General features: G+C 42.5%; 9 protein-coding genes and 2 long non-coding RNA genes across 18 annotated transcripts in view; 2 read left to right on the top strand and 9 right to left on the bottom strand.

Annotated features, from left to right (window-relative positions):
- Positions 1-3,099, bottom strand: part of LOC139566789 (uncharacterized) — a 9,892-nt gene extending 6,793 nt beyond the window's left edge. For 3 of the 4 annotated variants that reach the window (XR_011673143.1, XR_011673144.1, XM_071388105.1), the window contains exons 1-3: positions 2,582-3,093; positions 1,794-1,924; positions 1,421-1,588 (exon numbers count right to left, since the gene is read on the bottom strand). Coding sequence is in view for 2 of the 4 variants with exons in the window: in XM_071388105.1 (XP_071244206.1) it covers positions 1,421-1,588; positions 1,794-1,924; positions 2,582-2,849 (567 nt within the window). In the remaining 2 variants the exon portion in view is untranslated. Of the gene's footprint in view, positions 1-33; positions 1,589-1,793; positions 1,925-2,581 lie in introns of those variants that run through there. The other variant, XM_071388104.1, reaches the window with a different exon arrangement.
- LOC139566744 (uncharacterized) overlaps positions 1-23,236 on the bottom strand; it is a 324,355-nt gene extending 301,119 nt beyond the window's left edge. Inside the window, exon 1 of the mRNA XM_071388030.1 lies at positions 22,679-23,236. Within this exon, the coding sequence (XP_071244131.1) occupies positions 22,679-22,937 (259 nt within the window). The 5' untranslated portion in view covers positions 22,938-23,236. The remainder of the gene's footprint in view (positions 1-22,678) is intronic.
- Positions 7,135-8,010, bottom strand: LOC139566819 (uncharacterized). The gene is made up of 2 exons (XR_011673161.1): positions 7,830-8,010; positions 7,135-7,744 (listed from the first exon to the last, which is right to left on the bottom strand). It is a non-coding gene; the product is annotated as an uncharacterized lncRNA (long non-coding RNA).
- A 7,678-nt stretch (positions 23,237-30,914) lies between the features above and the next one.
- Positions 30,915-45,462, bottom strand: LOC139566771 (uncharacterized). Its single transcript, XM_071388069.1, has 6 exons — positions 44,967-45,462; positions 44,481-44,611; positions 44,140-44,301; positions 41,009-41,161; positions 36,266-36,377; positions 30,915-35,896 (listed from the first exon to the last, which is right to left on the bottom strand). The coding sequence occupies exons 1-6, from the start codon at positions 45,241-45,243 to the stop codon at positions 34,968-34,970; spliced, it is 1,764 nt and encodes a 587-aa protein (XP_071244170.1). The 5' UTR covers positions 45,244-45,462; the 3' UTR covers positions 30,915-34,967.
- A 7,984-nt stretch (positions 45,463-53,446) lies between these two features.
- Positions 53,447-54,950, bottom strand: LOC139566807 (gastrula zinc finger protein XlCGF8.2DB-like). Its single transcript, XM_071388135.1, has one exon. The coding sequence runs from the start codon at positions 54,948-54,950 to the stop codon at positions 54,276-54,278; it is 675 nt and encodes a 224-aa protein (XP_071244236.1). The 3' UTR covers positions 53,447-54,275.
- A 174-nt stretch (positions 54,951-55,124) lies between these two features.
- On the bottom strand, positions 55,125-66,795 carry LOC139566801 (uncharacterized). Of its 2 annotated transcripts, XM_071388128.1 has the most exons (6): positions 66,317-66,774; positions 65,830-65,960; positions 64,005-64,169; positions 56,334-56,453; positions 55,437-55,579; positions 55,125-55,246 (listed from the first exon to the last, which is right to left on the bottom strand). In XM_071388128.1, exons 1-6 carry the CDS (start codon positions 66,597-66,599, stop codon positions 55,228-55,230), a joined length of 861 nt encoding a protein of 286 aa, XP_071244229.1. In that variant the 5' UTR covers positions 66,600-66,774; the 3' UTR covers positions 55,125-55,227. The 2 variants fall into 2 exon arrangements, with proteins under 2 accessions (XP_071244229.1, XP_071244228.1); XM_071388127.1 differs by lacking the exons at positions 55,125-55,246; positions 55,437-55,579; positions 56,334-56,453 and having other exon boundaries at positions 58,549-64,169; positions 66,317-66,795.
- Positions 66,796-80,886: 14,091 nt separating this feature from the next.
- On the bottom strand, positions 80,887-91,514 carry LOC139566759 (uncharacterized). 2 transcript variants are annotated; one of them, XM_071388051.1, is made up of 7 exons: positions 91,425-91,514; positions 90,969-91,214; positions 89,910-90,040; positions 89,551-89,718; positions 84,517-84,678; positions 82,285-82,396; positions 80,887-82,077 (listed from the first exon to the last, which is right to left on the bottom strand). In XM_071388051.1, exons 2-7 carry the CDS (start codon positions 91,204-91,206, stop codon positions 81,098-81,100), a joined length of 1,791 nt encoding a protein of 596 aa, XP_071244152.1. In that variant the 5' UTR covers positions 91,207-91,214; positions 91,425-91,514; the 3' UTR covers positions 80,887-81,097. The 2 variants fall into 2 exon arrangements, with proteins under 2 accessions (XP_071244152.1, XP_071244151.1); XM_071388050.1 differs by having other exon boundaries at positions 90,969-91,492.
- LOC139566804 (zinc finger protein 528-like) lies at positions 85,058-89,544 on the bottom strand. Its single transcript, XM_071388132.1, has one exon. The coding sequence runs from the start codon at positions 89,338-89,340 to the stop codon at positions 88,477-88,479; it is 864 nt and encodes a 287-aa protein (XP_071244233.1). The 5' UTR covers positions 89,341-89,544; the 3' UTR covers positions 85,058-88,476.
- Positions 91,515-101,989: 10,475 nt separating the features above from the next.
- Positions 101,990-106,530, top strand: LOC139566797 (uncharacterized). Of its 2 annotated transcripts, XM_071388120.1 has the most exons (5): positions 101,990-102,471; positions 102,904-103,034; positions 103,232-103,396; positions 105,899-105,971; positions 106,477-106,530. In XM_071388120.1, exons 1-4 carry the CDS (start codon positions 102,213-102,215, stop codon positions 105,947-105,949), a joined length of 606 nt encoding a protein of 201 aa, XP_071244221.1. In that variant the 5' UTR covers positions 101,990-102,212; the 3' UTR covers positions 105,950-105,971; positions 106,477-106,530. The 2 variants fall into 2 exon arrangements, with proteins under 2 accessions (XP_071244221.1, XP_071244220.1); XM_071388119.1 differs by lacking the exons at positions 105,899-105,971; positions 106,477-106,530 and having other exon boundaries at positions 101,992-102,471; positions 103,232-104,933.
- LOC139566808 (uncharacterized) lies at positions 105,560-108,989 on the bottom strand. Of its 2 annotated transcripts, XR_011673148.1 has the most exons (5): positions 108,886-108,989; positions 108,192-108,267; positions 107,954-108,031; positions 105,860-105,974; positions 105,560-105,724 (listed from the first exon to the last, which is right to left on the bottom strand). It is a non-coding gene; the product is annotated as an uncharacterized lncRNA (long non-coding RNA). The 2 variants fall into 2 exon arrangements; XR_011673147.1 differs by lacking the exons at positions 105,560-105,724; positions 105,860-105,974 and having other exon boundaries at positions 106,547-108,031; positions 108,886-108,988.
- Positions 108,990-110,407: 1,418 nt separating this feature from the next.
- Positions 110,408-143,867, top strand: LOC139566697 (zinc finger protein 721-like). The gene is given in 12 exon segments (XM_071387947.1): positions 110,408-110,881; positions 111,053-111,183; positions 111,387-111,578; positions 131,575-131,739; positions 132,122-132,233; positions 132,464-133,409; positions 133,411-133,503; positions 136,432-136,561; positions 138,191-138,268; positions 140,779-141,052; positions 141,469-141,599; positions 141,820-143,867. Coding segments are annotated over 12 exon segments (3,783 nt in total). The 5' UTR covers positions 110,408-110,613; the 3' UTR covers positions 143,083-143,867.
- The last annotated feature ends 312 nt before the right edge of the window (positions 143,868-144,179 follow it).

The following is a 144,179-nucleotide window of genomic DNA, read 5'->3' as shown; positions in this document are numbered from 1 at the left end:
GCATGCTTACTAAAGAAAGTCTCAATGAAAGTCTTAGAATGAAAAGTCACATTTTGTGTTTATTAAACATAAACAAGTGTTAAATATATAATATGAAAACCACACATACACATCAACAAAAACATCTGCATTCATTCAAGTGTCTTGGGGGGAAAAAATTAAGTTGTTGAAAGGAAGCAATAAAAAGGCATTTGTGAAATTCATATAGCCTACACAGTACAAACACAATATGTAACAGACTTTTTAGGCGTATATATCACACAATGTCTGGATGCAATATTCTACCCAGTAATATTGAACACTGAAATCTGTTACTCTCATTATTCCAAATTCATCTGTGGATCTTTTCTTCAGACAACAATGACAATAAATCTTTGTCTTTAATGCAGGGTTTGATCTAAAAGTCAGAAGCTGTCGGGTGGAATTTTTACTTTCTATGTTATACAGTGGAATGGTTTTTCTGCTGGTGTGTCCTGAGGCAACCCCTCTCTGAGAACCTCCTCCTGCAGTGCATACAGGCGAAGGGCCTCTCTCCCGTGTGGACCCTCTGGTGCCTCTTCAGGTCACCAGCCTGGGCGAAGCGCATGCGACACTGGGTACAGCTGAAGGGTTTCTCTCCTGTGTGGACCCTATGATGCCTCTTCAGGGTGCCAGCTTGGGTGAAGCACATGTGACACTGGGTACAGCTGAAGGGTTTCACCCCTGTGTGGATCCTCTGGTGGACCTCCACCTTCTGGAGGCAGCTGAAGCCTTTGTTACAGAACATGCAGAGGAACCGTTTATCTTTACTATTGCCTGATGTGGCTCCCCCACCCTGAGTCTGGGCTCTAGCCCTGTCGTTTGAGTTTAATACCTGATCGAAAAGGATGCGTCCGTGTGAATCGGAAGGTGCCATCGACTTAGACACTGGGTCGCGATCCCTGAACGCATGTAAAGGGGAGTTGGTTGCGACATTTAGATTAGTCTCTAAGCTTTCCCTATAGTCTACGAAGTCACTGGTGTTGCCCTGCGAGTGTCCTTCTAACCGAGTCTCGTCTGCATTCCATGTCAGAGGAATGTCGCCCTCCACTTTTACCTCATCTACGACCAGACCCTCCCCTTTCTTATCTAGTAACCCTTCAGAGTATACACTACTACTGTACCGGTTCCAGTCCCCTCTAGACAGATCAATGTGTAACCCTAAGCCCACAGGCATGTCACCAGGTATAATCTCTGTCCCTATAGAGTATGAACAGGATGGATCATTGCCAGTCTGTAACGTGTCACTTGGGTCTTGATGAGACAAAACTGTCCTCGGACTCGTGTTACCATAAAGTAAATGCTCTGAGTGGGGAGCAGGAGAACAACTCAGTCGACCCAGCCCCGTTAAAGTCTCGATATCGGTTTCTGACTTGAGGAAGACGTTCTGCGTTCCACTGACCTCCGTGATGCTGCGTTGGGTCCTGGGTTGTGCTGGGGTGGTGGTGGGGTCCTCTGTGGCTACAGGGGGCACTCCAGCTGCTCCAGTCTGGATGTCTCTGCTGTGCCGTGGGTCTTCTTCTCCTTCAGACCTCTCCAGCTTGACCCCAGGACCTGCTGCCTCTGCAGACTGACAAGAAGAAAGAAAGTTATTACCGGTACATGAGTTGAATTGGATAACAACGTCATAGGGAAGTCTAACAAACTCCCCTACGGCAGTTAAATTAGGATGTAAATGGAAGCAAGTGAATAGCTGAGGGGAGCCTTTCTGAAATAAACAGACCACATTTTATTTACAAAGTAACTAATTTTTAATGTGACACTATTACACTAACCTCTATCATGATAACATGCTGGGTTGAGGTTCCACTCCCCTCATCAACAGTGATTGGTTGGTCATCGCTCCATGTACTGTGTCCTGCTGGCATCACAAAGTTCCTGTGGCCTCCAGTGAGATGTCCTTCACCTGAGAGAGTGATTGGGGGTTATAAACTGGGTGGTTCGAGCTCTGAATGCTGATTGGCTGACAGCCATGGCATGTCAGACTGTATACCACAGGTATGGCAAAACATTTATTTTTACTTCTCTAATTACATTGGTAACCAGTTTATAATAGCAATAAGGCACCTCTGGGGTTTGTGGTATATGGCCAATATACCACGGCTAAGGGCTGTATCCAGACACTCCGTGTTGCATTGTCCATAAGAACAGCCCTTAGCACCATGGTATATTGGCCATATACCACATCCCCTCGGGCTTATTGCTTAATTAAAGAAGTGGTTAGGTTAGCTACTGTCAATGCTAAACGGTATATTATACACTATTGACACTGTCTAGAATTGGCAAGGATGTAAGGTAACACCTCGCATAACTTCTTGATATACTATTTATAGATCAATTGATGATGTTCTAGGCATCCTATTGTTTTCAATGTATAAATAATAGGAAATGCAGTAAATCAAGAACCTGGTTAGAATGTGATATGGTGTGTTTGTGCAAGATAGCTAAGTAATCAGGGGAATTATTTCATACTATCCAAGACCCAATTCTGGTTAACACATCTAAAGTTACACAAGTGCAGTCGGGAGACAGGCCGCGCAGCTCGGCCTTCTGCTAATTGTACCTCTTGCCATTCCTCTGTATCGGTCAATGATCTTGACACTAGGACGACTGGCGAGGACGCGCTCTCGCGTTGTCCTCTCTGCGCGCTCCCGTGATACCTTCAGTTCTATTAGCTGTAGTTTCCTCCGCAATGTCCTGTTTTCTTTCTGGCTTTGGGAAATTTCCAAACGAAACACTGCATAGTCGTCGTCTACGATTTTACAGATCTCTGCCACGGCTGCATTCGCTAGCACCTCCATGATGGAGGCTATTTGAGTGTGAAAAACCATACCGTTATCCTTGTTAACAGCTAACGTTACTAGCTAGCTAGCGTTACCTAACATCTATCAACCAAGTCTTGTCTCCAACGCAAATTAAAGACTATCTGGGGCAAGTATGTGATGGTATCCAGTTAAATTAGTCATAGTTTGAGTTTCATTGTGTTAATGAATCTAACAAAAACGCTAACGTGGAAATTGTTCTTGGTCAACGCTTACTTCCGTTTACTTCTTCTTCTTTGAGGTTTTATGGCGAACTACACGCAAATGGTTTACTGCCGCCACCAACTGGACAGGGGTGGGGGGGAAATCATAAAATCAATGTGAATTCCATTATGGGGATGGGAAAATAACATTATACAATACATTTACAAAACTACATTGCCATTTTGACCAATAAAAAACGAGTAGACATTCGAGTACAGCCTATGGCGGCTCAGTTTTGCTCCTCTCTCAATGACTTGCATTGAAAAAAATAATTTAATCCTAGAAAGTGTTCCGTTGCAGAAGTGAAGTCGATCTTTCTTGACTTCTTTTCAACTTGTGCAGTGCCATTTACTCCCATCGCTATAAAATCCACAAAATCCACTTTCTCCACATGAATCATTTCTGGGTCCTGCTGCTGGTATTAGGGCCTACTCAGGCTGCAGTGTAGGCCTAACGGTATTCACCACCATCGGACCTTCACAGATACTCAATCGTTCTCCTCTTCTGACAGCCTCTGCATAGGAGACTCTTAACTGCCCTGGTTTTGGCAACCTCTAACTCTAATTGGGCATTAAGGATGTTGCCTCATGTTCTACCACCACAGACACAACACTTTGCTCCTTGTCCATTCTCTTCTACTTTGCATGTGAAATGTCCTTTGGCTTCTCACCTCTGCAGACACTTCTTACATGTCCAAATATTTTACAGCAAGGACATTGTAAAGGACAATTTACAAAAACAGGCACAACTTTGAAGCAGGCTAGAATAACTAAGTACTTCTGGGCACAGAATTTTGGAATTCTTCAGAATAAGAGTCCTGTCTTGTACATTGTATAAATGAATAATTAAGGGTGAAAATGACCGAAAATGTGCACAATTGTCAGTATGTTTTATACTTATCATACAAAGAATCATTAAAAGTCTTTCTATAAGATGTGTGATTTATTTGTTTATTTTCTTCAAGCATAAATGGTTAACCAAAATGTTTTGTATGTATACTCCTATAATTTATTGCAGAATTGTCTTTACGTTGTGTCGCAGTAAAAGCGGGGTCCATTCTACTCAGGAGAACTTTTAGTTTCGATATCCACAGTTTACACCCAGAGGTGTATCGCTGCTTATTTTGCTGCCCTTAAAAAGTGGCCAATCAGCTTAAATCCAATAGTTTTTTATATTGGATATACTAATTGCACCATACACAATTTTCTGTATGTTGTGTTGCGGTAAATGCGGCGTCCATTCTACTCAGGAGCACTTTTAGTTTCTAAATCCACAGAGTTTACACCCAGAGGAGCGTGGCTGTTCATTTTGCGGCACTTAACGTAGCAACGCGCATGCCCAGCCCACCTGAGGATCTGTCTTTTTCAGCAATCTATTTCCAGTGTTTGAGGGGTGCAAAATCCACTTGTCACTTAAATATCGCTGGATTGATTGCTTTTACTCCTGTGACTCTTTCATACTCTTGCTTGTGCCTGTCGTTTTTTCCCGTTAACGTTACGACTGCTGAATATTTTTTAATTACTTGTCAAACACCCCGGTAATGGCTGAAATGGGCTCAATAGGATACATTGGCTCTCCATTGAATAAATAAGTACGCTAAAGCTTCGTTTCGACAGTTACAGTGCCTTCAAAAAGTATTCATATCCCTTGATTTATTCCACATTTTGTTGTGTTACAGCCTGAATTCAAAATGGATTAAATCGGGGGTTTTTTACTCTCACCCATCTACACACAATACCCCATAATGACAAAGTGAAAACATGTTTTTTCAATTTTTTGCAAATGTATTGAAAATGAAATACAGAATTATGACATTTACATAAGTATTCACACCCCTGAGTCAATACATGTTAGAATCACCTTTGGTAGCGATTTCAACTGTGAGTATTTCTGGGTAAGTCTCTAAGCTTTGTACACCTGGATTGTACAATATTTGCATATCATTCTTTTAAAAATTCTTCAAGTCCTGTCAAGTTGGTTGTTGATCATTGCTAGACAGTCATTTTCAAGTCTTGCCATAGATATTCAATCAGATTTAAGTCAAACTCTAACTAGGCCACTCAGGAACATTCAATGTCGTCTTGGTAAGCAACTCCAGTCTATATGTGACATTGTGTTTTAGGTTATTATCCTGCTGAAAGGTGATTTGGTCTCCTCCCAATGTCTGTTGGAAAGCAGACTGAACCAGGTTTTCCTCTAGGATTTTGCTTGTGCTTTATCCCCCCCAAAAAAACTCCCTAGTCCTTGCCAATGACAAGCATACCCATAACATGATGCAGCCACCACCATGCTTGACAATATGAAGAGTGGTACTCAGTGATGTGTGCATACTGTGTGTATTGATACACCATCCAAAGTGTAACAACACCATGCTCAAAGGGATGCTCAATGTCTGTTTTTTAATCTTCTCATCTACCAATAGGTGCCCTTCTTTGTGAGGCATTGGAAAACCTCCCTGGTCTTTGTGGTTGAATTTGTGTTTGAAATTCACTGCTCGACTGAGGGACCTTACCGATAATTGTATGTGTGGGGTACAGAAATGAGGTAGTCATTCAAAAATCATGTTCAACACTATTATTGCACACAGAGAGTCCATGCAACTTATTATTTGTTTAGCAAATTTTTACTTTACTCCTGAACCTATTTAGGCTTTCTATAACAAAGGGGTTGAATAATTAATGACTCATGACATTATAGCTTTTCATTTTGAATTAATTTGTCAAACTTTCAAAAAACATGATTACACTTTGATAATATGAGGTATTGTGTGTAGGCCAGTGACCCAAAAATTGCAATTTAATCCATTTTAAATTCAGGCTGTAACACAACAAAATGCTGAAAGAGTAAAGGGGTGTGAATACATTCTGAAGGCACTGTAAGAGGAGAAATAGAAAACTTTATTTTGATGGCTGTTCATTTTTTTTTTTTTTTAAGAAACTAATTATTTAATACAGTTGACATTTTTACAAATGAGATGCGCTGAAATGAAAGCAACTTCTAAAAATGAACACTCGGGTTATAGTGATATTACGTCTGATCTCGCAATGTATGTTTAGATAGGTGTAATCTAGAGCCAAGCATGTTGATTTTTAACTCGCTTGTTGTATTATGCAAGAGAACATGACCTAGGAAACCTGTAAGGGAGAGGGAAATGGAGAGACAGGAGAGGTTCATCTTAGGGACAGTTCCAAGAGGCAAGAATGGAAATGAACACCATGCAAGAGGCTACATAGAATTGGTGTGTGTCCTTTCCTCATTGAGTTGGTTCTGTCTTCCAGCAGTCAGGTTGGAGTCTCTTCTGCTCCTCTTCTGTTCGTTGGCTTCAATGGTGTACATCCTCCTCTCATCTTCTTCCCCAAGATCACAAGGAAGCAATGGTGTGTCCTGTTAATCACTCTATTATTGATCTACTGGTGTCATGTGACAAAATGTTTAAATTGTGTTGAAATTGAATTAATTAAGCTATAAGGCACGAGGGGGTGTGGTATATGGCCAATATACCACGGCTAAGGGCTGTTCTTGTGTACGACGCAACATGGAGTGCCTAGATACAGCCCTTAGCCTTGGTATATTGGCCATATACCACAAACCCCCGAGGTGCCTTCTTACTATTGTAAACTGGTTACCATCGTAATTAGAGCAGTAAAAATAAATGTTTTGTCATACCTGTGCAGCCCAGCCTCACATTCAATTCGCGCATATATGTACAAAATGTATTTCAGCAGATTTCGTGCGTTTTTGTGCATTTTTGGGGTGGTTCAATTCGTTTGAAAATACACGAATTTCTGTGCTACTTAATTCGTGCGAAAATACACGAATTTCTGTGCTACTTAATTCGTGCGAAAAGACACGAATTTAACCAGTAGGCGATACACAAGCCGTTGCAACAACCATAGACGCGATCGCCTGTATTTATTTATTTTACGTTATGAATATATAGATATTGTCTTTTTTTAACCATTTAACCATAAGAGGTTATATATATATTGTCTTTATTTAATCCCTATTAAAACATTGTAGTTTTATGCCTATATGTACTGTTTTCGATTTTTCTGAACAGACTTTCAGGATAGAATGAATGTAAGCAATGCATGATGGTTAATGGTGTTTTATTTGGTTGTAGTTCCATGTATTTCTTAAAAAATAAACGTGTAAACCATTTTTATTGAACAGAATGTAACTGAAAATACAATGGCAGCCTTGCCATTGTCCATCAATAACAAAACATTTTTTTTTTCGTATAACATTTGGGGAAACGTATGCAGTCATTGTAGTCTTACATTTTGTTGGCCAACCAAAATTACCAAAACGTTAACCCGTAATAAGGCTAGGGTGGCTGAGTGTAAATACATGGCTCTGAGTGTAAGCACCTTTTCACTAGAAACGTTCTTGTGTTCAAATTACCGTCAGTGCGAAATAGCTAGAAAGCTTTCGTATTTCCACTTGGCTGCACCTACGGTTACGATAACGATAAATCAAGTGCAATACCTGCGTCGACCTGTGTCGAGCAGCAAAACACCGGAAAGCTTCTAGCCTACCGGAAAGTTACAAGAAGAACAAGAATAGTTACCTCATCCGGTCATGTGACACTCTGGATGCCCCCTAAAAGCAATTTCAACCGTTTTGAAAAATGACGCCTGGTAACCCCAAAAAAATACCAGGTGCATGAAAAGTTTGGACTTAGAATATTTTTTGAAAACCTCCATAAATCACTCAGGCCATTGACTCGAGAAGAAAAAACATAAAATATTTTCCAGAAGAAAAAACAGAATATTTTTTGAAAACCTCCATAAATCACTCAGGCCAGCACCCATTGATTTGGGGCGGTAGTATAGCGCTCCCAGAGCGGGTATGGAAGTCTGGATCCCCCCTAAAAGCATTTAAGGCTCTGTGTGTCTTTAAGCACCATACTTTTTCACTCCATCCTTGCTGTGTGTGTGTGTGTGTGTGTGTGTGTGTGTGTGTGTGTGTGTGTGTGTGTGTGTGTGTGTGTGTGTGTGTGTGTGTGTGTGTGTGTGTGTGTGTGTGTGTGTGTGTGTGTGTGTGTGTGTGTGTGTGTGTGTGTGTGTGTGTGTGTGTGTGTGTGTGTGTGTGAGAGAGCTTTTCTTTGACATCTGTTTAGCGAAATTACTGATTTACAGTTCATGAGGGTTGACCGATTCACACATTTATCTGACTTTTTTAAACCTTCGAAACAGCACCTATGACCCCATTTTAAGGCACTTCCGGTTGGCACAGGAAGCTATAAGTAAATACATATCCTGATCGGGGTATGCTTTTACAGAATCCTGAGTTTTAAGTCTATACGTTAAGAACTGACTGATTTACACAGGGTTGAATGCACTATGTATCACAAACTGCTGGTTGGGTATGGCAAAACACTTTTAGGGTGATTTTATCACTTCCGGTTGTTCCAGGAAGCTTAGAATCAACACAGGTAGACCTCATAGTGGCTTGATGGATTGTCATTGAAGACAGGTTCATAAGACATTCATAACCCACATAGGCTTCAGGTTGAATTTAGGGGTGCAGGCAATGTGTTCCTATGGGGTGAGATGTCATTGTAAACTGTTTGATGTAAACACCTTCTTTTAACTGTTAAGGGTTAATGCCACACGGTCAATGTTAGGCTTGCACAGAGACCTTAGGAACGTTCCTGAGGTCAAATTGTGCTTCTAAACCTTAACAGTTCTCTCTCTGTCTCCCAAAAGCAAAAGACTTGAAATGTAGGTCAAGGGTCATCTTCTTGTCACTGTCGCTGCGCTCAGACCGAGCAAGCTACGGTCAAGCGGGGCATCTCGTTGAACTCGGCACGGCTATGGTGATGTCATTTTTAGTGGTGATTTCAGAATGCTATTTTGGTGGTTTTTCACTGTTGAAACATATTGCAAATGCACAAAAGTCAACTAGCAAGTCAGTGTCCATCAGCCAATTAGATATTTTCAGACACCAAACTGATACCATCTGACTCCAAACTCACTTTTTCCAACTCGTTTAGAAGCCAACTATCACATATTTCAGAGCAGGCCCAAAATTCACAGCGCCTTCCATTTAAACCATAATAAAACAAATAATACGTAGGTATGTTCTAGCTGCGGGTCCAGTTTTCACATTATGTTTAGCCCTATGTGAGGTGACCTCGAATCCCAAGTTTCGGGTCGATAGGTCATTCGGTGCCCGAGCAAAACCTTAATTGGTGCTGAAATTCCACTTTTTTCCATGCCTTGCTACGGGGTCCTTGAATGAGCTATCGGACAGAAATGTCGGGGTCCGTCTCTATGGGCCGAGCCGGTTTCAATGCACCTAGTCTTGCAACTCTGGGACTTTTCTAAATGTCACCATTTTGTAATGCTCAAAATGAATTGAAGTCAATGCAAATGCACCGAGGCTTTTTATCAGTCCGAGAACCTTCTAGAGCCACATAACTCACCGTGCTTAATCGACCTGAGCTCTAGAACAGGTTTGTAAAGTTTCAGAACTCTAGGTCTGACGGTTCTTTAAAAGTTCAAACAAAAGTAACTATTGCAGGCACTGTCTGCCTCTAAGCCCCTCAGTGTGTCACTCCATCCTTTCTGTGTGGGTGTGTAAATTTTTCAGTGAAATCTGATGGGATGAATGACTGATTTACAGTTCATGAGGGTTGCCTATTCACATATATTAAGTTTTGGAAAGATTTGACTTTTTTAACCCTTCGAAACAGCCCTTTTGACACCAATTATGGCACTTCCGGTTGGCACAGGAAGCTGAAAGTAAACACATATCCTCATTGGAGTGGGCTTTTACAGAATCCTGAGTTTTAAGTCTATACGTTAAGAACTCACTGATTTACATAGGGTTGAATGCACTATTTCTCTCAAACTGCAGGTTGGGTATGGCAAACACTTTTAGGGTGATTTAAAATCGAATCTTTAGAATCGACACAGGTAGACCTCATAGTGGCCTGGTGGATTGTCATCGAAGACAGGTTCATAAGGCATTATTAACCCACATAGGCTTCAGGTTGAATTTAGGGGAGCAGGAAATGTATTCCTATGGGGAGACATGTCATTGTAAACTGTTTGATGTAAACACCTTCTTTTAACTATTAAGGGTTAATGCCACACGGTCAATGTTAGGCTTGCACAGATCGGGAGGACCTTAGGAACGTTCCTGAGGTCAAATTGTGCTTCTAACCTTAACGGTTCTCTCTCTGTCTCCCAAAAGCAAAAAAATATGAAATTGAGGTCAAAGGGTCATTTGGGTCCTTCTTCTTGTCCCTGTCGCTGCACTCAGACCGAGCTAGCTACGGTCAAGCGGGGCATCTCGTTGAACTCGGCACGGCCTGGAGATAATGGCAATGCCATTTCAGGCTTTGTGTGTCTTTAAGCACCGTACTTTTTCACTCCATCCTTTTATCCCCTTTTCTTCGTGGTATCCAATCGCTAGTAATTACTATCTTGTCTCATCGCTACAACTCCCGTATGGGCTCAGGAGAGACGAAGGTCGAAAGCCACGCGTCCTCCGAAGCACAACCCAACCAAGCCGCACTGCTTCTTAACACAGCGCGCCTCCAACCCGGAAGCCAGCCGCACCAATGTGTCGGAGGAAACACCGTGCACATGGCCCCCTTGGCTAGCGCGCACTGCCCCCGGCCCGCCACAGGAGTCGCTGGAGCGCGATGAGACAAGGATATCCCTACCGGCCAAACCCTCCCTAACCCGGACGACGCTAGGCCAACGGACCTCCCGGTCGCGGCCGGCTGCGGCAGAGCCTGGGCGCGAACCCAGAGACTCTAGTGGCGCAGCTAGCACTGCGATGCAGTGGCAGAGCTTCGAGACCCACTTAAAAAATGTTCGTCTGAACACACTGCAACTGGATCTGTAACTTTTTTTTTTAACTCCTTTTTGTGAACATGACCAATTTGTCAATGTACAATTTCTCTTAAATTACGATAGATAAATGGCTGGTTCTTTTTTTCCTGACACCGTATGCTTATGTACTTTGACGTGAAGCGGTCAAATTAGCACCCTACTTTACGTTTTTGACCTTTAATCCCAGAAAAATGGCCATAACTCAAAAAGCGTTGAGGCCTCGACGCCATCTTGTTCGGGGCCAACTGTCCATTACGTCTTCGAAATATTTTCCGTTTAGGAGAAAAGGCCACATGCATTTGCAATGTGCTTGTGCATTTGCAATATTATTTATTTTCCCTCTGGTGGGAATTTCCTAGACTGCGGAAAAATGACCAAAATGTGTTATTTTTATAAAACGGAAACCGAACGTCCGAGAGATTTATTTTGATGACTTCCTGAAAGATCTCTCCCCCGCGCACGGCCCGACGCCGTCCACGAATTTTAGAAACGTTGCAGGACGTCTAGTAAGGGACCTTACATTTGCAATGTGGCGTTTCTCACTAACCATATGGCGAGTGCTAAAATGTTCCCTTAAGGTATGGAAAGGCCTTGGAAAGGCCATAAGTGTAAGCCAACATAATTCATTCTTTTACATTAACATGTAGTACATGCATTATGAAGAAAATGGTGTAATTTAGGCTCCACGAAATATGAAATGGGTTATGAAGAAAATCGTGTATGGTTGCCTACATGACAAAAAGGCGTTCTGATTACAAGTGCAACAGTATCCAAAGTATTAAGCGAAATCAAGCACAGAAAACAGCATTGGCATTAATAAAACAATATTTCCCACGAATTAAGTCGCAGGTAAATGTGCGTCTTTTCTCAAAAATTCTGTTCAGCAAGTCTAAAACAGTACATATAGGCATATAACGACACATTTTAAAACATGGTTAAACAAAGACAACATTTCTGTATATTCATGACGTTGAATTAGCCATTAAGAAGAACAAAAATGAAATATAAATTATCGCGTCTATATGGTTGTTGCAAAGGCTTGTGGCGCCAACTGGTTAAATTCGTGTCTTTTCGCACGAATTAAGTAGCACAGAAATTCGTGTATTTTCAAACGAATTTAACCAGCCCAAACCAGCCCAAAAATGCACAAAAACGCACGAAATCTGCTGAAATACATTTTGTACATATATGCGCGAATTGAATGTGAGACTGTGTTGGCTCGGCCCTCCGCTTCCTGTTGTCCACGATCAGCTGTTGTCTTGCTCACATTGAGGGAATCGCTGTCATAATATGGATGCCAAGAGTGTGCAAAGCTGTCATCAAAGCAAAGGGTGACTACTTTGAAGAATCTCAAATATGAAATAACACTTTTTTAGTTACTACATTATTCCATATGTGTTATTTCATAGTTCTGACGTCTTCACTATTAATCTACAATGTAGAAAATAGTAAAAATAAAGAAAAACCCTGGAATGATTATGTGTTTCCAAACTTTTGACTGAAGCACCTTTTACCAGAGAGGGTAGAGTTGAGATTGTATAGGATTTTCCTTTCTATTTTGTATATGGACTTGAAGTTTATGTCAATCAATGCCAGGGTGATACGAAACCTGTTGAAGATGAAAGCTTTTTGTTTTGTTCTGCAACGCAGATCTTTTATTCGTTCAAGAAAGACATTCATGCAAAGAGGACTATAATTTGGGGAAAAATCAGTGGGGCAGTGACATTTTCTTGGCCCACGGGACAAATCATTCAGCTGGGGTTGCAATTTTAGCACATAATTTCAAAGGGATTTAAAAAAATAAAATAAAATGGACACCAATGGACATTGGCTAGTTGCGGTCATCACCCACATGGACAGATTATTTGTGTTGTGTAATGTAGATGGATACTGTTCTAGTCCTCCAAATGATTTACTTCTAGAAAGAATTGAGGAAATTCTTAAAAGTCTCCTGAGGAAATATCCATCCATTCAGATTATAGTTGGTGGGGACTGTAATGTGGTTTATTATAATGAGACTGATCAATTAGCCCATAGGTCTGACATTGCTGTGAACAAATTTGTGAATTTCTGCCAAAGCCTGGACTTAATTGACATATGGAGAGTTAAAAACCCTGGAGAGAACCAGTACACATGGAGTAATAGAGATCGTTCACTACAATCAAAAATGGACTTGCGAGTGATAACCTCTAGTCTTGAGCCCATCACTGTAGAGGTAAAAAAAATACTGCCTGCTGTCCTGGTGGATCATACAGTCATATGACTGACTAAGAATGTGCAGTAATGATGATAAGAAATACTCTGGTGGTTATTGGAAATTGAATAACTCATTGTTATTGCATGATTAAGAATCACATTTCTGTTTACTGGAATTTAGCTACCTCTAATGCAGAATATGGGAAATATTGGGAGCTGCTGAAATGTAAAATCCGCTCAGCCTGTATTACTTATGTGAAACGGCTTGCTTTAGGACACTCAATGCTCAGTCTTTTACAGATCAGTTCATCAAAATATTGCCATTTCATGGAATTATTTAAAATACACTATTCAGTATGACGGATGCATATTTTGCATATATTTACACATAAAATGACACTTCAAATCAGAACGACACAAGATATATATAAAAAAGGCTCTGTAAAAGTCTGACTATAAGACCTAAGAACTTGTGTGTGGAATAATGGAAATTAATGTACGTCCTTTGAAGACTGAGAAAAATGATTTGGCGCACCGGGAATATGTCATTTTGAGAAAATCGCCGATAAAGAGGCTAATGCAATTAAAATGTACTTTCCATAAATATGACCATTTATGTCACATTAATGAAACTCTTATTCATATATCACTTCTAAACTGAAAAGTAAACATCAAATATACATTTTACAAATACATTAGCACGTTTAATACATTTGTTTCAAGCAATAGAGCATTTGCATTGAATATTGGTCTGTTGGGCAAATATGCAGTTTTGGGCAAATTCTCATATCGCTTTGCTAAATTTGTCACATACAAGGATTCTGTATGGCTGTTGAAATGTGAAGAACATTAATCAGCTATGCCTGCCCCATATGTAAGGCCCTCTTTGAGTTATTGCTGGTGACGCTTTACTTTTTTGACTGTGTCATGGGACCTGCGCCTACGCTTGGCACACTCCATTGAAGCAGCATCAGCTCTCACAACTCCTCTCTGATTGCTCCAGTGTCACCAAAGTGCTGTCAAGCCACAATTTGTTCATCACATTTGTTATAGCAGTGGCTCCCCCATTGAACGTGGGTACTGCCATTCTGGCTGTTCCGTCAATGCGGCTTTTGCCCACGAAGACAGTTTTGGGGCATCGCGACCATATTACAGAGTTCAGACATTCATTTGCATTCTGGGTTCCTTCGTGCTACATTCTTTTGAGGACGTTATCATTTGACATCCTATGATATAGGAGGTAGCAACCTCTCTATTCAAAAATGTATGGCCTCCAAGTTTTTTTTTGACAGGGTCGATCTTCACCATTTTCTATGGCTCGCTGGTACCAGCACCAATGCACACACCTATCCCGTAGTTGGAAGTGAATCATCTCTTGTGCCAAGTGCCATCGAAGGATACATTAATGTCTATGATGGCATCCTCCTTCAGAAACTATGCTATGTCTGGGTCTATATCTGCGTATGCTCTTCTAATTATCTTTGCAGCACTCTCCATTGACTAGTAGCCTTCTGTGAACCTCTGCAACTAAAGTAGGGGGGGGGGAAGTACTTATTATATCTGTCGACATTACAGACATAACTGCAGGACTAAATATCAGCATGTTACCCTATGTAAATATTAGCATTTCAGCATGTATTTACTTTATGTTAAGCTAATTTCTCACTAATCACATTAGGCTACAGCCCTATGACACTGTAGGTCTATGTGACAGTCTCATTGGATAGTTATGTTTTCCTATCACTCTGTTTTCTTAACTTTGAATACATTTGCTGGAGCAAGGAAATAAATATGATGTATACACAACAAGTCACCTGACAATAATGGCCTACTCTCCCTTTTTATTTACCTGTCATGTCTCTGATATGAGCTGAGAAGCAAGGAAGGAATCCCTAGGACTTTGCTTATTTTCTTTAGAGCTGCATAACCAAGTCCACGTTCGTGGGCTAGAAGAACCATCCTCACATGTATATCAAATGCCACATCTCCCGTGGAGCACTCCTGCAGCCTGAAGGAAGTGTAAACACTCCTCCTAAATGCATCACGAGCACCTTCACCGTCTGCACATTCCATCATAACAGAATTACTGGTTGGTGAAGTCTATGGTGATTTTCAGTCCAGTGTTTAGACACTTAAGGATACAAAATAAACGGAATAAAAACCACTGTTGCCTGGCTGCTGTCTGGTTGATCGCTGCTAGTTGTCATCATCTCAACTAATTTGCGTTTCAACGCGCTGCTGCGGGCTACCTCCTTTTCCTCCTCTACCTGTACTGCCACAGCCTCGATCGGCGGATCAAGCACAGTTTTTCTTTCATTCACTGCTTTTCTCGCATTGGCTAACTGAGATCGAATATTTTTATTTACATACTGTACATATATTCTTCGAGATTTTCTAATTTTGTCTCTCTTTACATTGATTCTTCGCGGGAGATATTTTCAAAAAAAGGAAGCACTGCGCCGCACGTGGGCCTTTAAATGCCAGTAACCAATCGGATGTCAGGAAATGACTAATCTTTGTGTTAGTAAGAATACAGTAGAAAATAATACAATATAATTACTTTATTCCGTCTACGTCACCTCAGTACGGTAAATATTCAACTGTCCATGTTCTAGCCTAGGTTTAGGCTATTGTCTCTCTAAAAACAGGCATTTACACAGTTAACAAAGGGTTAAGGAGGGGTATGTGATTAATTAACCTCTTGCCCCAAGACACTTCACATGATAATTATATTAGCTAAAAAAATGGTTCTCAGATATCCCCTTTTGTACATCTCAAGCCACATTGCTACAATTTCTTCACATTGTGGACACTCTTATGTCTGATAAGGTTACTCAAGAAGGCAAAGCTCTTGTAACACAATTTACACTTGAAGGGCCTCTCCTTGGTGTGAACAGTCTGGTGCCTCTTCACATAGTTCGCCTCAGTGAAACGCTTCCCATATGTGGGACATGCATGCGGCTTGTCTGCGTCCGACCTAACGCTTGGCCTCCCACGTTGTGAGCCAATGACACCAGAGGTAGAAGCAGGAGCCACCACCCTCAGGTGGTTAGTCTTTGAGCTCCTTCCTTGACCTCTAGCCATTGTATGGGTGTTGTTGGGATTGTGTTCTGTGTTATGGGCTAGGTACCTCTTGTGGTGAACACCCATCCTGACCATGTCTGTATTGGTGTGGTAAACCTGAGGTAACTGAGGAAGGCTAGACCCAGGTCTTCTATGAACCCAGTCACTAGGCATTAGACGAGATCCTGAAGGAGAAGACAGACTTGCTGATAGACTACCACCAGAGGGGTCTCCCACCACTCTCTCTGAAGGCTGAAGCCCAGGATGACCTGCTCTGTTCATCATGGATACTGTGATGTTTGTATCATAGGAACAGGAGGGTCTATCTCTATCAGCCCCAGGCCCTGCTTCATCCCTGTACTGAGACTGTGGAGAGAAGGATCTGGACTGCAGACTGGATACCTGACTGGACGCTCCATCTCGCTGATGACCACCAGGACTGAGGTTGTTCAGTCCACCTGTCCACTGGTTGTGTTCTGTGTGGTGGTGGTGGAGTCTCTGTCCCTCATGGTTCGGTCCTAGTTCCAAATCGGGAAGGAAGCGCGATGGTTCCTGATCCAGGGTTCTGATCCAGGGCCAGGGTTTGTGACCAGCCGCCTCAGAGGTCCACTCTCTCCCGCCAGCAACACCTGATATCAGCAGGTCCTCATGGACTGCAGACTATAAACACAAATTGCACAGAAGAGCATATAAAAGTGTATATAAGACACTCTGCTGTACACACAGAAACATGACATTATAAAATGTTAACCAGTCAAGCCCATCTCTAACAGTGTGATTCATGAACCTAACAATATGGAGCCATTGGAGTTTATTATAAAAAAATGTCCATTTGTGTTGATTCAAGAATTAAGTATAATGTTTTGGTTCGACTGAGATAAGGGAAACTCAGTCCCTGCAATGATACAAAAATAACCAAGTCAGTCAGCACAGAGTTGAATATGTATTTAATTTCAACAAAATGGTCCTACATTCAACTTTGAAGTACAGTACTTTTATTGCACAAAACAAACCAAACAGATTTTCCCCCATGTACATCCTCTGGTGGAGCTCCACCTGTTTGGGGAAACTAAAGGATTTCCCACACAACGAACACAGGAAGTGCTTATCTTTGCCACCGGATCTACTGATAGCGTTACTACTACTGTCATTTGTCAATGGTCTTGTGTAGCCATTTGGTGTTGAGGCACTGGCATTGTCTGAGGTCTGGTTTAACATTAGGAGAGTGTGAGGAGGATGAAGGCCAGGGAGTGTCTGTGTTGTCGCAGGGTCCATGTTCCAGTTGATAGATCCTATAGAAGGCAGGCTGAAGGCAGCACCTGTTAGGGCAGTGGTCACCAACTGGTCGATCGCCAAACATTTCTGTAAAAAACCCAATGATAAAGCCTTGCGTTCCTATTTATTTGTATTTGTCTCGCTCTGTTGCTGGTAGGTGCAACTGATTCAGCTGTGTTCCCACTGTACCTTCAGACAGTTGAAATGGGTCAACTCTGCCTTCCCGGCAGGCCCGGAGAGCAAATCAAGAGCACTATAGGCCTACCTCCGGCCAATCGGACGGCTCAGATTACTGTGTCTGCAGTAACGTAGCAAGCTTAAAAGAAAGCTACAGCCAAGTTGATACTGTGAGATTTCAAAACGTTTAAAACCATGACTAGAGAGAGACTGTCAACGAATACAGCAAAGAGCTGCTGTTTTTATGAGTGAGTTCATGTTTAAGTTCTTACTCAGCACTGTCAACACTTTGTATTCAACACGTCTATAAGCCATAAAATGCACTTTCTTCCTACTTCCACTACAACCAGCGCTGTAGTTGTAATGAATGAGTAGGAAAGTGTATTGATAAGCTTGCGTTGTTTTTGTTTTTATATCGAAGAATATTTCACTTTCTCTGTTCATAGGAGTAACAACATGTGGATGAGGCAGCCATAATGGGGTGCGACTCCAGACCTTTTTGGTCAGTGACAGCAGCGGAAAGAGAGAGTGGCGGGACACTGGGAGGCAGAGCCCATCTGTTGCTCTCTCCCTCAGCTGAGACTGACCATCAGATGCAGGCACCATCAGCCCAGTAAAAGAAAAATAAACTATTTAAATGTATGCTCACTCAGCTGTGCCTCACAAGTCAGACAACAACTGATCTATTACCGGTGTGATCATATAGCCTACCTCAAATGTTGAAATATAATTTTTACAAATTGTCCAAACAATGTATTGGCAGGGAAAGTCAAACAAAGCCAATATGTGGTGATAATGTATTGGGCCTATAGCCTACTGCACAAATCTCATTGCTACAGTACCGTTTTTAATAGGTTCATGTTGTATCAGCTTGCATTTTGACTCAAAGTGATCTTTATTCAGAAAAGGTTAGTGACCACTGTGTTAGGGGGTTAACCTGAGGCGCCATCAGTCTCTCTGAATCACAACTATAGGGGCAGCGCCTGTTCTCTCCCGCCGCATACGGACACCTCCCTGTCCTGGATCGAATCTACGCCTTGTCCTGGTCTCAGTCAGTCTGTTGTCACGGAGACTAAGTTCGGTTGTTTTTTTGTGATCAACTGTCTCTTTCTGGTTAACAGTGTTGTTCCCCAGCAGCCCAGAGTTGAGGACGCTGTTCCATCCACTGACCTCCACTATATCACCTCTGGTCCTGGCCTCCTCAGTGATGTTGTCCCCTGCGTCCTTGGCTGCACCGGTCTGGGAATCCAAGATGGCTGCCCAATCTCTGTTAGCCTCCAGCCAACCACCTACAAGAAGAGTTTAGAAAATAGACTAAAAACATGGCAGAGAAAACTCTACAAATTGAGTTTTTTTTGTCATTTACCTGGTCAAGTTCATACATTATGTGTATGTAAACATAAGTTGTATTGATTTCACTTAATGAATGAAGAAAATTCAGACAAAAACATTGTCAGGCGCAGCAGTTTTCCCATTGAAGATCTCAAATCAAATCAAAGTTTATTTGTCACGTGCGCCGAATACAACAGGTGTAGACCTTACAGTGAAATGCTTACTTACAGGCTCTAACCAATAGTGCGAAAAACAGGTGTGTGTGTGTGTGTGTTACTGTATGTAGGCTATATGTATTTCTCTCTTATCTTGCTCCCCCATCTTTAGTCCACTCAGCAGATCAATGCTCTCTGGTTCGTCTTCTATTGTCTCCTCTTTGACTAGCAGCAGATCAGGCTTCCCATCCTCCATGTCTACTGACTGTAAGAGATACAGAGTGAGAGGATGTTGGATCAAGAAATCTGATATGAGCACCCTGCTATGGAGCATCTTCTGATTGGGCAATGAGGGATTGCTATGAGTACTATGCAACATGTAAGTTAATTTGCTACTGGTTAGATAACTCAAAGACATTGTCCCACACTTTTGACAAAATATATCAAGACCTGGGCCCGTATCCACAAAGCCTAAGGATCAGGTCCCCACCTGTCTACATATTCTTATTAATTATGATTTAAAAGGCAAAACCAATCCTAGATCAGCACTCCTACTCTGAGACACTGTGGATACGGGCCCTGACCTAATACCATTCAGACAGTAGTTCAGTGGGCTCACCTCAGTGAGACTGTGTGTGTTCCTGTGTTGCGCAGCTGGTTCCTCTGTGGGTTCTGGAGGAGGTGTAGTCTGGTTGTCCTCCATGACCATGGTCCCCTCAGGGTTCCCCAGACCCTCCTCCTGGAAGAGACAGGTGATACAGATTACACAGACACTCCCTCAGATACGTACACACACACTCAAACGGATAATTTACATTTAAGTCATTTAGCAGACGCTCTTATCCAGAGCGACTTACAAATTGGATAACACACTTGGAATGTTTACCCATCCCCACTACGTTTGAGTCCTATACTGTAGTCACAGAATGACTTCATTGTTATTAAACCCATCATGGTGGACATAAATATGATGATGTGGGTAAATATAAGTCAGCTATGTCATCATCAAACAAACCTGACTAAACTATTTTGACGTGTACAGTAGGTGTTTGTTAGTGTGTGGATATGTGTACGATATGTGTACGTATATTTATTATATTTAAGTCTATATTGATTATAAAGCGCTTCCTTAATGAAAGTCTAAGAATGAAAAGTCCAATTTTGTGTTTATTAAACATAAACAAGTGTCAAATACACCACACGTAAAAATCTGCATGAACTTCATTTTTTTATTAAAAGTGTCTTGGGAAAAAATGTATTGAGGATGGAAGTAATGAAACATGCATTTGCGGACGTCATATAGCCTACACAGTACAAAAACAATATGTAACAGACTTTTTAGGCTTATATATCACACAATGTATGGATGCAATATTCTATTCAGGAATATTCAACACTGAAATTGGTTACTTTCTTTATTCCAAATGCATCTGGGGATCTTTTCTGTTAACAACAATCAAAATTAATCTTTGCCTTTAATGCAGGGTTTGATCTAAACGTCAGAAGATATGGAGTGGAGTGTTTTTTCTGCTGGTGTATCCTGAGGTATCTCCTTTCCGAGAACCTCTTCCTGCAGTGCGTACAGGCAAATGGTCTTCTCACATATGGACCTTCAGGTGCCTTTTCAGGTCACCTGCCTGGGCGAAGCGCATGGGACATTGGGTACAGCTGTAGGGTTTCTCCCCTGTGTGCACCCTCTGGTGCCGCTTCAGGTCACCAGCCTGGGCGAAGCACATGTGACACTGGGTACAGCTGAAGGGTTTCACCCCTGTGTGGACCCTCTGGTGCCTCTTCAGGTTGCCCGCATGGGCAAAGCGCATGTGACACTGGGTACAGGTGAAGGGTTTCACCCCTGTGTGGACCCTCTGATGGATTTCCACCTTCTGGGAACAGCTGAAGCCTTTGTTACAGAACATGCAGAGGAACCGCTTCTCTTTACCACCCGTTGTTGCTGCCCCTTCCCGCTCCTTAGCCTTTTGATCATTTGAGTTCGATACCTGATCGAAAAGGATGCTGCCTTGTGAATTGGAAGGTGCCATCAACATGGTCACTCGGTGTAAAGGGGAGTTGGTTGCAACATTTAGATTTGTCTCTAAGCTTTCCCTGTAGTCTAAGAAGTCACTTGTGTTGCCCTGCGAGTGTCCTTTTCCTAAGTGAGTCTCGTCTGCATTCCATGTCAGAGGAGCATCGCTCTCCACTTTCACAGTCACCTCATCTACGACCAGACCTTCCCCTTTCTTATCTAGGAACCCTTCAGAGTATACACTACTGCTGTACTGGTTCCAGTCCCCTCTCATTGGATTAGTCTGTGTATCTAAGCCCACAGGCAAGTCACCAGATATCATCTGTGTCTCTGTAGCATATGAACAGGACGGATCATTGTGAGTCTGTAACGCGTCACCTGAGTCCTGATGGGACAGAACCGTCCTCGAGCTACCGTAAAGTAAATACTCTGTGCAGGGAGCAGGGGGACAGCCCAGTCGCCCCAGGCCCGTTAAAGTCTTCGTGTCTGACTTGAGGACGGCGTTCGGCGTTCCACTGACCTCCGTGCTGATTCGTTGGGTCCTGGGCTGCGCTGAGGCGGTGGTACGGTCCTCCGTGGCCACAGGGGCCTCTCTAGCCACACCAGTCTGGATGTCTCTGCTATGCTGTGGGTCCTCCTCTCCTTCAGACCTCTCCTGCTTGACCCCAGGACCTGCAGCCTCTGCATCTGCAGACTGACATAAGAAGAGAGGAGGTTATTACCGATACATGAGTTGAGTTGGATAACAATGTCGTCGGGAAGATAACAACGCCTCTACGGCAGATTAATTAGGATGTACATGTAAGCAATGAATAGCTGAGGGGAGCCTTTCTGAAATAAACAGGCCAATTTTGATTTACAAATAACAACATTTTTATTCAACACTATTACACTAACCTCTATCACGATAATGTGCTGGGTTGAGGTTCCACTCCCCCCATCAACAGTGATTGGTTGGTCATCTCTCCATGTATTGTGTCCCGCTGGCTTCACAAAGCTCCTGTGGCCTCCAGTGAGATGTCCTTCACCTAAGAACGATTGGGGGAAAAGAGGTGGTTAGGTTAGCTACTGTGAATGTTCAACGGTATATTGTACATTATTGACACTGTCTAGAAATGGCAAGGACGTAAGGTAATTTATCTTGATATACAGGGTGGTAGGTAGCCTAGCGGTTAGAGCGTTGGGCCAGTAACCAGATGGTTGCTGGTTCGAATACCCAAGCCAACAGGGTTTTAAAAAAATCAGTTGATATGCCCTTGAGCAAGGCACTACTATGGCTGACCCTGTAAAACAACGCATTTCACTGCACCTATCTGGTGTATGTGACAATAAAACATCAGGTGTTTTAATACATAGATAGTATGTTCCATGTATTACATTGTTTTCATTGATTACATCATAGGAAATGCTGTAAATGAATAATCAGGGTAGAATATATTGTTTCTTTGCTAAATAATCAGGGGAATTATTGCATACTATCCAAAAACGGACCAAGACCCAATTCTGGGTAACACATGTGCAGCTGGGAACGGGGCGACAACCCATGCCTTCTACAAAATGTACCTCTTGACATTCCTCTGTATTTGTCGAGGATCTTGACACTACTGGGTCGAATGGCGAGGACGCGCTCCCGTGCCACCTTCAGTTCTAGTAGCTGTAGTCTCCTCCGCAATGACCTGTTTTCTTTCTGGCTTTGAGTTATTTCCAAACGAAACACTGCATAGTCGTCGTCTACGAGTTTACAGATCTCTGCCACGGCTGCATTCGCTAGCACCTCAATGATGGAGGCTATTTGAGTTTGAAAAACCATACAGTTAGCCATTGTAGCTAACGTTAGCAGCTAGCTAGCTAGCGGTACCTAGATAACACCTATCAACCAAGTCCTGTCTCCAAAGCGAATTAAAGACTACATGTCGTAAGTATGTGATGCTATGCAGTTAAATGATTCATATTTTGTATTCCAGGGTGTTAATAAACATCTAAATAACAACAAAAACGCTAACGTGGAAAATGTTCTTGGTGTTCACTTCCGTTTACACTCTTCTTCGTGTGGTTTTCCGGCAGACTAGACGCTTAGTTGCGTATTGCTGTCTTTCACAGGTCGTAGTGTGAATTTCACATTTTGTTCACAGAAAATGGAAAAGTAGATTGGGGGGAATTTAATTGCACCACCATCTTACCCTACATACACGCCACCTTCTCCAACAAACCCATCACTTTGGCCCTAACAGGTCCTACACCAGGCTGTAAAAGTGATCTACTACTACTACCACCAAATAAATCTTCTGGAAATTATGTTCCCTCTGTGCAGTGCAATTAATGACCAGAGCAATGAATGCCAAGTAGCCAACCTTACTAAAGCACAAACTGTTTGGTTCACTCTGTACTGGCCTACTACTCACATGGATCCTTTCAGACTCCCTCACCCTTTGCCCATCATCATCTACTTTCCTCACTGCCTCAGCATGACACTTTCTGCACTGCTAGAACCCTGGCAACCTCAAACTGTCTCTCTCGCACCAGACACTTCTGATCCCCAGCAATTGACACAGCTTTTTCCACTGAAACACACTTATTTGTCCCATGCCCTCCTGCACACTTCTTCTCACATCTCAGAATATTCTTCCTACACACTGCTGCAACATGACCAAAAGTCTGACAACTAAAACACTGTAGGTGGTTCGGAAAACAAAATCTCTCAACTGATAACTTATATATTCTAACATGACTTTATCGTCTAAACACTGAAAAAAAGTACAGACGGGGTCACTTCAGTCTCGCGCTTTCTACCGGTTCTGCATCACAGCAAACTGCGGGCCCCGTTTACACTGAAGAGAAAGGATGTTATCGGTTGGCATCATAGCTCAAAGGGTGTGGTTAAATTAAAAAGATATGCACACTGGTCTTTGAAATATGGTACTGCCAGTGGAGGGGAAAGTACCCAATTGTCATACTTGAGTAAAAGTAAAGATAACTGAATAGAAAATGACTCAAGTAAAAGTCACTTAAAATAATTTCACATTCCAGACGGCACAATTTTCTTGTTTTAAAATGTATGGGACACACTCCAACACTCAGACGTAATTTACAATCAAAGCATTCGTGAGTCCGCCAGATCAGAGGTGGTAGGGATGACCAGGGGTTGGAACTGGTTCAGCTAACAGAACCATAAACATTTGTTTTTAGAGGAACAGAACTGGAACAGAGAAAGTAAGTGATATATACTGTTCCAAGCAGAACCATTATTTTAAACGCATGGGAACCTGTTCCGGTCATTTTTTTCCAATCCCACAAAAAACGCAGCAAAGCACTCACTGTCACTCAGAAATGTATTCCAGTGTCTGCCTGCCTGCAGACAAATATGGGACAAATAAACTCTAGGTGGCATTATGCATAATCACAGAGTTTCTAAACCCAGAGGCGCAACATCGCAAGACTTCCAGGAATGCTTGCGAAGAAGACCAAGTCAGACCAGGCCGGGGTTTGGGGTTAAAGAAGTCAATGAAAGAAGTGAAACCTTCTTCCTTAGTTGTTAATTTTCTCGAAATTTAAAGGCACAACCTAGATTCGAGCCAATGTCTTAAGTACAGTGCCTTCGGAAAGTATTCAGACCCCTTGACTTTTTCCACATTTTATTATGTTACAGCCTTATTCGAAAATGGATTAAATAAAACAATTTCCTCATTCTGACTCTGTCTGTATTGGTGGGGTAACCATGATGTACGTAACTGAGGAAGGCTAGACCGAGGACCAGGCCCAGGCTTTCTATGAACGCAGTCATGGGGCATTGGAAAATACCATGAAGGATAAGACAGACTTCCAGAAAGACTACCACCGGTGGTGTCTTCCACCACTCTCTGTTAAGGCTGAAACCCAGGGTGACCTGCTCTGTTCATCATGGATACTGTGGTGTTTGTATCATAGGAACAGGAGGATATATCTCTATCAGCCACAGGCCCTGCTCTGCACTGAGACTGTGAAGAGAAGAGTCTGGGCCGCAGACTGGATCCCTGACTGGAGCCTCTGTCTCCTTGATGACCACCAGGACTGAGGTGGTTCAGTCCTCCTGTCCATTGGTTGTGTTCTATGTGGTGGTGGAGTCTCCTTCCGCCCATGGTTCAGTCCTGGTTCCCACTCGTGAAGGAAGAGCGACGAATCCTGATCCAGGGTTCCTGTCCAGGGCCAGGATTTGTGATCAGCCACTTCAGAGGTCCAGTCTCTCCCGCCAGCAACACCTGATATCAGCAGGTCCTCATGGACTGCAGACACTAAACACAAATTATACAGAAGAGCATATAAATGTTTATACAGTTGAAGTCGGAAGTATACATACACTTAGGTTGGAGTCATTGAAACTCGGTTTTCAACCACTCCACAAATTTCTTGTTAACAAACTATAGTTTTGGCAAGTCGGTTAGGACATCTCCTTTGTGCATTAAACAAGTAATTTTTCCAACAATTGTTTACAGACAGATTATTTCACTTATAATTCACTGTATCACAATTCCAGTGGGTCAGAAGTTAACATACACTAAGTTGACTGCGCCTTTAAACAGCTTGGAAAATTCCAGAAAATTATGTCATGGCTTTAGAAGCTTCTGATAGGCTAATTGACATCATTTGAGTCAATTTAAGGTGTACCTGTGGATGTATTTCAAGGCCTACCTTCAAACTCAGTGCCTCTTTGCTTGACATCATGGAAAAATACAAAAGAAATTGATACAAACAATAGTACGCAAGTATAAACACCATGGGACCACGCAGCAGTCATACCGCTCAGGAAGGAGACGCGTTCTGTCTCCTAGAGATGAAAAAAAAATGCAAATCAATCCCAGAACAACAGCAAAGGACCTTGTGAAGATGCTGGAGGAAACAGGTACAAAAGTATCTATATCCACATCCTATATCGACATAATGAGAAAGGCCGCTCAGCAAGGAAGAAGCCACTGCTCCAAAACCGCCATAAAAAAGCCCGACTACGGTTTGCAACTGCACATGGGGACAAAGATCGTACTTTTTGGAGAAATGTCCTCTGGTCTGATTAAACAAAAATAGAACTGTTTGGCCATAATGACCATCAGTATGTTTGGAGGAAAAAGGGGGAGGCTTGCAAGCTGGAGAACACCATCCCAACCATGAAGCACGGGGGTGGCAGCATCATGAGAGTTTTACTAAGATCAGCAATCTTATCAATTATTGCAGTCATATTCTCAGAGGAGTCAGGGAGGAGCATAACACAATTGTCAGGATCAATAATACCTAGTACGTTACAGTGTCCTCCTTCCTTCGCCAAAAGATAATCTAAAGCCAACTCATGGCGGCTGACGACTGCTTTCAGATTTTGGACATCTAATGAGAGTTGGCTAAATCCTCGGCTCGTTAAATTCATATGGGCCTGTAAAGAGTAGGTTAAATTGTTTACCCACTTTCCCAGGACAGCCACACCCCAGGAGGGTATGACTGACATACCACAAATCTCACCCAGGTGTAAGACATGACCATAGGCTTCCTGAATGTCTAGGATGAGTCGTTTGGCACGCTTCACTTCCCCAGAGTTGGTTTTATCTGTCCCATTGAAAAGATTGTTGACCGGAATTCTTAACATGTACATTTCTGTTCTCCCCAAATAACAACACCCCCCCCCCCCCATCCAGGAGGTAAAGTGAGGTACCCCTTGTCACTGCATACCCACATCCATCCAAAAGGTGCTCCCATGCCTTCCTCTATCCTGGAAAGGTTTACACCTGTCACCTGTCGCTGTAAGTCTAACACACTAAAATCTTCTTTAGCATAATTTCTCCTATCACTATACTCTTCTCTCAGTTGACCCATATATACACGACAAGCTCTAGTATCTCCCATATCTTCCTTCCCATCATTACAAAGACACAGGGCAGGGGTTGACTTCGGGCTTTGGGAGGTCAGTTTGGGAATGATGCTCAAGCTTCCATTTCCTAACAATTCTATCCACGGGTGCCTGCTGGGATAATTACACCGTATAGAGTGGGTAGTTCTTACCGTGAAGACTGACTCACCTCTCCTGAGGTGAGTTCTAGGCCATAGAGGGATCTGCCTGCTTCCTTCTACCACATTAAGTAAGTTTGCTCCCTTCTTGTGACCACCCCAACATACATGTGTCCCATGATCCCCGGCTAACCTCTCAGTTCTACTCCCAAAGAACCATCCTGTGCTCTCCCTTCGCCTAGTAGGTTTTTTCTCATTATCTCTCTGCATAAAGTATAAAAACCCACATTCAAACTCCGTCAGTCTCATAGGCTCAACCTGACTCCCGAGCAGCTCAGTGGTTGATGTAGGCTTTCTAAATACTAAAATCTGGGTTCCTGGTCTCTTAGTCTGATTTCCAATTTTTCTCACCATTTGTTGTTTTCCTCAGATCCCCCAGGGGGTCCTGTGGCTGCACCAACAAGGAGACCCATGGAAAGGATGATGGGGAAAACAAACCACCAGACCCGGTGTAGTCTCTGTTTCCTAGTTATAGAACCTGAGTGTGAGTGTGAAATGATGTCTCCTTCTTCTGCTTGTTGGCTAGAGCCTTCATCTTTCTTTCCGGCCATTTGGTCTGGGCCCTCTGCTTCTGTCCTTTGGCTCGGACCTTCTTCCTTCTTCAGATGTTCTCGGGGCCCTGCTCTCCCTCCCTCTAGTCGCTCATCCATGGCTTCCACTCTGGGAGATGCTTGCAGTGGGAGAGATGCCAGCCAGACCTCTCTGCTACCCGGATTGCAGTTGGTGTTGCCATGGTCACCTGGAAGGGTCCCATCCATCTTGGCTGGTTCCATTTTCTTTTATGAACTCATAGTTTCACCCAGTCTCCTACGCAGATGGTCAGAGAATCTGGATCCTCACCTGGGATTGGTTCTGCTGCTTTCCTAGTGTGAGAGTGGAGAAAACTGACAATAGAAGTTAGTTCTTTCATGTATTCAACGTGATCACACTGTGCCTCAGTTATGTCTGTCGGTCAGTCATAGGTCTCGAACACCTGGTGTGTTCATGGGTCATCTTGTTAACATCTGGTAAGGTGTACACCCAATACCTTTGTTAAGGCTGCTGCGCATTTTCATGAGGACATGGTGCAATCCCTCTACACATGTCATTCCTGTGGAATTGCATAGTTTGGCAAGGGAGCCTTTCAGGGTCTGATTAGTCCTCTCAGTAACTCCCATTACTCCGCAGGTGATAGATGGACACAAACTTCTGGTCAACACCCATCATTTTGGCCACTTGGGCAACGACATCTCCTATGAGATGGGTCCCATTGTCTGCAGACAAAACCTCAGGCACTCCGAACCTGAGTATAATTTCCCTGACTAGCAATTTTGCAACTGTTCGCGCATCGCAGTTGGTGGTGGGAAATGCTTCCACCCACCTGATGAACCTGTCAATTATCACCAGGCACTATCTCTTTATTTTCGCTCTACCATGTCTATGAAATCCATAGCAAGGTGGACAAATGGTCCTTTTGGAGTGGGGAACTTCCCTGGAGTTCCCTTGTCTATGTTATATAACAAACATGTAGCGCAACGATAAATTGACAGTTTTTTTTAACGTGCGGATTCAAATTTTGACAAAATCATTGGGCAGAAATCTTCTCCTCCATATCCGAAATCATCTCCTCCTCAATCTTCTCCTCCTCCATATCTCCCCTTGACGAATGGCTCACTCCATGAGCAAATAGTAGAGATTAGAGGTCGACCGATTAATTGGAATGGACAATTAATTAGGGCTGATTTCAAGTTTTCATAACAATCGGTAATCGTCATTTTTGGACACCGATCATGGCCGATTACATTGCACTCGTTGCACACGAGGAGACTGCGTGGCAGGCTGACTACCTGTTATGCGAGTGCAGCAAGGAGCCAAGGTAAGGTGCTAGCTAGCATTAAATGTATCTTATAAAAAACAATCAATCTTAGCATAATCACTAGTTAACTACACATGGTTGATGATATTACTAGTTTATCTAGCTTGTCCTGCGTTGCATATAATCGATGAGGTGCCTGTTAATTTATCATTGAATCACAGCCTACTTCGCCAAACGGGTGATTTAACAAGCGCATTCGCGAAAAATGCACTGTCGTTGCACCCATGTGTACCCAACCATAAACATCAATGCCTTTCTTAAAATCAATACACAAGTATATATTTTTAAACCTGCATATTTAGTTCATATTGCCTGCTAACATTAATTTATTTTAACTAGGGAAATTGTGTCACTTCTCTTGCGTTCTGTGCAACAGAGCCAGGGTATATGCAGCAGTCTGGGCCGCCTGGCTCGTTGCGAACTGTGTGAAGACTATTTCTTCCTAACAAAGACAGCCAACTTCGCCAAACGGGATGATTTAACAAAAGCGCATTTGCGAAATAAGCACAATCATTGCACGAATGTACCTAACCATAAACATAAATGCCTTTCTTAAAATCAATACACAGAAGTATATATTTTTTTAAACCTGCATATTTAGTTAAAAGAAATCCAGGTTAGCAGGCAATATTAAACTAGGGAAATTGTGTCACTCCTCGTGCGTTCATTGCACGCATAGTCAGTGTATATGTGTATATGTCAGTGTATATGCAACAGTTTGGGCCACCTGGCTCGTTGCGAACTAATTTGCCAGATTTTTACGTAGTTATGACATAACATTGAAGGTTGTGCAACGTAACAGGAATATTTAGACTTATGGATGCCACCCGTTAGATAAAATACGGAACGGTTCCGTATTTCACTGAAAGAATAAACGTTTTGTTTTCTAAATTATAGTTTCCGGATTTGACCATATTAATGACCTAAGGCTCGTATTTCTGTGTGTTATTATATTATAATTAAGTCTATGATTTGATAGAGCAGTCTGACTGAGCGGTGGTAGGCAGCAGCAGGCTCATAAGCATTCATTCAAACAGCACTTTACTGAGTTTGCCAGCAGCTCTTCGCAATGCTTCAAGCATTGCGCTGTTTATGACTTCAAGCCTATCAACTCCCGAGATTAGGCTGGCAATACTAAAGTACCTATTAGAACATCCAATAGTCAAAGGTATATGAAATACAAATGGTATAGAGAGAAATAGTCCTATAACTACACCCTAAAACTTCTTACCTGGGAATATTGAAGACTCATGTTAAAAGGAACCATCAGCTTTAATTTGTTCTCATGTTCTGAGCAAGGAACTTAAACGTTAGCTTTCTTACATGGCACATATTGCACTTTTACTTTCTTCTCCGACACTTTGTTTTTGCATTATTTAAACCAAATTGAACATGTTTCATTATTTATTTGAGACTAAATTGATTTTGATGTATTATATTAAGTTAAAATGAAAGTGTTCATTGTTCATTCAGTATTGTTCTAATTGTCATTATTATATATAAATATAAATAAATCGGCCGATTAATCGGTATCGGCTTTTTTTGGTCCTCCAATAATCAGTATCGGCGTTGAAAAATCATAATCGGTCGACCTCTAGTAGAGATCATGGTTGATGGTAAACAGGGCATGCGAGACAAAAGATGTAGGCATAAGCCAGACCTAGGACAGAGAGCTCACCCTCTCTCTCTCCTCACATGGTGATTGAGAATATCAGCCTGCTGCTGTTTCTCAAGATCAGTAGTTTCAGATGACACAAACGACTAAAAATAGAATGCATGTGTGTGACAACGGGAAGAAGCCAATTTGGCCGCCTCATTAGCTATGCTGTTACCAATACTAGCATAATCACTCCTACCTGTGTGTGCCTCAACCTTAACAATAGCCAATTTGTTAGGTTTTCACATAGTTTCAATCAACTGTTCAACATAAGGTCTGTTTTTAATCGATGTGCCTGTGGTATAAGTAAACCCTCCTGCTCTCCAAACCCCACACCAGGACAAACAAACCCCAATAGCATATGCTGAGTAGACAGTAAGGGCCTTCCCTTCCCCTAATTCACAAGCTGTGGTCAGAGCTAATAAATCTGCCTGCTGCACTGATAAATGTTCTGGTATAACCTCAATATCACCCATCACATCTACTACAGCAAATCCTACATGTTTCATCCCTGTGCTTTGATCTATATAAGCAGAACCATCAACGAACAGCACCATGTCAGAGTCAAGCAGAGGTTCATCAAATAAGTCTTTGTCCAGTACACATTCCTGGGCTGTCCCGATGTCCCTGTTATTGTTACTGATGATTTGCTCAGGGAAGCCCCAACAACTTGTCCAGGTTTGCCTAAACAGGAACAGTGAGCTCTAGTGTCTATTAGAAATGGTAGGTCATATCCATTAACATTAAGAGTAACCATTGGCTCTTCCATCATTGAATTCATACTGGAGACACTGGAGCAGGGGAGTCGGGCGCCTTCATTGTTGATTCTGCCCCCGTTGTAACCTCTTCCTCTTTCATTTCCCCCACACTGCGAACTCACATGCCCCAACTGCCCACAGGTCCAGCCTTGAGTGTTGTTCCAGTCACGAGGGGCTCTGGCGGGCCCACCTCCTCTTTTAGCTTTTTACTTTCGTCCACATCATCTGTGTCCATTGTCTCTTTAATCTTATCAGCAATTAGCACCTACAGATCTTCTTTCAACTTTCTCTTCTCTTTTCGTAATGTATATAACTTATTATTTTCCAGTCTTCCTTCTCTCTTTCTTCCCTTTCTCTCTGGTCTCTGAATAGGTCACCCATGGATGGTAACACTTTGTACTTTTCTTTTACTTCTTTAGTAGTTTGTTTGTTTTCTACAGGTGGCCATATGTCTAGGGTCTTCCAGTCTGTTCCTTTTTGTGGAGTGAGTTGGGGTGTCGAGGGAATCTCCCTCCAGGAACTTTTGTTCTCATGACGCTTGTTGCTGCTGTTGTGTCATCCACCTCCTTCATCAGAGTCCCCTAGCGGATAATTGTGGTTGCTTCTCCATTTTCTTCTGTCAGTGGTATGAGAGGGTAGATCTGTGTATAGTCACCCGGGGGTCCTTTGGGTTGATTTTCATATGGCGCGGGCGGTGGGGAGTACTCCTGTTCTGCCTCATTTCTTTCCTCCCTCACTCTATTGTTCTCTCCAGCTTTAGTTTGGTAACGGTAGCCTTGTTCATGAAGATCTGTCCTTCCAGCATCATCATTCCTATCACAGTTTCTGATACAAGAGTACTTTTCTTCTTCTTGATCATTTTTCTTGTCTAAATTATCTCCTTGACTAAATCCAACCTAGTCTTGTTGAATGAACCATCCATTGGATATCTGTTTTCTCCTGCCATCTCTGTACAGACATGCCATTTCTTAAAAGTGAATGTAAATTCCACAGCGGGAAACTTATTTTGCATATATTCAACAGGTGTGACAGGCTTCATTGCTCCCATCTCCTCATTCTGGTTTGACTGTGCCATGGTTCTCCGGCTTTTTATTTAGATAGTCTGCGTGTAATGTGTTTCCCCAATTTCTATAGGGTTATCCTAAAGTGGGTGTAATATATAGACATATGCCTATATAAATTATTCTCTACCTCCTTTCAGTATGTGTTAAACAACAGTAATCCTAATTCTACTTTCACTTAATCCCGGCTATAGTAAATGGTTCAACTCAAATATATTTCACACACGGGCCTCACAGAGACAACCGCATGATAGACTTCAATTCCTAATATTATATCTTAAGGGTGTAGCGTAACAGTAATATGTTATACACCAATGCCCCCTGGTGATAGCATCACAAAGTAATTTTCTATGAAAATCTCTACAGAACTTCCTTGTAATAATTTTACTGGTATACTAAGTGTTGTACATTTTCTATGGTAAGAAAGTGTCACTAACAAATATGTTCAACCTTTAATTCAAATGACTTTTTATTTTATTTATTATAGAACAGGAGGGCTTCTTAAAGAAAAACGAACAGGTCTGTGAGAGCTGGAATTCTTACTGGTTGGTAGGTGATCAAATACTTATGTCATGCAATAAAATGCAAATTAATTACTTAAAAATCATACAATGTGATTTTCTGGATTTTTGTTGAAGTGTACCTATTATAAAGACAGTTGAAGACAGTTGAAGTGTACCTATGATAAAAATTACAGACCTCTACATGCTTTGTAAGTAGGAAAACCTGCAAAATCGGCAGTGTATCAAATACTTCTTCTCCCCAATATATATATATATATATATATATATATATATATATATATATAGCTAATCTGTAGTCCAGGACCCTAATAATGTAGTGGGGGAGGGGTCTTATAGCCCTCCCCTTCTATTAATACAACATAAGCATAATCAATTATTATAATACATCAATCATTTGGTTCAGGTCTGGAGACTGGCTAGGCCACTCCAGGACCTTGAGATGCTTCTTACGGAGCCACTCCATGACCCCAAACATAACACTTTGTATTCAGCGGTAGCGTAAAGCATTTCGCTACACTCACATTAACATCTGCTAACCATGTGTATGTGACAAATAAAATTTGATTTGAAGTACTTAAGTAGAAATAGTTTGAAGTACTACTTAAGTAGTTTTGGGGGGTATTTGTACTTTACTATTTATATTTTTGACAACTTTTACTTTACAACATTCGTAAAGAAAATAATGTACTTTTTACTCCCTACATTTTCCTTGACACCCAAAAGTACTCGTTACATTTTAAATGCTGAGCAGGTCATGAAGATGGTCCAATTCACGCACTTATCAAGATAATACATGGTCATCCCTACTGCCTCTGATCTAGCAGACTCACTGAACACAAATGCATCGTTTGTAAATTATGTCTGAGTGTTGGAGTATGCCCCTGGCTATTCGTAAAATGGTGCCGCCTGCTTTGCTTAATATAAGGATTTTAAATAATTTACACTTTTACTTTTGATAGTTAAGTATATTTAGAACCAAATACTTTTACTCAAGTAGTATTTTACTTGAGTAACTTTCCATTAAGGTATCTATAGCTTATTCAAGTATGACAATTGGGTACTTTTTCCACCACTGGTATTCAGGACAAAAAGTGAATTGCTTTGCCACATTTCTTGCAGTATTACTTAAGTGCATGTTTATTCTGTACAGGCTTCCTTCTTTTCACTCTGTCAATTAGGTTAGTATTGTGAACTACAATGTTGTTGTGTCAGTGTTCTATCACAGCCATTGAACTCTGTAAACATTTTAAAGTCACCATTGGCCTCATGGTGAAATCCCTGAGTGGTTTCCTTCCTCTCCAGCAACTGAGTTAGGAAGGTCGCCTGTATCTTTGTAGTGACTGGATGTATTGGCACACCATCCAAAGTGTAATGAAAGGGATATTCAAATTCTGCTTTTTATTTTTACCCATCTACCAATAGGGGCACTTCTTTGTGAGTCATTGAAAAACCTCCCTTGTCTTTGTGGTTTAATCTGTGTCTGAAATTCACTGCTTGACTAAGGGACCTTACAGATAATTGTATGTGTGGGGTACAGCGATGAGGCAGTCATTCACAAATCAAGTTAAACACTATTATTGCACACAGTGCCCATGCAACTTATTATGTGGCTTGTTAAGCACATTTGTACTTCTGAATTTATTTAGGCTTGCCATAACAAAGGGGTTGAATACTTATTGACTCAAGACATTTCAGCTTTTCATTTGTAAAACCTTTGAAAAACATAATTCCACTTTGACATTACGGGGTATTGTGTAGGCGAGTGACAAAAAATATATATGAAATACATTTTAAATTCAGGCTGTAACACAATATTGTACTACATGCCTTATATATCACACAATGTATGGGCCTTGCACTTCAACGATTGACCCACAACTGCTGTTTACTGGATGTATCTATGCCATCTTGCTGCATCTACCTTTAATGCAGGGTTTGATCTAAACGTCAGAATCGAGTGGAATGGTTACTTTCTATGTAATAGTGGAATGTTTTTTCTGCTGGTGCATCTTGAGGTATCTCCTCTCCGAGAACCTCTTCCCGCAGTGAGTACAGGCGAATGGCCTTTCTCCCGTGTGGACCTTGAGGTGCATCTTCAGCTGGTGCTGGCGGGAGAACTTCTTCTCACACTGGGGGCAGCTGTAGGATTTCTCCCCCGTGTGGACTCTCTGGTGCCTGTTCAGGCTGGACGATTGTGAAAAACTGGCCTGGCACAGGTGGCAGCCGAATGGTTTCTCCCCCGTGTGCACCCTCTGGTGGATCACCTGTTTGCAGAAACTGAAGGCTTTCCCACAGAATGAACACGGAAAGCGCTTCTCTTTGCCACCGGATCTACTGATAGCATCACTACTACTGTCATTTGGCAATGGGCTTGTGTAGCCATTTAGTGTTGAAGCACTGGCTTTGTCTGAGGTCTGGTTTAACATTAGGAGAGTGTGAGGAGGGCCAGGAAGTGTCTGTGTTGTCGCAGGGTCCATATTCCAGTTGATAGATCCTATCGAAGGCAGGCTGAAGGCAGCACCTGTTAGGGGGTTAACCTGAGGCGCCATCAGTCTCTCTGAATCACAACTATAGGAGCAGGACGGAGCATCGTTAGCAGAGTTTGTTTCTGTTCTCTCCTGCCGCATATGGATACCTCCCAGTCCCCGTGGACCAAATCTACACCTCGCCCTGTTGTCATGGAGACTAAGTTCGGTTGTTGTTCTGTGTTCGACTGTCAGTTTCTGGTTAACAGTGTTGTTCCCCAGCCCAGAGTTGAGGATGCTGTCCCATCCACTGACCTCCACTATGTCGCTTCTGGTCCTGCCCTGCTCAGTGATATTGTCCCCTGGGCTCTTGGCTTCACCGGTCTGGGTATCCAAAATTGTTGTCCAGTCTCCTCTGTTAGCCTCCAGCCAACCACCTGCAGGAAGAGATTAGAAAATAGACTTTAAAAACATGGCAGAGAACTCTACATATGTTTTTTTTGTCAATTACCTGGTCAAGTTCATAGATTATGTCTGTTTTTACTTGTAAACATAAGTTCTATTGATTTAATGAATGAAGAAAATATAGAAGATAAGAAAATAGCCAGGCGCATCACTATTCCCAATGAAGATCTATTACTGTATGTAGGCAGGTAGCCTAGCGGTTAAGAGCATTGGGCCAGTAACAGAAAGGTTGCTGGTTCGAATCCTGAGCCGTCTAGATGAAAAATCTGTACTTAACCCTAATTGCTCTGGATAAGAGTGTCTGCTAAATGACTAAATGTAAATATGCATGTCTCCCTTACCTTGCTCCCCAATCTTTAGTGCACTCAGCAGGTCAATGCTCTCTGGTCTGTCCTCTATTGTCTCCTCTTTGATCAGCAGCAGATCAGGCTTCCCATCCTCCATGTCTACTGACTGTAAGAGATACAGAGTGAGAGGATGTTGGATCAAGAAATCTGATATGAGCACCCTGCTATGGAACATCTTCTGTTTTGGCAATGAGGGATTACCATGAGTACTATGCAAACATATTGGTTGATTTGATTACTTGACACTCTCTAATGGTTTGATATTTCAAAGGCATGGTCTCACACTTAAAGGGCAACTCCACCACTTTTCAACCTCACTTTCATTATCTCCAATACAATACCAGTGTCAACATACACTAAAAGTATTAAGACACCTGCTCGTAGAACATCTCTTTCCAAAATCATGGGTATTAATATGGAGTTAGTCCCCCCCTTTGCTGCTATAACAGCCTCCATTCTTATGGGAAGGCTTTCCACTAGCTGTGGGGACTTGCTTCCATTCAGCCACAAGAGCATTAGTGAGGTTGGGCACTGATGTTGGGTGATTAGGCCTGGCTCGCAGTCGGCGTTCCAATTCCTCCCAAAGGTGTTAGATGAGGTTGAGGTCAGGGCTCTGTGCAGGCCTGTCAAGGTCTTCCACGTCGATCTCGACAAACCACTTCTGTCTGGACCTCACTTTGTGCATGGGGGCATTGTCATGCTGAAACAGGAAAAGGCCTTCCCCAAACTGTTTTCACAAAGGTGGAAGCACAGAATCTTCTAGAATGTCATTGTCAAATCAAAATAAAATTGTATTTGTCACATGCGCCAAATACAACAGGTGTACACCTTACAGTGAAATGCTTACGTACAAGCACAACCAACAATGCAGTTTTAACAAAATACCTACAAAAAAGTAAGAGATTAGAACAACAAATAATTAGAGCAGCAGTAAATAACAATAGCGGGGCTATATACACGAGGGTACCGGTACAGAGTCAATGTGCGGGGGCAACGGTGTCGAGGTAATGTAGATGTACATGTAGATAGTTATTAAAGTGACTATGCATAGATAATTACAGAGAGTTACAGCAGCGTAGAAAATCCAATTTTTAGAGCCTTCCTCTGACACCGCCTGGTATACAGGTCCTGGATGGCAAGAAGCTTGGCCCCGGTGATGTACTGGGCCGTACGCACTACCCTCTGTAGTGCCTTGCGGTCGGAGGCCGAGCAGTTGCCATACCAGGCAGTGATGCAACCCGTCAGGATGCTCTCAATGGTGCAGCTGTAAAACCTTTTGAGGATCTGAGGACCCATGCAAAAGGGGGAATAGGTTTTGTCGTACCCTCTTCACGACTGTCTTGTGTGCTTGGACCATGTTAGTTTGTTGGTGATGTGGATGCCAAGGAACTTGAAGCTCTCAACCTGCTCCACTACAGCCCTGTCAATGAGAATGGGGGCGTGCTCCGTCCTCCTTTTCCTGTAGTCCACAATCATCTCCTTTGTCTTGATCACGTTGGGGAGAGGTTGTTGTCCTTGCACCACATTGTCAGGTCTCTGACCTCCCTATAGGCTGTCTCATCGTTGTTGGTGATCAGGCCTACCACTGTTGTGTCATCAGCAAACTTAATGATGGTGCTGGAGTCGTGCTTGGCCGTGCAGTCATGAGTGAACAGGGAGTACAGGAGGGGACAGAGCACGCCCCTCTGAGGGGCCCCCGTGTTGAGGATCAGCGTGGCGGATGTGTTGTTACCTACCCTTACCATCTGGGGGCGGCCCGCCAGGAAGTCCAGGATCCAGTTGCAGAGGGAGGTGTTTAGTCCCAGGGTCTTTAGCTTAGTGATGAGTTTTGAGGGCACTATGGTGTTGAACGCTGAGCTGTAGTCAATAAATAGCATTCTCACATAGGTGTTCCTTTTGTCCAGGTGTGGAGTATGTGGACCTGTTGGTGTAGTATGCAAATTGGAGTGGGTCTAGTGTTTCTGGGATAATGGTGTTGATGTGAGCCATGACCAGCCTTTCAAAGCACTTCATGGCTACAGACGTGAGTGCTACGGGTCGGTAGTCATTTATGCAGGTTACCTTAGTGTTCTTGGGCACAGGGACTATGGTGGTCTGCTTAAAACATGTTGGTATTACAGACTCAGACAGGGAGAGGTTGAAAATGTCAGTGAAGACACTTGCCAGTTGGTCAGCGCATGCTCGGAGTACACGTTCTGGTAATCCGTCTGGCCCTGCGACCTTGTGAATGTTGACCTGTTTAAAAGGTCTTACTCACATTGGCTGCGGAGAGCGTGATCACACAGTCGTCCGGAACAGCTGATGCTCTCATGCATATTTCAGTGTTACTTGCCTCGAAGCGAGCATATTTAGCTTGTCTGGTAGGCTCGTGTCACTGGGAAGCTCTCGGCTGTGCTTCCCTTTGTAGTCTGTAATAGTTTGCAAGCCCTGCCACATCCGACGAGCATCGGAGCCGGTGTAGTACGATTCGATCTTAGTCCTGTATTGAAGCTTTTCCTTTTTGATGGTTCGTCTGAAGGCATAGCGGGATTTCTTATAAGCCTCCGGGTTAGAGTCCCGCTCCTTGAAAGCGGCAGCTCTACCCTTTAGCTCAGTGAAACTGTTGCCTGTAATCCATGGCTTCTGGTTGGGGTATGTACGTACAGTCACTGTGGGGACAACATCCTCAATGCACTTATTGATAAAGCCAGTGACTTTTGTAGTGTACTACTCAATGCCATCGGAAGAATCCCGGAACATATTCCAGTCTGTGCTAGAAAAACAGTCCTGTAGTTTAGCATCTGCTTCATCTGACCACTTTTTTATAGACAGAGTCACTGGTGCTTCCTGCTTGAATTTTTGCCTGTAAGCAGGAATCAGTAGGATAGAATTATGGTATATTTGCCAAATGGAGGGCGAGGGAGAGCTTTGTACGCGTGTGGAGTAAAGGTAGTCAAAAATGTTTCCCTTTGGTTGCACATTTGACATGCTGATAGAAATTAGGTAAAACTGATTTAAGTTTCCCTGCATTAAAATCCTCGCCACTAGGAGCGCCGCCTCTGGATGAGTGTTTTCCTGTTTGCTTATGGTGGTATACAGCTCATTGAGTGCTGTTTTAGTGCCAGCATCGGTCTGTGGTGGTATGTAGACAGCTACAAAAAATACAGATAAACTCTCTAGGTAGATAGTGTGGTCTACAGCTTATCATGAGATACTCTACCTCTTGAGAGCAAAACCTCGAGACTTCCTTAGATATCGTGCAACAGCTGTTGTTTACATATTTGCATAGGCCCCCGCGCCTTGTCTTACCAGAGGCTGCTGTTCTATCCTGCCGATGAGTGTATAGCCAGCTTTATGTTCTTAATGTCGTCGTTCAGCCACGACTCGGTGAAACATCAGATATTACAGTTTTTCCCGTTGGTAGGATATATGTGCTTTCAGTTCGTCCCATTTATTTTCCAGCGATTGAACGTTAGCTAGCAGGACGGAAGGCAAAGGCAGATTAGCCACTCGTCGCCTGATCCTCACAAGGCAACCTGATCTTTTTCCGCTAAATCTCAGTTTTCTTCTCCAGTGAATGACGGGGATCTGGGACTGGCCGGGTGTCTGTTTCGCTGTAGCGTTAAGATTTCCCTTCACTGGAACTAAGGGGCCTAGCCCGAACAATGAAAAACAGCCCCAGACCATTATTCCTCCTCCACCAAACTTAACAGTTGGCATTATGCATTGGGACGGGTAGAGTTCTCCTGGCATCCGCCAAACCTAGATTCGTCCGTCGGACTGCCAGATGGTGAAGCGTGATTCATCACTCCAGAGAACGCGTTTCCACTGCTCCAGAGTCTAATGGCGGCGAGTTTTACACCACTCCAGCCGATGCTCGGCATTGCGCATGGGGATCTTAGGCTTGTGTGCAGCTGCTTGACCATGGAAACGGCACATTTCTAAAGTTTAGTAGAAAAAAATATAACATAACATTCTACCCAATGACATAAAAAAAAAGTGATTTTCAAACACTAAGATTCGAAGTGATGTGGGGAGCAAGAAAATACCCTCCCTTGGGCTAGAAACTCGGTGCAGGTTTTGAAAATGAATGTTTTTTTACTTTCAATCCTACCCAGAGATGTCACAGAGAAGCGTTTTTTTAGGACCTTATCTTTATAACCACAGATCATAGAAACGGTCTTGTTTTCACATATGTAGACACTGATTTGGTGCTAGAAATTCTGATTATGAGATTGAAAAGTGGCAGAACAGACCTTTAAGATGACATGAACCAAGACCGGGGCCGTATCCACAAAAAGTCTCAGAGTAGGAGTACTGATCTAGGATCTTTCCAATAACAATACATCCGGAAAGTATTCAAACCCCTTTACTTTTTCCACATTTTGCTACGTTACAGCCTTATTTTAAAATCCTTTTTATTTTTTTATTCCCTCATCAATCTACACACAATACCACAACCTTTCAGAAGGACAACCATCTCTGCAGCACTCCACCAATCAGGCCTTTATTGTAGAGTGGCCACTCCTCAGTAAAAGGCACATGGCAGCCTGCTTGGAGTTTGCCAAAAGTCATGCTTCCTCGAACCCCATGCTGTAGTGACGCCTCAACACTGCGATGTAATGCCTTAGACAGCTGTGCCACTCTGGAGGGCCCATAACAGGCTTTTAAAATGTAATATTGATGGACAATTTCAACTTAAAATATTTTTTTAAAGACACTCATTTAGTGGAACAACCCAGTTCACAGTGGGCTCACCTCCGTGAGACTGTGTGTGGTCCTGTACAGCTCAGCTGGTTCCTCTTTGGGTTCAGGAGGAGGTGTAGTCTGGTTGTCCTCCATGACCATGGTCCCCTCAGGGTTCCCCAGACCCTCCTCCTTCACCAGCAGCACATCTGGACCCTCCTCCTCCTGGAAGAGAGAGGTGATACAGATTACACAGACATACACTCCCTCAGGTACGTACACACACAGATAATAAACACACTTTCAGCATGGAGTTATCCATCCCCACTACGTTTGAGTCCTATACTGTAGTTACAGAATGACTTTATTGTTTTTAAACCCATCATGGTGGACATAAATATGATGTTGTGGGTAAATAGAAGTCAGATAAACCTGACTAAACTATTTTGACGTGTACAGTAGGTGTTTGTTAGTGTGTGGGTATGTGTAGGTATTAGGTATTAGGGCTGTCAAACGATAACAATAATCAATAAGTTAATGGCATTAGTAAATCGTATTAGTCAACATTTTTAAATGTGCTAAAATTTGTCCCCCAAAGAAAGACTTTTCCATTTAAAAAGTAGTGCATTGATGTACAGGCATACGATGCTTTGATCGTAAGGGACGGAAACACAAAATGATCTACATCAGAATCTTTTAATAGCATTTTCACCATAAACAACACAAAAGTCCCTAACATAGCTACAGCTATTAGTGCTCCCAATGTTTGTGTAGACCTACTCCCTCTTATCAATGTTCTTGAAGTGTAACACTTGTACACAGTACAGACACACACACACACACTCTCTCTTTCTCTTACACACACCATTTTAAGTACTGTTAAAGCATTCTAGGTAAAAAGAACTGTCTCTTTGGATACAAAGAACAAAGAGCTTTTAAACTGATGAAAGCATTGTAACCATCTGTACTGTTCAGATACCTTTACACTCATAGTCCTACGCAGTCTCCCTCCCACTTACTCCCACACTATTGACTATGATATTGATGACTGCTTGGGAAAGAGAAAGAATGGCATTTCACTGGACTAGTGCACATGACAATAAAAACGTGAAACTTGAAACGCACATCCTCGCTCTCACACATTCATACACACCCCACTCTTGCATATGCAGCCTAACTTTGAAGCATATTTTTGAGGAGCCTATTCCTTTTCAGTTCTTCCTGTGCCATCCAAATGTGCATAGCCTAGTCAGTGGTCAAGTTATCAGGTTGCTAGGTAACATGACCAGTTAGCTAACCAATGGTGTTTGTTATCAAATCAAAAAACAGCAGCTTGCGAGTAGTTTAAAACCAATCCGCGTCTGAAAGAAAAACAATAGCTCCAGTACTATTGGGTATAACTTTCACATAATTTTGGCTAGAGGCACACAGTCTTCAGCTATGCAAAGGTGTAAGCATTGACTGTAGCTGTGTTCCCTGTTGTGTTCTGCATTTAAAAGCGCCGGTGCGGAAACACACGCTTAAAAAGGTTCCATGTGGTGAAGATATGGAAACGCAATTAACGGCATCCAAAAACTGTACAGCGATAAACATGTCACACGTTAAACGATGGCCCTAGTAGAAATATTTAGTAAGTGTATATTGGTTATAAAGCACTGTTGTGTGTATGCAGAATAGGTTGAGATCATATGTGATGAATATTAAAGAGAATCTCAATAAAAGTCCCATTTTGTGTTTATTAAACATAAACACGTTTTAAATACACCATATGAAAACCACATATACACATGCCCCAACTAAATATCAGCATTAACTTGTTGAACTGCATTTATTTTATCATTAAAAGTGTCTTGGGAAAAAATTCAGTAGGTGAATGGAAGTAATCCAGGCATTTGTAAACATATATCCTACACAGTACAAACATAATATGTAACAGACTTTAGGCTTATATAACACACAATGCCTGGATGCAAAATTCTACCCAGGAATATTCAACACTGAAATCTGTTACTCGTTCTTCCAAATGCACCTGTGGATCTTTTCTGCTGATAACAATGACAATGTATCAATTTGCCTTTAATGCAGGGCTTGATCTAAATGTCAGAAGCTATCGCATTAAATGGTTTCTTTCGATGTTATAGATTGGAATGATTTTTCTGCTGGTGTATTCTGAGGTAGCTCCTCTCTGAGAACCTCTTCCCGCAGTGCATACAGGCAAACAGCGTTTCTCCCGTGTGGACCTTCAGGTGCATCTTCAGCTGGTGCTGGCGAGAGAACCTCTTCTCACACTGGGGGCAGCTGTAGGGTTTCTCCCCTGTGTGGACGCTCTGATGCCTCTTCAGGTCACCAGCCTCGGCGAAGCGCATGTGACACTGTGTACAGCTGAAGGGTTTCACCCCTGTGTGGACCCTCTGGTGCCTCTTCAGGTTGCCAGCCTGGGCGAAGCGCATGTGACACTGCGTACAGCTGTAGGGTTTCACTCCGGTGTGGACCCTCTGGTGGATCTCCACATTATGGGGGCAGCTGAAGCCTTTGTTACAGAACATGCAGAGGAACCGTTTCTCTTTACTATTGCACGATGTAGAGTCCCCTCTCTGAGCCTGGGCTCTAGTCCTGTCCTTTGAGTTCAATACCTGATCAAAAAGGACGCGGCCATGTGAATCAGAAGGCTCCATCGACGTGGACACTGGATCGCAATCTCTGAACGCATGTAAAGGGGAGTGGGTCGCAACATTTCGATTTGTCTCCAAGCTTTCCCTGAAATCTAAGAAGTCACTGGTGTTGTCCAGCGAGTGTCCTTCTCTTGAGTGAGTCTCGTCTGCATTCCATGTCTGAGGAGAGTTGCGCTCAACTTTCACAATAACCTCATCTACGACAAGACCTTCCCCTTTCTTATCTAGGTGCCTTTCAGAGTTTACACTACTACTGTAACGGTTCCAGTCCCCTCTCATTGGATTAATCTGTGGATCTAAGCCCACAGGCATGTCACCAGATATCATCAGTGTCTCTGTAGCGTATGAACAGGACGGATCATTGTGAGTCTGTAATGCATCACCTGAGTCCCGATTGGATAAAACTGTCCTCGGGTTAGCGTAAAGTAAATACTCTGAGTGGGGTGCAGGAGGACAGCCCAGTCGCCCCAGCCCCGTTAAAGTCTCGGTGACTGTCTCTGACTTGAGTGCGGCGTTTGGCGTTCCACTGACCTCCGTGATGCTGCGTTGGGTCCTGGGCTGCACTGGGGCGGTGGTGGGGTCCTCCGTGGTTACAGCCACTCCAGTCTGGATGTCTGTGCTGTGCCGTGGGTCCTCCTCTCCTTCAGACCGCTCCAGCTTGACCACAGGACCTGCAGCCTCTGCATCTGCAGACTGACAAAGAAGAGAGGAGGTTATTGGATAACAATGTCATAGGGAAGTCTCACAATCTTCCCTATGGCAGATAAATGAGGATGTACATGTAAGCAAATGAATAGCTGAGGGAAGCCTTTCTGAAATAAATTGGCAACATTGGATGTATTGTAATTTTGATGTAATACTATTACACTAACCTCTATCATGATAATGTGCTGGGTTGAGGTTCCACTCCCATCATCATCAGTGATTGGTTGGTCATCTCTCCATGTATTGTGTCCCACTGGCTTAACAAAGCTTCTGTAGCCTCCAGTGCGATGTCCTTCACCTGAGAGAGTGATTGGGCGAAAAGAGGTGGATAGGTTAGGTACTGTCAATGCTCAACTGTATATTGTACACTAAGGTAACATTTCTCATAACTTCTTGAAATACTGTTTATTGATAGATGTATTATGTTCCATGTGTTACATTGTTTTCATTGAGTAAATAATAGGAAATTCAGTAAATTAATAATCTGGTTAGAATATGAGTGTTTTTGCGCCAATATAGCTAAGTAATCAGGGGAATTATTGCATACTATTCAATAACTGACCAAGACCAAATTCTGGGTAACACATCTGAACAGATGTCCAGAGGGGAACGGTGCGACAGGCCGCGCATCCTCGGCCTTCTGCAAAATGTACCTCTTGCCATTCCTCTGTATCGGTCGAGGATCTTAACACTACTGGGTCGAATGGTGAGGACGCGTTCTGGCATTGTCCTCTCAGCGCGCTCCCGTGCCATCTTCAGTTCCAGTAGTTTTCTCCGCAATGTCCTGTTTTCTTTCTGGCTTTGAGTTATTTCCAAACGAAACACTGCATAGTCGTCATCAACGAGTTTACAGATCTCTGCAACGGCTGCATTCGCTAGCACCTCCATGATGGAGGCTATTTGAGTGTGAAACACCATACAGTTAGCCATTGTTAGCGAACGTTAGTAGCTAGCGTTACCTAGATACCTTCTATCGACTAAGTCGTCTCCAACACGAATTATACTCTATATGGGGTGAGAATGTGATGCTGTGCAGTTATGACTACTCATATTTTGAAATCCAGGGTGTTAATAAACGTCTAAGAAATGGTTCATGGTCACTGTGGTTCACTTCCGTTTACTTCTTCTTCTTAGGTGGGGTTTAACGGCGGTTGGCATCCAATATTGATGGTGTATTACCGCCACCAACTGTACAGGGGTGAAAAAAGGAAACTGCACACGGTGAGAGATACTTTTTGATATTATCTCTCTCTCCTTCAGTTCTTCAAACGTCAAACCACTCTGCCGCATCCACAATAATGCCCATCTTCCTTGACTTTCTCTCCACATTAGCTGTGCCATTGATCACCATTGCTATAAAAACAACAATGTCCACCTTCTTTACATACAGCATACCTGGATCCTGCTGGTGGGAGGCCAACTCTGCAGCCTGCAGAGGCCTACCTGATAACATCGGACATTCTACTTTTTCTACCCTTTCTACCGCCTCCGCATAGGAGACAGACTGAATTCCCTGATTTTGGCCACCTCCATCTCTTTCACCCTATATGGGCATTCCAAGGATATCGCCTCATGTTCTCCACCACAGTTACAATACTTTATTCCTCTGTAATTTTCTTCTGCTATACAGTCTCCATCAAAGTGGTTTCCCCCACACGTCCCACATCTCGGCTCCTTCCGCCTGCAGACACTTTCTGCATGTCCAAACATTTTACATCTGTTACACTGCAAAGGCCTGGATATAAAGGCTCTGACAGGATAATATACATATCCCAGCTGCACTCGGGTCGGGAGGGACTCCACATAAAAACAAAACACAAGGAGAGACGAACTCTTCTCCTTCTTGCCATTAACCACACTATTCATCCAGCGTACATCAACCACTCCAGAAATGTACTTTAGCATATCAATATCAACTTATTATGCAACTCCAGAAATGACTCCTTTAAAAAGTGCCCTGCTCTGATTTAACTTAACCACTTTGGATATCTTCAATGGGTTTACCGAGTTGGGTGTACATAGTTCCAGAAAACAGACTCCTACCAAGATACAATGGGGAATTATCAACCCTAGCCTTTTCCTTTCCCACATCAATTTAGCTTATTTTTCCATTTGTTTGGACAAATGTCCATTCTTAATTTCCACTGCAAATTGATTCAAGCACCATCATAGCAATAAACGCAAGACACCCTACCTTATTAAACTCATCCTCTCTGGATCTCTCTTCAGGCCTACTCACTGAGGGGCTCCCAGTCGAATCCCTCACCCTTGGGCTAACCGCTACTCTCGTCACTGCCTCAGCACAGGACACTTTCTTCCCCACTCAAACTCTGGCAATCTCAACCTGTCTCTCTCTCACAGGGCACTTCGGATACCCAGCTGCATGGGCACCCCCACACACAGTGCTTTCTCTATCCCAACTTTACACTCCCTCTGACTATCCAAGTGAGAGAAAAAGTATATTTTATATATTACAAGTATACTGAAGTATACTTAAATATGCTACAAATTCAGATAATATACTACAAATACGAGATGTACTTTTCTCGTATATCTAGTACTATCTTTACTATCATTACACTTAACACACATTTTAAATGCATTGTTTTTCTGTCTAAGTATACTACCGTAGTGGAGCAGGTTGAGAGCTTCAAGTTCCTTGGCCTCCACATCACCAACAAACTAACATGGTCCAAGCACACCAAGATAGTCGTGAAGAGGGCACAACAAAACCTATTCCCCCTCAGGAGACTGAAAAGATTTGGCATAGGTCCTCAGATCCTCAAAAGGTTTTACAGCTGCACCATCGAGAGCATTCTGACAGGTTGCATCACTGCCTGGTATGGTAACTGCTCGGCCTCCGACCGCAAGGCAGAGGGTAGTGCGTACGGCCCAGTACATCACTGGGGCCAAGCTTCCTGACATCCAGGACCTCTATACCAGGTGGTGTCAGAGGAGTTTAATAACTCTATCTACATGTACATATTACCTCATTTACCTCGACACCGGTGCCCCGCACATTGACTCTGTTCCGGTACCCCCTGTATATAGCCCTGCTATTGTTTTTTACTACTAATTATTTGTTATTCTTATCTCTTACTTTTTGGGGGGTATTTTCTTAAAACTGAATTGTTGGTTAAGGGCCTGTAAGTAAGCATTTCACTGTAAGAATACCTGTTGTATTCGGAGCATGTGACAAATAACATTTGATTTGATAGAGCAGGTGTTCCTAATGTTTTGTACACTCACTGTATATGGATCTTTCCTAAAACTAGGGTACCAAGTCATTAATAAACATTTGCATTTTTTTTTATGTGGATACATTAAGATATAAAGGGGGAATATAGATACATTCAATTGAATTCATGAGTTGAATCAAAACTTACGTTTAAACCTTTTTTCATGCTTGGAGTCTTCACAGTTTCGGCAAAAATTGTGTGATATAAAACACCACCTTTCTTTCCTTACATTTATGATACAGTTGTTTGTTATTATATCATATACTAAGCATTTATCAATTGAATTACACATTGACATTGATTCGGTGAAATTCCTGGATATTGTTGTCAGACATCTTTTTTTAAGGAGATCTTGGATTGTGTACGGTAACCTCATAACATTTTGTATCTCTCTCTGTTATGGTGTGGAAACAGTTTTCATGTGATTGCAAAATCCAATGCATTAAACAGAAAGAGTAACTTTAATATGATTACTAAAACTACAATTGATACTGAAATTAATGGGGTTCTTTAATATAATTACGCATAATAGTTGTTTGAGGCGCGTTTGGTGTCTAGCTGTATTCAAAATATATTTGTTTTGCTATTTCTCTAATATACTAAGAATATACTTAAGTACAAAAAATACATCTGATTTAGATATGTTATATATTTTAAATATGTGAAAGTATATTTATCACAGACATACTTCTATATACTTAAATATATTGATATATTCAACAAGAAAAAAATCCTGCTTGGGTATGCCCTCCTGCACATTTCAGGATCTCCCTCCTACACACTGCACCAAATCCTTGGCAACTGAAGCACAGTAGGGTTTCAGAACATAGGTTATATTTGCTATTCTGTGAGAGCCTAACCTGACCTTATCAGGTAGAAACTCTGTGCCAAAGCTCAACAAGACAGACAGGGTATTCGGTCTCACCATTGGCAACAGGTCCACGACTCACCAAACGGCACACATCAGAAACACCAGGAAATATTACACTCAATGCTACCCCATTGATCACTCCTTTGAGTGGCGTCCTGCACGACACAGGTCAATCCCTGAGGCGCGTGACGAGGAGAGCCCACTGCGTTCGGGCCAAGGATGCAACCGTTATCAGTTTGTCATTCACCCAGCTTGAAACAACATATGGACATTTCCATCTAAAAGGATCCATGAGCAACAACATGTGAAGTTCATAGGAGCATGTCAAATTGGGTGTCGAATGAAAGATAAGAGTCTATATATATTTATTTTTTTATCAAGGCATATACATTTTTAAACCATTTTCCATCCTAAAAATGTGAAATAAGTGAAGCCTTTAATTTCTGGTCAATCAAATGGAAAAGGGGTCTGAGACAACAGCTTCCGGAAACCGTCTTAAAAGGTATTAGAAATACATCCAAACACAATAATGTTGAAGTAGAGACCCCTGCCAACTAATATCAACACTTATATTTACACTGAACAAAAATATAAATGCAATATGCAACAATTTCAAAGATTTTACTGAGTTACAGTTCATATAAGGAAATCAGTCAATTTAAATAAATGCATTAGGCCCTAATCTATGGATTTCACATGAATGGGAATACTGTTGGTCACAGACACCTTTAAAAAAGGTAGGGGCATGGACCAGAAAACCAGTCAGTATCTGGTGTAACCATGATTTGCCCCATGCAGTGCAACACATCTCCTTCACATAGAGTTCATCAGGCTGTTGTGGCCTGTGGAATGTTGTCCCACTCCTCTTCAATGGCTGTGGGAAGTTGCTGGATATCGCCGGGAACTGGAACACGCTGTCGTACACGTCGATCCAGAGCATACCAAACATGATCAATGGATGACATGTCTGGTGAGTATACAGGTCATGGAAGAACTGGGACATTTTCAGCTTCAAGAAATTGTGTACAGATCCTTGCAACATGGGGCTGTGCATTATCATGCATGAAACATGAGGTGATGGAGGCGGATGAATAGCACGACAATGGGCCTCAGAATCTCGTCACGGCATCTCTGTGAATTTAAATTCCATCCACAACCCCACCGCCACCATGGGGCACTCTGTTCACAACGTTGACATCAACAACCTGCTCGCCCACACGATGCCATATCTGTCATCTGCCCGGTACAGTTGAAAGCGGGATTCATCCGTAAAGAGCTCAATTCTCCAGCGTGCCAGTGACCATCGAAGGTGAGCACGACGCCGAACTGCAGTCTGGTCAAGACTGACGTTGGAGGCGGCTTATGTTAGAGAAATGAACATTCAATTATCTGGCAACAGCTTTGGTGGACATTCCTGCAGTCTGTATGCCAATTGCATGCTCATTCAAAACTTAAGACATCTGTGGCGTTGTGTTGTTGTCATGTGTGCTCCCTCTCCGGCCTCTAGGTCACCAGGCTGCTCGTTATGGCGCACACCTTTCACCATCATTAGGCGCACTTGCGCGTCGTCAGATTCACCTGGACTCCATCACTTCCCTGATTACCTTCCCAATATATGTCACTCCCTTTCATTCCTTCCCCAGGCGTCATTGTTTCTGTTCCAGTGTCATGTCTGTGCGTTGTTTGTGTCTCTTTTGTTCATTTGTTTATTAAATTATGCTCTCCCTGAACTTGCTTCCCGACTCCCAGTGCACACATTACAGTTGTGTGAAAAAAAATCACATTTTAGAGTGGCCTTTTATTGTCCCCAGCACAGGGTGCACCTGTGTAATGATCATGGTGTTTAATCAGCCACACCTGTCAAGTGGGTTGATTATCTTGACAAAGGATAAATGCTTTGATTTAAACAAATGTGTGCAGCATTTTTAAGAGAAATAAGCTTTTTGTGCACATGGAACATTTCTGGGATCTTTTATTTCAGCTCATGAAATGAACTCAGTATCATAGATTATTGTGAAATAGACACATTGCTTATGCAACATTAACCAATTAAAAACAGTACTGTAGCAATGAGGTTTGTGCTGTAAGCTATAAGCCCAATACATTATCACTGCATATTGACTTTGCTTGAATTGCCCTGCCAATGCATTGTTGTTCGTGCCATTTAAAAAAATTATATTTCAAAATTTGAGGTGGGCTATATGATCACACCGGTAATAGATCCGTTGTTGTATTACTTGTGAAGCATACATTTAAATAATTAGATTTTTATTTTACTGGGCTGACATCCCTCCGCTCTCCCCTTCCTCCACTGACCAAAAAAAGCTGATGGCAAAATTCGAGTCGCACTGCATTATTTGTGCCTCATGCACAAATTCATGTTGTCACTCCGATGAACAGAAAAAGTTAAATATTTCTCAATTAAAAAAGACCCAAGCCACTAATAATAACAACAACGCAGGCCCATTGAAGCACTTCATACTTTCATTACTGCTGCAGTGCTTGATGAGTGTCTTTAATTCCTTCGACCTCTTGAGAACCAAACCACCGATCAAAAAGACATGCTTGTTCCCAGCCTTTCTAGGGAGTTTTTCCTAGCCACCATGCTTCTACATCTGCATTGCTTGCTGTTTGGGGTTTTAGGCTGGGTTTCTGTACAGCACTTTGTGACATCGCTGATGTAAAAAGGGCTTTATAAATACATTTGATTGACTGATTGATTGCGAATTCAACATGGCTTTGTGATTCTGTATTTTGTCATTTACGGAACTGTTGTCGTGCCTCAGAGATCAACTCATAAGCCTGAAGGATAGCATTTTTAACAGTGTCCTAATCTGAGCTCTGGTCAAGAGATAAAGCGGCGGCACTTTCTAAAATTTTCCCACAAGAACACTTAGGAGGAGCAGTGACCAAATACACTGCATTACCAAAAGTATGTGGACACCTGCTCATCAAACATCTCATTCCAAAATCATGGGCATTGCTTTGTGCACGGGAGCATTGTCATGCTGAAACAGGAAAGGGCCTTCCCCAAACTGTTGCCACAAAGTTGGAAGCACAGAATCGTCTAGAATGTCATTGTATGCTGTAGCGTTAAGATTTCCCTTCACTGGAACAAAGGGGCCTAGCACGAACCATGAAAAACAACCCCAGAACATTATTCCTCCTCCGCCAAACTTTACAGTTGGCATTATGCATTGGGGCAGGTAGCCTTCTCCTGGCATCCATCAAACCCAGATTCGTTCATCGGACTGCCAGATGGTGAAGCGTGCAATATCACTCCAGAGAATACGTTTCCACTGCTCCAGAGTCCAATGGCGGCGAGCATTACAAAACTCCAGCCAGTGCTTGGCATTGAGCATGATGATCTTAGGGTTATGTGCGGTTGCTCGGCCTTGGAATCCAATTTCATGAAGCTTCCAATGGAAGTTTGGAACTCGGTAGTAAGTGTTGCAACCGAGGACAGGCGATCTTTACACACTATAAGCTTCAGCACTCTGCAGTCCCATTCTGTGAGCTTGTGTGCCCTACCTCTTCACGGCTGAGCCATTGTTGGTCCTAGACTAGACAATAATAGCACTTACAGTTGACCGGGGCAGCTCTAGCAGGGCAGAAAGTCACTGAGCTCTTCAGTAAGGCCATTCTACTGTCAATATTTGTCTATGGAGATTGCATGGCCGTGTGCTCGATTTTATACACCCTTCAGCAAGGGGTGTGGCTATAATAGCCGGATACACTAATTTGAATGGGTGTCCACAGACTTTCGTATATATAGTGTATTTCAGGTCCATTTTCAGGTCCAGTTTTTTACTCGCCTTTTCGTTGAAAGGCGGTACAAGTCGACTGTTCCGACCAAGATCAAACTCTGTTGAGGGTGCAGGATGGCCTGACTGGATTCGGAGTGCTTCCAGATCCATCTCTCTTAATCGAATGGCATGCACACGTTCCTGTTCTTGTTGTCCGGCTGCACGTTCTCTTTCCTTGTGCTTTAGCTCTAGTTTCAGTTTCCTTTTTGCCTTTAGTTCTACCTCTCGCAGTCGCACATCTATTGGGTGTACTCTACCACCCGTAAGACACTTTTCTTCCTCCTCCACCAAAGCAGTATCGACTCTTTGAATACTGTTTTTGAATCGTCATGTGCAACTTTGATGTCATAATGCTTTGCAATGACGAGCAGGTTCTTCTTCGTTCCACGTAGGTTTTTCCATAAATGCTTCCAACTTAAAGTCGATGGCTTTTTTTATTACCTGTGTTTATGCAACTTTTCAAAATCATTCCACCAATCTTCGAAGCCCTCAGGGTGGATTTCAGTGATAGAAACTATACCACAAAAGTGTATTTTGAACACCCTAATATCTGGGCAAAGCAGAGCTTCAGAGTAGAAAATTAGAGCGACTACCATTCTTCTGGGCATCTTGGACGAGCCCCCATTTTGTTACGTTCCCCAGTAAGAAACCAAAAATTGTTGCTCAAACAGGAGGGGGTTACGAACAAAAACCAAAGAGAAACAGGTGAAGTTCTAGGAGGGGTTCTGAAAGACACTCATGGGGGTGTCCACTGAAAGTTGACTAGCAACAACAACTGGGACCTAAAAGACACCCACGATGAGCGACCATTAAAATTGCACCAGAAAAGGCAAACTAAATTAAAGCCTACACCAAACTTAACAACAACCAATTCCACACACTGCTGCCATCTTGTGGAAAACATCTAAATTACACCTAGAATCCTATCTCAATGTATGACCTTTCTCTTGCATTTCAAAGATGACGCATGTTTTTTAGTATTATCTTTTACCAGATATAATGTGTTATATTCTCCTACATTAATTTCGCATTTCCACAAACTTCAAAGTGTTTCCTTTCAAATGGTATCTAGAATATGCATATCCTTGCTTCAGGTCCTGAGCTACAGGTGGTTAGATCTGGGTCATTTTAGGTGAAAATTGGAAGGAAAAAAAGGGATAGATCCTTAAGAGGTTTTTAAAGACAGGAAGCAAAAAAGTGGAGCAAAACAAAAACAGTGAAGATCAGATAAAGGATTGTTTATAAATCAAATAGGGGGAGCCAACTAAAGGTGTTAACCCTCCACATCTCTCAAGACATCTGGAGCACTGTGCCAGCACAGGTGAAACACCTTACTAATGAGATGACAGACCAGCACAGGTTGAACACATACTGACCAATGAGGTAACGTCCAACCTCAAAATATAACTGGAAAAACCTAAGCCTGTAACAACAGTAAAGTACAGAACAGTAAAGTAGAGTACAGTAGAGTGGAGTTCAGCACAGTAGAGCACAGTAGAGAACAGTACAGTATAAACTATGATGGTTTCAGATTTTGTCTGGTCATAGCCATCCAAATGTGATCTTGTTTGAGGACGGACAATAATAACCAGTGTATAGAATAATACCCAAATATGCAATATACGGATATGACATATTTCTCTACCTTTGTGTACCTATTCAGGATACATCACCATGAAGCAAATTATATTCATAGCCATAATTATGCATTTCTGTATAGTATAGATCAGGGACCCATGATGTAATTCGTTACCGGATGTAAATCCACTATACCTGCTGTAGTTCAATAACTAAAATAAATGTGTTCAATACAGAGTCAGATAAACATGAATTAAGGCACTATAATTTCTTCATTATAAAACACCAGCATCAAACAACATGACAGGTTGTCACTTTTCATCAGAGAAGCATTTCTACAGACACCATCACACCATCACTATATCATCTACTCTGTCTCATCATACTCATTCTTTCCTCAGTTCGCCTCATCCAGTTCCCTATACATCCAAAACCAACAGAATTAACTACAAACTAACTAGTACTACATTACACTATACACTCTTCATGGTCTGTGTGCATTTTCTGCTGGTGTATCCTGAGGTATCTCCTCTCTGAGAACCTCTTCCCGCAGTGCGTACAGGCGAATGGCCTCTCTCCTGTGTGGACCTTCAGGTGCCTCTTCAGCTGGTGCTGGTGGGAGAACCTCTTCTCACAATGGGGGCAGCTGTAGAGTTTCTCACCTGTGTGGACCTTCTGGTGCCTCTTCAGGCAGGATGAGTGGGAGGAACTGGCCCGGCACAGGTGGCAGCCGAACGGTTTCTCCCCCGTGTGCATCCTCTGGTGGATCTCCACCTGTTTGGGGAAACTGAAGGCTTTCCCACAGAACGAACTAGGGAAGAGCTTCTCTTTGCCACCGGATCTGCTGATAGTGTCTCTACTACTGTCATTTGTCAATGAGCTTGTGAAGCCATTTAGTGTTGAGGCACTGGCATTGTCTGAGGTCTGGTTTAACATAAGGAGAGTGTGAGGAGGACGAAGGTCAGGGAGCGTCTGTGTTGTCTCAGGGTCCATGTTCCAGTTGATAGATCCTATAGAAGGCAGGCTGAAGGCAGCACCTGTTAGGGGGTTAACCTGAGGCGCCATCAGTCTCTCTGAATCACAACTATAGGAGCAGGATGGAGCATCGCTAGCCGAGTCTGTGTCTGTTCTCTCCCGCCTCATACGGACATCTCCCTGTCCCCGCAGACCAATTCTACTCCTCACCCTGGTCTCAGCCAGTCTGTTGTCATGGAGACTATGATCGGTTGTTGTTTTGTGTTCGACTGTCTGTTTCTGGTTGTGGTTAACAGTGTTGTTCCCCAGCCCAGAGTTGAAGATGCTGTCCCATCCACTGACCTCCACTATGTCGCCTCTGGTCCTGGCCAGCTCAGTGATGTCATCCCCCGGGCCCTTGGCTGCACCAGTCTGGGAATCCAAGATGGCCGCCCAGTCTCCACTGTTAGCCTCCAGCCAACCACCTGCAGGAAGAGGTTACAAAATAGACTTGATAAACATGGCAGAGAACTCTACATATGGAGATTCTTTGGTCAATTACCTGGTCAAGTTCATACATTGTGTGTTTTTGTATGTAAACATAAGTTTAATTTTCTGAATGAAGAAAAATAAAAAAGCCAGTTGCATCACTATTCCTATTTGAATATATATTACTGTATGTAGGCTATATGTATTTCTCCGTTATCTTGCTCCCCCATCTTTAGTCCACTCAGCAGGTCAATGCTCTCTGGTCCGTCTTCTACTGTCTCCTCTTTGACCAGCTGCAGATCAGGCTTCCGATCCTCCATGTCTACTGACTGTAAGAGATACAGAGTGAGAGGATGTTGGATCAAGACATCTAATATGGGGCCTCCCGGGTGGCGCAGTGGTCTAGGGCACTGCATCGCAGTGCTAGCTGCGCCACCAGAGTCTCTGGGTTCGCGCCCAGGCTCTGTCGCAGCCGGCCGCGACCGGGAGGTCCGTGGGGCGACGCACAATTGGCCTAGCGTCGTCCGGGTTAGGGAGGGTTTGGCCGGTAGGGATATCCTTGTCTCATCGCGCTCCAGCGACTCCTGTGGCGGGCCGGGCGCAGTGCGTGCTAACCAAGGGGGCCAGGTGCACGGTGTTTCCTCCGACACATTGGTGCGGCTGGCTTCCGGGTTGGAGGCGCGCTGTGTTAAGAAGCAGTGCGGCTTGGTTGGGTTGTGCTTCGGAGGACGCGTGGCTTTCGACCTTCGTCTCTCCCGAGCCCGTACGGGAGTTGTAGCGATGAGACAAGATAGTAATTACTAGCGATTGGATACCACGAAAATTGGGGAGAAAAGGGGATAACATTTTTTTTAAATATATTTAAAAATATATTTAAAAAAAAGACATCTAATATGAGCACCCTGCTATGGAACATCTTCTGATTGGGCAATGATGGACTGCTATGAGTACAATACAAACATGTTAGTTGATTTGATACTATACTAATGGTCAGAAAATTCAATGGCATGGTCCCACACTTAAGACAAAATTATTTAAGACCTGACCTAATACCAGTCAGACAGTAGTTCACAGTGGGCTCACCTCAGTGAGACTGTGTGTGGTCCTGTGCTGCTCAGCTTGTTCCTCTGTTGGTTCAGGAGAAGGTGTAGTCTGGTTGTCCTCCATGACCATGGTCCCCTCAGGGTTCCCCAGACACTCCTCCTGGAAGAGACAGGTGATACAGATTACACAGACATACACTCCCTCAGGTACGTACGTACACACACACACAGACGTTTGAGTCCTATGCCGTAGTTAAATAATTACTTCATTGTTGTTAAACACATCATGGTGGACATAAATATGACGTTGTGGGTAGAAATAAGTCAGCTAAGATAAGTCAAAAGTCATCAGACAAACCTGACAAAACTATTTTGACGTGTACAGTAGGTGTTTGTTAGTGTGTGGGTATGTGTAGGTACAGTAAGCTCCAAAAGTATTGGGACAGTGACACATTTTTGTGGGGGTATGATATTTGTGCTTCTGTAACTTTTTCACTTTTATTGTCACATTACTTTTGGTCCCCTAAAATGGGGGGAATATGTACAAAAAGTGCTGTCATTTCTAAACGGTTCACCCGATATGGATTAAAATACCCTCCGTTTAAAGCTGACATTCTGTACTTTAACCTCAAAGTCATTGTATAATTTACAATCGAAAGTGCTAAAACAGTGGTTCCCAAACTTTTAATAGTCCCGTACCCCTTCAAACATTCAACCTCCAGCTGCGTACCCCCTCTGGCACCAGGGTCAGATCACTCAAATGTTTTTGCCATCATTGCAAGCCTGCCACACACACACACTATACGATACATTTATTAAACATAAGAATGAGTGTGAGTTTTTGTCACAACCCGGCTCGTGGGAAGTGAAAAAGAGCTCTTATAGGACCAGGACACAAATAATAATAATAATAAATAATTTTGCTCTTTATTTAACCATCTTACATATAAAACCTTATTTGTTAATCGGAAATTGTGAATAACTCACCACAGGTTAATGAGAAGGGTATGCTTGAAAGGATGTACATAACTCTGCAATGTTGGGTTGTATTGGAGAGTCTCAGTCTTAAATCATTTTCCACACACAGTCTGTGCCTGTATTTAGTTTTCATGCTAGTGATGGCCGAGAATCCACTCTCACATAGGTACGTGGTTGCAAAGGGAATCCGTGTTTTAACAGCATGATTTGCCAAGGCAGGCTACTCTAAATGCAGCCCAATCCAGAAATCTGTCAAAACTTCAGATTAAATTCAATTTTCACAGAACCGCTTGTTGCAATTTCGATGAGGCTCTCTTGTTCAGATATCGGTAAGTGGAAAGGGATAACGAATCCAGTTGTTTGTGTCATCCGTTTCAGGAAAGTACCTGCGTAATTGCGCACCCAACTCCCTCAGTCAGGTGCTTCGCTATATCACATGACATTGTCCGTGAGCTTGAGTTCATTTGCACACACAAAATCATACAATGATGGGAAGACCTGTGTGTTGTCCTTGTTAATGCAGACAGAAGAGCTCCAACTTCTTAATCATAGCCTCAATCGTCATCATGCAAGAGGTCAGACAATTGAAAATGATGGTCAGTAAAGAAAACTTTAAGCTCATCTCTCAATTTAAATTTTTTTATCAATACTTCGGCCCTTGATAACCAGCACACTTCTGTATGTTGTAAAAGTGTTACATGGTCGCTGCCCATATCGTTGCATAATGCAGAAAATACACAAGAGTTCAGGGGCCTTGCTTTAACGAAGTTAACCATTTTCACTGCAGTGTCCAAAACGTTTTTCAAGCGGTCATGCACGTGCGTTACCACTCCACTATGTCTCCCTGTCATGGCTTTTGCGCTATCAGTAGATACCAACATGAGCAGCAGCTACGTTTGGCTACATACTGACCGTTAGTGGAATTCCCGCGAGAGAGTAACATTTTATGTGATTGGATGTTAATTATTTGACTAGGCTACCTATATTTGACATTGTGTTGTTATTTCGCTTAACACTAGATGGTTTAATTTCATTTTTGGCAGTGAAACGAGGCTACTCAGTCAAGAAAAAAAAAAACTCACCCCAATGTTAATTATAAAATGGACCGAAAATGTCCCAAAAATGTGTAAAAAAAAAAGTGAATCACATTTTTATTTGTCGTACCCCAGACGGCATTGCGCGTACCCGTCCCAATACTTTGAGCTCATTGTATATTTAGTTATAAAGCGCTGTCAGGTGTACTGTATGCTAAATATGTATACAAAAGAGAGTCTCAATGAAAGTCTTAGAATGAAAAGTCCCATTTTGTGTTTATTAAAACATAGATAAGTTTAAAATACACCATATGAAAACCACACATACACGTCTAAACTACAAATCTGCATGATAAACTACATTCATTTTCTTATTAAGTGTCTTGGGAAAGAAATTATGTAGTTGAATGGAAGTTATAAAATAAGCATTTGGGAACATCATATACAGTGCCTTCATAACATTTTCACACCCCTTGACTTTTTCCACATTTAGTTATTTTACCATGTAGAATAAAAATTGATTCAATTGAAAAAAAAAAAAAATTCAACGTTCTACACAAAATAGTTCTACACAAAGTGGAAGAAAAATTCTAACATTTTTATTTAAAAAAATTGAAAAATAAAACACTAATATATCATAATTAGATAAGTATTTAACCCCCTGAGTCAATACATGTTAGAATCACCTTTGGCAGCTTTGAGCCTTTTCGGGTAAGTCTAAGAGCTTTCCACACCTGGATTAACCAACAATTGCCTATTATTCTCTTCAAAATTCTTCAAGTTCTTGAAGCTGTGCGCCAGAAGAGAAAATAACTTGTCCCAGCCATGAAAGCTGCCAAAGCGTGTGGGTACATTGCTTACATCCACTATGACAGGCTTATTGTCCACCCGCAGAAAACACACACACACCAACTGATTAATGGACTGCTGAATGTTTTTTTTCTCTCTTTCTTTGTTTGTTCTTTTCCATATATGTATGTCTCTGAGAAGCTACCCAAGAAAGGGCAAAAACATTTGCTCATATTAATATATGTAGCCTTAGAAATAAGGATAATGAAATCAATAACTTGCTAACATCAGATAGCATTCATATATTAGCCATTTGAGATAATATGTCATAATTCCTTTGATGATACAGCAGTAGTAATACAAGTATAACATCTATAGAAGAGACAGGAATGCTTATGGGGGAGGTGTTGCTATATACAGTGCCTTCGGAAAACTATTCAGACCCATTGACTTTTTCCAAATTTTGTTACGTTACAGATTTACTCTAAAATGTCATTTTAAATTTTAAAAAAAATCTCAGCAATCTACACACAATACCCCATAATGACAAACCGAAAACAGGTTTAGGCATTTTTGCAAATTTAAAAACAAAAATACATTATTTTCATAAGTATTCAGACCCTTTGCTATGAGACTCAAAATTGAGCTCAAATGCATCCTGTTTCCATTGATCATCCTTGAGATGTTTCTACAAAAATTGATTGGGGTCCACCTGTGGTAAATTCAATTGATTGGACATGATTTGGAAAGGCACACACCCGTCTATATAAAGGTCCCACAGTTGACAGTGCGTGTCAAAGCAAAAACCAATCCATAAGGTCGAAGGAAAAACCTGGGGAAGGGTACCAAAACATTTCTGCAGCATTGAAGGTCCCCAAGAACACAGTGTGCTCCATCATTCTTAAATGGAAGAAGTTTGGAACCACCAAGACTTCCTAGAGCTGGCCGCCTGGCCAAACTGAGCAATCGGGGGAGAAGGGCCTTCGTCAGGGAGATGAACCTGATGGTTAGTCTGACAGAGCTCTGAGTTCCTCTGTGGAGATGGGAGAACCTTCCAGAAGGACAACCATCTCTGCAGCACTCCACCAAATCAGGCCTTTATGGGGTGAAGGTTCACCTTCCAACAGAACAACGACCTTAAGTACCACTTTTCTCTGTATACATCAATGATGTCGTTCTTGCTGCTGGTGATTCTCTGATCCACCTCTACACAGACAACACCATTCTGTATACTTCTGGCCCTTCTTTGGATACTGTGTTAACTAACCTCCAGACGAGCTTCAATGCCATACAACTCTCCTTCCGTGGCCTCCAACTGCTCTTAAATGCAAGTAAAACTAAATGCATGCTCTTCAAACGATCGCTGCCCGCACCTGCCCGCCCATCCAGCATCACTACTCTGGACGGTCCTGACTTAGAATATGTGGACAACTACAAATACCTAGGTGTCTGGTTAGACTGTAAACTCTCCTTCCAGACTCACATTAAGCATCTCCAATCCAAAATTAAATCTAGAATCGGCTTCCTATTTTGCAACAAAGCATCCTTCACTCATGCTGCCAAACATACCCTCGTAAAACTGACTATCCTGCCGATCCTCGACTTCGGCGATGTCATTTACAAAATAGCCTCCAACACTCTACAGCAAACTGGATGTAGTCTATCACAGTGCCATCTGTTTTGTCACCAAAGCCCCATATACTACCCACCACTGCGACCTGTATGCTCTCGTTGGCTGGCCCTCGCTTCATATTCGTCGCCAAACCCACTGGCTCCAGGTCATCTAGAAGTCTTTGCTAGGTAAGGCCCCGCCTAATCTCAGCTCACTGGTCACCATAGCAGCACCCACCCGTAGCACGCGCTCCAGCAGGTATATTTCACTGGTCACCCCCAAAGCCAATTCCTCCTTTGGCCGCCTTTCCTTCCAGTTCTCTGCTGCCAATGACTAGAACGAATTGCAAAAATCACTGAAGCTGGAGACTTATCTCCCTCACTAACTTTAAGCACCAGCTGTCAGAGCAGCTCACAGATCACTGCACCTGTACATAGCCCATCCGTAAATAGCCCATCCAATTACCTCATCCCCATGCTGTTATTTATTTATTTTTGCTCCTTTGCACCCCAGCATCTCTACTTGTACATTCATCTTCTGCACATCCGTCACTCATGTTTAATTGCTAAATTGTAATTATTTTGCCACCATGGCCTATTTATTGCCTTACCTCCCTTATTTTACCTCATTTGCACACACTGTATATAGACTTTTTCTATTGTGTTATTGACTGTATGTTTGTTCATTCCATGTGTAACTGTGTTGTTGTTTGTCGCACTGCTTTGCTTTATCTTGGCCAGGTCGAAGTTGTAAACGAGAACTTGTTCTCAACTAGCCTACCTGGTTAAATAAAGGTTAAATAAATTGTAATTTAAAAAGTACACAGCCAAGACAATGCAGGAGTGGCTTCGGGACAAGTCTCTGAATGTCCTTGAGTGGCCCAGCCAGAGCCCGGACTTGAACCCAATCGAACATCTCTGGAGAGACCTGAAAATAGCTGTGCAGCGACGCTCCCCATCCAACCTGACAGAGCTTGAGAGGATCTGCAGAGAAGAATGGGAGAAACTCCTCAAATACAGGTGTTCCAAGCTTGTAGCGTCATAACCAAGACGACACAAGGATGTAATCGCTGCCAAAGGTGCTTCAACAAAGTACTGAGTAAAGGGTCTGAAAACGTATGTAAATGTGATATGTGATATTTCAGAGTGTGCAAAACTGTCATCAAGGCAAAGGGTGGCTACTTCGAAGAATCTAAAATATATTGTTTTGTTTGGTTACTACATGATTCCATACGTGTTATTTCATAGTTTTGATGTCTTCACTATTATTCTCCAATGTAGAAAATAGTCAAAAGAAAAGAAAAACCCTTGAATGTGTAGGTGTGTCCAAACTTTTGACTGGTACTTTTTCTTGATGTGAAGTCATATTACGTCTGCTGTTTTTGATCGACAAGACAGTTCAATGGAAACGCACCGCAATAGGCAACTGTCACATCTATTTTCTACGCAAACTTTCTAAATGTCAATGAAAAATCTCTGGGCAAACTAATGGAAACATAGTTAATGAGTTGAATCAGCAGTTTATTTTGTCTGGGGCTACAACAACAAATGTGTGCTGTTGGGAGTACTCGAGGACTGGAGTTGGGAACCACTGGCCCACACAGTACTAACACATTTTTTTAGGCTTATATATGCCTTATACACTGAGTACGCAAAACAATAGGATCACCTTCCTAATATGGAGTTACACCCCTTTTTGCCATCAGAACATCCTTAATTGGTCGGGGCATGGACTCAAAAGGTCTCCAGTGCTTCCAGAGTTGTGTCAAGTTGGCTGGATGTTCTTCGGGTGGTGGATCATTCTTGATACACACGGGAAACAGCAGCGTTGCAGTTCTTGACACACTCAAACAGGTGCGCCCGGCACTTACTAACATACCCCGCACTTAAATCTTTTGGACTTGCCCATTCACCCTCTGAACGGCACACATACATAATCCATGTTTCAATTGTCTCAAGGCGTAAAAAAATATTCTTTAACCTGTCTCCTGCCCTTCATCGACACTGATTGAAGTGAATTTAACAAGTGACATGAATAAGGGGTCATACTGTAGGTTTCACCTGGATTCATGGAAAGAGCAGTTGTTCCTAATGTTTTGTACACTCAGAGTATATCACACGTCTGGAAGCAACATTCCTCCCGAATATTCAACACTAAAATATGTTACTCGTAATTCCAAATGCAACTGGGGATCTTTTGACAATTCATCTTTGTCTTTAATGCAGGGTTTGATCTAAACGTCAGAAGCTATCGAGTGGAATGGTTTTCTGCTGGTGTATCCTGAGGTAACTCCCCTCTGAGAACCTCGTCCTGCAGTGCGAACCACCTCCCTCCCGTGTGGACCTTCAGGTGCATCTTCAGCTGGTGCTGGCGGTAGAATCTCTTCTCAGCTGTATTATTTCTCCCCTGTGTGGACCCTCTGGTGTCTCTTCAGGTTGCCAGCATGGGCAAAGCGCATGTTACACTGGGTACAGCTGAAGGGTTTCTCCCCTGTGTGGACCCTCTGGTGCCTCTTCAGGTCACCAGCCTGGGCGAAGCGAATATGACACTGGGTACAGCTGTAGGGTTTCTCCCCTGTGTGGACCCTCTGGTGGATCTCCACCTTCTGGGGGCAGCTGAAGCCTTTGTTACAGAACGCGCAGAGGAACCGTTTCTCTTTACTTTTTCCTGATGTTGCTCCCCCACCCAGAGCCTGGGCTCTAACCCTGTCGTTTGAATTCAATACCTGATCGAAAAGGACATGGCTGTGTGAATCGGAAGGCCCCATTGACGTGGACACTGGGTTGTGATCCCTGAACGCGTGTAAAGGGGAGTGGGTCCCAACATTTAGATTTGTCTCCAAGCTTTCCCTGTAGTCTAAGAAGTCACTGCTGTTGCCCTGCGAGTGTCCTTCTCCTAAATGAGTCTCGTCTTCATTCCATTTAAGAGCGTCATCCTCCACTTTCACAGTCACATCATCTAAGGCCAGACCATCCCTTTTCTCATCCAGGCACTTTTCAGAATATACACTACTACTGTACTGGTTCCAGTTCCCTCTCATTGAATTAGTCTGTGTATCTAAGCCCACAGGCATGTCACCAGGTATCATCTGTGTCTCTGTAGCGTATGAACAGGACGGATCATTGACAGTCTGTAATGAGTCACTTGGGTCCTGACGGGACAGAACTGTCGTCGGGCTATGGTTACCATAAAGTAAATACTCTGAGTGGGGTGCAGGAGGACAGCCCAGTCGCCCCAGCCCCGTTGAAGTCTTGGGGTATGTCTCTGTCTTGAAGATGGTGTCCGGCGTTCCACTGACCTCTGTGATGCTGCTGGGCTGCGCTGGGGCGGTGGTGGGGTCCTCTGTGGCTACAGGGGGCGCTCCAGCCACTGCAGTCTGGATGTCTCTGCTGTGCTGTGGGTCCTCTTCTCCTTCAGCCATCTCCTGCTTAACCCCAGGACCTGCAGCCTCTGCATCTGCAGACTGACACAAGAAGAGAGGAGGTTATTACCGGTACATGAGTTGAATAACAATGTCATAGGGAAGTCTCACAAAATAAATGAGGATGTAGATGTACAGTGCATTCGAAAAGTATTCAGACCCCTTCACTTTTTCCAATTTTTTTTATGTTACAGCCTTATTCAAAATGTCCTCAATCAACTCACAACACCCCATAATGCCCAAGCGAAAACAGGTTTATAGACATTTTTGCAATTGTATTAAAAGTAAAAAACATAAAAACCTTATTTTGCTATAAAGCAATTGAGCTCAGGTGCATCCTGGTTCCATTGATCATCCTTGAGATGTTTCTACAACTTAATTTGAGTGCACCTGTGGTAAATTCAATTGACTGGACATGATTTGGAAAGGCACACACCTGTCTATATAAGGTTTCACAGTTGACAGTGCATGTCAGAGCAAAAACCAAGCAATGAGGTTGAAGGAATTGTTCGTAGAGCTTCGAGACAGGATTGTGTCGAGGCACAGATCTGGGGAAGGGTACCAAAAAAATTCTGCAGCATTGAAGGTCCCCAAGAACACATTGGACTTTATCATTCTTAAATGGAAGAAGTTTGTAACCACCAAGACCAAACTGTGCAATCGGGGGACAAGGGCCTTGGTCAGGGAGGTGACCAAGAACCCAATGATCACTGTGACAGAGCTCCAGAGTTCCTCTGTGGAGATGGGAGAACCTTCCAGAAAGACAACCATCTCTGCAGCACTCCACCAATCAGGTCTTTATAGTAGAGTGGCCAGACGGAAGCAACTCAGTAAAAGGCACATGACAGCCCACTTGGAGTTTGCTAAAAGGCACCCAAAGGACTCTCAGACCATGAGAAACAAGATTCTCTGGTCTGATGAAATCAAGACTGAATGCCAAGCGTCACGTCTGGAGGAAACAAGGCACCGATCATCACCTGGCCAATACCATCCCTACGGTGAAGCATGGTGGTGGCAGATTCATGCTGTGGGGATGTTTTTCAGAGATAGGGACTGGGAGACTAGTCAGGATCGAGGGAAAGATGAACGGAACAAAGTAAGAGAGATAGATCCTTGTTAGAAACCTGCTCAGGACCTAAGACTGGGGTGAAGTTTCATCTTCCAACAGGACAACGACACTAAGCACACAGCCAAGACCACGCAGGAGTGGCTTTGGGACAAGTCTATGAATATCCTTGAGTGGCCCAGCCAGAGCCCGGAATTTAACCCGATCGAACATCTCTGGAGTGACCTTAAAATAGCTGTGCAGCGACTCTCCCTATCCAACCTGATAGAGCTTGAGAGGATCTGCAGAGAAGAATGGGAGTAACTCCTCAAATACAGGTGTTCTAAGCTTGTAGCGTCATACCCAAGAAGACTCAAGGCTGTAATCGCTGACAGAGGCTTCAACCAAGTACTGAGAAAAGGGTCTGAATACTTATGTAAATTAAATATATATAATTGTTTTGCCATTATGGGGAATTGTGTGTAGATTGATGTAGGAAAAACACAATGTAATCAATTTCAGAATAAGGCTGTAATGTAACAAAATGTAGAAAATGCACTGTAAGGAAGTGAATAGCTGAGGGGAGCCTTTCGGAAATAAACAGGCCACATTTGATTTACAAAGTAACACTTTTTTATGCAACACTATTACACTAACCTCTATTATGATAACATGCTGGGTTGAGGTTCCACTCCCCTCATCAACAGTGATTGGTTGGTCATCTCTCCATGTAGTGTGTTCCACTGGCTTCACAAAGCTCCTGTGGCCTCCAGTGAGATGTCCTTCACCTGACAGTGATTGGGGGAAAAGAGATGGTTAGGTACACTATTGACAGTTTTGACACTAAGGTAACACTTCTCATAACTTCTTGATATACTATTTATAGATCGATTTATGTTCCATGCATCATATTGTTTTCAATTAGTAAATAATAGGAAATGTTGTAAATCAAGAATCTGGTTAAAATATGATAGTGTCTTTGTTCAAGATAACTATGGAATCAGTGGAATTATTCCTTGCAATCCAAAAACTGACCAACACCCAATTTTGGTCAACCATATGTGCTTAACACATGTAAAGCCACACGTGCGCTGAGGGGAACAGGGCGCTATGGCCGGCAGTCTTGGCCTTCTGCTAAATGTACCTCTTGCCATTCCTCTGTATCGATCGAGGATCTTGACACTACTGGTACGACTGGCGAGGACGCGCTCTCGCATTGTCCTCTCTGCGCGCTCCCGTGCCACCTTCAGTTCCAGTAGCTGTAGTTTCCTCCGCAATGTCCTGTTTTCTTTCTGGCTTTGAGTTATTTCCAAACGAAACACTGCATAGTCGTCGTCTACGAGTTTACAGATCTCTGCCACGGCTGCATTCGCCAGCACCTCCATGACGGAGGCTATTTGAGTGTGAAAAACCATATAGTTAGTCATTGTTAGCAGCTAGCTAGCGTTGCCTAAATAACATATGTCAACCAAATCCTATCTCCAACGCGAATTAAAAACGCTAACGTAGAAATTGTAATTGGACACTGCGGTTTTGTTGTTTGCGCAAAAGTCCGACCAAAGCCACTACATGGACTCTGTGGTCCAGCAACTGTGACGCAGACAAAAAGAACTAAGTACTTCCGAGTCACGTATTTTTGGAATCCTGAATAAGAGTCCTGTACACTTTGTAAATAATTAGTGCCAAAATAATGGAAAATGTCCACAATTATCGATATATTTTATACTAGTTATCATACAAATGATAATTGAAAGTATTTCTATGTGATTTATGTTTAATTTTTTAAAGCCTAAATGGTCAACAATGTTTTTTGTGTGTGTAGTCCCATCATTTATTGGACTGTACCTGATAGGATTTATGTTTATGCATTATGGCCCGCTACCATATTGTTTGAAGATGAATATTGTTTTGTTACACACACACACAAACAATGCAGATGTGTGTAAAGATTGAGCAACATAGAGTGCCTTGATGCAAAAGCTGTGGTCAATCTGGAGAGGGGAGGGGTGCATATCTCCAGGCCAGCCAGGGAGGGTAGGACACTGTAGCATCGGGAGCGGCACAAGACGGATCTAATCTACCCAACGACCAGATGCGGACAGATGAGAGCATCAAGAGACTGGGACAAGTCTGAGTGCCGGCGATAGGCTGAGCAAAGTTTAAACCACGCTCAGCCTCTACTGTGATAGGCCAACAGACGGGTTGGAACTACGTAATCACGGTATAAGAACAACTGTTTACGTACTTCCTGCCAGTTCTCTGTTTTACCCTGCGCGGTGACACAGCGAACCTGTATATACGAAAATTGCATTTGCCATTTATTGCTTGCGTTAATTAAAGAAAGTTAGCAGACCTTGCTTTTTATTTATCCTGATACCGGATTCAATTAACGCGGCGCTCACATACCACAGGAGGTTGGTGGCACCTTAATTGGGGAGGACGGGCTCATGGTAACGGCTGGAGTGGAATGTTATCAAATGTTATTCCATTCGCGCCGTTCCAGACATTATTATGAGCCGTCCTCCCCTCAGCAGCCTCCACTGGACTGTACCGCAGAATGAGCAGCAACTCTTCTTGGAGTGTAAACTTTGTGGATTTGGAATGTAGAAGTTCTCCTGAGTAGAATGATTCCCCCTTTTACTGAGACACAACATACAGGCAATTGTGTATTTGTATTGGTATTTATTATGGATCCCCATTAGCTGCTGCCTTGGCAGATAGACAGCTCGGTGCATTCAACATGTCAATTACTCTCACAAATACAAGTAGTGATGAAGTCAATCTCTCCTCCACTTTGAGCCAGGAGAGATTGACGTGCATAGTATTAATGTTTGCTCTCTGTGTACATCCAATGGCCTGCCTGCTGCCCTGTTCTGAGCCTATTGCATTTTTCCTAAGTCCCTCTTTGTGGCACCTGACCACCCAACTGAACAGTAGTCCAGGTGTGACAAAACTAGGGCCTGTAGGATCTGCCTTGTTGATAGTGCTGTTCAGAAGGCAGAGTAGCACTTTATTATGGACAGACTTCTCCCCATCTTAGCTACTGTTGTATCAATATGTTTTGACCATGACAGAGTTACTCCAAGCAGTTTAGTTTTTGAAATATTTAGGACTATTATATAGTGTTATAGTGTTATAGTGTTATGATTAGAACACAGGAAAAACCAAACTCAGAGGGGGAAATGTAGTGTTACACTTTAATGCCAGCACACCAAACAACAAGTCATGTGAGAATGTGAGCATACCCAGATGCTCAACTGAGGCACTTAGTAATCCAGAGAACCCTCTTACCCCAAGACACTTGTCAGCGTCCGTCCTAATGCTCGACCTACCACGTTGTGACCCAATGACACTAGAGGAGGTAGAAACAGAAGCAACCACCCTCAGGTGGTTAGTATTTGAGCTCCCTCCTTGACCTCGAGCCATTGTTTGGGTGTTGGGATTGTGTGCTGTGTTATAGGCTAGATACCTCTTGTGTTGAACACCCATCCTGTATTGGTGGGGTAACCATGAGGTAACTGAGGCAGGCCTAGACCTTCTATGACCCCATTCACTAGGCATTAGATGAGATCCTGAAAGAGAAGACAGACTTCCTATTAGACTACCAACAGGGGGGTCTCCCACAACTCTCTGTGAAGGCTGAAGCTCAGGGTGACCTGCTCAGTTCATCATGGATACTGTGGTGTTTGTATCATAGGAACAGGAAGGTCTATCTCTATCAGCCCCAGGCCCTGCTCCCTCCCTGCACTGAGACTGTGAAGAGAAGGTTCTGGGCTGCAGACTGGATCCCTGACTGGAGCCTCTGTCTCTCTGATGACCACCAGGACTGAGGTTGTTCAGTCTACCTGTCCACTGGTTGTGTTCTGTGTGGTGGTGAAGTCTCTGTCCCTTGAGGTTCGGTCCTGGTTCTGACTCGGGAAGGAAGAGCAACGGCTTCTGATCCAGGGTCAGGATTTGTGACCAGCCGCTTTAGAGTCTCTTCGCCAGCATGGATTGCAGACTAATAACAAATGGGCATTTCCATGTAAAAGGATCCATGAGCACCAACACGTGAAAATCATAGGATCATGTCAAATTGGGTGTCAAATGAAAGGTAAGAGTCTATATTTTTGGGAAATGTAGGCATATATACATATTTCAACCATTCTATATACAAAAAATAGGAATAAGCAAAGGCTTTGATTGCTGGTCAAACAGATGAAAAGGGGGACTTAGACAACACCTACCATAAAAATATTTAAAAGATATTAGAAATAGATGAAAACACAATAATGTAGCAGTAAAGACCCCTGCCAACTAATATCATCACATATTTCGTTTTGGAGAAATGATTTGCTTCTGTAGGTTTGAGAAACATTGACTTTTGCCTTGTAATTCTGTAATTTTCAAAAAGTTGTCAACATACTGGACACTGAGTATACAAAACATTAAGAACACCAGCTCTTTCCATGACATAGCTTTCACCTAGATTCACTTGGTCAGTCTATGATCTTTTATTGATGTCACCTGTTAAATCCACTTCAATCAGTGTAGATGAAGGGGAGGAGATAGGTTAAATAAGGATTTTTAAGCCTTGAGACAATTGAGACATGGATTGTGTATGTATGCCATTCAGAGGGTGAATGGGCGTGACAAAAAATGTAAATGCCTTTGAACAGGGTAGCCAGGCACACCGGTTTATGTCAAGAACTGTAACGCTGCTGGGTTTTTCACACTCAACAGTTTCCCATGTGTATCAAGAATGTTCCACCACCCAAAGAACATCCAGCTAACTTGACACAACTGTGGGAAGCATTGAAGTCAACATGGGTCAGCATCCCTGTGGAACCCTTTCGACACCTCAATATTAGGAAGGTGTTCCGAATGTTTGGTATACTCGGTGTATTACATCACATTAAGGTGTAGGACGTTTACTGTATTACAGGGAACAATAGCAAGTCTATTTTGCTCCAGAGAAGTAGCTCATTGTTCCCTTGTTGGCGCATACACTAGCCTAGCTTCGAACTAACGTTAGTTAGCTATCAAGCTAGCCAGGTTATCTCAGCAGCTTGAACACAGCTCACAGCCCTTGTGGCTAGGACTACGAATTGTCCTGGGAGTGTGGCTGTTTGAATCCCTGCTGTTTGTTGCTGTTCCCATCTGCCTTGTGACCTGCCCTGTCTGGAACTGTGAGGAGTAACAGCGTACCTATGTTGCTATCATTACAAAGACCAAAGCCGGTGGAAGTACCATTGAGGACAGTTGTGTTTGAAGGATCTTTTAAACTAACAAAAATAGTTTGACAAGCAGTTGTTACAACAACAATAAAATAACTTCAAGTGTTGTGTCGAAATACTGTCAACTAACAAAAGAATGGATGATCTGACCAGAGAGGTCAAGGACATGAAGAACAGTTTGCAGTTCTCACAGGGTCAGCTCGATGAGTTTAAACAAGAGAACAGCAAGATGACAGCAATCTGTAATTCATTGAGAGAGGACATCAGTTCTGTATGTGAATCCATGATAAATCATATTATCTCGAGGGACAATCAAGGTGGAACAACGTTGTGGAGGGAATTGCAGAATCTCCAAGAGACCTGGACGGAGTCTGAGGACAAAGTGAGGGAAATGATCACTGAGAAACTGAAGATGGACCACAAGAAGATTGAGAGGGAGCACACCCACAGGACTGAGAAACCAATCACCGGCCCAGGTGACAAGTGGTCAAGTTCCTGAGGTTCAAGGACAAGGTAGCTGTTCTGGAAAGAGCCTAAACGTGAGAGGAATGTACATCTTCCTCAACTAGGACTATCCTGAAGCTGTGCACCAGAAGAGGAAATAACTTATCCCAGCCATGAAAGCTGTCAGAACTTGTGGGGACATTGCTTACATCCGCCATGACAAGCTCAATGTCCACCCTCTCTCCCAAAAGCCTTGAAGGGATGAGAGAGCCACGTCTGAGGGTTCATAGCTTCAACTCCGCAGCACACACACACACGTACACAAACCAAATGATTGATGGACTGCTGAATAATGTTTTTACTTTCTCTTGCTTTGTTTGTTATTTTCCATATTATGTTTGTCAGGTCTCTCCAAAAGGAGATGTGGGTGTGGAGTCAGGCGCAGGATAAAGCAAGTTTCCGAAAAGGGCGTTTAATAAACAAGGTCCAAAGAACAGGAAAAACAGGACTACAACAGTAGCCTCAAACCACCTGTACAACAGAACCTAAAAACACACCCCAAAACTGAATGACATCAAACGAAACAATCCCGCACAAAACCCGGAAGAAATGGCGAGATTTAAATACCCCCCCTAATTAACCAAATAGAACACAGGTGAAACACAAGACAGACATAACCAAAGAAAAGGAAAAAGGATCGGTGGCAGCTAGTAGACCGGCGACTACGACTGCCGAGCGCCACCCGAACAGGGAGAGGAGCCACCTTCAGTGGAAGTCGTGACAATGTCTATCTCTGATCATCTACCCAGGTAATATGTGTAGCCTTAGAAATAATGTAAATAAAATCAGTAACTTGCTAACATCAGATAACATTCATACATTAGCCATTTCTGAGACTTAGGTAATTCCTTTGATTATACAGCAGAAGCAATACAAGGATAACATCTATAGAAGAGACAGGAATGCCTATGGGGGAGGTGTTGCTGTATATATTCAGAGTCATATGCCTGTAACGCTTAGAGAAGATCTCATATCAAGTGTTGCTGAAGTGTTGTGCTGGTCATGCTGGTCATTTATGAACATTTGAACATCTTGGCCATGTTCTGTTATAATCTCCACCCGGCACAGCCAGAAGAGGACTGGCCACCCCTCATAGCCTGGTTCCTCTCTAGGTTTCTTCCTAGGTTTTGGCCTTTCTAGGGAGTTTTTCCTAGCCGCTGCGCTTCTACACCTGCATCGCTTGCTGTTTGGGGTTTTAGGCTGGGTTTCTGTACAGCACTTCGAGATATTAGCTGATGTACGAAGGGCTATATAAAATAAACTTGATTTGATTTGTGGTTCCAGGTTCACCTACCTCATCTAAAGCTTATTATTTTAGGGTGTTGTTATAGGCCACCAAGTACTAACAGTCAGTATCTAGATAATGTGGTGAAATGCTTGATAGCTTCTGATGTAAACAGAGAGGGCTACTTCCTTGGGGACCTGAATATTGACTGGTTTTCATCAAGAGGAAGCTTCTCTGTAACCAGTGCCTGTAATCTGATTCAGGTTATTAATCAACCTACCACAGTGTTTACAAACACTACAGGAACTGTATAATCCTCATGTAATGATCACATTTTTACTAATACTTTAGAACTATATTCTAAAGCTATATCCGTACCCATTGGATGCACACAATATAGTGGCAATATCAAGGAAAGCAAAGGTTCCAAAAGCTGGAGATCATACACAAATATTTGTAAGAAGCATCCAGATGGGCCTCCCGGGTGGCGCAGTGGTCTAAGGCACTGCATCGCAGTGCTAGCGGTGCCACCAGAGTCTCTGGGTTCGCGCCCAGGCTCTGTCGCAGCCGGCCGCGACCGGGAGGTCCGTGGGGCGACGCACAATTGGCTTAGCGTCGTCCGGGTTAGGGAGGGTTTGGCCGGTAGGGATATCCTTGTCTCATCGCGCTCCAGCGACTCCTGTGGCGGGCCGGGCGCAGTGCGCGCTAACCGAGGGGGGCGGGTGCACGGTGTTTCCTCCGACACATTGGTGCGGCTGGCTTCCGGGTTGGAGGCGCGCTGTGTTAAGAAGCAGTGCGGCTAGGTTGGGTTGTGCTTCGGAGGACGCATGGCTTTCGACCTTCGTCTCTCCCGAGCCCGTACGGGAGTTGTAGCGATGAGACAAGATAGTAATTACTAGCGATTGGATACCACGAAAATTGGGGAGAAAAAGGGGTTAAAAAAAAAAATAATAAAAAATAAAAAAAAAAGAAGCATCCAGATGCTGCATTTGATGAATTTATGAAATTGCTTCTTCCAATTATTAACACACATGCAGCAGTTAAGAAACTGACTGTTCGAACTGTTATGGCTCCATGGGTTGATGAGGAATTAAAAAACTGTATGGATGAAAGAGATGGGGGTTGAAAGGAGTGGCTAATAAGTCTGGCTGCCTGCAATCTGACTGGCTGACTGCAAATTGAGAAATTATGTGACAAAAAGAAGAAGAAACTTTATTATGAGGCCAAGATCAATGATATAAAGAATTATAGAAAACAAACTTTAGTACTTTAAATTATGGGCAGAAATACAAATTCAACTCCATCTTTCCTCAAATCAGATTGGCAACATCAAATGCTTTTGTGATGAATAACCAACCATTTGAATGATTACTTCATTGGCAAAGTGGGCAAACTTAGGCAGGAAATGCCAAGAACGAACAGTAAACCATCGTATTCATGCATAAAAAACAAGTAATGGAAAAAAAAACATTCTAAGTGTGAATTTTGTTACTGTGAGAGAGGTGGAAAAAACTATTGTTATTGATCAATATTTGTCCTCGGGCCTGGTGGTAGGCCAAAGTCATTTCACTACCCAAGAATGGTAAAGTGGCCTTTACTGGTTTTAACAGCCGACCTATCAGCTTGCTGCCAGTTCTTAGCAAACTGTTGGAAAAAATGATGTTTGACCAATATAGACTTTCAGAATTCTTAAAAACTTCTTATGGGTATATGGGACGCTACCGTCCCACCTGGCCAACATCTGGTGAAATTGCAGAGCACCAAATTCAAAAACAGAAATACTCATAATAAAAATTCATAAAACATACAAGTGTTATACATCGGCTTAAAAATTAACTTCTTGTTAATCCAACCGCGGTGTCAGATTTCGAAAAGGCTTTACGGCGAAAGCATACCATGCGATTATCTGAGGACAGCGCCCAGCACACAAAACATTACAAACAGTTACCAGCCAAGTATTGGAGTTACAAAAGTCAGAAATAGCGATAAAATTAATCACTTACCTTTGATGTTCTTCATATGGTTGCACTCACAAGACTCCCAGTTTCACAATAAATGTTTGTTTTGTTCGATAAAGTCCTTCTTTATATCCAAAAACCTCAGTTTTGTTGGCACGTTTTGTTCAGTAATCCAATTGCTTCAAAGGCAGTCACAACAGGCAGACGAAAAATCCCAAAAGTATCAGTAAAGTTCGTAGAAACATGTCAAACGATGTTTATAATCAATCCCCAGGTTGTTTTAGTCATAATAATCAATAATATTTCAACCGGACAATAGCTTCGTCAATATAAAAGAAAAACAAGAAAGGCGCGCTCTCTGTCGTGCACAGCAAACAGGTCTGGGGACTTTCCACTATCCACTTACTCAGAGTGGTCTTACTCCCTAATTTTTCAGAATACAAGCCTGAAACAATTTCTAAAGACTGTTGACATCTAGTGGAAGCCATAGGAAGTGCAATTTGAGTCCTAAGTCACGGGATACTGTATAGGCATTCAATATAAAACTACAAACATAAAAAAATCCCACTTCCTGGATGGATTTTTCTCAGGTTTTCGCCTGCCAGCTCTGTTATACTCACAGACATTGTTTTCTATCCAAATCAATTACTACCAAGTATATGCATATCCTAGATTCTGGGCCTGAGTAACAGGCAGTTTACTTTGGGCACGCTTTTCATCCGGAGGTGAAAATAGTGCCCCCAACCCTAGTGAGGTTTTAAAGAGAAGGGCACTCAACATGTACTAGACTGACACAAATGACTGATGATTTGTTAAAAATAAATTGATAACAAGATTGTGAGAGCTATACTGTTAGATTTCAGTGCAACCTTTGATGATTCAACCCTATATGTGTCAGCAACCACATACAGTGAAATCACTGCAACCCTAAACATAGAGTTGCGGTCAGTTTTAGAATGGGTGACCAGTAATAAACTGGTCCCGACATATCTACAGTATTATACAGCGCACAGGAGCTTGGTGGTACCTTAATTGGGGAGGGCAGGTTTGTGGTAATAGCTGTAGCTAATGGAATAACCATTCCAGCCATTATTATGAGCCATCCTCCCCTCAGCAGCCTCCTCTGATACAGAGGCATGATTGCAAGGAACTCCCTTCCATCTCATATAGCGCAAGTTAACAGCAAAAATGGTTTCAAAAAAACAAATAATGCAACACCTCACGTTACAACAGCTGTCCCCCATGTGACCAACTTTGTGTGTATGTACTGAAATGTACAGTGACTTCAGAAAGTATTCATACCTCTTGGCTTATTCCACATTGTTGTTACAGCCTGAATTCAAAATTGATTAAAAATAACAATTCTCACCCATCTACAGTCGTGGCCAAAAGTTTTGAGAATGACACAAATATTCATTTTCACAAAGTCTGCCACCTCAGTTTGTATGATGGCAATTTGCATATACTCCAGAATGTTATTAAGAGTGATCAGATGAATTGTAATTAATTGCAAAGTCCCTCTTTGCCATGCAAATGAACTGAATCCCCCCCAAAACATTTCCACTGCATTTCAGCCCTGCCACAAAAGAACCAGCTGACATCATGTCAGTGATTCTCTCGTTAACACAGGTGTGAGTGTTGACGAGGACAAGGCTGGAGATCCCTCTGTCATGCTGATTGAGTTCAAATAACAGACTAGAAGCTTCAAAAGGAGGGTGGTGCTTGGAATCATTGTTCTTCCTCTGTCAACCATGGTTACCTGCAAGGAAACATGTGCCGTCATCATTGCTTTGCACAAAAAGGGCTTCACAGGCAAGGATATTGCTGCCAGTAAGATTGCACCTAAATCAACCATTTATCGGATCATCAAGAACGTCAAGGTGAGCGGTTCAATTGTTGTGAAGAACGCTTCAGGGCGCCCAAGAAAGTCCAGCAAGCGCCAGGACTGTCTCCTAAAATTGATTCAGCTGCGGGATCGGGCACCACCAGTACAGATCTTGCTCAGGAATGGCAGCAGGCAGGTGTGCGTGCGAGGTGAAGACTTTTGGAGGATGAACTGGTGTCAAGAAGGGCAGCAAAGAAGCCCCTTCTCTCCATGAAAAACATCAGGGACAGACTGATATTCTGCAAAAGGTACAGGGATTGGACTGCTGAGGACTGGGGTAAAGTCATTTTCTCTGATGAATCCCCTTTCCGATTGTTTGGGGCATCCGGAAAAAAGCTTGTCCGGAGAAGACAATGTGAGCGTTACCATCACTCCTGTGTCATGCCAACACTCCAAGCATTGATTATGCAAGAATGGGCTGCCATCAGTCAGGATGTGGCCCAGAAGTTAATTGACAGCATGCATGGGCGGATTGCAGAGGTCTTGAAAAAGAAGGGTCAACACTGCAAATATTGACTCTTTGCATCAACCTCATGTAATTGTCAATAAAAGCCTTATACTTCAGTATTCCATAGTAACATCTGACAAAAATCTCTAAAGACACTGAAGCAGCAAACTTGGTGGAAATTAATATTTGTGTCATTCTCAAAACTTTTGGCCACGACTGTACACACAATACTCCATAATTACAAAGTGAAAACGTATATTATTATTTTTTAGAGCAAATTTATTAAAATTGAAATACAGAATTATCTAATTCACATAAGTATTCACACCCCTTTGCTGATACTCCTGAAGAAACTGTACATTTCAGCATCCTTGAGATGTCACTACAACTCAATTGGAGTCCTCCTGTAGCCAATTCAATTGTTTGGACATGATTTAGAAAGAAACACACCTGCCTATATTCAGGTCCCACAGTTGACCCCACAGTTGGCAGTGCATCTCAGAGCAAAATCTATACTATGAAGTCCAAGGAACTGTCTGTAGATCCCCGAGATAGAATTGGAGTTTCTCCCAATGGGTGTTTCTCCCATTCTTCTCTGAATATCCTCTCAAGCTCTGTCAGGTTGGATGGGGAGCGTCACTGCAAAGCTATTTTCAGGTCTCTCCAGAGATGTCCGATCGGGTTCAAGTCCGGGCTCTGGCTGGGCCACTCAAGGACATTCAGAGACTTGTCCGGAAGCCACTCGTGCATTGTCTTGGCTGTGTACTTAGGGTCGTTGTCCTGTTGGAAAGTGAACCTTCGCCCCAGTCTGAGGTCCTGAAAGCTCTGGAGCAGGTTTTCATCAAGGATCTCTCTTACTTCGCTCGGTTCATCTTTCCCTCGATCCTGACTAGTGTCTCAGTCCCTGCCGCTGAAAAACATCCCCCACAGCATGATGCTGCCACCAACATGCTTCACCAGAGGGATGGTGCCAAGTTTCCTCCAGACATGACGCTTGGCATTCAGACCAAAGAGTTCAATCTTGGTTTCATCAAACCAGAGACTCTTGTTTTTCATGGTCTGAGAGTCCTTAAGGTGCCTTTTGGCAAACTCCAAGCGGGCTGTCGTGTGGCTTTTACTGAAGAGTGGCTTCTGTCTGGCTATTCTATATTTAAAGCCTGATCGGTGGAGTGCTGCAGAGATTGTTGCCCTTCTGGAAGGTTCTCCCATCTCCAAAGAGGAACTCTGGAGCTCTGTCACAGTGACCATGGGGTTCATGGTCACCTCCCTGACCGAGGCCCTTCTCCCCCAATTTCTCAGTTTGGCCCGGGCGGCCAGTTCTAGGAAGAATGTTGGTGGTTCTAAATTTCTTCCATTTAAGAATGATGGAGGCCACTGTGTTCTTGGGGACCTTCAATGCTGCAGACATTTTTTTGGACACCCTTCCTCAGATCTGTGCCTCGACACAATCCTGTCTCAGAGCTCTACGGATAATTCCTTCGACCTCATTGCTTGGTTTTTGCTCTGACATGCACTGTCAACTGTGGGACCTTAAATAGACAGGTGTGCCTTTCCAAATCATGTCCAATCAATTGAATTTACCACAGGTGGACTCCAAACAAGTTGTAGAAACATCTCAAAGATGATCAAAGGAAACATGATGCACCTGAGCTCAATTACAAGCCTCATAGCAAAGGGTCTGAAAACGTATGTAAATAAGGAATCTGCTTTTTATTTTTAATTAATTTGCAAACTTTTCTCTTTTTTTCACCCCTTTTTTCTCCCCAATTTCGTGGTATCCAATTGGTAGTTACAGTCTTGTCTCATCGCTGCAACTCCCGTACGGACTCGGGAGAGGCGAAGGTCGAGAGCCATGCGTCCTCCGAAACACAACCCAACCAAGCCGCACTGCTTCTTGACACAGTGCCCATTTAACCCGGAAGCCAGCCGCACCAATGTGTCGGAGGAAACACCTTACACCTGGCGACCGTGTCAGCGTGCACTACGCCTGGCCCGCCACAGGAGTCGCTAGTGCACGATGGTACAAGGATATCCCTGCCGACCAAACCCTCTCCTAACCCGGACGACACTGGGCCAATTGTGCAAAACCCAATGGGTCTCCTGGTCACGGCCGGCTGCGACAGAGCCTGGACTCGAACCCAGAATCTCTAGTGGCACAGCCTTAGACCACTGCGCCACTCGGGAGGCCCCACATTTCCAAACATTTCTAAAAACCTGTTTTCGCTTTGTCATTATGGGGTGTGTAGATTGATGAGGAAAATATTTTATTTAATACATTTTAGAATAAAGCTGTAACGTAACAAAATGTGGAAAAAAGTCAAGGGGTCTGAATACTTTCCACTGAACTCTACTGTGATGTCCAAACTTGTGAAACGTAGATGTACAGTTGAAGTCGGAAGTTTACATACACCTTAGCTAAATACATTTAAACTCAGTTTTTCACAATACCTGACATTTTATCCTAGTAAACATTCCCTGTCTTAGGTCAGTTGGGATCACCACTTTCTTTCAAGAATGTTAAATGTCAGAATAATAGTAGAGAGAATGATTTACTTCAGCTTTTATTTCTTTCATCACATTCCCAGTGGGTAAGAAGTTTACATACACTCAATTAGTATTTGGTAGCATTGCCTATAAATTGCTTAACTTGGGTCAAACGTTTCAGGTAGCCTTCCACAAGCTTCCCACAATAGAGCTGGTGTAACTGAACGAGGTTTGTAGGCCTCCTTGCTCGCACATGCTTTTTCAGTTCCGCCCACAAATTTTCTATAGAATTGAGGTCAGGCTTTGCGACCAAGCTTTAACTTCCTGACTGATGTCTTGAGATGTTTCTTCAATATAGCCACATAATTTCTCTCCCTCATGATGCCTACTATTTTGTGAAGTGCACCAGTCCCTCCTGCAGCAAAGCACCCCCACAACATGATGCTGCCACCCTCGTGCTTCACGGTTGGGATGGTGTTCTTCGGCTTGCAAGCCTCCCCCTTTTTCTTCCAAACATAAAGATGGTCATTATGGCCAAACAGTTCTATTTTTGTTTCATCAGACCAGAGGACATTTATACAAAAAGTACGATATTTGTCCCCATGTGCAGTGGGTTTTTTATAGCGGTTTTGGAGCAGTGTTTTCTTCCCTGCTGAGCGGCCTTTCAGAGTATGTCGATATAGGACTCGTTTTACTGTGGATATAGATACTTTTGTACCTGATTCTTCCAGCATCTTCACAGTGTCCTTTGCTGTTGTTCTGGGATTGATTTGCACTTTTCGCACCAAAGTACGTTCATCTCTAGACAGAACGCGTCTCCTTCCTGAGCGGTATGACGGCTGCGTGGTCCATTGGTGGTTATACTTGCATACTACTGTCTGTACAGATGAACGTCGTACCTTCAGGCATTTGGAAATTGCTCCCAAGGATGAACCAGACTTGTGGAGGTCTATAATTGTTTTTCTGAGGTCTTGGCTGAGTTCTTTTGATTTTCCCATGATGTCAAGCAAAGAGGCACTGAGTTTGAAGGTAGGCCTTGAAATACATCCACAGGTACACCTCCAATTGACTAAAATTATGTCAATTAGCCTATCAGAACCTTCTAAAGCCATGACATCATTTTCTGGAATTTTCCAAGCTGTTTAAAGGCACAGTCAACTTAGTGTATGTAAACTTCTGACCCACTGGAATTGTGATACAGTGAATTATAAGTGAAATAATCTGTCTGTAAACAATTGTTGGAAAATTACTTGTCATGCACATGCATTATAGTTTGTTTACAAGAAATTTGTGGAGTGGTTGAAAAACGAGTTTTAATGACTCCAACCTAAGTGTATGTAAACTTCCGACTTCAACTGTATATGATAGGTTTAGATTTGTCTGGTTCGGACCAACTGTGGTCTTGTTTGGGGGTCGAGTGCATTAGAATAATAGCCAGTGTGTAGAATAACACCCAAATATGCAACGGTGGATATCGCATATTTCTACCTTTGTGTACCTATTCAGAATTCATCAACATGAACATTTAAATCCATAATTATGCATTTCTGTATAGTACAGATCGGGGACCCATAACGTAATACCGTAATTACCGTAATTCTGTTACCGGATGTAAATCAACTTCAATTACCGTAGTTCAATTACCCTAATAGATGTTCACAAACTCAAGGTGTCATGTCATAGCTGACACCCCATTCTTTCTGCAGACGTCTTTGCATCTTAATTCAGAGCAGATATTCACCAAATTCAACAGAAAAGCATAAAGGTTTATATAAGAAACTCTTTGCTGTACTTACAGAAACATGATATTATAAAAGGTTAACCACAGTCAAGCCCATCTCTAACACAGTGATTCAAGTACTAACAGCATGGAGTCATTGGAGTTAATAAAAATGTTCCATATGTGTTGATTCAAGAATTAAGTATGTTTTGGTTCGTCTGACAGAAGGGAAACTCAGTCCCTGCAATGATACAAAAATAACCAAGTCAGTCAGCACAGAGCCAATTTTGTATTTAATGTTTTTTAAATGGTCACACCAACCATCACCTTATCATCTACTCTGCCTCATCATACTCATTCTTTCCTCAGGTCACCTCATCCAGTTCCCTTTACATCCAAAACCAACAGAATTAACTACAAACTAACTAGTACTACATTATATGTCACTTTACACTATACTAGCTAATACAACATATCACTACAATCTATACAAGGCTGTGTGCATTTTCTGCTGATGTATCCTGAGGTAGCGTACAGGCGAACGGCCTCTCTCCTGTGTGGATCTTCAGGTGCATCTTCAGATGGTGCTGGTGGGAGAACCTCTTCTCACACTGGGGGCAGCTGTAGGGTTTCTCCCCTGTGTGGACCCTCTGGTGCCTCTTCAGGTGGCCAGCCTGGGTGAAGCGCATGTGACACTGGGTACAGCTGAAGGGTTTCACCCCTGTGTGGACCCTCTGGTGCCTCTTCAGGTTGGACGGGTGGGAGAAACTGGCCCGGCATAGGGGGCAGACAAAGGGTTTCTCACCTGTATGCATCCTCTGGTGGATCTTCACCTGTTTGGGGAAACTGAAGGCTTTCCCACAGAATGAACATGGGAAGCGCTTCTCTTTGCCACCAGATCTGCTGATAGCATTACTACTACTGTCATTTGTCAATGGGCTTGTGTAGCTATTTAGCATTGAGGCACTGGCATTGTCTGAGGTCTGTTTTAACATTAGGAGAGTGTGAGGAGGATGAAGGCCAGAGAGTGTCTGTGTTGTCACAGGGTCCATGTTCCAGTTGATAGATCCTATAGAAGGTAGGCTGAAGGCAGCACCTGTTAGAGGCGCCATCAGTCTCTCTGAATCACATCTATAGGAGCAGGACGGAGCATCGCTAGCCGAGTCTGTGTCTGTTCTCTCCAGCCGAATATGGACACGTCCCTGTCCCCGCAGACCTAATCTACGCCTCGCCCTGGTCTCAGCCAGTCTGTTGTCATGGAGACTAAGTTCGGTTGTTGTTTTGTGTTTGACTGTCTGTTTCTGGTTGTGGTTAACAATGTTGTTTCCCAGCCCAAAGTTGATGCTGTCCCCGCTGGTCCTGGCCTGCTCAGTGATGTTGTCCCCTGGGCTCTTAGCGGCACCCGTCTGGGTCTGGGAATCCAAGATGGCCACCCAGTCTGCTCTGTTAGCCTCCAGCCAACCACCTTCAGGAAGAAGTTAGAAAATAGATTTCACAAACATGGCAGAGAAGACTATACATGTGCAGTTGAGTCAAAGTTCATACATTATAATATGTGTGTTTTGTATGTAAACATAAGTTGTATTGATTTAATTTTATGAATGAAGAAAATAAAAAATAGTCCCATTGAAGATCTATTACTGTATGTAGGTTATATGTATTTCTCTCTTACCTTGCTCCCCCATCTTTAGTCCACTCAGCAGGTCAATGCTCTCTGGTCCATCTTCTATTGTCTCCTCTTTGACCAGCAGCAGATCAGGCTTCCCATCCTCCATGTCTACTGACTGTAAGAGATACAGAGTGAGAGGATGTTGGATCAAGAAATCTGATATGAGCACCCTGATATGAGGCATCATCTGATTGGGCAAAGAGGCATTGCTATGCCGTGCGGTGCTATGCAAACATGATAGTTGATTTGATTACTTGACACTCTTCAATGGTTTCATAATTCAAAGACATAGTCCCACACTTAATACAAAATTGATCAAGACCTGGGCCCGTATCCAGAAAGCATCTCAGAGTAGGAAATTGGTCATAAGTGCTGAGAATAGAGACATTTTACTCCTACTCTTATGGGTAAATGTGCAGCGAGTCTGATGTTCCTGTGCCACTTGCAAATGCTTTAGAGTTGTTCAAATAATGTTTTGATATTTCTATATGATCAATCCATAAATAATAGACCTACATGCAACATTATATCTTGCACTTTTGATAATAATTTCATGAGGCCCATTTCACATGATATGTCTAAATACTTATAACCACTTGGCAAAAATGTATAAACATGTTTTTCTTTGATTATTGAATTTCCTACAACACGTTATGTCAAGCTATCCCTTTGTAGCAATGGAAGGCATCTAGAGCTTATGTTAACATTGATTGTGTTCAATTAAAATTATAGACCTTTAGTAAAACGTTGCATGCAACATTATTGACAAGTGACTTGATGCCTACTGTGCCAAAGCGATATAGAGTTGTTAAAAAGGAGTGACTAGTGTGTTGATATAACACCAACATTTTGCTTTTAACAACCATCATAATTGGTAAAAAAAAGAAGTAAAAAGGGTATGCATGCCAACATATTATATAGGCAATAATTAAGACTAGGCAAAGTGATCGTGTCAGGTGACAAATGATATTTACATTTACATTTAAGTCATTTAGCAGACGCTCTTATCCAGAGCGACTTACAAATTGGTGCCTTCACCTTATGATATCCAGTGGAACAACCACTTTACAATAGTGCATCTAACTCTTTTAAGGGGGGGGGGTTAGAAGGATTACTTTATCCTATCCTAGGTATTCCTTAAAGAGGTGGGGTTTCAGGTGTCTCCGGAAGGTGGTGATTGACTCCGCTGACCTGGCGTCGTGAGGGAGTTTGTTCCACCATTGGGGTGCCAGAGCAGCGAACAGTTTTGACTGGGCTGAGCGGGAACTGTACTTCCTCAGAGGTAGGGAGGCGAGCAGGCCAGAGGTGGATGAACGCAGTGCCCTTGTTTGGGTGTAGGGCCTGATCAGGGCCTGAAGGTACGGAGGTGCCGTTCCCCTCACAGCTCCGTAGGCAAGCACCATGGTCTTGTAGCGGATGCGAGCTTCAACTGGAAGCCAGTGGAGAGAGCGGAGGAGCGGGGTGACGTGAGAGAACTATCATATATATATATAGATATCAAACGATTTACTATTGCAACATTCAGTCACATTCATTGTGGTTGTCTAAAGCGTGCTATAGAGCAGGGGTTCCCAAACTTTTTCACTCAGGCCCCCCTGCCAGCAATGGGGAACATCCCATAATATTTGAGTGACTCAAGCATTACAAAAAAATCTATGGGCTAAAAAATGTTAGCTGCTAGTTGATCTGGACATTTCTGACAAGTTCAAAATAGCTCTCTATGGTATGCAATGACTGACATGACAAGAGAAAAACGAATTTCGAAATTACACTCTGCCTCCCCAGTTTGGGAATCACTGCTCTAGAGTTCACAGCTGGCGTTGCCTCATTGCGATTGGTTATTCCCCATTATTTGCGACAATGCCAATGAGCGTCATCACCATCTTTCCTTTGCAGTAACTCAAACTGTCGAGATTACCAGCGGAGAAACTTTTATGAGTGTATTTTACTCCTGGCTCAGACTGTCTGAGCAGTGTCTTAACATCATCCTAAAACCTACTCTGAACTGGGAGTTTTTTTAGTCTTAAAAAAAGTTTGAACTGGATTCCTAGGACCTTTTCTGAGATGCCCAGTATCCACACAGAGTCTCAGAGTAGAAGTGCTGATTGAGGATCAGATCCCCACTTGTCTATATAGTCTTATTCATTATGATCTAAAAGACAAACTGATCCTAGATCAGCACTCCAACTCTGAGAGGCCTAATACCATACAGACAGTAGTTCACAGTGGGCTCACCTCAGTGAGACTGTGTGTGGTCCTATGCTGCTCAGCTGGTTCCTCTGTGGGTTCAGGAGGTGTAGTCTGGTTGTCCTCCATGATTATAGTCCCCTCAGGGTTCCCCAGACCTTCCTCACACCCCTCCTCCTTCACCAGCAGCACCTCTGGAGACTCCTCCTCCTGGAAAAGAGAGGTGTTACAGATTACACAGACATACACTCCCTCAGGTACGGACACACACAGATAATAAACACACTTTCAACATGGAGTGTTTACCCCATCCCCACTACGTTTAAGTTCTATACTGTAGTTAGAGAATGATTTCATTGTTGTTAAACTCATCATGGTGGACATAAATATGAGTCAGCTATGATAAGTCAAAAGTCTGACAAACCTGACAAAACTATTTTGACATGTACAGTAGGTGTTTGTTAGTGTGTGGGTTTGTGTAGGTATTTTTAGTAAGTGTATATTGGTTATAAAGTGCTGTTGGGTGTATGCAGAATAGGGTGAAATCAGATGTGATGTATATTAACGAGAGTCTCAATGATAGTCTTGGAAGAGTACCATTTTGTGTTTATTAATAAACATAAACAAGTTTTAAGTACACCACACATATACATATCAACTACAAATCTGCATTCATATTCTCATTAAAAGTGTCTTGGGGAAAAAATGAAATAGGCATTTGTGAACATCATTATAGACTACACAGTACAAACACAATATCTAACAGACTTTTTAGGCTTATACAGTATATGCCTTATACACCGAGTGTACAAAACATTAGGAACTAGGCTTGGGAGGTAAACCATGTATACTGGGGTATTTGGAAATAGCCACAGGATGGTTTATCAATAACGTATTAACTATTTCTTTGCAGTTTTTCAATACATTTTTATATTTGTAGCTACTTAATAACCGCTACGAGATCAGTGTCCCTAAACCGGGACAATTGTTGCTCAATATGCGATAATGTGACTAGAAAACATAGTATACAACAGCCAACTTTCCCGGACATAGACATGTCTTATATGGACAGAAAGTTTAAATTCTTGTTAATCTAACTTCAGTGTCCAATTTAAAGTAGCTATTACAGAAAATAAAGACCATGCTATTGTTTGAGGATAGTGCACAACAACAAAACACTTTTATCACGGCAACTTGTTTGATACATTCACCTCTGAAGGTAAATTATGTACTTACATTTCAGTAATCTTGCTCTGATTTGTCATCCTGAGGGTCCCAAAGATAAAATGTAGTGTAGTATATTCAAATGTAGTAACTGGGTTCTACAGTTTGACCCCACTGCTGTCTCTGGCTCCACCCCCCCCCCCCCCTTATGATCCATCATGTATGACATCCCTGGGAGTGTGTAAACTTAAATTTTTTATTACCATAGCATTTTTGTACTTGTACTTAAATGTATAAATTGACCAATTCGGCACATTTGGGCAAAATCCTGGCAGACTTGATACAAAATGGTGTAATGTAAAAGTGGTGTAATTCTTCGCTGCCCGCCCGTCCAACATCACTACTCTGGACGGTTCTGACTTAGAATATGTGGACAACTACAAATACCTAGGTGTCTGGTTAGACTGTAAACTCTCTTTCCAGACTCACATTAAACATCTACAATCTCCTTCCAGTTCTCTGCTGCCAATGACTGGAACGAACTGCAAAAATATCTGAAGATGGAGACTCTTACCTCCCTCACTAGCTTTAAGCAACAGCTGTCAGAGCAGCTCACAGATCACTGCACCTGTACATAGCTCATCCGTAAATAGCCCATCCAATCTACCTCACCCCCATACTGTAGTTATTTATTTATCTTGCTCCTTTGCACCCCAGTATCTCAACTTGCACATTCATCTTCTGCACATCCTACCATTCCAGTGTTTAATTGCTATATTGTAATTAATTTGCCACCATGGCCTATTTATTGCCTTACCTCTCTTATCCTACCTCATTTGCACATGCTGTATATAGATTTTTCTACTGTATTATTGATTGTATGTTTGTTTATTCCATGTGTAACTCTGTGTTGTTGTATGTGTCAAACTGCTTTGCTTTATCTTGGCCAGGTCGCAGTTGCAAATGAGAACTTGTTCTCAACTAGCCTACCTGGTTAAATAAAGGTGAAATAAAATAAAATAATTAATAAACTGATCAGTCTGAAACTTTGCACACACACTGCTGCCATCTTGTGGACAACATCTAAATTACACAGAATCCTAATTGCCTTTCTCTTGCATTTCAAACATGTTTTTTTGTTTGTATTATCTTTTACTAGATCTAATGTGTTATATGGTCTTACATTAATTTCAAATTCCCACAATCTTCAAAGTGTTTACTTTCAAATGGTATCAAGTATATGCATATCCTTGCTTCAGGGCCTGAGCTACAGGCAAGTTAGATTTGATTATGTCATTTTAGGCAAAAATTGAAAAAAAGGGTCCGATCCTATTAAGTAAATACCTGCAGTCAACTTGTGCAATACGTTAGGAGATAAAGCAGATTGCGTTCTTCATTATACATTATGAAACTTACTGCAGTTCCCCAGAACAGTTGGTTTGCAAATAGCACAACGGGAGAAAGCGGGTGCAGGTGAGTCCTGCTGTGTAGACAGCGTCGCGTTTTATATTGAAAGTCAGTGAGTTCTTTTACTTCAATAGTGTGATCAGGGATGTGCAACTAGTTTTCCCTCACAATAAAAACATTAGTGAAACACAATCGGCAGAAAATATCTGATGAAAATGAAGCTGACAACAGAAGTGCAAAGCTATTTGCCTGGCAGCCACACAAATAAATGAACTTACAAATGAAAAAGCAAAGTCTTTTGTTTGCAAAAGCGATGCATGGCCATCATCTTTCTAATGTTTATCATAGAAAGAATGTAGCCAGCTACATTTCCTGATGTTTTGCTGAAAGTCAATATTGCATTTTACAGAAATTACAATAAGCATTTTAGATCTGTGTTTACAAAACGCAGCAAGATATTTCCTGTGTGAAAAACACAGAATTTTGCTTAAGCTTAACTTGCTAGTTATCTAAGTAAGTGGCTGATTTAAAATAAGGTGACGGGCATCTTTCTCTTCTCCATTCGCTTCCTTTTCATCGTTCGAACCATTTTGTGAAACCGGGCCCTGGCATTTACAGAATTACACTGATTGGCCCAAGAGGGCGCTATAGCAATCAACTGAAACTCCAAACGTTGAACACGCACATCTCCTGTCTCGACAGGTTTACTGTTGCCTTGTTGTTGTTAAACCCATCATACACTGAGTGTACAAAACAGTGTACTTTCCATGACAGACTGACCAGGTGAATCCAGGTGAAAGTTAAGATCCCTTATTGATGTCACTTGTTAAATCAACTTAAAATCAGTGTCGATAAAGGGGAGGAGACAGGTTAAAGAATGATTTTTAAGCCTTGAGACAACAGACATGGATTGTGTATATGTGCCATTCAGAGGGTGAATGGGCAAGACACAAGACACAAATGTTTAAGTGCCTTTGAATGGGGTATGGTAGTAGGTGCCAGGCGCACCGGTTTGAGTGTGTCAAGAACTGCAACGCCGCTGGGTTTTTCTCACTCAACAGTTTACATGTGTATCAAGAATGTTCCACCACCCAAAATATATCCAGCCAACTTGACACAACTGTGGGAAGCATTGGAGTCAACATGGGACAGCATCCCTGTGGAACGCTTTCGACACCTTGTAGTCATTGCCCTGACAAATTGAGGCTGTTCTGAGGGCAAAAATGGGGTATAACTCAATATTAGGAAGGTGTTCCACACAATGTCTGGATGCAATATTCTACCCAGGAATATTCAACATTGAAATCTGTTACTCTTGTTATTCTAAATGCATCGGTGGATCTTTTCTGCTTACAACAATGAAAATGTATATTTGCCTTTAATGCAGGGTTTGATCTAAATGTAAGAAGCTATCGAGTGGAATGGTTACTCTCTATGTTATAGAGTGGAATGTTTTTTCTGCTGGTGTATCCTGAGGTATCTCCTCTCTGAGAACCTCTTCCCACAGTGCGTACTGGCAAATGGCCTCTCTCCCATGTGGACCCTCTGGTGCCTCTTCAGGTCACCAGCCTGGGAGAAACGCATGTGACACTGGGTACAGCTGAAGGGTTTCTCCCCTGTGTGGACCCTCTGGTGTCTCTTCAGGTCACCAGCCTGGGCGAAGCGCATGTGACACTGGCTACAGCTAAAGGGTTTCTCCCCTGTGTGGACCATATGGTGCCTCTTCAGGTTGCCAGCCTTGGCGAAGTGCATGTGACACTGGGTACAGCTGAAGGATTTCTCCCCTGTGTGGACCCTCTGGTGGATCTCCACCTTCTGGGGGCAGCTGAAGCCTTTGTTACAGAACACGCAGAGGAACCGTTTCTCTTTACTATTGCCTGATGTGGCACCCCCTCCCTGAGCCTGGGCTCTAGCCCTGTCGTTTGAGTTCAATACCTGATCGAAAAGGATGCGGCCGTGTGAATTGGAAGGTACCATCGACGTGGACACTGGGTCGCGATCTCTGAACGCGAGTAAAGGGGAGTGAGTCGCAACATTTAGATTTGTGTCTAAGCTTTCCCTGTAGTCTAAGAAGTCACTGGTGTTTCCCTGCGAGTGTCCTTCTCCTAAGTGAGTCTGGTCTGCATTCCATGTCAGAGGAGCGCCGCCCTCCACTTTCACAGTCACCTCATCTACGACCAGCCCCTCCCCCTTCTTATCTAGGCACCCTTCAGAGTATACACTACTACTGTACTGGTTCCAGTCCCCTGTCATTGGATTAGTCTGTGTATCTAATACCAAAGGCATGTCACCAGGTATCATCTCTGTCTCTGTAGCATATGAACAGGACGGGCCATTCTGAGTCTGTAACAAGTCACTTGAATACAGATGGTATCTCACCGTCCTCTGGCTCGTGTTACCATAAAGTAAATACTCTGAGCGGGAAGCAAGAGGACAGCCAAGTTGCCCCAGCCCCGTTAAAGTCTCGGTGTCTGTCTATGACTTGAGGACGGCGTTCGGCGTTCCACTGACCTCCGTGATTCTGCGTCGGGTCCTGGGCTGCACTGAGGGGGTGGTGGGGTCCTCCATGGCTACAGGGGGCGCGTCAGCTGCTCCAGTCTGAATGGCTCTGCTGTGCCGTAGGTCCTCCTCTCCTTCAGACCTCTCTTGCTTGACTCCAGGACCTGCAGCCTCTGCAGACTGACACAAAAAGAGAGGTTATCAGTACATGAGTTCAATTGTATAACAATGTTGTAGGGAAGTCTCACAAGCTCCCCTATGGCAGATAAATAAGGATGTACATGTAAACAAGTGAATAGCTGAGGGGAGCCTTTCTGAAATACTTTGATTCACAAAGTAGCAAATTTTTTATGCAACACTATTACACTAACCTCTATCATGATAATGTGCTGGGTTGAGGTTCCACTCCCCTCATCTACAGTGATTGGTTGGTCATCTCTCCATATATTGTGTCCTGCTGGCTTCACAAAGCTCCTGTGGCCTCCAGTGAGATGTCCTTCACCTGAGAGAGTGATTGGGGGAAAAGAGGTGGTTAGGTTAGCTACTGTCAATGCTCAATGCTATACTGTACACTATTGACACTGTCTAGAATTGGCCAGGATGTAAGGCAACACTTCTCATAACTTCTTGATATACTATTTATTGATTGACGTATTATATTCCATGCATCACATTGTTTTCATTGAGTAAATTATAAGTGCAGTAAATCAAGAATCTGGTTAGAATGAGTGTCTTTGAGCAAGACAGCTAGCTAAGTAATCAGGGGAATTATTGCATAATATCCAAAAACTGCCCATGACCCAATTCTTGGCAACACATCTCAATAGGGTCCAGTTGCTACATCATCTCTCAGAGCAGTCATCCCTTTAGAAAGTGGGGGTGTCTTAAAGGAGTGGGCGTTTCGGGAAGCGCTGGAACCGCCATGACTTGATATGTCAATTATATTTCAAATATTCAATAATAAATAATACATTGTAAAAAAAAGTTAAGGTAGCTAACGTTAGCTAGTACTTACATTTACGAAAAAAATTGTTACATACATGGCTACCTGTAAGTAACGTTCAAAGACTCCAGCTCACAATAGACATTTTCTTTACATAACTGAAATTCCTTGCTGTCATCTCTGCAGAGTGCAGACCATGACTAACGTCCGATAACCCAAACGACGTCTTGAGTTGCACCTTTCAAAAACCCCACATCTTCTTATATGGTTCCTTTCTAAATGTCCACTCCTTTCGAAACCCCTACTTTTCCTGAGAGATGAGCTGGACTGAGAGATTGATTTACATATCAGTAGGTGGCAGCATAGAGACCGTAAAGGGATGACCTCTCAGAGATGATGTCGCAGCTGGGCCGCTGTCACACATCTGAACACATGTGCAGGAGGCGACAGGCATATATTTACAGCCTCGGCCTTCTGCTAAATGTACCTCTTGCCATTGCTCTGTATCGGTCGAGGATCTTGACACTACCAGGACTGGCGAGGCCGCGGTCTCTTATTGTCCTCTCTGTGCGCTCCCGTGCCACCTTCAGTTCCAGTAGCTGTAGTTTCCTCCGCAATGTCCTGTTTTCTTTCTGGCTTTGAGTTATTTCCAAACGAAACACTGCATAGTCGTCGTCTACGAGTTTACAGATTTCTGTCACGGCTGCATTCGCTAGCACATCCATTATGGAGGCTATTTGAGTGTGAAAAACAATACAGTTAGCCATTGTTAGCTAACGTTAGTATCTAGCTAGCTATCGTCCCCTAGATAACTTCTATTGACAACGTCTGGTCTCCAATGCGAATTAAAGACTACATGTGGTAAGTGTGTGATATTGTGCAGTTAAATTAGTAATATCTTGAGTTCCAGAGTGTTAATAAATCCATAAATAACAACGCTAACCTGGAAACTGTTCTTGGTCACCGTTTACTTCTTCTTTTTTTGTATGGTTTTCCGGCAGACTAGACGCTGTGTTGCGTATTACTGCCTTTCACAGGTCGGAGTGTGAATCGCACATTTTGTTCACAAAAAAAGAAGCTCTAACAGATCCTGGGTGGAAGCCCTTCTCTCAAAACCCCCTGCACTAAAATGTCTGCTGCTGCTACTACTACCACCAAATCAATCTTCTGGGATTTCCATTTCAACTGTGCGGTAACAATTAATGACCATAGCAATAAACAGACATTTTGGCACCCCCACAGATTGTTCCACTGAAACTACACACTCCTTTATCCCATGCCCTTTAGCACACTTTCACATTTCGGAATAAATGGTTTCCATGCGTATGATGCCATTCCATTCGCTCCAGCTATTATTATTACCTGCCCTCCCCTCAGCAGCCTCCTGTGGCGCTGTTCTTTGAAATACGGTACTGCTTATTACGTTACAGTTTAAATCTCATATGATCAGTATCTTTTAAACTGAGAGCAAACGTGTTTAGAAAGAACAGTGTGTTAGCAAGAATATAGTAGAAAATAATATAATTACTTTATTCCATCTACATCACCTCAGTAAGGTAAATATTAAACTGTCCTTGTTCGAGCCTAAAATTACTGTCTCTGGGTAATTCAACAGTAATGGAATTGCGCTGAGGCTCAGATTATTTTACTTAAAATAATTCCAAACAAAACCATTGATGTAAAAGTTTAACAAACCATACAACTCTATGCACAATGACTACTTTTAACAAGTTACACTGAACATTTGACAAAAACACATTTGCAGGAATACCTGTGCAGATGCAAAGAATCTCAATAAAATCTCCCTAAATGTTTTATGTGACCACATTTTCTAAAAACTCTTAAATATTAAAAGATGTCTGCAGAAAGAATGGGGTGAAAGTTATGACATGACACCTTTGGTTAGAATATTGTTATTTTTGTTATTGAACTACAGTAAGTGAAGTGGATTTACACCAAGTAACAGAATTACAGTAACAGAATTTCATCATGGGTCTCTCATCTGTACTACACAGAAGTGCATAATTATAGATATGTCATTTTCTTCATGGTGATGTATGCTAAATAGGTACACAAAATGCATAAATATGCAATATCGTCCTTTGCATATTTGGGTTTTTATTCTTCACACTGGCTATTATTTTAATGGAGTGGCGCGGTTACGGATTTTCTGGAACCCGATTCGTCATGGATATAGATACGGAGATTTTGCGCATGTGCAGGATTTTTTTTACGCCTCTGTTGCGCAAGTAGCTTCCGCTTCCCCCTCATTGATATGGTGGGGAAACTTCATGTTGTAGGCCACAATGAAGATATGGTCGACATGTTCAAATTATGCATTCCATGCCTCAAGCGCAATTTCATGTTATTTTTTCATGTTGTAGCCTACACAAAAAAAAACATGATCACAAATACTTTGTCTGTTGTAACAGTATATTTAGGCAATCATTTCAAAACACAAGCAAGACATACAGGCAGTCAAAATAGCGATTAATTTCTCATTATCATTGCAAACATTGGCTAGTTATTTTTTCCGCAACTCTCGCAATGATATGACAGACCTCGTTGAAGATCGAATGCAGCCCCCAGGGCAAAATGAGTTTGACACCCCTTGTTTACATCACACAAAACGCTGATTGTTTTTGTCCAATGCAACTTGAGACTCCCCTGGTCTCCTGAAGTCCTCATTTTGTGTGCAAATGGTTTCACCACGGCCTGTAGGTCCAGGCCCGACTGTTTTTTATACGGAGTAATGCCAACCCAGAATTTCCTGAGACATTGTGCATTATATGTCCATTGCTCTGCACACAATTTAAACTTAGCCTTCAATGATGCATGCTAAGATATACCATAGACAAGGGACTGCTGATATTGCACACAACTCAAACGCCGGTTCACCAGTATGAACGAAACTCGCAAACCGCCTTTTTTGTTCAAGCCCTCAATAACTGCTGTCCACTAAATATGATATGTTTGCATCTGCCAATTTATTGGCTGTCGTGTACAGTTAATATCTTTCCATAACGTGTTGAGGTCGGCAATTAAAGAGAATTATTGGCTCAATTAAAGATGTTACAGAACTGCTGTATTTTAAGAACTTTTTCCCTGATGGTGCTATGGCAATCAAGCTGTTTTTACCATCCCTGTTGCGTCAATGTTATTGGTCACATACACATGGTTAACGGATGTTATTGCAAGTGTAGCGAAATGCTTGTGCTTCTAGTTTCGGCAGTAATATCTAACAAGTAATCTAACTAATACACACACAAATCTAAGTAAAGGGATGGAATAAGAATATATAAATATGGATGAGTGATGACCTAGCAGCATAGGCAAGATGCAGTAGATGGTATAGAAATACAGTATATACATATGAGATGAGTAATGCAAGATACTTAAACATTATTAAAGTGACATTATTAAAGTGACTAGTGATCTATTATTAGAGTGGACAATGTTTTCAAGTCTGTATGTAGACCGCAGCCTCTCTGTGTTAGTAAGGGCTGTATAACAGTCTGATGGAAGCTGTTTTTCAGTCTCTGTCCCAGCTTTGATGCACCTCTACTGACCTCGTCTTCTGGATGGTAGCGGGGTGAACAGGCAGTGGCTCGGGTGGTTGTTGTCCTTGATCTTTTTGGCCTTCCTGTGACAACGGGTACTATAGGTGTCCTGGAGGGCAGGTAGTTTGACCTGACGATAGGCACAAGGAACTCTGCAAGGTGTCGAAAGCGTTCCACAGGGATGCTTGCCCATGTTGACTCCAGTGCTTCTCACAGCTGTGTCAAGTTGGCTGGATGTCCTTTGGGTGGTGGACCATTCTTGATACACACGGGAAACTGCTGAGCGTGACAAACCCAGCAGCGTTGCATTTCTTGACACAAACCTGCACGCCTGGCACCTACTATACACCATTCAAAAGGCACTTCAATCTTTTGTCTTGCCCATTCACCCTCTGAATGACAAACATACACAATCTATGTCTCAATGCATAAAAATCTTTAACCTGTCTCCTACCCTTCATCTATACTGATTTGAAGTGGATTTAACAGGTGACATCAAAAAGGATCATAGCTTTCACCTCGATTCACCTGGCCAGTCTGTCATGGAAAGAGCAGGTGTTCTTAGTGTTTTGTATACTCAGATAGATAGATATATCTATCTCAGCAAAAAAAGAAACGTCCTCTCACTGTCAACTGCGTTTATTTTCAGCCAACTTAACATGTGTAAATATTTGTATGAACATAACAATATTCAACAACTGAGACCATAAACTGAACAAGTTCCACAGACATGTGACTAACAGAAATGGAATAATGTGTCCCTGAACAAAAGGGGGGTCAAAATCAAAAGTAACAATCAATATCTGGTGTGGCCACCAGCTGCATTAAGTACTGCAGTGCATCTCCTCCTCATGGACTGCACCAGATTTGCCAGTTCTTGCTGTGCTATGTTACCCCACTCTTCCACCAAGGCACCTGCAAGTTCCCGGACATTTCTGGGGGAAAGGCACTAGCCCTCACCCTCTAATCCAACAGGTCCCAGACGTGCTCAATAGGATTGAGATCCAGGCTCTTCGCTGGTCATGGCAGAACACTGACATTGCAGGAAATCACGCACAGAACGAGCAGTATGGCTGGTGGCATTGTCATGCTGGAGGGTCATGTCAGGATGAGCCTGAAGGAAGGGTACCACATGAGGGAGGAGGATGTCTTCCCTGTAACGCACAGAGTTGAGATTGCCTGCAATGACAACAGGCTCAGTCCGATGATGCTGTGACACACCGCCACAGACCATGACGGACCCTCCACCTCCAAATCGATCCCGCTCCACAGTACAGGCCTCGGCGTAACGCTCATTCTTCGACAATAAACAAAAATCCGACCATCACCCCTGGTAAGACAAACCGTGACTCGTCAATGAAGAGCACTTTGCCAGTCCTGTCTGGTCCAGCGACGGTGGGTTTGTGCCCATAGGTGACGTTGTTGCCGGTGATGTCTGGTGAGGACCTGCCTTACAACAGGCCTACAAGCCTTCAGTCCAGCCTCTCTTAGCCTGTTGCGGACAGTCTGAGCACTGATGAAAAGTGTGCGTTCCTGGTGTAACTCGGGCAGTTGTTGTTGCCATCCTGTACCTGTCCCGCAGGTGTGATGTTCGGATGTACCGATCCTGTGCAGGTGTTGTTACACGTGGTCTGCCACTGCGAGAACAATCAGCTGTCCGTCCTGTCTCCCTGTAGCGCTGTCTTAGGCGTCTCACAGTACGGACATTGAAATGTATTGCCCTGACCACATCTGCAGTCCTCATGCCTCCTTGCAGCATGCCTAAGGCATGTTCATGCAGATGAGCAGGGACCCTGGGCATCTTTCTTATGGTGTTTCTCAGAGTCAGTAGAAATGAAAACAGTTAGGCCTCTTTAGTGTCCTAAGTTACCTTAATTGCCTACTGTCTGTAAGCTGTTTGTCTTAACGACCGTTCCACAGGTGCACGTTCATTAATTGTTTATGGTTCATTGAACAAGCATGGGAAACGGTGTTTAAACCCTTACAGGATGCATGTTTTTGAATATTTTTATTCTGTACAGGCTTCTTTTCACTCTGTCAATTCGGTTAGTATTGTGGAGTAACTACAATGTTGTTCTCCCATCACAGCCATTAAACTCTAACTGTTTTAAAGTCACCATTGGCCTCATGGGGAAATCCGTGAGCGGTTTCCCTACTATCCGGCAACTGAGTTAGGAAGGACGTCTATCTTTTTAGTGACTGGGTGTATTGATACACCATCCAAAGTGTAATTCATAACTTGACCATGCTCAAAAGGATATTTAATGTCTGCTTTTTTTAAAACCCATCAACCAATAGGTGCCCTTTGCAAGGCATTTGAAAACCTTGGCAGTCTTTGTGGTTGAATCTGTGTTTGAAATTCACTGCTCGACTGAGGAACCTTACAATTATCTGTATGTGGGGATACAGAGATAAGGTAGTCATTCCCTACATACGCATACCGACAACACACACATACACACTTCATATGCTGCTGCTACCCTGTTCTTTATTCTTACCTATTCTGATGCCTAGTCACTTTTCCTTTCCTTTATGTACATATACAAATAAAATTGCATTGGTTACATGTGCCGAGTACAACAGGTGTAGACTTTACAGTGAAATGTTTTACTTATGAGCCCTTTCCCAACAATGCTGAGTTAGACAAATATTTTTTGAATAAAATAGGAAATAGTAAAACAATAAAGAGCTTATATACAAGAAATACCAGTACCTGAGCCAATGTGCAGGTGTACGAGGTAGTGGAGGTGATACAGTATGTACATGTGGGTAGGGACAAAAGTGACTAGGCAGTCAGGATATATAATAAACAGAGTACCAGCAGCGTGTGTGTAGGGAGTGTCAGTGTAGCATGTCTGAGTGTGTGGGTAGAGTCTAGTGCGTGTGTATAGAGCCAGTGCAAGGAAGTCATTGCAAAAACAATTAAGATAAATTAATAATAAAGGGGGTCAATGTACAGTTGAAGTCGGAAGTTCACATACACCTTAGGCAAATACATTTAACTTCTTATGGCTGCAGAGGCAGTATTGAGTAGCTTGGATGAAAGGTGCACAGAGGTGCCCATAGTAAACTGCCTGCTCCTGAGTCCCAGTTGCTAATATATGCATATTATTATTCGTATTATTCCTAAAACTGTTTGAATTATGTCTGTGAGTATAACAGAACTCATATGGCAGGCAAGAACCTGAAGTTCCACTTCCTGTTTGAATTGTTTCTGAGGTGGTAGATTTTCAACCAAGCTCTCATTGAAATTTACAGCGAGATATTGATGAGTTTTCAGTTACTACGGCTTCCACTAGATGTCAACAGTCAATAGAACTTTGTCTGATGACTCTAATGTGAAGGGGGGCCGAAGGAGACAGGAATGAGTAATCACTGCCACGAGCTGACCACGCTTTCACCATGCGCCTTCACATGAGGACATCCGTTCCACCGCTCTTCTGAAGTCAATCTAATTCTCCGGTTGGAACGTTATTCAAGATGTATGTTAACAACATTCTAAAGATTGATTCAGTACATCGTTTGACATGTTTCTACTGAAAGTTACGGAACTTTTAGACATTTCGTCACGTTATAGTGGACGCGCTTTGTGACTTTGGAATTGTTTACCAAACGCGCTAACCAAAGTAGCTAATTGGACATAAATAACGGACATTATCGAACAAATCAAGCATTTGTGGACCTGGGATTCCTAGGACTGCATTCTGATGAAGTTCATCAAAGGTAAGGAAACATTTATCATGTATTTTCTGGTTTCTGTTGACCCCAACATGGCGGCTAATTTGGCTATTGTTCTGAGCTCCGTCTCAGATTATTGCATGATTTGCTTTTTCCGCAAAGTTTTTTTGAAATCTGACACAGCGGTTGCATTAAGGAGAGGTATATCTATAATTCCATGTGTATAACTTGTATTATCATCTACATTTATGATGAGTATTTCTGTTGAAACGATGTGGCTATGCAAAATCACTTGATGTTTTTGGAATTAGTGAATGTAACGCGCCAATGTAAACTCAGATTTTTTGTTATAAATATGAACTTTATCAAACAAAACATGCATGTATGTATTGTGTAACATGAAGTCCTATGAGTGTCATAGGACTTAGGACATAGCACTTTCACTGGCTGCTGTCATATCGATCCCGGTAGCGGGATGCAGCCATTATAAATTTTAAGCTCAGTTTTTCACAATTCCTGTCATTTAATCCTAGTAAAAATTCCCTGTTTTAGGTCAGTTAGGATCACCACTTTATTTTAATAATGTGAAATGTCAGAATAATAGTAGAGAGAATTATTTATTTCAGCTTTTATTTCTTTCATCACATTCCCAGTGGGTCAGAAGTTTACATACACTCAATTAGTATTTGGTAGCATTGCCTATAAATTGTTTAACTTGGGTCAAACGTTTTGGGTAGCCTTCCACAAGCTTCCCACAATAAATTGGGTGAATTTTGGCCCATTCCTCCTAGCAGAGCTGGTGTAACTGAGTCAGGTTTGTAGGCCTCCATGCACGCACACGCTTTTTCAGTTCTGCCCACAAATTTTCTATAGGATTGAGGTCGGGCTTTGTGATGGCCACTCCAATACCTTGACTTTGTTGTCCTCAAGCCATTTTGCCACAACTTTGGAAGTATGCTTGGGGTCATTGTCCATTTGGAAGACCCATTTGCGACCAAGCTTTAACTTCCTGACTGATGTCTTGATGTTTCAATATATCCACATAATTGTCCTGCCTCATGATGCCATCTATTTTGTGAAGTGCACCAGTCCCTCCTGCAGCAAAGCACCCTCACAAAATGACGCTGCCACCCCCGTGCTTCACGGTTGGGATGGTGCTCTTCGGCTTGCAAGCCTCCCCCCTTTTCTTCCAAACATAACAATGGTGAATATGGCCAAACAGTTCTATTTTTGTTTTATCAGACCAGATGACATTTCTCCAGAAAGTACCCACTTTGTCCCCATGTGCAGTTGCAAACCGTAGTCTGGCTTTTTTATGGCGGTTTTGGAGCAGTGGCTTCCTTGCTGAGCGGCCTTTCAGGTTATGTCGATATAGGACTTGTTTTACTGTGGATATCGATACTTTTGTACCTGATTCCTCCAGCATCTTCACAAGGTCCTTTGCTGTTCTGGGATTGATTTGCACTTTTCGCACAAGTACGTTCATCTCTAGGAGACCGAACGCGTCTCCTTCCTGAGCGGTATGATGGCTGCGTGGTCCCATTGTGTTTATACTTGCGTACTATTGTTTGTACAGATGAACGTGGTACCTTCAGGCGTTTGGAAATTGCTCCCAAGGATGAACCAGACTTCTGGAGGTCTACAATTGTTTTTCTGAGGTCTTGGCTGAGTTCTTTTGATTTTCCCATGATGTCAAGCAAAGAGGCACTGAGTTTGAAGGTAGGCCTTGAAATACATCCACAGGTACACCTCCAATTGACTCAGGCTAATTGACATCATTTATCAGAAGCTTCTAAAGCCATGACATTTTCTGGAATTTTCCAAGCTGTTTAAAACTTCTTCTTAATAGGGGGCGCCATTTCCACTTTGGGAAAAAAAACGTGCCCAAATTAAACGGCCTCGTACTCTGTTCTAGATCATACGATATGCATATTATTATTACTATTGGATAGAAAACACTCTGAAGTTTCTAAAATGAATTATATCTGTGAGTAAAACAGAACTCATTTGGCAGGCAAAGTTCCAAACAGGAAGTGAAAATTCTGAAATGGGTCTCTCTGACAGGCCTCGCCTATTCAATTGCCTTGTATTTATGGATCTGTTTGCACTTCATACGCCTTCCACTAGATGTCAACAGGCTGTAGAACGTTGAATGAGGTGTCTAGCCTGATGTGGGACCAAATGAGAGCTTTTGGAGTGACAGGTCCGCCATATTGGCAGTATTTTGCTGTGCACCTATTTTGCTGTGCATTGATCATTAGAAAACCCTTTTGCAATTATGTTAGCACAGCTGAAAACTGTTCTGATTTTAAATAAGCAATAAAACTGGCCCTCTAGACTAGTTGAGTATCTGGAGCATCAGCATTTGTGGGTTTGATTACAGGCTCAAAATGTCCATAAACAAAGAACTTTATTCTGAAACTCCTCAGTCTATTCTTGTTCTGAGAAATTAAGGCTATTCCATGCGAGAAATTTCCTAGAAACGGATGATCTCGTACAACGCTGTGTACTACACACCTTCACAGAACAGAACAAACTGGCTCTAACCAGAATAGAAAGAGTGGGAGGCCCCGGTGCACAACTGAGCAAGAGGACAAGTACATTACTGTCTAGTTTGAGAAACAGATGTCTCAGAAGTCCTCAACTGGCAGCTTCATTAAATAGTACTCGCAAAACACCAGTCTCAATGTCAACAGTGAAGAGGCGACTCCGGGATGCTGGCTTTCTAGGCAGAGTTGCAAAGAAAAAGCCATATCTCAGACTGTCCAATAAAAGATTAAGATGGGCAAAAGAACACAGACATTGACAGAGGACGATTCGGGGAAAAAGTGTTATGGACAGACATAAAGAACATTCGTGACACGCAGAAAAAAATGTAAAGATGCTGGAGGAGTGCTTGATGCCATCTGTCAAGCATGGTGGAGGAAATATGGTCTGGAGGTGCTTTGGTGGTGAAGTGGGAGATTTGTACAGGGTAAAAGAGACTTCCTCCTTCAAGATCCATCACTCCATTTTGCAACGCCATGCCATACCCTGTGGACGGTGCTTAATTGGAGCCAATTTCCTCCTACAACAAGACAATGACTTAAAGCACAGCTTCAAACTATGCAATATTATTTAGGGAAGAAGCAGTCCGCTGCTATTCTGTCTATAATGGAGTGGTCCGCACAGTTACTGGATCTCAACCCTATTGAGCTGTTGTGGGAGCAGCTTGACCGTATGGTACATAAGTGCCCATCAAGCCAAACCAACTTGTGGGAGGTGCTTCAGGAAGCATGGGGTGGAATCTCTTCAGATTACCTGAACAAATTGACAACTAGAATGCCAAATGTCTGCAAGGCTGTAATTGCTGCAAATGGAGGATTCTTTGACAAAAGCAAAGTCTGAAGGACACAATTATTTCAATTAAAAATCATTATTTATAACCTTGTCAACGTCCTGACTATATTTCCTATTAATTTTGCAACTAATTTCATGTATGTTTTCATGGAAAACAAGGACATTTCTAAGTGACCCCAAACTTTTGAACGGTAGTGTATCTCCCTCAAATACATGGGTTCCTTGAGTGGCGCAGCGGTCTAAGGCGCTGCATCGCAGCGGTCTAGAAGAATATATTCTTAACTGACTTGCCTAGTTAAATAAAGGTGAAATAAATAAAACATTGTACCCTTGCACATTGATCTGGTTCCCTCTGTTATAGTTATAGTGTTGTGTATTTTATTCCTCTTGTGTTACTATTTTTATAAAAAATAACTGCATTGTTGGGAAGGGCTTGTAAGCAAGCATTTCGGCGCATGTGACAAAATTTGATTTGATTTAGAAGAACGACGGTGTTGCAATTGTGGTGGGGATCATGATCCCGAGTTCATGGAGTGCCCTGTAAGGGTGAAGGGGATTGAGGTGTCAAAAGTTACAGGTCAAACTTCCTATGCGATTTAAAGAGGTGAGAAAACAATGACACCCGCCGAAGATATTAATATTACAGCCAGTCAAAATATACCCTGTGTGTTAAAAAAGTGGATTTTGTGGCGTTCATTGCCACAGTTATAAACTGTACGGCTCAAGTGTCAAAGAAACTGGACATTATTGTGGCTGCGGCAGAAAAGTAGTTTGGATTACTGATCATCTTGAGCCTGTGTAGGGATCAGATCTGTTTATCTTTAACAGAAAAGTAGTTCGATTTGGGGGGGGGGGGGGGTCGTTTGTATGAATATATCCTGTTTCCATCCCGCACAGTAGGTGGCGACATGCACACTAAATTGTGTGATAGTGAATATACCATAGAAGAAGTAAACGGAAGTAAGCGTTGACCAAGACATTTTGACGTTAGGGTTTTTGTTGTTATTTAGATATTTATTAACACCATGCAACTTAGCATATGACAAATTGAACTGCAAAGCATAACATACTTACCCCAGATAGTCGTTAATTCGCGTTGGAGACGGGGCTTGGTTGATAGATGATATCTAACTAGGTGGTAACGTTAACTAACAATGGCCAATTGTGTGGTTTTTCACACTCAAATAGCCTCCATTATGGAGGTGCTAGCGAATGCAGCCGTGGCAGAGATTTGTAAACTCGTAGACGATGACTATGCAGTGTTTCGTTTGGAAATAACTCAAAGACAAAAAGAAAACAGGGCATTGCAGAGGAAACTACAGCTACTGGAACTGAAGGTGGCACGGGAGCGCGTTTTCGCCAGTCGTCCCAGTAGTGTCAAAATCCTCGACCGATACAGAGGAATTGCAAGAGGTACAGTTTTTAACCACATTGGGTTAAACACTTCGTCAGTTTTTGGATTGTATGAAATAGTTCCCCTGATTACTTAGCTATCTTGCACAAAGACATCATATCAGATTCTGCATGTCCTATGACTAACTCATTGAAAACAATGATGCAACTCAAATCAACTCATGCCACATGCACCGAATACAACAGGCGTAGACTTTACCGTGAACTGCTTACTTATGAGCCCTTTCCCAACAATGCAGTTAAAGTAAATAATAGCACAATATAACAATAACGAGGCTATATATGCATGTGACATATCGATCTATAAATAGAATATCAAAAAGTTATTTAAAGTGTTATCTTACATCCTTCTAGACAGTGTCAATGGTATATATATACCATTTGAGCATTAACAGTAGCTAACCTAACCACCTCTTTTCCCCAATCACTCAGGTGAAGGACATCTCACTGGAAGCCACAAGAGCTTTGTGAAGCCAGCGGGACACAATAGATGGAGAGAGAACCAACCAATCACTGTTGAAGAGGGGAGTGGAACCTCAACCCAGCATGTTATCATGATAGAGGTTAGTGTAATAGTGTTGCGTAAAATATTACCGTTACTTTGTGAATCAAATGTGGCAGGTTTATTTCAGAAAGGCGCCCCCTCAGCTATTCACTTGATTACATTGTCATTTATTTGCCATAGGGGAGCTTGTGAGATTTCCTTACGACATTGTTATTCAACTCATGAACCGATAATAACCTCTTCTCTTCTTGTCAGTCTGCAGATGCAGAGGCTGCAGGTCCTGGGGTCAAGCAGGAGAGGACTAAAGGAGAGAAGGAGCCACAGCACAGCGGAGACATCCAGACTGGAGCGCCCCCTGTAGCCACGGAGGACCCCACCTCCGCCCCAGCACCATCCAGGACCCGACCCAGCATCACGGAGGTCAGTGGAACGCCGAACGCCGTCCTCAAGTCAGAGACAGACACGGAGACATTAACTGCAACACACAGGCTCTTACACACAGGATCTGACCACAGATCAGACCCAGAGAGACTTGGGCTGGGGCCATTGGGCTGTCCTTCTCCCGGTTCAGAGTACTTACCAGTATTTCACCAGAGCAAGAGGACGGCTCATTCCTGTGGAGGCGGTGATGGTGACACGTTAGACACTGGTGTTGATGTTCCGTCTTGTTCTTACGCTACAGAGATGGACTCTGACAACATGCCCTTGGGTTTAGACACACAGGCTGATCTGTCAAGAGGGGACTGGAACCATTACACTAGTAGTCTATACTCTGAAGGGTGCCTAGATAAGAAAGTGGAGGTTATAGTCGTAGATGAAGTGAAAGTGGAGGGCGACTCTCCTCTGACCTTGAATGCAGACAAGACTCACTTAGGGGAAGGACACTCACAAGACAGAGATTTCTTAGATTACAGGGAAAGCTTAGAGACAAATCCAAATGTTGCGGCCCACTCCCCTTTACACACGCTCAGGGATCGTGACCCAGTGTCCACGTTGATGGGTCCTTCCGATTCACAGGGCTGCGTCCTTTTCGATCAGGTATTGAACTCAAAAGACCAAAGGGCTGAGGGGAGGGGAGGGGGAGCAACATCAAACAATAGTAAAGATAAACGGTTCCTCTGCATGTTCTGTAACAAAGGCTTCAGCTGCCTCCAGAAGGTGGAGATCCACCAGAGGGTCCACACAGGGGTGAAACCCTTCAGCTGTACCCAGTGTCACATGCGTTTCGCTGAGGCTGGCAATCTGAAGAGGCACCAGAGGGTCCACACTGGGGAGAAACCCTTCAGCTGTACCCAGTGTCATATGCGCTTCTCCCACTCGTCCAGCATGAAGAGGCACCGGAGGGTCCACACAGGGGAGAAATATTAAAGCTGCCCCGAGGGAAAACCTTTCTTACACATCAGAACTACCTGAAGATGCACCTTCAGGTCCACATGGGTGAAAGGCTGTTCACCTCCACGCAATGTGGGAAGAGGTTCTCAGAGAGGAGCTACCTCAGGATACACCAGCAGAAAAAACATTCCACTAAATAACTTCTGATCAAACCCTGCATTAAAGACAAAGATACATTTTCAGTATTGTCAGCAGAAATGATCCACAGATGCATTTGGAATGACGAGTGACAGATTTCAGTGTTCAATATTCTTGGGTAGAATATTGCATCCAGACATTGTGATATATAAGGCATATTTAAACCTAAAAAGTCTGTTACATATTGTGTAGGCTATATGATGTATATTACTTCCATTCAACTACTTCATTTTTCCCCCAAGACAATTGTAATGAGAAAATGATTGCTTTTTACAAAAGTTTAGGGCTGTCCCCGACTGAATTTTTATTTTATTTTTTAAGTTAGTCGACCGAGAGTCGTCTGTTCTTTCGACAATCGATTGGTAGACATTTTTTACATGTATTTTTTCATACATAGTGTTTTAATAAAATCAACTGTATGCACTGAGATTGTGTGATGCTTTAAAGGAGAATTGCACCTGATGATTTGGCCTTGTTTTTTGGCTTGCTCCTCAAGAAATGCTGGTGGTCATGACAGAAGCCAAATGTGAGTTGGCTTGGGGGTGTGGTTTGATGCAGGTGTTTGTTTGTCCTTGCCACCACCAAAACACACCCCTCTGTCAGAACCCTGCCCACAGCTGTTTCCCCCCCACTCAGTTTCAACAAACAAACCTCCTGCAGATTGAGCTCAATAACTACAGGCAGATATAGAGAAGCTTTGAATAGATCAGCAGCCTGAAGAGTAACATGAGATGAATGAAATTGCAAAATGTATGTATATATTCTGAACTAAGTGTTTTGATAACTTTAAGATGTAGTCACAGGTCCATGTAGAATAAACAACACTTCACATAATACCAGAAGCAGTGTTCTGCTGATATAGCAATGTGAACCTTTCATCTTTTGTCGTTCCCAGCCGATACAAATACTGTGCCTATCTGCATTTTGTCTGGTGGTATTGGGGCTACCTTAGCAAACATGGCTGAGTGGCCATACATTCCTGTGTGGTGTCCTGTTCACAACAGGAGTTCCCTGATCCTGATGCAGAATACACAGGGTTTCTCCCTCCACATCTTGTCTGATACTTTATTTTTTATTGAATTAAATGGTAAAAGTTGTCTAGTAAAATGTTAATGCCGAGTGCCAGGTCTTTCTCCATTCAGAGACATCAGTATCAAGCCCGTCTGTCAGTCTGGACTTCATCTTGCAAGTCTCCATGTGCTGCCTCCATACATGTTTCTATGAACACATACATACATACATACATACATACATAGTCACTGTTCTATTACCACTGGCCGTTACAAGGATAGATAATATCTGATACACAAACGGGTACTATGTTGAAGTTTGAACAAGTCAGACTAAACCTACCTAATTCTGTTCTCCCTATTGACAACTGTTGGTGAGCAGGCTGGAGGTGAGGTCTTTTCTACAGCCCCATTGATGGGCATAGCAGCATAGAGCAGCTCCTGGCCCCTCAAAGGTACTGGTGGGTCACACACACACAGAGCACTGATTACATTATAGATGGTGGTTCTAAATAGCCTGGTACTGGTGGAACCAACCGGATCGCTTCGTTCACCTTTCTACTTCACTGCAGATATCATCAAACGTGAAGTGAAATAGAATGGTCAAAAAGATCAGGCTGGATCCACCAGGCTAGGTTATGTCCTGGACATTATATGTAACAAATAATGTCAGTTTAAATAAAATGTTTCATAATTGGGTTATTTGTACATTATGATGAGCCTGTGAAAGCTGTTGCAATCGACAGGTGAAGATTGCTGGCCAGGTACTTGCCAACATGCTAGCTATATTTTAAAGACTTGTTACTGACTTTGAACACTTGTCAAACTACTTCACTGCCTGTTCATTGATTATTTGGTGACTGAAAAACGTAAGGTACATGTGGTTCTCAGCAACTTGAACCAGCACTGAAATGTAAGCAATGGGGTTAATGTCTTCCCCCTCTCTGCTATTTTCCTCAGGTTGAAGCACATCCCTAACACCCAGACAGATGTCAAGAACTTGGGAACCTCCCAGCCACCAGGATAATCATCTTGTTTAGGAGGTTTATTCACAAGGTTGGTTAGAAATAGATCCACCCATGTTATTCTCTATCATGCAGAATTGTAGCTAAACTTGTAACTTGGGAAGCTCATTCAATAATACAGACATGGGTGATTTCTAGGCCAGGTGACAATTTCAACCAGCAGGAACATGGAGCACTCCATGTAAGTCATGCATGCATACACATAGATACCCTATGCACCCTATGCATAAACCTGTCAACTCCTGGAGTAACTCCCTGTCAGAGAGACTGATTAGAGGGTTTTGCCAGAGGCCCTGGGCCAATGGGAGGTCAGGCATGAGGGCTTAGGGGTCAGACGGAGTGAGAATGAAGTTACAGACATGAAGATACAACTTGAACCACAGAGTAAGGCTACCTTCAAACGTAAATACATGAAACACGTATCTGTTTGGTGGGGTAAAATGCTGTTTTACGTTTATAATTGGTTGATGGATAGTCTTTGGTACTTTTCTGACAGCACAACACAAGCCTAGCCCCCCCTGTCTTTTACGCACAATTTGTGTGATTGGAAGGCACCCTTATAATCCTCAATCGACAATGTCAATGTCAACTCTTACTGTACTCACTCAAACTCATGCACTCGCCTCCCTCTAAAAAGTCTCCCAGACTTTTATAAAAACTAAACATGTCCATCTCCCATCCCCAGGGGAGTCTGCTGGGCCATGGAACTCTAGAGCAGCACATCAAAAAAAACTACCACCATTTCAGCTATCAGCAGAAATTTCCCTGAGGAAGGGTGCAACTATCAAGGCTTTAAAATTGTCAAATTTGGGGGAGGGATGACCACCAAATGCAATCAAGTTGTATAAACTACATGTTCATTTTTTAATAGGTTCCAAAACCATAACTGTTTCAGCCTGGTCTTCTCATTTTTACTAACTACTATGGTAACTTAAACATCTGACAACATGCAGACTTTCTCCATCAAGACAGCGCTTCTGATTCAAAGAGGTCTAAAAATCAATTCAAGTCTCATATCCAGGGTGAAAAAAATATTATTCATGTATAAAAGATATCACACAGGTGTGCCACCTAAAATATATATCCCAGACAAGCCTGAAGAATGGGACAAATAGGCTGTGTTTAGACAGGCAGCCCAAGTCTGACACTTTTTTTTTTCACCAATTGGTCTTTTGATCAATCAGATCAGCTCTGAAAAAGATCCAATGTGAAAAGATCTGGGATTGGTCAAAAGACCAATTAGTGGAAAAAATATCAGAATTGGGCTGCCTGTAAACGCAGCCAGAGGCAAGTGAATATAAGTATTTTCTTGTATTCGTATAAGTTTGTAAGAATTTGAGTGGTTACATACAGTACATGTTAAATGGTTACGAGACATAAGGAGACTATTGCGGTAATAAAAGGGAAGGTACCGCTGAAGGCCCCTGTATTCAGTCAGGCAGCTTGAAGCATATGTCACCATCCGGGCCCTTGTCACAGCATGCTGAGGCCTGACAGGGAGATGACAATAAATACATTATTTACCTTTCATCACCAAAGCCGTGTTAGCATTTAGTGCACATGTTTCTGAACCAACCATTTTGTTAGCGTCATTGATATAAATGGGCAATTCAAATACAATATCCGGTTTATTAGCATTGACTGTAATACCTCCATGGTCCTGTGGTGGTCTGGCAGCATGTTGCTTTCTAGTGGTCTTACTCCCGCTCCACCTGAAATGCAATAACTAAAACATGAAAAACAAGACTAGTCAGTCAGTAAGTTGGCTAATTAAACACTCACACACCAGTCAAATGATACCCAACCAATACAGCCTACTAGTCTATTTGCAGTGAAATTGGGAGGGGCATTTTTTCAGTCACCAATTAATCAATAAACAGGCAGTGAAATTAAGTAGTTTGACAAGTGTTCCAAAGTAACAAATCTTTAAAATCTTTATAGCTAGCAAATATCGTTTTTATTTTCTCAGAAACCTAGCTAACATTAGCTACACTTCAGTGATGATGGTAGGCGTTAGTTAGCTAGCTTTCCCCCAGTACTTTCAATTTAACTAGATAGCTAGTTAAGTAAGTAATGGCATGTATATCAACTTTACCAATCAGCTGGTTAACTAGCAAATATATTCGGTTTGCCCTCGCATTTAAAGCTGCCTGATAAAGCTTGCCATAGTAAAGCCAGGATGAATGTCAGAGGCCAGATAACTAACCCTAGCGGCTGTCAATGCAATGGCTAGTCTGGAGTTCGTCTGAAATGTACCATTTTATTTCACATGATAAGCAAACTGTCATGCCTTTTCACAACAACAACGACAAAAAATCGATGTACACAGATAAGAAACTATTACCTTCAAATAGATCATTTTGGTTTTATTTACTTCATCCTCTCTTGTTCAAGTGGGTAGCAACTTCCTGAGATTTGATTGATGGAACAATCCAGCCAATGGTTAGGCAGCTGTGGTTTTGGCAAAGGGAACTGATTGGTCAGGAGTAAAAGGTCCTGTCCCCAGAGCTGCACAAATCGAATTTTTACTTGCGAAATCTCTTTCTACAAATTTACAGAACTTTCTACAAGTTTACAAATCTCTTTAACGTGTCAACAGTAACAGAACGCGCAGATTCAAAATCTGCAAGTGTATTTTTGATTCACAGCAGAATATTCATACTCGTAAAAGGATTTGTAATCATTCTGAAAATAAATTATACTTACAAATCTTATTGAACATATTCAAATTTACAAATGTAAACGTTACAAGTTTGAGACATGAGACATGCTTGCGAAATTAAATGACACATTTGCAAATCGTACTTGAAACCACGAAATTCAAAATGCAAACTCACGTACTTCTGTCATCATTAAAATCCCATACACATTGCCACAAAATAATTAATTTACTCAGCCACACAAGTCAAACACTTAAAGTTGGCTGTATTTATACTGATATACGTCATCATGTCACTGTGTTCATTAATGCACTAACTGACCAAAACATGCTCAAATCAAGTCTCTCTTAAAATCCTCCTCCAGTCTCCCTTTTACCACATTTAACACCCGATTTACTTAACAAAAGGTACATCTTAATAAGTGGACTTTCCTCTTTTGTTCTCTATTGCTCCTCAAGCAAAGGGGAGGCTAATGACATCACATTTGACCATCAGGCCAACTATTGAGCAGTTGTGTCTAAAAAAACACTATTTTTCTCAAAACATATGTTTTACCCTTTAGCGTGTGTGTACTTTACTGTATTTATACTTGGAACATCGTTTTTCAACAGGAAATGTTTTTAAAACATCTCTGGAGGACACAACTGTTTCTGCTCAAACACTTATCTATCATCTGTGGTATGGGACCTTTACAAACAGTCCTTGACCTCAAGCTGTTTACAAGGCTTCAGGTCTTGTGATGACTGGGTTGAAATATTAAACATGAACTAAAGTGCACCTGTACTTGATATTCCAGAATGACTGGTCTCCACAAACTGTGTCAGTGTACAGCATTCTAATGTCTGTTTAAGAGGGTAATTAACCACATACCTCTCATTAACCCATTGTTAACTTGTCATTTGAAACAGGATTGTAAATACCTGTTTTTAGAGAGACAGTAAACCTAGGCAGTTGAATATTTACGTTACTGTGGTGATGTAAGCCTAGATGGAATAAAGTCATTATATAATTGTTATATTCTAGCTAACATACTGTTCTTTCTAAGCAAGTCTTCTCAGATTCAAAGATACTGCGCATAAAAGGTCGTGATTTGTTGTTGATTTCAATTATGAATATTTCTGTGGTGGAGACACAATGGCTGTGCAATTTGTCTAATTTGTAATGTAATTAGCATTACCGTAGTTAAAAGAGCAGCACGCACTCTTTTTTTCATTTAATCACGCCCCAAGACGCCCGCCAATGAAATCATTTTTCGTCGGTGTGGATGGGAAGTAAACAGTGACCAAGAACAATTTTCACGATAGTGTTTTTATTATTGTTATTTAGACATTTATTAATACAGGACTTGGTTGATAGATAGTACGTTATTTAGGCAACGGTAGATAGCTTCTAACGTTAGCTAGCTAACAACAATGGCTATGGGTTTTCACACTCAAATGGCCTCCATTATGGAAGTGCTAGCGAATGCAGCCGTGGCAGAGATCTGTAAACTCGTAGACGACGACTATGCAGTGTTTCGTTTGGAAATTTCTCAAAGCCAAAATGAAAACAGGGCATTGCGGAGGAAACTACAGCTACTAGAATTGAAGGTGGCACGGGAGCGCGCAGAGAGGACAATCAGAGAACGCGTCCTCGTCAGTAGTGACAAGATCCTCGACCGATACAGAGGAATGGCAAGAGGTACATTTTGACCCGTTCCCCTCGCGCATGTTTGGCTCAGAAGTTGTAATCAGGGGAATTACTGCAATCTTTCAATAAGTTATGAGAAGTGTTACCTAACAGACAGTGTCAATAGTGTACAATTGAGCATTGACAGTACCTAACCACCTCTTTTCCCCCAATCACTCTCAGGTGAAGGACATCTCACTGGAGGCTACAGGAGCTTTGTGAAGCCAGCGGCACACAATACATGGCGCGATGACCAACAAATCACTGTTGATGAGGGGAGTGGAACCTCAACCCAGCACGTTATTGTGATAGAGGTTAGTGTAATAGAATTACATACAAATTACAGTACATCAAATGTGTCCAGTTTTATTTCAGAAAGACTCCCCTCAGCTATTCACTTACTTACATGCAACATCCTCATTTATCTGCCATAGGGGAGCTTGTGAGACTTCCTTAAGACATTATCCAATTATCCAATTAAACTCATGTACCGACAATAACCTCTTTCTTGTGTCAGTCTGCAGATGCAGAGGCTGCAGGTTATGGCGAATCGTCTCTGGTCAAGCAGGAGAGGACTGAAGCAGAGGACCCACAACACAGCAGAGACATTCAGACTGGAGCAACGTCTGGAGTGGCGCCCCCTGTAGCCACAGAGGACCTATCCACCGCCGCTGCGCCTCAGCCCAGGACCCGACACAGCATTACGGAGGTCAGTGGAATGCCAAACGCCATCCTCAAGTCAGAGACAGAGACTGTAACACAAAGGCTTTTACACGCAGTACCTGACCGCAGGTCAGACCCAGAGAGACTGGGGTTGGGGAGACTGGGCTGTCCTCCTGCTCCTGGCTCAGAGTATTTACTTTACGGTAACCCGAGCCCGAGGACTGTTCATTCCCATCGGGACTCAGGTGACGCGTTAGAGACTGGCAGTGATCCGTCTTGTTCTTACACTACAGAGATGGACCCTGGCAACATGCCCTTGGGTTTAGAAACACACACTGACCTGTCTAGAGGGGACTGGAACCGGTACAGTAGTAGTGTATACTCTGAAGGGTGCCTAGATAAGAAAGAGGAAGGTCTGGTCGTAGATGAAGTGGCTGTGAAAGTGGAGGGCGACGTTCCTCCCACATGGAATGCAGATAATCACCTAGGAGACAGACACTCACAGGGCAGAGATTTCTTAGATTGCAACGAAAGCTTAGAGACAAATCCAAATGTTGCGACCCACTCCCCTTTACACGTGTTCAGGGATTGCGACCCAGTGTGTACGTTGATGAGGCATTCCGACTCAGACAGCCGTGTCCTTTTCAATCAGATATTGAACTCAAACGACAGGGCTAGAGCCCAGGCTCAGGGAGGGGGAGCCACATCAGGCAATTGTAAAGAAAAACGGTTCCTCTGCATGTTCTGTAACAAAGGTTTCAGCAGCCCCCAGAAGGTGGAGATCCACCAGAGGGTCCACACAGGGGTGAAACCCTTCAGCTGTACCAAGTGTCACATGTGCTTTGCCCAGGCTAGTGACCTGAAGAGACACCAGAAGGTCCACACAGGGGAGAAACCGTTTGGCTGCCACCTGTGCCGGGCCAGTTTCTCCCACTCGTTCAACCTGAAGAGGCACCAGAAGGTCCACACAGGGGAGAACTCTACAGCTGCCCCCAGTGTGAGAAGAGGTTCTCCCACCAGCTGAAGATGCACCTGAAGGTCCACATGGGATAGAGGCCATTCACCTTTACGCACTGTGGGAAGAGGTTCTCAGAGAGGAGCAACCTCAGGATACACCTGCATAAAGACCCCTTTTGCCCTCAGAACAGCCACAATTCTTCAGGCCATGGACTCTACAATGTGTCAAAAGCGGTCAACAGGAATGCTGGCCCATATTGACTCCAGTGCTTCTAGCAGTTGTGTCGAGTTGGCTGGATGTCATTTGGGTGGTGGAACATTCTTGATACACATGTAAACTGTTGAGTGAGAGAAACCCAGCAGCGTTGCAGTTCTTGACATTCAAACCGATGCGCCTGGCACCTACTACCATACCCCATTCAAAGGCACTTAAATCTTTTGTCTTGCCTGGTCTCCCTCTGAATGACACACATACACAATCCATGTCTCAATTGTCTCAAGGCTTAAAAATCCTTCTTTAACCTCTTATTCTCCCCTTCATCTACACTGATTTGAAATGGATTTAAAATAATTGCGTCATGTATAATGGAAACGGCAGATATAGCAGACATTTTCTAGAGATTGACAACATGTTTATCCATTCGACCGGTGGATTTTTCTTCTGTCTAATTTTCTTTGTGACAAATTAGGACGTAAACTGTTTTTCAAAATAAATTGCAGAATCATTTTGAAGGTACGCAGGGCACGTGATGTCACCGTGTAACAATAAAGCTCCACTCTACATTTAATTCTAAATGCCAACTGCTTGCAAAATCAATTTTTCAACTGTAAAAATGTTTCTTTGCAGAACAAGGATTGTCCTGAATTTCAAGAGCGCCTGAATTGTTTCAACTTGCTTTTCTGGTTGGCTGCAAGTTTCACCATCCAATTATTTCAGATCGACAGGAGTGCACGTTTCACCATGGCACAGAACATGGCGATACATTGGCACTTGAGAGTTATTAGTATATGGAAAATATGAGTCAATTATTGCATTCTATCCATAGACTACCTGAGACATGAAACCGATAGGTGGGAGGGCATACAGGCTGTTGCCAATTTATGAATGCGCAATTTGCCTAAATGAGTAATGGAAACACTTCAACCACTACATTTTTATTTTTTCACTATAGGTTCTTGCGATGTTTAAACATTTTAATTTTTTTAAACATCATTACGTCCAGGTGTTTCCATTTATCTATCTTGTGTCAATGAAGACGCACCCTAGCAGGCAATTGTTGCATTTATTTTCTATGCTGACGTTCTAAATGTCGACAAAAAAATTACTGGACAAGTTAATGAAAACACTAGCTAGGTCACGGAAAGGACAGGTGTTCCTAATGTGTGTACACTCGGTGCATAAGCCTAAAGTCTGTCACATATTGTGTTTGTACTGTGTAGGCTATATGATGTTCACAAGTGCCTGTTTCATTCCTTCCATTAATTTACTTTAAACTGCATTCAGAAAGAAAAAAATATTACGTTTATGCAAGTCTTTAGTTGAGACGGGCATGTGTGGTTTTCATGTGGTTTATTTCAAACTTGTTCATGTTTAATAAACAGTTGGACTTTTCATTTTAAGACTTTCATTGAGACTCTTTAGTATACATCACCTCTGATCCCACCCTATTCTACATATACCCAACGCTTGATAACCAATATACACTTACTAAATATACCCACACACTAACAAACATCTACTGTACACGTCAAAATAGTTTTGTCAGGATTTTATGACTTTTGACTTATCATACCTGACAAAATTTTAACAACAATGAAGTCCATCTGTAACTACAGTATAGGACTCAAACGTAGTGGGGATGGTAAACACTTTGGATCAATACTTGCAAACACGGGTATAAAGTACTTATATAAAAATACTTTAAAGTAATACTTTTTTATGTTGGGGTATCTGTATTTTACTATTTATATTTGTCTACTTTTACTTGACTACTTTTACCTCACTACATTCCTAAAGAAAATTATGTACTTTCTACTCCATAGAGTTCCCCTGGCACTCAAAAGTACTCGTTATATTTTGAATGCTTAGCAGGACAAGAAAATGGTCCAATTCACACACTTATCAAGAGAACATCCAAATATAATTTTATTGGTCACATACACATGGTTAGCAGATGTTAATGCAAGTGTAGCAAAATGGTTGTGCTTTTATTTCCGACAGTGCAGTAATATCTAACAAGTAATCTAACAAATTCACAACGACTACCTTATACACACAAATATAAAGGGATGAATATGTACATATAAATATATGGATGAGCGATGGCTGTGCGGCATAGGCAAGATGCAGTAGATGGAATAGAATACAGTATATACATATGAGATGAGTAATGTAGGATATGTAGACATTATTAACGTGGCGTTATTTAAAGTGATTAGTGATACCTTTTTATTAAAGTGGCAAGAGATTTGAGTCTGTGTTGGCAGCAGCCACTATTAGTGATGGCTGTGTGAGAGAAGCTGTTTTTCAGTCTCGGTCACAGCTTTGATGCACCTGTACTGAACTCGCCTTCTGGATGGTAGCGGGGTGAACAGGCAGTGGCTCGGGTGGTGGTTGTCCTTGATCTTTTTGGCCTTCCTGTGACATTGGGTGCTGTAGGTTTTCCTGGGGGCAGGTAGTTTTCCCCCGGTTGTGCAGACCGCACAACCCTCTGGAGAGCGTTGCAGTTGTGGACGGAGCAGTTGCCGTACCAGGCGGTGATACAGCCCCACAGGGTACTCTCGATTGTGCATCTGTAACAGTTAGTGTGGTCATTCCTACTGCCTCTGATCTGGCGGACTTACTAAACACACATGCTTAATTGATTTTTTATTTTATTTCACCTTTATTTAACCAGGTAGGCTAGTTGAGAACAAGTTCTCATTTGCAACTGCGACCAGGCCAAGGTAAAGCAAAGCAGTTCGACGCATACAACAACACAGAGTTACACATGGAATACACAAACATACAATCAATAATACAGTAGAAAAATCTATATATAGCATGTGCAAATGAGGTAGGATAGGAGAGGTAAGGCAATAAATAGGCCATGGTGGCAAATTAATTACAATATAGCAATTAAACACTGGAATGGAAGGATGTGCAGAAGATGAATGTGCAAGTTGAGATACTGGGGTGCAAAGGAGCAAGATAAATAAATAAATACAGTATGGGGATGAGGTAGATTGGATGGGCTATTTACAGATGAGCTATGTGCAGTGATCTGTGAGCTGCTCTGACAGCTGGTGCTTAAAGCTAGTGAGGGAGGTACGAGTCTCCAGCTTCAGAGATTTTTGCAGTTTGTTCCAGTCATTGACAGCAGAGAACTGGAAGGAGAGGCGGCCAAAGGAAGAATTGGCTTTGGGGGTGACCAGTGAAATACACCTGCTGGAGCTCGTGCTACGGGTGGGTGCTGCTATGGTGACCAGTGAGCTAAGGCGGGGCTTTACCTAGCAGAGATTTGTAGATGACCTGGAGCCAGTGGGTTTGGCGACGAGTATGAAGCGAGGGCCAGCCAACGAGAGCATACAGGTCGCAGTGGTGGGTAGTATAGTGTCCTCTGTCTCTGTGTGGATGAACCAATGAGAGCTGGTCAAACTTTTAGCTTTTTGCCATTCTCAGTGCAGGTGGTACATAAAGCCCTGAAATCCTTAGATAAGAGAAAGCCTGCAGGTCCTGATCTTTTGGATCCCTGCTTTTTAAATCTGGCAGCTGATTTCATAGCTGAAACACTTAAATATCTGTTCAAACTAACCCTGGAATCTAATGAAATTCCCAAAAATCTGGAAATCAGCATTTGTCCTACCACTTTTAAAAGGGGGAGATCCAACTCTTAAATAATTATAGGCCAATCTCAAAGCTGTCACCCCTGGTGAAAATACTTGAAACCCTTGTGAGTGAACAGCTAAAAGAGTATTTATTTACTAACTCTATTTTATCAATGTACCAATCGGGCTTCAGGAAGAAGCATAGCACAATTACAGCAGCCATGAAGGTTTAAGATGATATCACTGAAGCCCTTGACAAAAAACAGCACTGTGTCTCACTTTTTATTGATCTCTCTAAGGCTTTAGATACAGTTGATCATGCTGGGTCTTTCAGAGCATGCAGTTGCATGGTTTGCTAACTATCTGTCTGAGAACTCAGTGCACTCAATTTGATGGGATTATGTCTGTTAAATTGCAGAGAGATTGTCGAGAGTAGGTCTTTCAGAGCATGCAGTTGCATGGTTTGCTAACTATCTGTCTGATAGAACTCAGTGCACTCAATTTGATGGGCTTATGTCTGTTAAATTGTCTGTCTTTAATGGTGTGCCCCAAGGCTCTGTACTTGGTCCTCTCTTATTCACTATTTATATAAATGATTTAGACAAAAATGTTCAAAATGCGCAACTTCATTTTTATGCTGATACTGTTATTTACTACTGTGCCTTGTCTCTTACAAAAGATTTCCAGAACTTGCAAACTGCTTTTTATACTGTTCAACATACCTTGTGTCAATTGAAGCTTATCCTCAATACTGACAAAACTAAACTAATGGTGTTTTCTAAAGCAAGAAATAGCCCTCTGAACCTTTCACCTATTACTACCTGTCAGGGCAAGGAGATTGAGGTTGTAACCTCATATAAATATCTTGGAATTTTAATTGATGACGGCCTCTCTTTTAAATTGCATATTCAACAACTTACAAAAAAATTGAAGCTGAAATTGGGATTTTATTTTAACAATAAGGCCTGTTTTTCTTTTAAAGCCAGAAGGAGGCTAGTATCAGCTACATGTATGCCTTTACTAGACTATGGGGATATTTTATATATGAATGCTTCCGCTCAGTATTTGAGATTATTTGACACCCTTTAACATTGCACTTTAAGATTTATTTTAAACTGCAAAACCCTGCACTTTGTATACCAGGGTTGGCTGGCCTTCTCTAGTCACTCGTAGGCTGTCAGTCAGTCACTGGTATACTTTTATTTATAAAGCCATTTTTACAAGGGTATGTTTGGCAGCATGAGTGAAGGATGCTTTGTAGCGAAATAGGAAGCCGATTCTAGATTTAATTTTGGATTGGAGATGTTTAATGTGAGTCTGGAAGGAGAGTTTACAGTCTAACCAGACACCTAGGTATTTGTAGTTGTCCACATATTTTAAGTCAGAACCGTCCAGAGTAGTGATGCTGACGGGCGGGCAGGTGCGGGCAGAAATCGGTTGAAGAGCATGCATTTAGTTTTACTTGCATTTAAGAGCAGTTGGAGGCCATGGAAGGAGAGTTGTATGGCATTGAAGCTCATCTGGAGGTTAGTTAAGTGTCCAACGAAGGGCCAGAGGTATACAGAATGGCGTTGTCTGCGTAGAGGTGGATCAAATAATCACCAGCAGCGAGAGCGACATCATTGATGTATACATAGAAGAGAGTCGGCCCGAGAATTGAACCCTGTGGCACCCCCATAGACTGCCAGAGGTCCGGACAACAGGCCCTCCGATTTGACATACTGAACTCTATCGGAGAAGTAGTTGGTGAACCAAGCGAGGCAATCATTTGAGAAACCAAGGCTGTTGAGTCTGCCAATAAGAATGTTGTGATTGACAGAGTCGAAAGCCTTAGCCAGGTCGATGAATACGGCTGCACAGTAATGTCTCTTATCGATGGCGGTTATGATATCGTTTAGGACCTTGAGCGTGGCTGAGGTGCACCCATGACCAGCTCTGAAACCAGATTTCATAGCGAAGGTACGGTGAGATTCGAAATGGTCGGTAATCTGTTTGTTAACTTGGCTTTCAAAGACCTTAGAAAGGCAGGGTAGAATAGATATAGGTCTGTAGCAGTTTGGGTCTAGAGTGTCTCCCCCTTTGAAGAGGGGGATGACCGCAGCAGCTTTCCAATCTATGGGAATCTCAGACGATACGAAAGAGAGGTTGAACAGGCAAGTAATAGGGGTTGCAATAATTTCGGCAGATAATTTTAGAGAGGGTCCAGATTGTCGATTTGAAGGGGTCCAGATTTTGCAGCTCTTTCAGAACATCAGCTATTTGGGTGAAGGAGAAGTGGGGGAGGTTTGGGCGATTTGCTGTGGGGAGCACAGGGCTGTTGACCAGGGTAGGGGTAGCCAGGTGGAAAGCATGGCCAACCGTAGAAAAATGCTTATTGAAATGTTCAATTATTGTGGATTTATCGGTAGTGACAGTGTTTCCTAGCCTCAGTGCAATGGGCAGCTGGGAGGAGGTGCTCTTATTCTCCATGGACTTTAGTGTCCCAGAACTTTTTTGAGTTTGTACTACAGGATGCAAATTTCTGTTTGAAAAAGCTAGCCTTATCTTTCCTAACTGCCTGTGTATATTGGTTCCTAACTTCCCTGAAAAGTTGCATATCACGGGGGCTATTCGATGCTAATACAGAACGCCACAGGATGTTTTTGTGCTGCTGGTCAAGGGCAGACAGGTCTGGAGTGAACCAAGGGCTATATCTATTCCTAGTTCTACATTTTTTGAATGGAGCATGCTTATTTAAGATGGTGAGGAAGGCACTTTTAAAGAATAACCAGGCATCCTCTACTGACGGGATGAGGTCAATGTCATTCCAGGATACCCAGGCCAGGTCGATTAGAAGGTGTTTTAGGGAGTGTTTGACAGTGATGAGGGGTGGTCGTTTGACCTTGGTTGAAAACAGCAGAGGTCTATTTGGAGGGCGAGTTAGTTAGGATGATATCTATGAGGGTGCCCGTGTTTACAGATTTGGGGTTGTACCTGGTAGGTTCATTGATCATTTGTGTGAGATTGAGGGCATCAAGCTTAGATTGTAGGATGGCCGGGGTGTTAAGCATGTCCCAGTTTAGGTCACCTAGCAGCACGAGCTCAGAAGATAGATGGGGGGCAATCAATTCACATATGGTGTCCAGGCCACAGCTGGGGGGAGAGGGTGGTCTATAGCAAGCGACAACGGTGAGAGACTTGTTTCTGGAAAAGTAAATTTTTTAGAAGTAGAAGCTCGAATTGTTTTGGTACAGACCTGGATAGTAAGACAGAACTCTGCAGGCTATGTCTGCAGTAGATTGCAACACCGCCCCCTTTGGCAGTTCTATCTTGGCGGAAAATGTTATGGTTAGGGATTTCAGGGTTTTTGGTGGTTTTCCTAAGCCAGGATTCAGACATGGCTAAGACATCCGGGTTGGCAGAATGTGCTAAAGCAATGAATAAAGCAAAGTTAGGGAGTAAGCTTCTAATGTTAACATGCATGAAACCAAGGCTTTTACGGTTACAGAAGTCAACAAATGAGAGCACCTGGGGAGTAGGAGTGGAGCTAGGCACTGCAGGTCCTGGATTAACCTCTACATCACCAGAGGAGAAGTAGGATAAGGGTACGGCTAAAGGCTATAAGAACTGGCCGTCTAGCACGTTCGAAACAGAGAGTAAAGGGAGCAGGTTTCTGGGTACGATAGCATAGATTCAAGGCATAATGTACAGACAAAGGTATAGTAGAGAGTACATTGGAGGTAAACCTAGGCATTGAGTAATAAACCAGGTGATGTCATCGCATATGTGGGAGGTGGAACTAAATGGTTGGTTAAGGCATATTGAGCAGGGCTAGAGGCTCTACAGTGAAATAAGACAATAATCACTAACCAGGACAGTAATGGACAAGGCATATTGATATTAGGGAGAGGCATATGTAGCCAAGTGATCGTATGGGTCCAGTGAGGGGTTGGGCTGGCTGGGGACTCGGCGATTCAGACAGTTAGCAGGCCGGGGCTGGCAAGCTAGCAGTTAGCAGGCCGGGGCTAGCAAGCTAGCATAAGGGCCTTAGAGAGACGTCGCGATGGGGGAAAGTCTGTTTTTGCCGCCTCGTGCGGTATGTCGATAGACCAGTCGTGGAATTAGTAGGGTTCCAAGTAGCAGAGTGGTCCAAGTCCAATTGGCAAAATGGGTATAGTACTTCAAGAAACTGGCCAATGGATCAGCTAACAGTCCAATATGCTATACATAGCTAGCAGGCCGCGGTTAGCAGAATGGGCCTTCAGGGGACGTCGCGCCTGAGGGGCCTGTTGGGATCCTCGGCAGATTATGTTGGTATTCCAGTCGTGAAGGATCGGCGGGGTTCCGTGCCCCGTACCGGCAGTAGAAGGGGTCCGGATATTGTAGCCGAGGAGTGGGCTTCAGGAGTAGCACAGGAGCCCTAGCCGGGAGATGGGTCTAGCATAGGCTAGCTCCAGGCTTGTTGGTGCTTGCTCCGGGACGGAAACGTTAGCCAGGAGGAGTCAACCCGGGTTGCGGTTAGCTAACTGCCATGATCCAGATGAAAAGGTTCAGAGTTTGCGGTAGGAATCCTGGGATATGGAGAGAAAAAGAGGTCCGGTATGCTCTGGTTTGAAACGTGTTGTACGAACTGGCGAGAGCTTTCCGAGCTAAAGGTTAGCTGATGACCGCTAGCAGTGGTTAGCTGGCTGATAGCTAGTTAGCTAGCTAGCTTCAGTTGAGATATTCCAGTTCGGAGGTAAATAGAAATTCTTTCGAAAAAAAACCCAGATCCACACCCCATTGGGTGAGGCGGGTTGCAGGAGAGTATTTTGAAGTTGAGGTTTAGGAAAAATATTAAAAAGAATGCGAAGAAAAATATATAAAAGATGTATACATAGGACAAGACAAAGACATATGACTGCTATGCCATCTTGGAAAACTCTAGTAGTTTTCATTATAAATGATAAATCATTATAAATGATGTCTGAGTGTGTCCCTGGCTATCTGTATATTTAAAAAATAATAGCATTGTTATTTGGTTTGCTTAATATAAGGAATTTGAAATTATTTATACTTGTACTTTTACTTTTGATACTTAAGTATATTTTTGCAGTTAAGTATATTTAAAACCAAATACTTTTAGACTTTTACTCAAGTAGAATCTTACCGGGTGACTCACTTTTATTTGGTAATTTTCTATTAAGGTATCTTTACATTTACTTAAGGATGAGTGTTGGGTATTCTTTACACCACTGTGCAAACATAAATCATTTAAATGGTTGCTTATCTGGCACAAAATGCATATCAACCAATTAAAATCATCAGTATACTTGCACGTGACAGAATGCTAAATTGTAGTAGCTGGTCCCATAACATGGCACATGTTGGCCCTATGCTAACCTCAACAGGTAGCACTGATTTTATATCCTGGCACAAATTCTTAATCAGCCTATCAAAGACCTTAGACTTTATATCCACCAACCAATAGCATTTCATAAAATAGGTCAACCCTAGCAACTAGATGGATATTTTAAACCTTCAAATTCAAGGTTTACTTTTGTTCCGTTGGTCTGTAACAAAATGTTGGGTGCCAATATTGTATTGATGCATCCTTGACTAGGTTACCAGCTACTACTAATGTTAGACTACATTTTCACAGTTTTTGTTTTTGTTTCACACACACCTATCCACAAGGTCCTTACAACATAAGTTTATCATACATCGTAAACACATTTGTCAAATTTCAGTCATGTAGGCTACCATTATCACCATTACTTCTAGGCGGCACACTCTGCTAAAGCGGTTGACTCTAAATCAATAGTGCACTTTCACCATGAGCCCCTCCCGCATCAAGCTTTTTAGTTTAAGAAAAAACTGTTCACTGCCGGACCTTGATGTTAGATTCAAAATGCACGTGACGAAAGGGATGATTTATAATAATTCATAGCCTATAAAACATTATAGGCCTGCATGTAAGTGTAGCCTACATAAGAATATACTAATGACAGCCAAGTGTCATCCTACATTAAGACTGTCGATTAAACATCTTTAAAGGAACTGCAATACTGCCTCATGTAGGATGATAACGAGAATGCAACCTATAATCCTATTGTACACTAACGCTCATCCTCCTCGAGTCAAATGATGCATCTGTAACCACGTTTCCATCCACAGTTTTTGAGTAAAGTCAGCTGTGATGATGGAAACAGGAAGTTTTGGTAAAATTGTATAATTGCAGACATTAATTTGTTCTTTCGTCATGGTGGGATGTTTTTGGGTTGGTAAATACCTTGCATGGTGGACTTTGCTTCAAAACAACTTTAAATGCATGCAAGTGATCATCAAAACTTAAGGTTTCAAGAGCTGACCCAACCAAAAAAACATTAGTCTTTTGGAACAATAGCCTTAATTTTGTAAAATAGTGCCATTTCAATGACTACTTCACCACATATGACCAAATCAAGACGATATTCTGTACCATGGTGCTTTACCCATTTAACTGACAAAACATTTGTGTGCACTGAGACATTCAACTTGGCCACAATCTCATGGCTTTCTTTCAGGTCATTGAGCCTTGACATCTTTCCTGGACCTATAGCTAGTCTATCCTGGCTGAACGTTTCCCAATTATATGCCATGCAATTTGTGTTTCTTGGCTAAGGTGATAGTGACATTCTTAAAACTCTTCCATTTCTTTTTAAAGAAATTATGTTTCGCCTCGAAGCGCATACACCACGAGTGAAGAACGGGCCCAATATTCCTTATACAACGAGGATAATGTGTCATGAAGTGGTGTTTCGTTAACAGATTTCTATGAGGAAACAAATACTTAAAGCCTATGATGTTCATCAATTAAGTGCTTCAGATAGATATTATCTTTTCTTTTTTTAACCTTTAACTAGGCAAGTCAGTTAAGAAAAAAATCTTATTTTCAATGGCGGCCTAGGAACAGTGGGTTAACTGCCTTGTTCAGGGCCAGCTCGGGGATTCGATCTTGCAACCTTTCGGTTACTAGTCCAGCGCTCTAACCACTAGGCTACCTGCCGCCCCAGATAGTAATTCCCTCTGTTAGTATAGGAGAAAACACAATATTTACAATTTGTAGTAGTAACAGAAGCAGCTGCCAGTATTTATCATCTTTCTGTACCAGATCACCAAATATCAATGGCAAATTACGGAGACATTACGGAGACACCAAGACCTCTTCCTCTTCTCTGTGTGGCCATAGTTAAATGAATGAACTCTACCGTACACATCTTTAGCAGTCACAAAGTTGGCTTGTATATAGTGTAACAACTTTTACCTCATTGTGCAACTCCTTCTAAAATGTCATGCATTATATCAACAAAAATTGTCTGTAGTATTGAAGTACTGCAGAGTTCAATAAGCAAGCATGCTTCACACCGTACATATGAGGTAGTGTTGGGTTTGACTGAGTAGTTTGACAATGGTCTGAGTTCATGTGTTTTGTTCGTAAAGTCAGTCTTTGGTAATCCTCAGAGAACACTGTTTGAAAATCCACTTTCTCATTGAGGCAAAAACGGCAACAATAACGAGCACTAAATGATTCCACACAACCAAACAGGCAATGTATACCAAGATTATCTCCAGTTACTTGGACAATACTGCCATGTATACGACCACTGAAGAAGGGAACTTCAATACCCTCAGTCTCAAGCACTTTCAAATCGCTTACTATTGGCTCAAGAATGGATTCCAATGCATAAGTTTTAAGGTCCTGGGTATGGAAGAGTGCACATACAGTGGGGAGAACAAGTATTTGATACACTGCCGATTTTGCAGGTTTTCCTACTTACAAAGCATGTAGAGGTCTGTAATTTTTATCATAGGTACACTTCAACTGTGAGACACGGAATCTAAAACAAAAATCCAGAAAATCACATTGTATGATTTTTAAGTAATTAATTTGCATTTTATTGCATGACATAAGTATTTGATACATCAGAAAAGCAGAACTTAATATTTGGTACAGAAACCTTTGTTTGCAATTACAGAGATCATACGTTTCCTGGAGTTCTTGACCAGGTTTGCACACACTGCAGCAGGGATTTTGGCCCACTCCTCCATACAGACCTTCTCCAGATCCTTCAGGTTTCGGGGCTGTCGCTGGGCAATACGGACTTTCGGCTCCCTCCAAAGATTTTCTATTGGGTTCAGGTCTGGAGACTGGCTAGGCCACTCCAGGACCTTGAGATGCTTCTTACGGAGCCACTCCTTAGTTTCCCTGGCTGTGTGTTTCGGGTCGTTGTCATGCTGGAAGACCCAGCCACGACCCATCTTCAATGCTCTTACTGAGGGAAGGAGGTCGTTGGCCAAGATCTCGCGATACATGGCCCCATCCATCCTCCCCTCAATACGGTGCAGTCGTCCTGTCCCCTTTGCAGAAAAGCATCCCCAAAGAATGATGTTTCCACCTCCACGCTTCACGGTTGGGATGGTGTTCTTGGGGTTGTACTCATCCTTCTTCTTCCTCCAAACACGTCGAGTGGAGTTTAGACCAAAAAGCTCAATTTTTGTCTCATCAGACCACATGACCTTCTCCCATTCTTCCTCTGGATCATCCAGATGGTCATTGGCAAACTTCAGACGGGCCTGGACATGCCCTGGCTTGAGCAGGGGGACCTTGCGTGCGCTGCAGGATTTTAATCCATGACGGCGTAGTGTGTTACTAATGGTTTTCTTTGAGACTGTGGTCCCAGCTCTCTTCAGGTCATTGACCAGGTCCTGCCGTGTAGTTCTGGGCTGATCCCTCACCTTCCTCATGATCATTGATGCCCCACGAGGTGAGATCTTGCATGGAGCCCCAGACCGAGGATGATTGACCGTCATCTTGAACTTCTTCCATTTTCTAATAATTGCGCCAACAGTTGTTGCCTTCTCACCAAGCTGCTTGCCTATTGTCCTGTAGCCCATCCCAGCCTTGTGCAGGTCTACAATTTTATCCCTGATGTCCTTACACAGCTCTCTGGTCTTGGCCATTGTGGAGAGGTTGGAGTCTGTTTGATTGAGCGTGTGGACAGGTGTCTTTTATACAGGTAACGAGTTCAAACAGGTGCAGTTAATACAGGTAATGAGTGGAGAACAGGAGGGCTTCTTAAAGAAAAACTAACAGGTTTGTGAGAGCCGGAATTCTTACTGGTTGGAAGGTGATCAAATACTTATGTCTTGCAATAAAATGCAAATTAATTACTTAAAAATCATACAATGTGATTTTCTGGATTTTTGTTTTAGATTCCGTCTCTCACAGTTGAAGTGTACCTATGATAAAAATTACAGACCTCTACATGCTTTGTAAGTAGGAAAACCTGCAAAATCGGCAGTGTATCAAATACTTGTTCTCCCCACTGTAAGTTAATATTTACCAAAATTGAATTAAACTTTGGGGTAAAATTTCTCAAAGTAAAGTATATACCTCCCAAATTGTGAATAACCTTTTTTGATCCCAATGGATTAGCAGTCTCAAAGTCATCAAAATAGTTGAATTTGCAATGCATTTTTCTCGTTAGAAAAGAGAGGATGTCTCTTATATATATTTTAGGCCATCTTCCAAATCAAAGTAAACTCCATATTTAAAATTGTGCCCCGAGTTAAACATGCCACTTGTGTTTTGGGTTCTACAAAATTGACTGCAATGTCTCAAGAATTGGAACGTAAGAAAATGTATCAGTTAGTACTGTTTGATCATGAGTTCCAGTAGTGTTGTTTCTTCTATGGTCAAATCTAACACCAAGGACTTTTAACTGGTTGAACTGTTCCCCATTTTTGTATGAAATAAGCACTTCATTTTGATACCGAATTCAAGAATGTGAAAGGCTTTTCAATATCCTGAAAAGAATGTTGGATTTTTCTGACAGTTTGTGTCTTTTGAAGATATACATAAGCGGTCGCTTTAGCTTGACCCTGTATCTCCTGAACTCCTTCTTCCATGGAAGATAAAACTATTTACAGTTGTCTGACCTACACTTGCAGACTGCAGTTGTGCAATAGCAGACGCACACATATCAAGTGTGTTCTTGTTAGATATTGGTACAACCTGGTTACAACTAGAATTTGAAGGAAAATGGCTGATCATCAACGGCTGTATTAGCATCCAAGTTAACGTTTAACAAAATATGACAGTCTCCGGAATGTGACCTGTTCAAATGCTTCCTAAAGCCTGAAAATCTACCAAATACACGACAACAATCTGCTTGACCACATTTTAGTTTAAGAGTTCTACCAGGGCACATTCCATGCATCAACTTGAGATGCCTCACGAGGAAGTTGGTACTTCCATGACTAGCATGGCAAACAAAACATATAACTTAATCAGCCTTAGTGCAGGAGTCTAGCTCTGAGCTCAAATCAAATCAAATCAAATTTTAGTGCAGGAGTCTAGCTCTGAGCTCAGCAACCCTTGGAGTCTCCTTAATCTTCCCAATGTCTGTTGTACACAGTTGTCTGTTTATGAAGGTGTACATGTTGCGCAGCATTGTATTGTAAGCAGTACTAAAAACAAAGTGAGTCTTGAAAAGCTCATCGAAGGCACCAAGAGTGCTCGTTGACATGCAAGGCTCGCTTGTCCAGGATGATGAAGTAAGAATGGATGCTGCTCTTCATGGTCCCGACTGCAAGAAGATATGGTTGGCGGCTCTGGTCAATCGCATCAAGGTGCTCCTGGATACTGGTTCCTGCCTGAAGACGATAAAAACTAACACCATCAGTAGTTCATAATAACGGCTGCAGCACTGTCCAAGAATAAGAGTGCCAATACAAACCTTTTAGAATATCACAAGATGCTGTTCGGCTTGGGATTGAGACATCTTGCCTGGTCTTTTGCGGCTTTGTGATGGAGGAATCAAATGGAGCAGGAGAAGGATGGAGGAAAGATCACCGTCCCATCCTAAACAAAGAGATCCTGATTTAAAATGGTAAATTCCATCATCAGTGACATTAACATTTCAGAGTCATTTGAAATATAAATGATAAATGATAATCATCTAACCTTCAACATTCGTGTCAGCTCCCTCATCAACTGCAGATTCTGCCATCTGGATCAGCTCCTGAAGTTCAGCTCCCTGAGTGGCCTTGCTTAGGGTCTTGCTTAGCATGAGGATCTTTTGCTTAAATGTAGTTGGCCACCTCTGCAAAAACTTGGGCTGATGTTCCCCCTCCAAACAGCAGCACAAAATCTTGTTCAATCTGAAACAAATAAGACAAAGACAAAACTTTAGTTTTGTGCAAGTCAATTTCTTTCTCACAAAACATTCCACTTTAACCTAACACAGTTTGAGTAAATCACCAGCCTACACATTATTGAACTACTATTACTGGCCAACCTGAATTGGCATTTAGTGATTAAACACAATTTATACAACTTAATTATTATTATTTTTTTTTATCTTGCATCCGGAAAGCGTAAGAATTTGGTTCGATGGTGGAGCATTTACTCGGTCGTGGGTCATCTTCTTCCTGTACTCAAAGGTCAATTTCATCTTCTGTTTGACTGTTTCTTCATCAGAAGAATGTTTCATATGAGAAATGGCCTCTCTGCACTGGTCTTCACTCAGGGTAGCCAAAGTGGATGGACTGGACTCCCTCTCAGCAGTTGGGCCTCCAGAGTATAATTGAGTGGGCAGTTTCTCTGAAGCCAAATTCCTCAACGGTTTTGATTCTATACCAGAGGTACCGTACCCTTCTCCACTATTAGGGTTGTAATAATGTTCCTTAAGAAATTGAACATGGTTACTAATCTTGAAAGAAAAAACAAATAACCAAGTCCCATTTGCTCTGATACCATACCAGAAGAATTAAACGCAGATGCCCTTTATCAATTGTAATGTATACTTACATATCCATTTGCGGTGTAGGGATCTTTCAGGTTATGGGAATAAGGAGACAATTCTTTGTGCAAACGTTTCTCACACTGAGCGGTGGTGATGTCCTGACAAGAATATAATAAACTCAGCAAAAAAAGAAATGTCCCTTTTTCAGGACCCGGTCTTTCAAAGATCATTTGTAAAAATCCAAATAACTTCACAGATCTTCATTGTAAAGGGTTTTGAATGAGCGGTATGGCTGGTGGCATTGTCATGCTGGAGGGTCATGTCAGGATGAGCCTGCAGGAAGGGTACCACGAGGGAGGAGGATGTCCCTGTAACGCAGTGTTGAGATTGCCTGCAATGACAACAAGCTCAGTCAGATGATGCTGTGACACACTGCCCCAGACCATGACGGACCCCCCACCTCCAAATCGATCCCGCTCCAGAGTACAGGCCTCGGTGTAACGCTCATTCCTTCGACGATAAACACAAATCCTACCATCACCTCTGGTGAGACAAAACCACGACCTGTCAGTGAAGAGCACTTTTTTTGCCAGTCCTGTCTGGTCCAGCGATGGTGGGTTTGTGCCCATAGGCGACGTTGTTGCCGGTGATGTCTGGTGAGGACCTGCCTTACAACAGGCCTACAAGCCCTCAGTCCAGCCTCTCTTAGCCTATTGCGGACAGTCTGCGCACTGATGGCGGGATTGTGCGTTCCTGGTGTAACTCGGGCAGTTGTTGTTGCCATCCTGTACCTGTCCCGCAGGTGTGATGTTTGGATGTACCGATCCTGTGCAGGTGTTGTTACACGTGGTCTGCCACTGCGAGGATGATCAGCTGTCCATGCTGTCCATGCTGTCTCCTGTAGCGCTGTCTTAGGTGTCTCACAGTACGGACATTGCAATTTATTTCCCTGGCCACATCTGCAGTCCTCATGCCTCCTTGCAGCATGCCTAAGGCATGTTCATGCAGATGAGCAGGGACCCTGGACATCTTTCTTTTGGTGTTTTTCAGAGTCAGTAGAAAGGCCTCTTTAGTGTCCTATGTTTTCATAACTGTGACCTTAATTGCCTACCGTCTGTAAGCTGTTAGTGTCTTAACGACCGTTCCACAGGTGCATGTTCAAACTTCTTAGGACTAGGCGTCCCACTAGCATGCCATGCGATTGTTTGATGGCGCCCCACATCAAAATATTTTTCCACCGTAACAGGTTTCATAAATTCACAAATAGCGATTTAAATATTCACTTTTTGAAAATCTTTCTCTGATTTGTCATCCAAAGGGTCCCAGCTATAACATGTAGTGTCATTTTGTTAGATAAAATCCTTCTTTATATCCCAAAAAGTCTGTTTAGTTGGCACCATCGATTTGAGTAAGCCACTCGTTCAACATGCAGAGAAAGGAATCTGAAAATCTACCACTAAACTTTGTTAAAAGAAGTCAAAATATGTTTCTATTGACTCCTCCCGATACCCTAAAATGTAATATTTCATTCGGAAAGAAGTATGTTCAATAGGAAACCGATATTAGCAGGTGCGTCTTGTCTTCATTGCTCGACCAAACACGAATTTCCAAGAGTGTGTCCCTGTACTAAAACTAATTTCTTACTCGTTTTGGAAGTTACAAGCCTGAAACATTGAACATAGACTGCCGACACCCTGTGGGAGCCATAGGAATTGCATCCTGGGAGCTAGAATTCATCATTTCCCTATACTTTCCATTGTAAGCGCATGGGCTCTCAAAATTAATTCTGGTTGGTTTTTCTTTGGATTTTCTCCTAACATATCTATTGTGTTATAGCCTCTTACATTATTTTAACACTTCTACAATCATCAAAGTGTTTTCTTTCCAATGGTACCAATTATATGCATATCCTGGCTTCAGGGCCTGAGCAACAGGTAGTTGACTTTGGGCACGTCAGTCAGGCGGAAATTTAGAAAAAAAAGACCCTAGCCCTAACAAGTTAATTGTTTATGGTTCATTGAACAAGCATGGGAAACAGTGTTTAAACCCTTTACAATGAAGATCTGTGAAGTTATTTGGATTTTTACAAATTATCTTTGAAAGACAGGATCCTGAAAAAGTTTAGTAAGCAGCTGAAATAAAGAGAACAAACTAACATGAGGCTTAAAAAGGCTTGGTGCTGAAATGAGACACAAGCCCATGGAACCACCACATGAAGCAGAGTTAACTGCGCAGGACAGGGGCGAGCTATCTCACAAAGACGTGCAAAAAGTGAAACATTAGCTGCAACACACACAAAGTCAAAACTGTTCGACTTTTTATGTTACACTGAAGTCTGACAACCAAGTATTTAAATTAAAATAGCTAAATAAAATCAGTGAAATAACTGTTTAACACTCACCTTTGTGTAGAACAAATTAGGATTTTGTGTATCCAACAATGGCGTTGAGAAAATAGGAAATTTGAGCGCAGAAATTGAATTTATGGGCAGGGTTGTGATTATGTTTACACTTACTGAGTAAAAGTCTACAACTAATAGAGTACATTTTTACACCTTAGCAATTAACACCAGTTATCAACACTGACACTAGGGGTCATTTGGCAGTGGCAGTTACTAAAACAACTCTATGGGAGTCGATCATTTTTGACACAGTGAATTTAACACGGGTGATTTTACTGTGTACCTGCACTGTATATGCCAGAGTAGGCACATTTGCTATTTACTGCAACAGTTAGTTTTGTCACAATCTGTAGAGTTGAAAAACTCAGGGTTGAAAACGTATTGAACTTTAGATTTTTATTAGGTATATGGAAACTTAAGCAAAAAAGTGTATTTTCTTTATGCAGATTTTTTTTAAATATTCGCATAAATCTGTCGCCAATTGGAAGGAAATGGAAACCTAGCTTGTGACAAAGCAGATGATTATGAAATTGCATATAAACATGTAGGCCTACATTTAAGTGTATGCGTATGACCATTTAAATAACCTATACAATATGATTATTTGCCAAAAGCAGTGTGTTTGTGCAAGGCTTAACGATTCATTCTTAATCTTCATTTTCAAGTTGTTGGCTGTAGGCTACGTCCCTTTTCAACACACTAAGACAATACATGTAAGTCTACATTTCAAAGAGTGTGAAACTTGTGCGATTCGAACACTTGCAACAATTATGTGGACTAGGCAATTTACACCGAAAGCAATTTGACCAGTCAGTCAAATAAACATGATAGTTGTTTTGATGATCAGAACGTGTGGTTGGAAGAACTTGTGCCAGGATAAAATCAGTGAGGTTAGCATAGGGCTAACCTCACTGTGTGCCATGTTGTCTGATGGGACCAGCTACAATTTAGCGTTTCGTCACGATTTTAATTGGCTGATACATATTTTGTATCGGGGGACCCGTTTAAATTTAAGTGGTTGCTTATGTTTGCAAGTATGGACCCTCCATGTTTAAAGTGTGTTTATTATCTGTGTGTATGTACCTGGGGGAGTGTATGTCTGTGTAATCTGTATCACCTGTCTCTTCCAGGAGGAGGAGGGTCCAGAGGTGCTGCTGTTGAAGGAGGAGGGATGTGTGGAGAGTCTGGGGAACCCTAAGGGGACCATGGTCATAGAGGACAACCAGACTACACCTCCTCCTGAAGCCACAGATGAACCAGCTGAGCAGCACAGGACCACACACAGTCTCACTGAGGTGAGCCCACTATGAATTAACGTCTTAATGGTACTAGGTCAGGGCCTGTCCACAAAGTAGGAGTGCTGATCTAAGATCAGTTTGGTCATCAAAATGAATAAGACTATATAGACAGGTGCGGGACCTGATCCTCAATCAGCACTTCTACTCTGAGATAGTTTGTGGTTACAAGCCCAGGTCTTGGTTAATTTGGTCTTAAGTTTTGGACCATGCCTTTCAATTATCATAAGATGAATTAAAAAGTGTCAAGTAATCAAATCAACTAGCATGTTTGTATAGTATTCATAGCAATCCCTCATTGCCCAATCAGAAGATGCTCCATAGCAGAGTGCTCATATCAGATTTCTTAATCCAACATCCTCTCACTCTGTATCTCTTACAGTCAGTAGACATGGAGGATGGGAAGAATGATCTGCTGGTTGTCAAAGAGGAGACAATAGAAGACGGACCAGAGAGCATTGATCTGCTGAGTGGACTAAAGATGGGGGAGCAAGGTAAGGGAGAAATACATATAGCCTGCATATAGTAATAGATCTTCAATGGGAATAGTGATGCACCTGGCTATTGTTTTTTCTCCATTCATGAAATTAAATGAATACACCTTATGTTTATACACAAAAACACGTATTATAATGTATGAACTTGACCAGGTAATTGACAAACTCCATATATAGAGTTTTCTCTGCCATGTTTATGAATTAGATTTTGTAACCTCTTCCTGCAGGTGGTTGGCAGGAGGCTAACAGAGGAGACTGGGCAACCATCTTGGGTTCACAGACTGGTATAGCCAAGAGCCCAGAGGACGCCATCACCGAGCAGGCCAGGACCAGAGGCGACATAGTGGATGTTAATGGATGGGACAGTGTACTTAACTCTGGGCTGGGGAACAACACTGTTAACCACAACCAGAAACAGACAGGGGAACACAAAACTAAATCTGAATTTAGTATCCATGACAATAGACTGGCTGAGACCAGGGCAAGGCGTAGATTTGGTCTGCGGGGACGAGGAGGTGTATATATGCAGCAGGAGAGAACAGATACAGACTCGGCTAGCGATGCTCCATCCTGCTCCTATAGTTGTGATTCAGAGAGACTGATGGCACCTCAGGTTAACCCCCTAACAGATGCTGCCTTCAGTCTGCCTTCTATAGGATCTATCAACTGGAACATGGACCCTGTGACAACACAAACACTCCCTGGCCTTCATCCTCCTCACACTCTCCTTATGTTAAACCAGACCTCAGACAATGCTAGTGCCTCAACAGCAAATGGCTACACAAGCCCATTGACAAATGACAGTAGTAGTGACGCTATCAGTAGATCTGGTAGCAAAGAGAAGCGCTTCCCGTGTTCGTTCTGTGGGAAAGCCTTTCGTTTCTCTAAACAGGTGGAGATCCACCAGAGGATGCACACGGGAGAGAAACCGTTCGGCTGCCACCTGTGCCGGGACAGTTTTTCACACTTGTCCAGCCTGAAGAGGCACCAGAGAGTTCACACAGGGGAGAAACTTTTCAGCTGCGTCCTGTGCAGGGCCAGTTTTTCACACTCCTCCAGCCTGAAGAGGCACCAGAGGGTCCACACAGGGGAGAAGCCTTACACCTGCTCTCAGTGTGAAAAGAGGTTCTCCCACCAGCACCATCTCAAGATGCACCTGAAAGTCCACACGGGAGAGGACATTCACCCGTTCGCACTGCGGGAAGAGGTTCTTAGAGAGGAGCTACCTGACAATACACCAGCAGAAAATGCACACGCCCCATGAATAGTGTATGTACTAGTTTGTTTGTAGTTAATTCTGCTGGTTTTGGATGTAGTCGGGAACTGGATTAGGTGAACTGAGGAAAGAATGAGTATGATGAGGCAGAGGAGATGGTATGATGGTGTAAAAATGATTATCCAATGGAAAGTGACAACTTTGTCCTGTTTGATGCTGGTGTTTTATCGGGAAATGATAGTTCCTTAATGAATGTTTTCTTGACATTAAAGTAGTGACGATGTTGAACCTTTTTCAAAGCATTCTAAAAAATAATTTTATCAAAGCAAACCTTTTTCAAAGCGTTGTAAAATTAATTTATCAAAGCGAGGATACCAGATTTACAGAAAAGTGTTACCATAGTGAGAAGTTATTCTACAATACTTGTCACATGTATACTTTTGTGCAATAAAAGTACTGACCATTTTTGTTGAAATTAAATAGAAAATTGAATCTGTGCTGACTGACTTGGTTATTTTTTTATCATTGCAGGGACTGAGTTTCCCTTATTTCAGTCAATCCAAAACATTCTTAATTCTTGAATCAACACATGGATTTTTTAAAATAATAAACTCCAATGGCTCCATATATTTAGGTACTTGAATCACGTTGTTAGAAATTGGCTTGATTGTGGTTAACATTTTATAATGTCATGTTTCTGTGTGTACAGTAGAGTTTTATATAAACCATTATGCTTTTCTGTTCAATATGTGTTTTACAGTCTGCAGTCCATGAGGACCTGCTGATATCTGATGTTGCTGGTGGGAGAGACTGGACCTCTGAAGCGGCTGGTCAGAAACCCTGGCACCAAATCGGACCGAAGCTCGAGGGACAGACTCCTGGTCGTCATCAGAGAGACGGAGGCTCCAGTCAGGGATCCAGTCTGCAGCCCAGACCCTTCTCTTCACAGTCTCAGTGCAGGGATGAAGCAGGGCCTGGGGCTGATAGAGATAGACCCTCCTATTCCTATGATACAAACACCACAGAATCCATGATGAGGGGTGGGGGGTGACCCCCCTGGTGGTAGTCTTTCAGGAAGAGCCTTCTTCAGTATCTCATCTAATGCCTAGTGAATTGGTTCATAGGGTCTGTATAGGTACCTCTTGTGGGCGTTCACCGCGAGGTACCTAGCCTTTAACACAGCACACAATCCCAACAACACCCAAACAATGGCTAGAGGTCAAGGAGGGAGCTCAAAGACTAACCACCTGAGGGTGGTGGCTCCTGCTTCTTCCACCTCTGGTGTCATTGGGTCACAACATGAGAGGCCGAGCAGTAGGACAGACACCGACAAGCCATATGACGTGTGGGAAGCGCTTTACTGAGGCGAACTATGTGAAGAAGCACCCGACTGTTCACACCATGGACGCCCATCAAGTGCAAACTGTTACACGAGCTTCTCCTCCTTAAGTAGCCTTAACAGACATAGGGAAGAAATCGTAGCAGTGTGGCTTGAGACGTACACATGGGATATCTGGGAACCATTCCCCATATATTCCCATACGCATCGGAGTCGAGTCTTTCCAGGTTATTTCACAGCTTGTTTCTAGCATAAGGCGCTGTTATACTGTAGATCACCTTATATAATCGGATCAGTTTTATTTTCTTTCAAATCATAAGCTGGTAAAGGGGTAGGCCTGTGCTTTTTGCAATTTTCTTTAATAAAACGTAAGTCTGTTTGACAGACAATTAGGCTGCGATGTCCATCGATTTGTCGATCAATTCCTCCACCCACCATGCACTCTTTAGGACCAAGTCTCTGATGGGGTATGAGAGGGTATTAAAATGAAGACTGTTTAAATGAATTATGCATACTCGAATTTGTCTACTTTCAGCACCATGTGCTGTCAATTTCCAATTGATTGTGCCTTTGCTGCTGCTTCACGTTTCAGCACCACAATGTAAGTCACTTAAATCGGGCTTATTGTGAGGTCAGTAACTCTGATAAATTGATAATTGGCAAGAAATTGTTTTTACTAAAATCAATTATAGTAGTAGCAAGCTATAAAAGTTGAGCTCCGGTCCTCCTCATCTTCGCCTTCTCCTCAATTGAAATTGCGCACCCAGCGGAGAATCAGAATATATATATATATATATATATATATTATATATCCCAATAAGCAACTAACTCTAAAACACTGAGAAATATTGACATTTTGTCAATTACAAATTACATGACCCTCTCCTGGACTAGAATAAAAAAATAAAAATACTAAACCCTCCCTTTGACCAAAATTGAAAAAGCATGACCCTCCCCCACTTTCCTCCAGGTAACCATTCTGTGCATTTCGATCTGTCCATTAGCACTAGCCTGCCAATTCGCCCTAACTATTTTTAGCTCCGGTGTTAGCTAGCCTATGGGTTTTTGTTACATTGAATCTATATGCTTATTCTATAATTTGTTTTACTACTAGCCTGTATAAAGAGAGAATTGTATGTATATGTTGTAGCCTATGCAATACAAGGGTGTTATTGTAGTGGTTTTGTACACCACCAGACCATATTTTAATGTCATCACGAATCACATGAATAGCATCGAAAGCTATATAAAGTACTGTCTGTCACTGAGAAAGAGGTTCATGTATTTGTGAATGTTTTTCATTGAAATGAATGTTAAGCAGGCATGTTTTATCCTGTTACACAGGCCTAATGAAACAAGCTGTGCATCACCCAAAAAAGCAGTTGCTTGCATTTGTAATTGAACCTCAACTCACCCTGTTGTAAAAATAAATGAAAGAGAATTGAAATACAGTAGCTACTTAGGTTTGTTGGGGTGTGATCCATGTATTGATTGTATTTAGCTGACCCAAAGAACAAGCTAGATGTAGTTACTACTGAATTTATTTATTATTTTGGTTAACAGACATAAACAACAATGTACAGTGTGGAGCCAGAAGATATCACTTAAAATTGGTCCTCTGCCCTCACCGAGTGGTGCAGTGGTCTAAGGCACTGCATCGCAGTTGCTAGCTGTGCCACTAGAGATCCTGGTTTGAGTCCTGGCTCTGTCGCAGCTGGCCATGACCGGGAGATCCATGGGGCGGCGGACAATTGGCCCAGCGTCATCCGGGTTATGGGAGAGTTAGGCCGGCAGGGATGTTCCTGTCCCATCGCGCACTAGCGACTCCTGTGGTGGGCCAGTGCGCATGCACGCTGACACCGTAGCCAGGTGTACGGTGTTTCCTCTGACACATTGGTGTGGCTGGTTTAAGCGGACATTGTGTAAATAAGCAGTGCGGCTTGGTTGTGTTTCGGAGGACGCATGGATCTCAACCTTCGCCTCTTCCGAGTCCATACGGGAGTTGCAGCGACAAGACTAACTATCAATTGGATACCACGTAATTGGGGAGAAAAACACATATCATGATTAAAAGGCAAGACAAAATTATAAATGCATTCATTTATATTGACATCCTAAAAAGTGGCAATATTCCCTACACTTTTTCTTAACCTTAAAAATCAACCATATGAATTGCACATTTCGACCTTAAAAAACAATCTATTCATTGCACATCACACCTATCGTTCAAATAAATACACCTGACCAGCAGTAGGGAGCACAATGGAGTGGTTTCTCTTAGACAACCTTGTCCAAATGAAAACCTTTACCTACTTTTTCTTTGCTTGATCTCCAAGGGGAGGCTATTCCATAGACAAATGCCTGTATAGCTCCTCGCAGTCCTGTTTACTTTTGGGATTTTACAAGACATAACACAAGCTCTGGTATTGTAACTGTGTTGGTTGCAGACCATATCAGTCTGTTTTTTTCATATAACCTCAGGCACGATCATCTTAAGATGTCAAACATATGATTAAGTTTAAGTTGGTCCATTCTGAACGGCAACAAGCCCACCTCCTGGAACTCCTGTACCCCTATATGGTTCCAAGGGGAGACATTAAGCATATACCTGATAACATTATTTTGCATGACCTGCATTCTCTTTCTCAGCTTTTTTTGATAGACCGCTATACCAAGCAGAGCAGGCATAATCAAAATAACACTGAATCAAGGTTGAGACCAGCAATTTCTTCAATATGATGTTAAAATATCTAGTGTTACGATAAACATTTCAATTTGTTCCCCTTTTTAGAAAGAATTTTAGCAGCAATCGGGTCCCCAGGAAGGGATTGATCTAGGGACACACCAAGATAAGTTACACTTGTTTTAGATTCAATCTCCTGGCCTGCACAGTTTGCCTTTATCTTGTCAGCCCTAAGAAATCTACATTTTGTTCCAAACAAGATCGATTCAGTTTTTCCCAAATGTAGCGACAATTTGTTGTCAATCAACCAGTCTCTAACAAAATGCAATTCCTTACTCAGGGTCTCCTCTATATAAACTTTATCCTTCCCTGATACCAGTATGGCTGAGTCATCAGCATAAACCAGGAGTTTGCACTTTACTGTACCTGGCATATCATTAACATATATAAGAAATAAGAGGCCCTAAAATTGATCCCTGTGGTACTCCACAGGATATTTATTTGGCCTCTGACAGAACATCACCAACATTACATACTTGTGTTCTGTTGGTCAGATAAGACCTAAACCGATTCACTGCTACATAATTTAGACCCATGCATTACAGTTTCATCAGGAGAATATCATGGTCCACAGTGTCAAAAGCTTTCTGCAAGTCAAACATGACCATACCTGTATAATTCCCTTTCTCACTTTCCTGCTTGATGTGGTCAAAAAGGTGGATGAGGCGAGTATCAACGTAATGAGCGGTTCTAAAGCCAGATTGGAGATCATAAAGAAGTTTGTGCTCGAGAAGGTATCCCTCAAGTTGATTAAAAACGAATCTCTCAACAACTTTGGATAAGGTGCTGAGAATCGACACAGGTCTGTAGTTTCCTACATTTGTTTTAATGCTTTTCTTGTGGAGTGGAAACACCCGGGCTGTTTTGAGATCATTGGGAAATGTACCACTACTAATAGAAAGGTTTACAATATGTGTTATCATTTTAGCAGTGACACAAGCACTATACTTTATGAATCTTGCAGGAAGGTTATCCAGCCCAGTTGCTTTTTTTGTGCTCATTAAGCATAGTAGATTGGAAACTTTGTCCTCTGTTACCATGTACAGCTCAAGCAAATAATTTGTGATAACTTTGCTAAGGTACAAGTTGTTAATGAATGACTGTCCATATTGTCCATAGCAGGTCGGTAATTCTTAACTAGAGATGAGGCTATAGTGGTAAAAAATGTGGTAAAATAATTGTTCAACCTTTGCCTGGTCATGACATAAAACATCATCAATATCCAGGCCAATGTGCAGAATCATCCATGTTTCCCACATTTGAATTCTCATTTTATTCACAACGAGCCTGGGAGGAGAATGCAGAACCTTGCATTAACCTCAACACCAGGTAATATGACACATATTAATGCCAAAATAACATACATATATATATATTTTACCTAAAAGTGTGGTGCTCAGAACAGGTGGGCCTCTGCCCTGAATGACGGGTTGCCACTGCATATGACTAATACAACTTGATTAAGTATAACACAGGGTCATCATATTCAATCTCTCTTCCCCCCTTCAACCAGTGTTATTATGGTTGGAGTAAATATTACAGGAGCTGATGGTAACAAATAATATAATATAACATTTGTTCACGGAAAATCAACTATATATAAAATGCATCCAGTAGCTGGCAATTCTCATACTCCAATCTGTTTACAAACCCCCAAAATAATAAGGACAACAGAAAAAAACTTTTGGTGTTTCAGAAAACCTGATTTTTTATTTTCAACAATACACAGACAACATTACAGTAGACCATTCAATTACAGGTTATATTATAATAACTTTTTGTTTCCCCAACAAGAGCAAAAAATGACATGGTTAGATTAATCTCACCCGGGCGCACGTGCAGGCATGTTTTGAATCGGCTGAAAGTTGATTGCATTCGATTTGGAACCGGGCTGCCTCACGGAGTGACGTAATTAAGCTAACATTTGTACATTTAGAATGAAAGTGTTTTTAGGTATGATGTACACTGAACAAAAATATAAACACAACATGTAAAGTGTCGGTCCCATGTTTCATGAGCTGAAATAAATGATCCCAGAAATGCTCCACACACACACACACCCCTTGTGCAGGGGACAATAAAAGGCCACTCTAAAATGTGCAGTTTTGTCACAACACAATGCCACAGATGTCTCAAGTTGAGGGAGTGTGCAATTCATGATGGCTGCAGGAATGTCCACCAGAGCTGTTGCCAGAGAATCCAAAGTTAATTTCTCTACAATGTCATTCGAACTGGTGAACTGTTACATCATAATCATTGAAATTGTTGCATGTTGCGTTTATATATTTGTTCAGTATAGTTTGTTGATTAAGACGACATACAATTATGTTAAAAATGACCAACCAAGCATATCCAAAATGTTTATTGTTAATTAAATTATTGTAAAAAATAATACAGGATATGAGTAAAGTAAGCAATTTATCATAGGAGTAATGGGGTACCCTACAGCTGTACCCTAATCAGGGGCGTGGTCACGTTAAACCCTGCCTCGCTGTGTGTTTCTTTGTGAATGCGGCATTTGTCTGCTGGAGCGCCAATGAGAATGAGAAGAAAATATGGGAAAAGACGACGAGGTGTCAATGTGAAGAAAGAAGGGGCTTTGCAAGGTTACGTACCCTTGCCGCATTCAGACCATATTTAAGCAATAAGGTGGGGGGGTGTGGTATATGGCCAATAAACCACGGCTAAGGGCTGTTCTTACGCACAACGCAACGCGGAGCGCCTGGATACAGCCCTTAGCTGTGGTATATTGGCCATAAGCCACAAACCCCGAGATGCCTTCTTGCTATTATAAACTGGTTACCAACGTATTTAGAGCAGTACAAATAAATGATACCCGTGGTATATCACGGCTTTCAGTCAATCAGCATTCAGGGCTCGAACTACCCAGTCTATAGTGGAAATTCGAGCCCTGAATGTGTAATGTAATGAGCAATAACGTAATTCAAATTACAGCGCGCATATCTTTTAATTTAGTACCCGTTTTCATTTAGCCACACCCTTTGAGCTATGACGCACACCAATAAGATCCGTTATCTTCAGTGTAAACGGAAGTGAACATTGACCAAGAACCACTTTAGCGGTTTTAATTGTTGACATTTAGACGTTTGACAAACTGGAACAAAAACAATTACTCATAACAGCACAGCATCACATACTTACCCCATGTAGTGTTTAATTTGCGTTGGAGACTGGACCTTGTTAATTGATGTTATCTAGGTAAAGCTAGCTAGACTAACGTTAGCTAACAATGGCTAACTGTATGGTTTTTCACACTCAAATAGCCTCCATCATGGAGGTGCTAGCGAATGCAGCCGTGGCAGAGATCTGTAAACTCGTAGACGACGACTATGCAGTGTTCCGTTTGGAAATGTCTCAAAGCCAGAAAGAAAACAGGGGATTGCGGAGGAAACTACAGCTATTGGAATTGAAGGTATCACGGGAGCGCGCAGAGCGCGTCCTCGCCAGTCGTCCCTGTAGTGTCAAGATCCTTGACCGATACAGAGGAATGGCAAGAGGTACATTTTGCAGAAGGCCGAGGGTGCGTGACATGTATCCCTGTTCGCTTCTGCGCATGTGTGACTTTAGATGTGTTAACCACGTTATGGTTAACCAGAATTGGGTCTTGGTCGGTTTTTGGATACTATGCAAAACTTATTCCCCTGATTACTTAGCTTGCACAAAGACACAATATCATAATTTATAACCATATTTTTGATTGAATGAATTTCCTATTATTTACTCAATTAAAACAATGTGACGCATGGAACATAATCAATCAATCTATAAATATTATATCAAGAAGTTATGGGAAGGGTTAGCTTACATCCTTGCCAATTCTAGACAGTGGCAAAATTGTATTGGTGAACAATATAGCGTTGAGCATTGACAGTAGCTAACCTAACCACCTCTTTTCTCCCAATCACTCTCTCAGGTGAAGGACATCTCACTGGAGGCCACAGGAGCTTCGTGAAGCCAGCGGGACACAATACATGGAGAGATGACCAACCAATAACTATTGATGAGGGGAGTGGAACCTCAACCCAGCGCGTTATCGTGATAGAGGTTTGTGTAATAGTGTTGCATAAAAAACTACAGTCACTTTGGAAATAAAATCTGGCCCATTTATTTCAGAAAGGCTCCCCTCAGCTATTCACTTGCTTACATGTAAATCCTGATTTATTTGCCATATTGGAGCTTGTCGCGACTTCACTACGACATTGTTATCCAATTCTACTCATTTCTATTCATTCTACTCCAGTAATAACCTCTCTTCTTGTGCCAGTCTGCAGAGGCTGCAGGTCCTGCAGGGTTGTCTCTGGTGAAACAAGAGAGGACTGAAGAAGAGCACCCACAACACAGCAGAAGCATCCCTACTGGTGTAACGTCTGGAGTGGCGCCCCCTGTAGCCACGGAGGACCTATCCACCGCTGCTGCGACCCAGCCCAGGTCTCGATGCAGCATCACGGAGGTCAGTGGAACGCTGAACGCCGTACTCAAGTCAGAGACAGACACTTCAACTGTAACACAAAGGCTTTTACAAGATGGATTATCTGACCACAGGTCAGACCCAGAGAGACTGGAGCCAGGGAGACTGGGCTGTACTCCTGCTACTGGCTCAGAGTATTTACTTTACGGTAACCGAAGCCCGAGGATGGTTCATTCCCATCGGGACTCAGGTGACGCGTTAGAGACTGGCAATGATCCGTCTTGTTCTTACACTTCAGAGATGGACCCTGGCAACATACCCTTGGGCTTAGAGACACAGACTGCTCTGTCTAGAGGGGACTGGAACCGGTACAGTAGTAGTGTATACTCTGAAGGGTGCCTAGATAAGAAAGGGGAGGTTATAGTGGTAGACGATGGGACTGTGAAAGTGGAGGGCGACGCTCCTCCCACATGGAATGCAGATAGTCACCTAGGAGACGGACAATCACAGGGCAGAGATTTTTTAGATTACAGCGAAAGCTTAGAGACAAATCCAAATGTCGCAACCAACTCCCCTTTACACACGCTCAGAGATCGCGACCCAGTGTCCATGTCGTTGGGGCCTTCTGATTCACACGGCCATGTCCTTTTTGATCAGGTATTGAACTCAAACGACAGGGCTAGAGGCCAGGTTCAGGAAGGGGGAGCCACATCTGGCAGTAGTAAAGAGAAACGATTCTTCTGCATGTTCTGTAACAAAGGCTTCAGCTGCCCCCAGAAAGTGGAGATCCATCAGAGGGTCCACACAGGGGTGAAACCCTTCAGCTGTACCCAGTGTCACATGCGCTTCGCCCAGGCTGGTGACCTGAAGAGGCACCATAGGGTCCACACAGGGGTAAAACCTTTCAGCTGTACCCAGTGTCACATGCGCTTTGCCCAGGCTGGTGACCTGAAGAGGCACCAGAGGGTCCACACAGGGGAGAAACCATTCGGCTGTCACCTGTGCCGTGCTAGTTTCTCCCACTCATCCAGCCTGAAGAGGCACCAGAGGGTCCACACAGGGGAGAAGCATACAGCTGCCCCCAGTGTGAGAAGAGGTTCTCCCACCAGCACCAGCTGAAGATGCACCTGAAGATGCACACGGGAGAGAGGCCATTCGCCTGTACACACTGCAGGAAGAGGTTCTCAGAGAGCCCATTCAATGCGTGGGTGGTTTGAATAAAAAAATATCACTTTTTTGGGGGGGGGTGGGGGGCATTGAAATCACTAAAACCAAATGGGAACTGTGTAGGAATGATAATGGAGCTACATTTATGATCTCCTCACTCATGTCTAGCTTGCTAACAGGCATCGAAACAAAATCTAGACAGTTGTTGAGCATCAATTTATTTATTTTTAAAAGGGGAATAATGGCAAATTTCAAAAAAGTCCTGACTCATTGTTTGACTGTCTGTCAAAGGGAGAGAGAGCTAAAGCCAGAGCTACATCACCATAGCTACTGATACATGCATGTTATTGAAATGTGATTAATGCTCACTGTGCAATTTTTCATTGGGGTAGATCAAATGTGTTATTATTACATGTATTATAAGCCTACATTTACAAAATCGGTAGACTAATGACAATCATTTACAAAATGATGCAGGGGATTTTGTTTGTAAGCCAGGGCCAAATTGCCTTCCTCAAGCGAGAAAGATCATGTGGTAATGCAGGCTAATTTTATGCAATGGAAAAGCATTCTAATACCCGTGCATCAAATAATCTACTCCTTGAAAGTCATGTATTGATTATACACTGAGTTTACAAAACATTAGGGACACCTGCTCTTTCCATGACATAGACTGACCAGGTGAAATATATGATCCCTTATTGATGTTACTTGTTAAATACACTTCAATCAGTGTCGATCAGTGTCGATGATTTTTAAACCTTGAGACAATTGAGACATGGATTGTGTATGTGTGCCATTCAGAGGGTGAATGGGCAATACAACAATGTAGATGCCTTTGAATGGGGTTTGGTAGTAGGTGCCAGGAGCAGCAGTTTGGGTCAAGAACGGCAACACTGCTAGGATTTTCACACTCAACAGTTTCTCGTGCGCTTCAAGAATGGTCCACCACACAACTGTAGGAAGCATTGGAGTCAACATCGGCCAGCATCCCTGTGGAACGCTTTCAACACCTTGTAGAGTCCATTCCCCGACGAATTTAGGCTGTT

This window comes from Salvelinus alpinus, chromosome 39 (genome assembly GCF_045679555.1).
Source record: "Salvelinus alpinus chromosome 39, SLU_Salpinus.1, whole genome shotgun sequence".
Taxonomy (NCBI): domain Eukaryota; kingdom Metazoa; phylum Chordata; class Actinopteri; order Salmoniformes; family Salmonidae; genus Salvelinus; species Salvelinus alpinus.
This window is presented reverse-complemented; position numbering and strand designations above follow the sequence as displayed.

Excerpts from the sequence above, each read along its gene's own strand:
- LOC139566804 (XM_071388132.1), bottom strand. The coding sequence starts at position 89,340 with ATGATACCTGGTGACATGCCTTTGGTATTAGATACACAGACTAATCCA.
- LOC139566797 (XM_071388119.1), top strand. The coding sequence starts at position 102,213 with ATGGCCAATTGTGTGGTTTTTCACACTCAAATAGCCTCCATTATGGAG. Across the intron at positions 102,472-102,903 it reads ATACAGAGGAATTGCAAGAG|GTGAAGGACATCTCACTGGA; the intron begins GTACAGTTTTTA and ends CCAATCACTCAG. Across the intron at positions 103,035-103,231 it reads AGCATGTTATCATGATAGAG|TCTGCAGATGCAGAGGCTGC; the intron begins GTTAGTGTAATA and ends TCTTCTTGTCAG.
- LOC139566759 (XM_071388050.1), bottom strand. The coding sequence starts at position 91,248 with ATGGCTAACTGTATTGTTTTTCACACTCAAATAGCCTCCATAATGGAT. Across the intron at positions 84,679-89,550 it reads CCCGACGCAGAATCACGGAG|GAGGAGGAGTCTCCAGAGGT; the intron begins GTCAGTGGAACG and ends TCTCTTTTCCAG. Across the intron at positions 82,397-84,516 it reads CCACACACAGTCTCACTGAG|TCAGTAGACATGGAGGATGG; the intron begins GTGAGCCCACTG and ends TATCTCTTACAG.
- LOC139566807 (XM_071388135.1), bottom strand. The coding sequence starts at position 54,950 with ATGAGGCGGGAGAGAACAGACACAGACTCGGCTAGCGATGCTCCATCC.
- LOC139566771 (XM_071388069.1), bottom strand. The coding sequence starts at position 45,243 with ATGGCTAACTGTATGGTGTTTCACACTCAAATAGCCTCCATCATGGAG. Across the intron at positions 36,378-41,008 it reads CCACACACAGTCTCACGGAG|TCAGTAGACATGGAGGATGG; the intron begins GTGAGCCCACTG and ends TATCTCTTACAG. Across the intron at positions 35,897-36,265 it reads ACTAAAGATTGGGGAGCAAG|GTGGTTGGCTGGAGGCTAAC; the intron begins GTAAGGGAGACA and ends CTCTTCCTGCAG.
- LOC139566801 (XM_071388127.1), bottom strand. The coding sequence starts at position 66,599 with ATGACTAACTATATGGTTTTTCACACTCAAATAGCCTCCGTCATGGAG. Across the intron at positions 65,961-66,316 it reads ATACAGAGGAATGGCAAGAG|GTGAAGGACATCTCACTGGA; the intron begins GTACATTTAGCA and ends AATCACTGTCAG. Across the intron at positions 64,170-65,829 it reads AGCATGTTATCATAATAGAG|TCTGCAGATGCAGAGGCTGC; the intron begins GTTAGTGTAATA and ends TTCTTGTGTCAG.